This window comes from Rattus norvegicus, chromosome 6 (genome assembly GCF_036323735.1).
Source record: "Rattus norvegicus strain BN/NHsdMcwi chromosome 6, GRCr8, whole genome shotgun sequence".
NCBI classification, from domain to species: domain Eukaryota; kingdom Metazoa; phylum Chordata; class Mammalia; order Rodentia; family Muridae; genus Rattus; species Rattus norvegicus.
This window is the reverse complement of record NC_086024.1, coordinates 38,954,435-39,098,613: the sequence shown is the minus strand read 5'-3', so window position 1 is coordinate 39,098,613 and position 144,179 is coordinate 38,954,435. Positions and strand designations below refer to the sequence as shown.

Below are 144,179 nucleotides of genomic sequence, written 5' to 3'. Positions count from 1 at the left end.
GATTCTCTCTTCCATCTCTTGTATTCTGTTGGTGAAGCTTGTATCTAAGCTCCTTGTCTCTTCTTTTGGTTTTCTATATCCAGGGTTGTTTCCATGTGTTCTTTCTTGATTGCTTCTATTTCCATTTTTAATTCCTTCAACTGTTTGATTGTGTTTTCCTGGAATTCTTTCAGGGATTTTTGTGTCTACTCTCTATGGGCTTCTACTTGTTTATTTATGTTTTCCTGGAATTCTTTCAGGGATTTTTGTGTCTCCTCTCTATGGGCTCTACTTGTTTATTTATGTTTTCCTGGAATTCTTTCAGGGATTTTTGCGATTCTTTCAGGCATTTTTGCGATTCCTCTCTGTAGGCTTCTACTTGTTCTCTAAGGGAGTTCTTCACATCTTTCTTGAAGTCCTCCAGCATCATGATCAAAAATGATTTTGAAACTAGATCTTGCTTTTCTGGTGTCTTTGGATATTCCATGTTTGTTTTGATGGGAGAATTGGGCTCCGATGGTGCCATGTAGTCTTGGTTTCTGTTGCTTGGGTTCCTGCGGTTGCCTCTCGCCATCATATTATCTCTAGTGTTACTTTGTTCTGCTATTTCTGACAGTGGCTAGACTGTCCTATAAGCCTGTGTGTCAGGAGTGCTGTAGACCTGTTTTCCTCTCTTTCAGTCAGTTATGGAGACAGAGTGTTCTGCTTTCCGGCGTGTAGTTTTTCCTCTCTACAGGTCTTCAGCTGTTCCTGTGGGTCTGTGTCTTGAGTTCACCAGGCAGCTTTCTTGCAGCAGAAAAGTTGGTCTTACCTGTGGTCCCGAGGCTCAAGTTCACTCATGGAGTGCTGCCCACGGGCTCTCTGCAGCGGCAGCAACCAGGAAGACCTGTGCCGCTGTTTCCGGGAGCTTCAGTGCACCAGGGTTCCAGATGGTCTTTGGCTTTTTCCTCTGGCGTCCGAGATGTGTGTGCAGAGAGCAGTCTCTTCTGGTTTCCCAGGCTTGTCTGCCTCTCTGAAGGTTCAGCTCTCCCTCCCACGGGATTTGGGTGCAGAGAACTGTTTATCCCGTCTGTTTCCCTCAGGTTCCGGCGGTTCTCAGGCAGGGGTCCTGCCGCTCCTGGGCCCTCCCCCACGGGAGCCCAGAGGCCTTATACAGTTTCCTCTTGGGCCAGGGATGTGGGCAGGGGTGAGCAGTGTTGGTGGTCTCTTCCGCTCTGCAGCCTCAGGAGTGCCCACCTGACCAGGCGGTTGGGTCTCTCTCTCACAGGGTCTGGGGGCAGAGAGCTGCTGCGGGCCGGGATCCGTGGGTGTGGGACTTCCGGTAAACACAGAACGTGCCCGGTCCTAGAGGAATTCTGCTTCCGTGTGTCCCAAGCTCACCAGGCAGCTTTCTTGCAGCAGAAAAGTTGGTCTTACCTGTGGTTCCGGGGCTCAAGTTCGCTCGTGGGGTGCTGCACACGGGCTCTCTGCAGCGGCAGCAACCAGGAAGACCTGTGCCGCCGTTTCCGGGAGCTTCAGTGCACCAGGGTTCCAGATGGTCTTTGGCTTTTTCCTCTGGCGTCCGAGATGTGTGTGCAGAGAGCAGTCTCTTCTGGTTTCCCAGGCTTGTCTGCCTCTCTGAAGGTTCAGCTCTCCCTCCCACGGGATTTGGGTGCAGAGAACTGTTTATCGGGTCTGTTTCCCTCAGGTTCCGGCGGTGCTCTTTTTTTTTTTTTTATTATTATTAACTTGAGTATTTCTTATTTACATTTAGAATGTTATTCCCTTTCCCGGTTTCCGGGCAAACATCCCCCTAATCCCTCCGTCTCCCCTTCTTTATGGATGTTCCCCTCCCCACCCTCCCTCCATGGCCGCCCTCCCCCCAACAATCACGTTCACTGGGGGTTCAGTCTTAGCAGGACCAAGGGCTTCCCCTTCCACTGGTGCTCTTACTAGGATATTCATTGCTACCTATGAGGTCAGAGTCCAGGGTCAGTCCATGTATAGTCTTTAGGTAGTGGCTTAGTCCCTGGAAGCTCTAGTTGCTTGGCATTGTTGTTCATAAGGGGTCTCGAGCCCCTTCAAGCTCTTCCAGTTCTTTCTCTGATTCCTTCAACGGGGGTCCTATTTTCAGTTCAGTGGTTTGCTGCTGGCATTCGCCTCTGTATTTGCTGTATTCTGGCTGTGTCTCTCAGGAGAGATCTACATCCGGCTCCTGTCGGCCTGCACTTCTTTGCTTCATCCATCTTGTCTAATTGGGTGGTTGTATATGTATGGGCCACATGTGGGGCAGGCTCTGAATGGGTGTTCCTTTTGTCTCTGTTTTAATCTTTGCTTCTCTATTCCCTGCCAATGGTATTCTTGTTCCCCCTTTTAAAGAAGGAGTGAAGCATTCACATTTTGATCATCTGTCTTGAGTTTCATTTGTTCTAGGCATCTAGGGTAATTCAAGCATTTGGGCTAATAGCCACTTATCAATGAGTGCATACCATGTGTGTTTTTCTGTGATTGGGTTACCTCACTCAGGATGATATTTTCCAGTTCCAACCATTTGCCTATGAATTTCATAAAGGCATTGTTTTTGATAGCTGAGTAATATTCCATTGTGTAGATGTACCACATTTTCTGTATCCATTCCTCTGTTGAAGGGCATCTGGGTTCTTTCCAGCTTCTGGCTATTATAAATAAGGCTGCTATGAACATAGTGGAACATGTGTCTTTTTTATATGTTGGGGCACCTTGTGGGTATATGCCCAAGAGAGGTATAGCTGGATCCTCAGGTAGTTCAATGTCCAATTTTCTGAGGAACCTCCAGACTGATTTCCAGAATGGTTTTATCAGTCTGCAATCCCACCAACAATGGAGGAGTGTTCCTCTTTCTCCACATCCTCACCAGCATTTGTTGTCACCTGAGTTTTCGATCTTAGCCATTCTCACTGGTGTGAGGTGAAATCTCAGGGTTGTTTTGATTTGCATTTCCCTTATGACTAAGATGTTGAACATTTCTTTAGGTGTTTCTCAGCCATTCGGCATTCCTCAGCTGTGAATTCTTTGTTTAGGTCTGAACCCCATTTTTTAATAGGGTTATTTGACTCCCTGCGGTCTAACTTCTTGAGTTCTTTGTATATTTTGGATATAAGGCCTCTATCTGTTGTAGGATTGGTAAAGATCTTTTCCCAATCTGTTGGTTTGGGCAAATTTCTATATGGAAAATCCTTGCCACACCTATAACTTGTAGGGCACTGCCTATGTTTTCTTCTGGAAGGTGCAGTGTTTCAGGTTTCAGATTGAGGTCTTTGATCCCATTGCTGTTGTTTTTGATGCATCATGATAGATACAGGTAAAATTTATTTTATTTTATTTTATTACTTCTTTTTACAGTGGATATACAGTTTCCTCAGAAGCATTTGTGGAAAATGCTGCCTTTTCTTTAGTGTATATTTTTGACATCTTTTTCAATTATCAGATATTTCTAGTTCCACAAGTTTGAAGGTTTGGATTTTGTTATAGTGGCCCGCATGTAGGTTTTGGCGCCAGGACTATACTGTTTTAATTTCCCTAGGACCATCATATGCTTGAAATCTAGAATGGTGTTCTTTTACTCAAGGTTGTCTACCTGGAGGCTTTTTGGTTTTAAATGAATTTTAAGACATTTCTTTTCTGTTTCCCAGAAAAAATGCTGTGACTATTTTGACTGTGCTTTCATGAAATCCATAAATTGCTTTTAGCGGAATTAACCTTACCTCACTCATGTCTGTGCACTACATATGTGCCCAGTGCTCAGAGAAGCCAGAGAAGGTGTCAGGTCTCCTAAGAGTAGAGTTAGACAGCTGTCAGCTGCCATGTGGGTACTGACTGGGGATTGAACGCAGGCCCTCTGGAAGAGAATCAAGTGTTCTTAGCTTCTGAGCTATCTCTCCAGCCCCGAAGTGGTCTTTTCAAACCGATTGAGGTATAATACTTCTGGGAGACTTACCATTACCTGCAGAAATTTGATATGATGAAAAGTAGCCTCAGTAGCCTCGTTCTTTTTTTTTTTTTTTTTTTTTTTTTTTTTTTTTTTTTTTTTTTTTTCTGAGCCTAGGACCAAATCCAGGGCCTTGCGCTTGCTAGGCAAGTGCTCTACCACTGAGCTAAATCGCCAACCCCCAGTAGCCTCGTTCTTAAATCCCTTTCTGATTTACTCTGCGTTGAGAACGTATAAGATCTACCTTTTCTTAAGACTCTTGGGCACTTCAGATTCTTTCTTCTTCCTGTGACCTTTAAAATTATCTACAACACATATTTTCAGCATCACTGAGAATTAACCAGCTCTTGAATAGTTTTGTGAAAAACACACTTGTTGGTTTTTCCTGCCTTTTACCTGTTTGTTTTTGGTCCAGCGCATCATTTTCTCGGAAAAGTTGAAAGAAAGGAAAAACATGCCAATCTTGACGTCATAAATTCTTTTCATGTTCCCGTGTTCCTCTTTCATCGCCATGTTTGGTTAGGATAGTTAGCACACCTGTGGCTGGCTAGTGACAGCGCCCAATAATGATAAAGGATGTGGCGTTTTGCAGAGGAAGGGAGGACAAAGAGAGGCAACTACACACCGGGCATTCTCAGTGTAATTGGGCTTTATTTTGCTGAAGCATGGGAAGGAACTGGGCTGTAAAGGGGTGAAAGGGCATCTGGGAGCATGGAACATCCCCTCGTGCAGATAGTAAATGCCATTCTCTTTTCTTTTACATTGGCTCTCGGGACTGAACCCAGGTCCTTGTACTATAATGACTGGCTGAGCTATTATACATTATTCTCAAATTGATCCTAAATATTTTATCCTTGCAATGAATAGTAATGATAGGGGATCTTTTCTTCTGTTTTTGTTTTCCTTCATTTGCATACCCCCTCTTGCCTCCATTCCTATTACACTTGCAGTCTCTGACTAACCTCCTCATACCGTATTATTATCTATTCCCTAACTTTGTGTATTTTGCTTGCTGCCTTTGTTAAATACTGGTAATTGCTTTGTTGAATTTTTCTCTCTTTACATCTATGAATATTGATTAGTCTCTCTATTTGCCAGAAACAGAATTGAGGCCAGATGGTTCAAGCAAAAATATTCAGTAAAGGGTATTTGGAAGCTCGCAATCCCTCCTGGAACATTTGGGAACTCAGCTTGGATAGTGTACAGCTAGGGGCAGAACAACAAGAAAGCACAAGTGCCATAGATTGTGCTTTCATAAAAATCCATGGCTACCTCAACTGGAATGCTGGGGTGCTTTCGTGAGGAGCCACAGTGGAAAGCAGCATGGATAGCATACATCCCTGTCTCTGCCAAGAGGTTGGTTTTTCCACATGGGAATTCCATTGTCCGTGGTTTGGTATCTTAAAGAGCAGGTGATGGTTCTGCCTCCTGAATTCTTGTCGTGGACAAACCCCTAGGTATATGACTATAAATAATACTCTGCCATTTAGAAAAGATAGAAATGAGTTGGATCTGATTTTTAATTGGAACGCAAAACTTGATCGTAAAGATTCTCATTTTTCTTTGTGGACATAGCTTTTCTGATGAAAGCTCTTTGTCCCCCATGTGCTTCCTCTGCTTCTTTAATTGTTGTTTTTTATTGGCTATTCTGGTTATTTATCTTCAGTGGTGGATAATTTCCTGGTAATTTCCTTGGGTAAAGGGATAGCAAGATACATATGATTAGCAATAGTTTCTTGCACCAGTGTTGTCTATGTAACTTCATTTAGCTTGTATTTCTTTTAATGTAGCAGAGGCTGACATCTGTAGGACTTCAGAATGTAAAATTTTCTTTTCTTTTGCCACGTGTATGATTTCCTTTTTCAGTCCTGCCTTTGAGTTTCTTGATCTGTAAGCACGTGAGCAGTGATAGTGTCCCTCTAGACCTGACTGAGCAGCTCAGCGTCTCTTCCACCCAGAAAAGTGCACTTTGCTGGTTCTCTGAGATCTGAAATCCCGGGTTTCACCTTTCTACCGCTGGCACAGGCCTGCTCAGTATCCTGCTGTTTTTGGATGCTGATGCTAGGCTTGTGGTTAAACATGTCTGAGAGTTCCATTAAATATGTGGCTTATAGCTTTCTTTTCATTCTCCTTGTGGGTTTGTCTGATTTATAAGAAGTAGGGCCAGGGTGGGGGTTGATTTCACACAAACATTCTTAAAACCTTTACCCTTCTAGAAACTATGCTGCTCCTGGTCTGCACCTGTTCTTGCTGTGCCTCTTTGAGGATTTTATAACTTTTGTCTGCTGAAATGGTTTAGACCTTCCTCCCATCCTGAGACATTCTCTTGTCCGTTATGTGCACATGAAGTCCTGGAGGGAGATACTATGAGTCAACTTTGCTCCTACATTTGCAGGTTCTCCAGTACCAGTCTTTAGTCCACATGCCATCTGTTTTGTCACTGTGGTGGTTTGAATGAGAAATAGCATCCAGAGGTTCACATAATTGAATATTTGGTCGCTGTATAATAGTGTTGTTTGGAGGAATTTATGGAAATTGAGTAGTGTAAGCCTTGTTGGAAGAAGATGTCACCAGGTGCAGGTTTTGAGAATTCATAACTCCTACATTCTTTTCTCTCTCTCTGCTTTCTGTGTGTGCTTGAAGATGGGATATCTCAACTTCACATCCGGCTGCCATGCTTCCTTTACCATTATGGACTCTCCCTTCAAAACTGTAATCTAGTATTGTTTTAGCAAACAAATATTTGAAAGAATATGGTAGAAGTAGTATAAGTGTAAGAGGAGGAGGGAAAAAAGAAGAGGAAGAAGGAGAAAAAGAAGAAGGAGGAGGAGAAGCAGCAGCAGCAGGACATGTGACACAGTTTCTGCCCCTGGAGGATCACCAGGCCATCGATCCCTGCATGTGCTAATGACTACTGTTGGCCTGAAACTGATCTGCTGTCTTTTTTATTTTATATCTCTTTCTAGGGAATATTCTTCCCACATTACTCAGAGCTAGTTACTCCATAATAAATGAAACACATGTGGTTCTCAGGAATGAGGAATGAAGGTGGTTAAGAGGATGTGGAGGTGAGGAATGGACCTTCTGTTTGGCTTATAAGGCTGTGGGAAAGTATCTAGACAACATAACTGCACAGGCCATAAAAGCCTACATGGTCCTTTGTAGAAATAATACACTTCCATGAAATTCTTGGGCAAATGGGTGGAACTAGAAAATATCATTCTGAGTGAGGTAACCCAATCACAAAAGAACACACATGGTATGCACTCACTGATAAGTATACATTAGCCCAAAAGCTTGGAATGTGCAAGATACACTCCACAGACCACATGAAGCTCAAGAAAAGGAATGACCAAAGAGCAGATGCTTCATTCTGTCTTAGAAGGGAGAACAAAATATTCACAGGAGGAAATACAGAGACAAATTGTGGAGCAGAGACTGAGGGAAAGTCATCCAGAAATGGCCCCACCCAGGGATCCATCCCATATACCGTCACCAAACCCAGACAATATTGTAGATGCCAAGAAGTGCTTGCTGACAGGAGCCTGATATAGCTGTCCCTTAAGAGGCTCTGACAGAGTCTAAGAAATACAGAGTCAGATGCTCTCAACATACCATAGGACTGAAAACAGGGTGCCCAATGGAGGAGTTAGAAAAAGGACTGAAGGAGCTGAAGGAGTTTTCAACCCCATAGGAAGAACAACACTATCAACTAACCAGAGTCCTCGAAGACTAAACCACCAACCAAAGAGTACACATGGAAGGACCCATGGCTCCAGCCACAAATGTAGCAGAGGATCCTTATTGGGCATCAATGAGAGGAGAGGCCCTTGACGTTGTGAAGGCTCAATGCCCCTGTGTAGTAGAATGGCAGGGCAGGGAGACAGGAGGGAGTGGATGGGTGGGTGGGGGAACACTCTCATAGAGGCAGGGGAGTGGGGAAGGGATAGGGGGATTGCAGAGGGGAAATTGGGAAAGGGGATAACATTTGAAATGTAAGTAGAAAAAATATCCAATAAAAAATAAAGGGATGAGTTGAGGTGAAAACACAGGTATATTTAAAATGCTGTATAAATTACCACTGGGCTATGTGTAAATGGTTTATAGAAAATATAAATAATTTCATGTTTGGTTCTACCTCTAATATGTTCCTATAAGTTTATGTAAATACTCATATATATATGTGTGTGTATATACATATATATATATATATATTCATTCATTTATTCATTTCTGGTGTCAAATGCTTTGGTTCAAAGAATTTTGGATACCAGAAACCCAACCTGAAATGATAGTTGTACCTGTGCACCTCACGAGAATAAATCTTATGAAGGAATAAACTCCCAGACTTGGGCCTTTAATTTGGAATTCTGAGGAGATACATTTATCCTTTGGTCCAATGACTAATGTATTAATTAGCTATGGTGAACTTGGAGACACTAAACATAGAGAGTTAAAGTAGTTTCAAGACGAAAAGGCATGGCTAGGAAAAGGAATCTATAAGACTGAGAACGGAACCCCCGTTGAAGGAATCAGAGAAAGGACTGGAAGAGCTTGAAGGGGCTCGAGACCCCATATGAACAACAGTGCCACAACCAGAGTTTCCAGGGACTAAGCTACTACCCAAAGACTATACATGGACTGACCCTGGGCTCCAACCTCATAGGTAGCAATGAATAGCCTAGTAAGAGCACCAGTGGAAGGGGAAGCCCTTGGTCCTGCCAAGACTGAACCCCAAGTGAACTTGATTGTTGGGGGGACGGTGGTAATGGGGGGAGGATGGGGAGGGGAAGCTCATATAGAAGGGGAGGGGGAGGGGATGTTGGCCCGGAAACCGGGAAGGGGAATAACAATCGAAATATAAATAAGAAATACTCAAGTTAATAAAGATTAAAAAAAAGAATAAAAATAATGCCTCTAAATAAGCCTAATAAAGCTCATAATATTGCTTAAAAAAGATATAAGCAAATTATAGATGTGTTTATCCTATAGGAGAAAGAATTGTATATGACTTAAAACCAAATAGTTTTAGAAGGAGAGTATATGAGGCTATAGAACTGCTAGGATGAGGAAAGATTAGAGAATTAGAAGATGAGGTATAAATATATAAAAAGTTAGTACTTCATTCTCCTAGCTACTTGAAGGATTAGATAATAATGCCTAGCCAGATATTAGAGAGAACTAGCTGCTTTACTTGCATAAATTTTAAAATTTTGTAAAAAAATTATTTTAACCCTAGTAGTCTGTCACCTTCTTGTTCTTGCATGGAAACAATTACTAAAGACTGCTGTCTGCTCTACCAGGAAAGCGCAAGAGCTGTGTCCAGCTATCCATGAAAAACAGGCTGTTTAACCAGAAGGACATGTGCTTTTGCTTTGTGTTTAGTTTCTGTTTTAAGGAAGCAGGAGTTGGAACTAAGAATCTGGAATTCATAAAGTTTATTTAAGTTTAAGGATTCCCCAAAAAAATATTGATAGTGATCAAAACTTTGATCATGTGGCTTTAGTAAATAAAAGACTGGGTTCAGGCTCTCTGGTTCGGAGAAGCAAAAGGACAAGAAGGGTAAGGAAGGAAGGAGAGGAAGGAAAGGAAGGAGGAATGATGAGAATCCTTGGGCAAAGGGAGAGCACTTGAACTGCAAGTTTGAAGTCACTACTGATTCTGAGTCATTGTTGAATTAGTGCCTCTCCCTTTCCCTCCTTTCTTAGGACTCTCCTCACACTGAAGCTGGACCTTGATACAAGAAGAAGAAAAAGAAAAAGACAGTGACTCAAAGATATTACAGATGAGTAAGAGGGAAAAAAGCAGAGAAGATGAGAAAGTAAAGGAAAGCTGGAAAGTAAAACACTGTGAGGACAGTGAAAAGGAAAACTTGACACTACTGTCATGATCCCATAAACTGGACTGGGATTTGCAGTATGAGACATGACGAGTCTGAGCCAGAAACTGTCTTTATGCCACCATCTTACCTACCACATGTGTCACCTCTCCCTAGAAAGAGTGACCTCCATGTAGAGCTACCGTGGCAGCACAGCTGAACCCCTGCAGCCTTGTCTGGTTGGATAAAATGTCTCTAGAGAGGTCAGAAAGAGAACAACTTCTATTCCAAGGAGGGAGAGCCTAAAAGTGACACACAGAAGAGGCTGCAAGAGAGGACATGGTAGGTGTTTGCGAAGGGCACAGGGGTGCTCTGAAGTGGAAAGGAAGAGGTCGAGGTCGTAAGAACAAATGCCAGCTTGTTGAATACAGTAACAAGGGATCTCTCTAAAGTACTTTATATGCATGTTTCCCCCAAGTCTTCAACTATAGAGGATGGTAGGTTTCATCGGTTATCATTTTTCCAAACACAGGAATATGAGATGTTTCCCCAGAGTGCCCAAGGTCACACACCTAGGCAATAGGAGAAGAGACCTGTAACACCAAGAGTCCCAGCATACACTTATTTGGTGCCCCTGTCCTTGAGCATTTGATTAGATCAAAGGCTCAAAGCAGAGGAGGAAATAGAGCGCTTGGAAGACACTGAGCCTATTATTAAGAAATCAGGCTGAGAATCTGGAACTTCAAGTTGGGTTTTAAGCTAGTGTTCTACTCCACTAGCCTGCCTCCAGCAATGAAAACAACACTTAAAAATCAATCAATGACCCAAAGCCAATAATGATTATATGAGCAAAATGATTGATATTATTTACTCCAGCTAGATTAAAATGTTCCCGAGGAAAAAAATCCATAAAGACAACATGAACTATTATGTAAAGCTATGTGGAGCCTTCCAGATAATAAAATGGGTACCATAAATTATTTCTGCCTTTGTAGAGTGGGTGAATCTTTGTTATCAATTTAACAAATCTAGAAAACAGTGGAATTACGGGGGCCATCACACCAGTTAAAACTCACCTGCCCCAGATTCTAATGTCCTCATAACCTTCCTAAGTGAATTCCTTCCAGAGGCCTCTAAGTTAAGCCTGGATGGCAGAATTGCAGAGGAATGTATAGGAGGGGAAGCTACTCTGTCTGATACTGACAGAACTCCTAACATGAGCATCAGACGGCAGGAATCAGACCCTGGGCACCAGGATTGTAACCATCAAATTCCCGAGTGACATGCCAGTTATTAATCATTATATAAGTTCTGGTAACCTTCCTCCTTATTCATGCTTCATTCACCATGCCACTGACACCGCAGACATCCAAGTGTTAGTTCCCACTGAGGTCTAGTTCGATATGCTGCATGGGTCAAAGAATGAGCATTTTGTATTTCCAGTTCCAGGGTAGATGTGCCTGCATTTGTTGATGCACTATATAGCTAGAGTAAACACAAAGTCATCTTTTCTGAATCTAGTTCCCCCATCAACAAGAAGACGGGAACAGTACCACCCCTCTCCAATTAAGACTTCAGTGAGGTTTTTGTCACCTTGACACAAACTAGAGCCATCTGGAAAGAGGGAACCTCAACTGAGGGATTGTCCCCATAAGACTGGATTATAAGCAAGTGTGTAGGGTTCTTGATTGGTGTGGCGGCGCCCCTGATCTGGTAGTCATGAGTTATTAGAGAAAGCAGGCTCAGCAAAGCATGAAAGCAAACCCGTGAGTAGTGTTCCTCTGTGACCTCTGTTCGAGTTCCTGGCTCTAGATTCCTGCTTGAGTTTCTTCTCGGCTTTCCCTCAATGATGGGCTATAAGCTCCAAGATGTCATAAACGCTTTCCTCCTCGTGTTGATTTTGTTGATGGTATTTAATCACAGTGACAAAAAGAAACTAATCCAAGCACCTTTCATTTTTGTACCAGAACACGGAAGAAATGTAATCAACATTAATTATTATTTTAAGATATGCATGCTGTAGTCTATAATCAATAATGCTTTAGTGAACAAGAAAATATAAAAGAATATATCAGGGTTTTGTGCAGACTTCAGGAATTGCTTTTAGAAACTTAGGTTCTTTTTGGTGTTTTGTCCAAGTCATGTGTTATATTTTACATCTGCTGTGGCCCCTGTTTACTCATATATTGGGAACTTTTTTTGAGCTGGTTGTGCCATTGGAAGGTGCAAGAAACTTTAGGAGATGATGGGCTTAGTTAGAAAACACAGATTATGTGTTGTCCTTAAAAGTCCTGTTGGTACCATTTTCTTCTTCTGTCTTCCTGATGTTTATGAACTCTCACCAGATAACTGTTGCCATGATGCACTGCCTTTCTATAAATATAAAAGTAACTGGACCACACGACTACAGACTGATGCCTCTCAAACTGTGAGCCAAAAGTCATCTTTCTCTATTTTGCTTTTTTATCCTGGACACTGGATCATAGCAACACAAAACTGGTCAGCACAGTATCCGAGAGGAAGAAATACCAGCATCACAATACTTTTATTATAAGTCATCAGTAAAGCAAGAGGAGCTTAGGGTACCCGCCTGTAACTTAAGAACATTTCCAAAATCATTAAGCTTTGTTGTTAAAAGTCACAATGAAATGATATGAACTCTGAAGCATAAGAAGATATAAATCTCTCACACAAAAATTTAAGGGGACGACTTCATTTTTTAATAGTGTTTCGTGACCACAAAATGGAGATGTCTCACTTTGGAAGGCATAGCTAGGTATCTTTCCACAGAGAAGGGTTAGAATAGTTGTTCCTATAATGAAATGAAGGGAGCTGTGTGTGCATGTATGTGTGTGTGTGTGTGTGTGTGTGTGCGCATATATGTGTGTGTGCACACTTGTACGTATGTGCACCTGTGTGTATGTGTGTGTGTCTGTGTGTCTGTGTGTGTGCATATATGTGTGTGTGCACACTTGCACGTATGTGCACCTGTGTGTGTATGTGTGTGTGTCTGTGTGTGTGTGTCTCTGTGTGTGTGTTTGAAGTGAGAACATATTAGATGACTGACAACCTGCCCCAAACTCTACATCCTCTTCCTTATTTCTTAAAGGACTAACCATGGTTGCCAGGCAGTAGACAAAGGGCCACTCTAATTTCTATTTCCCAAGGTCCAAAGCTGACTTCTATGACCGAGGAAATCATGGAAGAGGTTAGGTGATGCTTGCACCCCAGATGGAAAGGCTCAAGGACAGGTGAAATCTGTGATTTTTATGTTACTGAAGGTTTTTAATTAGCCAATCTTACCAAAGGTGTATGAGAAGCCAGGCTTCTTGCCCCGACATTCAATGAACTGTCAAATTCTAAGTTTGCAGTGATCACCATTAATTGATATAGAATGAAAATCATCGGATGGTTCGCCATTTGAAGTGTTTGCCTCATTCCTCTTCCTATACTTTGAACTTCTCTTTCATAAAGAGAAATTTCCAAGCGGAGAAACGGTATGGTAAGCATGAGTGCCTCTCTTTCAGCCAATGTAGCTGTAAAGGAGAAGCCCGTGACAATGTGGTAGATTTGGTCTCTCTCTGCTTGAAGACCTCTGAAGATGGAGGCATTAGAAAACTACGTCAATAAGAGAGAAATGTTCTGGTCTGAGAGATACTAAGCTGGAAGCAGTAACCCCAGGTTGAGGTCGACTCCATGAGCCTTTTTATTTTGATCCAGGAACTCCTCCAAATCTGAGAGAGAGGTGGGAGCGGGGGGAGGGAGAAGGAAAGGGAGAGGGAGAGAGACTCAAGAACTGGTTACAAAATGCAGACACAATTTATCATGTACTTGCTATTCCACTTTCTGTAGCGGTCTCTATAATCCAATTGCCAATCAATAGACCCATTTTAGAAAGAGGAACAGAGAGAACGCAGGGAAATAGTGTAAGACTTGAAGCCAAACTACCTGGGTCTGGATCCTACCTCTCTGTTTCTTACTGGCTGTTTGATTTCTGAAATTTTCGTTAAGCTCTGACTTGCTCAGCTGTCTCCTCTGTCTATTTAGAAACCCCCACTTGGTGCTCTAACTTTTCCATTAAGACAAGGATCATCCAGAACATGTCAGGTATAATTGTTGCCCAGTATCTGCAGCTAACCCATTGTACATGGGGAACTTCTCATTCTCTTCGTGCAGAAGCTAGTCCACTAGCCTTAACCTACAACTTGACTTATAGCTCCTATTGTTAAAGCAAGCATGCATCTTCCAAGCCATTTTAGTTAGTGGCTTAGTAGGCAAAGCTCATATCTCTTTAGTATTTTTCTACTTTCCTCTCTTTTTGTGAGAAAAGCAGAAAGGCTGTAGAGGTGAGAGTGGACAGTGGACCTGTCTGACAAAGGCTTACTGTTGGATATTTGGAAAGACTGTGATGTGAATGTGTAGCCCATGCATCATTTGGACACTTTGACATGACCTTAGGAAAAGGTGCTACCAGAGTACATGCCAGGTCCTCAGTCCTTTGAGTTTAGGCCTTCGGGCTGGAGAGATGGCTCAGCCATTAAAGGCTAGGCTCACAACCAAAAACATAAGAGTTTAGGCCCTCATAGTTAATCTGGCTTAGGGAGCCTGGCTCATCCTGGAATACTTACAGAAGAATACTTTTTAAATAAGGTTTTTAAAAGCCATTATTTACACATATGGAATGCTGAAAAAACTAATAATAAAAGAGACACCTGTTCTACATATAGTCTACTGCATACTGAACTTGTAGTAGGAAAGGGATGTAATCATAGTAAACTAACAGCTGTAATTATAAAATCCCAACTATCTTTTTATATTCTTTATGTGCAATTGACATGTATATGCATATATGTACTGTGGTGGTTGAATGAAAAATATCCTTCGTAGGCTCGTGTATTTGAACAGCTACTTCCTGGTTCCTGGTGCTTTGGGGTGAGGTTTAAGGAACCTTTAGGGGATAAGATATTGCTGGGGGTAGGCTTTACATTTCATACCCTGATCCCAATTCCTGTTTTCACTCATTGCACGATGTATGTGGATGAATGTGAACTCTCTTCCTGACCACCAGCCAGGCCTCGCACCCCCACCTTCATGCCTTCCCTGCCAAGATCAAGTATCTGCATCCACCCTGGAACTGTAAGCTACACTAACCCCTATGCTCTTTTAATGTGCTTTTGATCGTGTTATTTTAGCACAGCAAGAGAAGACAACCAATGCATGCACTTACATGCTCGCTTGAAATCAGAAACTCTTCTAGTCCTTTCTGTATACCTTTCCTCTCTTGATTCTTTTTTCTTTTCTTTTTTTTTTCCGGAGCTGGGGACTGAACCCAGGGTCTTGCGCTTGCTAAGCACTCTACCGCTGAGCTAAATCTTGATTCTTATGTCATCCCTATAAAGTCATTGCTATCCTCTTCTCAGATGAATAACCTAAGTAGCATGGCTGACGGAATATGCTCTCCCTTTAAAGAAATGATAGTCTATTGCTAAGAGGTACATCACACAAACACTGAGTAATCCCATATAGTGCTGTAAAGTCACAGAGCAGAGAGGACTGATATCTAGTACCTAGAGAGTGGCCCAGGGCCAAAGGGTCATGAGAATTGATGTCCACACAGAAAACAATAAGAATATTGTGGAAAAAAAGGGATGAAATCTTGCTACATGGCAATACAAACATTTGTACAATATGGCAAAAGATCATCTCAGAAGAGGAAGCAGGGTTAATAGTTTGAGAGATACTACAGAGTGGGCACAAGAAGGCTTCTAAACATGTTGAGGTATTTGGATTTGATACGAATAGAACAGGAAGCCATTGAAGGTGCTTAGGCAGGAGAAAACAAAAGAAAGTTTATGATTCACAAAGACTATTCTGCTTTAGTGCATAGGATGATGGGAGGGTTATGGAGGATGGGGAAGCTGGGGACGAGGAGCACAGGTTTAAGAGCCCCCAGTAAGAATGGCTGTGGAAATGAGCCGTGGTGTAGAAATACGGAAGTAGAAGTATGTATATTTGAAACGTTATAGAAGCAGGATTATTAGGTAAGAAAAAATGAACTCAAAACATTGAAATGGAGTACAATCAAGTGTTCAACTGTCTGCCTCTGTGTTGGGAGTTTATCTTATGTAATGGTTAATCTTCATTGTCAACTTAATGAGTTAAGAAAGTCCTCTGGCATTGAAAGGGCACACTTTGGGATGTGCCTGGGAAGGCATTTCCTGAAAGATTAACTTGGTAGAGGGAACCTATCTGGATACGCATGGCACCAGCTCTTGTGTTGGGCTCCAGGACTAAATAGAAAGGAAAGTAGCATCATCTGGCTGAGGACCAGCAACCCCTTGTCTCTGCTTCCTGGTCACAGATACAACATGAGGTGTTTCACAGTCTTGTTGCCATGCCTCCTCTAAGACAATGGATTGCATCCACTCAAATAAACAGCTCATCCTATGTGTTGTTTTTGTCAAGTATTTTCTCAAAGCAATGGGAAACATAGTTGATATACTACCTAGACAGTGTGGAGATGCGCACAGCCCCACCATTCACCCCAAATCTCCCAACTTAGGATCAGTTCTTAGCTGAGTCAACTTTCGTTATGCTTTTAAAGCCTAACAGTCCTTCCTAGCAAAATGTCAGTGCATTCTGTAACTTGCTTCATTTTACTTGAGAAGCAGCCGTTTCCTTAAGGTTAACTCTTGGTGATTTTATTATATTTTGTATTGGTTTCATACTGTAAGTCCCAGAAGGAACCAAGTTTCCCCCATCTTCAACTTACTGTTTCCCACAACAAAAATATATGTCTCCTGCGCATACACTCAAAGTTGCCTTGGTTTCATGGACAACAATGAGGATGTTACAAGGTTGCCCATGCTGTACAACTAATGTTTTACATGTTCTTCAGCAAGGCGCCCCTGCCCCAGGCCTTTATTATTTAGCCTTGTAAGAGAGAAGAGAAGTAAGGAATTTGGATAGAGTTAGGGAAAATCTGGAAAGGTAAATAATTCCACAAGAGGTGTGAACGCCTAATGAGAGGACTATGCTTTCAATTCCTAAGGGTTTTTTTTTTTACATTCTAGTAAGGATTCTCTATTGTTTTATGTTCTAACTATAAATAAACCACTTGACATATGACTTGATTAAATGCAACTATTTAAAATCACATTATGTGTGTGGCACATATGTATAGTATATATGTCCACATACATGCACCTAAATTCACCCCCACACACGCTTATCTAAAGAAACTCTTTGAGATGAAGGCCATATTTGACTCCATTCTAATTCTTTGTTGTTGCCTAATACTTGGCAGGCAGTCTAGAGCCAACACTTTTAAATGAACTATGTGAGAGATTCCATTGTTAACATTAATCATAGAGGAATGGAATCTATATTCCAATGAAAGATTATCTATATTCTAAAGGAAACCAGTTAACAAGCACATGAAAAACAAGTGTCATGGTGTAGACCAGTGGTTTTGTTGCCACTGGGACCAGATGCTCTTTACATAGTGTGCCTTCTCAGTTTTTCCTTCATGTGACACCCAGCCTGGGCAGGGCCTAAGCCAGTGCTCCATGAACCTACCAATTGATCCATCTAAACAGAAGCACATAGGCTCCCACTCTACCACCTCGCAGACAATTTCACAGACTCCGTGTCAGACTTTTTATTTTTCCATCTTCCTATTTTGATAGGGAAAGGTTACCGGCCTTCAGTTGTCATTTATCCCATGACAAGACTCTGCCAGACTCCTTCCTGTCAGTCACCTCCCACAGCCAGGGACATTTATCTGTCTGGATTTTTGAAAGGTTACAGAGACCAATTATAGGAAATGTGTGATTGCTTCAGTCCTCATGAGCGCTGTGCTGACTGGATTTGAGAGCACAGCAGAATCTAAGCCACCAATATCCCAAGCGATCTTAACGTGTTCAAGTAGATGGAAACTGAAGTTTTATAGGCCTGTATTCAAGTTAACATAGACATTTAAAGGCCAAGAAGGATGTACTTAGTCATGAGTATAGGGATTAGTGGTTCCTGCCTTAACCTTGACCATTATAGGTTTTCAAAAATAATGTACTTACTTATGAGTGTCCCCAACTTGGTTTATAATATGAGAGGCTTATTCTGGATTTTTTAAATCAGGTTTGACACCCTGATGCAGATTTTTCAGGACCTACAAGTATGATCAGGAAAAAAGAAGCCCCTCCTTGGTCTTTGGAGGTGGGCAGACACAAGACATGGGTATGGGAAAATATTGGATGTGTGGATAGACAGACAGCAAGGGCTGGATCCTCAGACAAGTTCCAAGAGAGCCACTCTCAGCACACACAACTCTACACCGGAGAGGTGGCATGAAAGACCGTTTCTTCTGCAACCAAACTCCTGCAAAGAACTGATCAAACAAAATTCACTTGTGACAGTTTGTCACCTAATGAATGTGAAGGCAGACACTGCCTTCTAGCAAGTTGCCATCAGACATTGGACAGGTATTCTATGCATAGTTCTGGGGAGAGCTGGTAACTTATATTCCCCAAAGAAAGCCTGGGGCCATAGAAAGAGAAGTGAAGATTCCAAGGAACAGGAACAGAATTTTATTATGTATGTATATATGTATGTGTATGTATAAATGTATGTATTATGTATGAATGTGTGTGTATATATGTATTTATGTATGTATATGTGTATGTATTTACTTATTTCTTTGATGGAAGATCTCATATACCATAGGCTAGAAATTTCTTTTGTAGCTAAGGTTGATGATTATTCAACTGATCTATCTCCCTAGCTGTGTCTCCTGGGTGTTAGGATTTAAAGACAGGAACAGACCTAGATACATGTTGTGGAATGGATGTTTAGATCTTCTGAAAATTAATAGGATAAAACCCCTCACGTTCAATTGATGAACCTATCCCTTCCATGGATGGCACAGTCGGGTAACAAGTCTGCTGACTTTGAGGGCAGTACCACTCTGCGGTCATTTGGTATGATTGGCGGCTATTTCTATGCTGCTGTATTGCCTCCTTGGTTCACCTGCTGATTTATTTTTCCCCCGGGTTTCCTTTCAGATTGTTTCTAAACAAACATCAGTGGCATTTCATTCCATTGCCACCAACCTTTTCCAGTTTGGGTTTATTAATTTTGTCCTTTTAAAAATAATAGTAAGGTATCAGAAGAAAGGGGGTAAATCTATGTGCCTATCTTTCACATCAAGAGAACTCTCTAATTCTTCTTTTACTTTTCTTTTTTCGAATGAGTGAATAATTCCCAAGGGACTTATGAGATGAATGCAAGAACTCATAGTCTGCTGTGTATGAAGGTGAGGCTTCATTATTTGACCACATCATTGGCTACCAGCATGGCTGTAATCTAATTAAGTAGGTTATTAGTGCTATGTCTATAGCACTGTCCCATTCACTGAAGGCAGTAAGGAACTTGGCTTCACCACTGTACCTCCCATTCTTGAGAGACACCCAGCACAGACTACTTATATAGGTATCATACATACCTTAACATATCAGTTAAGGGTTTGAGATCTATTTATTCCATTTCAGAAGCAGATTATCAGGTAGCTACTGACTTTTTCCTCAGTCTCCTGAATGGCCGACTGTCTTCATTAATTCTCAGCATGCTTTAACTTTGAAAAATCCCTTAAAAGGCAGTACATTTCCCCAGTCTTCATTTTCTCACAATGAGCCTGAATTCCTTAATGCCGAGCCCTGTACCTGTACACTTATTCTTGGTCCTAGAGTTACAAAGCTGTAGCTTTTATAGACAAAATGTCTAATATTTTATAAATATCTGCATGGGATCCCTTAGTGATATATATATATATATAGTCACTGTAGCAATATATATAAATATTTATGTTTATATGTATATATACATGCAATATATGTGTATATATTTAATACTACAATGAACAAGTTTGAAGAATGCACTTGCTAAGTTGGATGAGAGAAAAATTACAGAGAGGATGGCTAGGTTTATAGCTTAGGTTATTGTGATGCTTTCAAATGTTTATGCTCATCTTTAGACTCATAAGGTTGATGATTTGTCCACAGCCTTTTGGTCTCGATACTAATTTTATAAAAGGTTTTTAAAGGGAAATATTTGTAATTGACCACATTAAACCAGAGAGCTACAATTTCATTTTATACTCCATCCTTAATAGAAATGTTTCCTGTGCTAGTGGAAAGGCAGCGTATCCTTGGGAACATGCTTGTAACTGAACTGTACCCGGGGCTTCGCTGTGGGCTCCTAAATATTTCAATACACAGTAGTGTACTTTCTCGCAATGAACAGCACAAACATTTGCATTTTAATGTGCACTATGGATCTCAATTAAAGATCTCTCGAGTCTGTTTAAAGACCATTTCCTTCCTACATTACAGCCTCTTTGGAAATACCAGTGTTACAGTCCTGGTAACCTTGAAAGGGCTACGAGTGTATAATCACAGTGACTTAATTACAGGAAATGCCAAGTTACTCACAGCATCCAAGCATGTAACTGAGGAGGGACCAGAGACCTCTGACATCGGAGTCTGCTGCACTAACAATAGGAGGGGAACACAGACATTGCCTTTAATTTTTCTTTTATTTTGGAAAGATTTGCATTTTGCATGACAAAGTAATCGGACATTACCAAGAGGCTCTACGTTGGCATGAAGTAGCAAATCTTAACTTTAGAAACTAGGAAAGATCCCGTGTCGTACACCAATCTCAAAATGGTACCTGTCACACTTTTTTTTTAGAACATATTGAGAATCATCTGAAGGCAAGTTCAAAGTTGGAATACATGTGGAAAGCAGGATTTCTCAAGGCTTTGCCAATATCCCCATGCAGAGGAAGGTTGTAGACTGGGCAGCAACAAACTCTAGAAGGCCTTTCCACTTCCACAGGCTAACAAAGGTTAAAGGTCATGACCTCTGGTCATTAATGTCTTGCACTCACCATCCAAACTCGAGAGGTAGTACGGAGTTAACAATAACAAGTAGTCAGTCTAGTTCAGAGCAAATTGTCTGTCTGCTATTTTAACAAAAACAAGGCAGAATTCATTACTATTTATCTTATTACCAGCATTATGAGTTGTTTCAAACCTACGGGATGAAGCCCAGAAACCTACGAACTCCTCATTGATGAAAGAACAAAGTGTATGCTAAAAAAACAAGAAAGATGTTTGTGCATCTGCAGAGAAAAACAAAACAACACAGAAATCCACCAATGACAGACTTCTCTTGTTGGCTATCTTCCAAGCACAAGTTATGTTCCTGCTGATAAATCAATCATTGTGAACAATTAAAAGACTGATGAATATATAAATATCCACCCAGTATCAAAAGCAGGAAGTTCTGGTGACTTCTGGGAAAAGCTGTGAATGTTTTTCAGATCCTGCTTTAAGAAAAATGAGATGCTGACTGATATATGCCCGATTTGCACAGAAATTTACCAGCCTGTGCACCATGCACGATTCTAAGGGTGTGTGCATATATGCATTTACAACTGCTTAGGTTTATGAATTATGAACGTTCTTTTAATTGATATGAGTATGTTGTTTGGTTGTTATTTTGATGAGATGCTTTGATTGAAGAAGAAAATAATAGGTATACAGTCATCCACTAATTAAGACCAGTTTGAGTTTACACAAAGGTAGGTAACAAGAAAAGGTTTGCAAGTGCAATTACTTTCAGATACAAGGAAACGTAGCATACAAGAGGGTTAAACCTTCTGGATCATAGTGGAAGGAACAGACCATACATGGTGTTCTCATCAAAGTGTGTGCTCTCCTCCCATGAAGGACAAACAGTGGGGTTAGAAAACATGCTTGAGAAGAGGTCAGTCTGTAGTGAATAGTTCCAGAAACCTAGAGAGGGGCCTCATGAGTCCCTTGATTTATAGTAACAACCAATGTTTAAGTAACTTGAAGCTCCAATTGGTCAAAGAGGAAAGGCTGCATCAGAATGTGGGCTTTGCCGCCCTCTGCTGTTGGATGGAGGTAATGCCTCTTTTAGGAAGTTGAAAGTGGATGCAGCTATGTACTTCTTACCACGGCCTGAGGACAAATTTCTGCCAGTTTCCCAGGAATTTAAATATTCTTTAACGTGAAGTTCTGTTGATTACAAGAGTGTATTCCTACCTTGAGCCGTAACTAGTGTTACGGCAGCGTACTCCTGTGTAGAGAGTAAGGACTCAGGGCTGCTTAGCTTTTACTGTTTTGTCCTTACGTTTTCATTTGGTTGAAAACTATCAGTATGCCATATATTTCAGCAGAGCGGGGTGTTGAAATCTCCTACTATTATTGTGTGAGGTGCAATGTGTGTTTTGAGCTTTAGTAAGGTTTCTTTTATGTATGTAGGTGCCCTTGTATTTGGGGCATAGATATTTAGGATTGAGAGTTCATCTTGGTGGATTTTTTCCTTTGATGAATATGAAGTGTCCTTCCTTATCTTTTTTTGATGACTTTTAATTGAAAATCAATTTTATTCGATATTAGAATGGCTACTCCAGCTTGCTTCTTCCAACCATTTGCTTGGAAAGTTGTTTTCCAGCCTTTCACTCTGAGGTAGTCTTTGTCTCTGAGGTGTGTTTCCTGTAGGCAGCAGAATGCAGGGTCCTCATTGCGTATCCAGTTTGTTAATCTATGTCTTTTTATTGTGGAGTTGAGGCCATTGATGTTGACAGATATTAAGGAATAGTGATTATTGCTTCCTGTTATATTCATATTTGGATGTGATATTATGTTTGTGTGCTTTTCTTCTCTTTGTTTTGTTGCCAAGACGATTAGTTTCTTGCTTTTTCTAGGGTGTAGCTTGCTTCCTTATGTTGGGCTTTACCATTTATTATCCTTTGTAGTGCTGGATTTGTAGAATGATATTGTGTAAATTTGGTTTTGTCATGGAATATCTTGGTTTCTCCATCTATAAGAATGGATGAGTTTTACAGGATACAGTAACCTGAGCTGGCATTTGTGTTCTCTTAGGGTCTGTATGATATCTGTCCAGGATCTTCTGGCTTTCATAGTCTCTGGCGAGAAGTCTGGTGTGATTCTGATAGGTTTGCCTTTGTATGTTACTTGACCTTTTTCCCTTACTGCTTTTAATATTCTTTCTTTATTTTGTGCATTTGGTGTTTCGACTATTATGTGAGCCTGGATTCTCTCAGAACCTTGCACTCGAAATGCAGCCCCGTTCAAGGAAACATCTGACTCAAATTGTCAATCAATAATGCCAAGGCTGTTTATCATCTAATTTATTACCATGCATGGAATAAAGAAAGGGGAATGTACATCCATAATTATTCTGGTGATATCAGGCTGTGGAAGGCACCTCCAGGATAACCATTTCCCACTATTTCATAGACGGTGCTCGTTTTCATCAAGGAGTATGTACATGTTTATTTTTTCCATAAGGCTGGTCATATTGCATAATTCTACTTAATGAACTGTCACTGTAAGTTTTCCAACAAGGCTAATCTTTTTTTCCTGAGAAAAAGGAAGGCGTTGAAATAAAACGGGATTTTTCCTCTCACTTCTCCATGTCACCTGAAATCTGATAAAATTCCTATATAATAAGTATATGCTCAGTTAAAAATCCATATGGTAGGATCAATAGATCCGAAGGAAAAAAGAAAACTCCAGGGAAAGAGAGAGGCTCTGTTTCTTGCCATGTGATGTCCCAGATATACAAAACATTCCTTCCAAGAAAAGGAACTTGAATCCTATAAAATATGCTATAAAGAACCCATCCTTTACAACCAACTATTAAATGTGCAAGATGACGAGGAAACCAGAAATTAAGTGAGCTAAGCGAATGCTTGTTTTAGATTTTGTTTCAGGGGAGTCTGTCAAAGCTGCTGCTATAGACTTTCAATTTAATGGTTGGGGTTGGTTCAGAAGAGAACAGGGAAAATCCAAAGACAGTTCAATCCAGTAAGACACTAGGAAGTACACACTGTGTTACTTTCCCTGTTGCTGTGAGAAAATACCTGGAAAAGGCAACTTAAGGAAGGAAGGAAAGGGGTGTTTTTTGGGCTAACCTTTGAGGATACATGCTGGTATGAGGTGAGCCTATGCAGCAAACAATGGCAGACAGAGTGTGAGGGAGCTGAGCACGGTGCAGTAGGAGCAAGCAGAGGAACACACATGGTCTGGTCAGGGGCCCCATCTGTAAGGATGATGCTGTCACCTTCAGAGTGGCTCCTCTCTCTTCAGTGTTTCTGGAGACACTCTCACAGACACAGGAGGAGTCCTGTTTCAATAATGACCCTAAGCCCAGTCAAGTTGAAAATGACCATCACACACACCACATGGAGACCGCAGTGGCTACATTTTTCCTGGCAAACAAAGTAATAAACCTACTTACAACATGGGAGGGCCTAGTGGGAAACTGATCATCACATACTGTCAACTATCATTGAAGAGAATTGGTGTTTCGCCTAATAACTTGTTTTCAGAAAACTTGCTCTCTGAAATACAGAATCTGTGATCCTCGGTTAATGGTGCTCCAGAGAGCACCAGCAAGTACACACAATCATCCCGGAGAAGCCAAATTCAACAAAAGCCTTGAATAATTCACACAGGTGACATCCTCAAAGAATGTAAACTTGTGATAAAAAGGAAAGAGTACAATGTATCAAAACAAAGGTCAAGTCCTACACAGTAAGAACTCAGAGCCCATAAGAAGACCAATCCCAAAGTAAGTAGCAAGAAACTGTAAGAAGGAAAGAGAGACCAAAGAAGTGGAGAGCAGAAGGTTAAAGGGGGGAATAATGAAAACAAAAGTCACTTTAAGTAGTATTAATGATTTCTGAGTTTCAGGCCAGCCATGTCTACAGAGTGAGTTCTAGTACTGGCAGGGCTACACAGAGAAAGCCTTATGCACACGTGCACGCACACACACGTGCGTGTGAGAGAAAGAGCAGGTCACATTGGTCAATATAAGTGTTTGTGTGTGTGTGTTTGTGTGTGTATGTTTGTGTGTATGTGTGTGTGTTTGTGTGTGTGTGTGTTTGTGTCTGTGTGTGTTTGTGTGTGTATGTTTGTGTGTATGTATGTGTTTGTGTCTGTGTGTGTTTGTGTGTGTATGTTTGTGTATGTGTTTGTGTGTATGTGTGTGTGTTTGTGTGTGTATGTGTGTGTATATTTGTGTGCATGTGTGTGTGTTTGTGTGTGTGTGTTTGTGTGTATGTGTGTATGTGTGTGTTTGTGTGTGTTTGTGTGTGTATGTGTGTGTTTGTGTCTGTGTGTGTTTGTGTGTGTGTGCTTGTGTGTATGTGTGTATGTGTGTGTGTTTTTGTGTGTGTATGTTTATGTGTGTGTTTGTGTATATGTGTATGTGTTTGTGTGTGTGTATGTGTGTGTTTGTGTGTGTGTTTGTGTGTGTATGTGTGTGTGTTTGTGTCTGTGTGTGTTTCTGTGTGTATGTGTGTGTTTGTGTGTGTGTGTGTATGTGTGTGTTTGTGTGTGTGTGTGTATGTGTGTGTTTGTGTGTGTGTGTGTGTAATTAAGTTTCTGCCAATCTAGACTCATGACTAAATTTCTCAATGGGCACAAGTTTTAAAACTCATATAAGAATAAAACACAGAATTTGCTTAGATATATTTGTTTTAAATTTTGACTTATCAATGTTCTATTGCAGACAAATATTTTTAGTTTCTGTTATTGTTATACATGGACTGATAAAATATTAAATACATATTCAGTGAATATTTTCTGCACATTTCTTAGTGAATTTTGTCAAGTTATCTGACATCCTATGGATGTCAAGAAGATTCCTATGACATGTTTTGACATATATTGTCAAATGTTTCTCCAGAAAAATTTACCAATTTATACTTCAACCCTTACCAGAAACAGCCATTTCTTATATTTTTCACTTTCCCAGATGATAATCAATTATATCTCATGGCTAATCACGTTTCTTGCCTTGGTAGTTGGGGGTGTGACATTTTTCCACTCTACTTATCATACATTTTAACTTTTAAAAAGGATTTATCATTTACCTGTGTGTGTGTGTGTGTGTGTGTGTGTGTGTGTGTGTGTGTGTGTGTGTGTAAGGCTCTCCTAGAGTGGAAGTTATAGGCAGGTGTAAGCCACCAGATATTAGTACTGGGACTGAATTCCAGTCCTATTGAATAGCAGCAAATGTTCTTAAGCACCAGCCCACCTCTCAAGCCCCATACATTTGCCTTAAAAAATTATTGACTGTTTTTGTGAATTTCATATCATGTAACCCAAACCCACCTATCTCCCGAGTTCTCTATATCCGCCCTCAACGCTTGAAACTACTCCTGAAAAAAAAAAAAAGAAAGAAAACAACAAAAACCAAACAAAATATCACTGTGGAAGCTGCAGTGTGTCTGTGTGTCCCACAGCACACCCTTTTGCCCACACATCTATACTTGCAAATGCTCACTGCAGTGAGTCAGGTCTGGTTCAAGGCCTCTGGATTCTGCTACACTGTCAGAACTAAATCCTCACCCGGACTCCTTCCAGATTTTCTGTTGTCATGGAGAACCTGAAGCTTTCATCGGCAGGACCTGCCCCTTCACATATCCCAGCAGTTCACTGATGGGCTAGGTGTTGGGGTGGGCTAATTCAAAGCCCTCGCTCTGAGCCTAGCTGGTAGCTAAATTGGTCACCCTATCAGCTCTCCTGCACCCACACCACTGGGGCCAGCTCTCCAAACATTCGCCTTTTAGACTTTTTAGAATTGCTTAGAATTTTCCCTACTTTCAATCGGATATTCACTGTGGTCTAAAAGCTCTTGGATTAGGACCAAATCCTTTGCTCTTTCCATTGCGAGTGTTTTCAGTCTGGGTTAACCTGCTGCTGCTTCATCAGCGTGCATCCATGAGCAGATACAAAACTGGTCAAGTGGGACTGGGACCCGAAAGTGAGCAGATCTCAGAAAGTCCTTGTTGGAGGTCAGGAATGCCAACAAAGAGCTCTGACTCCCATTCCTTGGTTGGCTCCTATTGGGCACCTTACTGACTGTGGAATGAGGAAAGTGGGTGGGCCAACTGCATTGTCTAGGCTGTACCCCTTCCCACTTAATTCAAGCTGCTGGCATATGTGTGTCCCTTAAAAAGACTCCAGACGAGCAAATCAGTGTGGCTTATCTTATTGTCTTATTATACAGGTGCATCTATCTATCTATCTATCTATCTATCTATCTATCTATCTATCTATCGAACCATCTCTATCTATCTCTATCTATCTATCTATCTATCCATCCATCTCTATCTATCTCTCTATCTCTCTATCTCTCTATCTATCTATCTATCTAACCATCTATGTCTGTCTATCTATCTATCTATATCTATCTATCTATATCTATCTATCTATCCATCCATCTCTATCTATCTCTATCTATCTATCTATCTATCTATCTATCTATCTATCTAACCATCTATGTCTATCTATCTATCTATCCATTCATATCTATCTATCTATCTATCTAACCATCTATGTCTATCTATCTATCTCTATCTATCTATCTATCTATCTATATCTATCTATCCATCCATCTCTATCTATCTATCTATATCTATCTATCTATCTATCTATCCATCCATCCATCTCTATCTATCTATCTATCTATCTATTCATCTATGTCTATCTATCTATATCTATCTATCTATATATATATCTATCTAACCATCTATCTATATCTATCTAACCATCTATCTATCTATCTATCTATCTATCTATCTATGTGTGTCTGTCTATCTGTTTGTATGTCTCTTTCTCTCTCTCTTTCTTCAAGCTCAAGAGCCCACCTACGAATCTATAATAACAAAATAAACTTCTCCATAAACATCACTATCTGTAGTAAATTTTAATTCTTTGAGATTGAGAGAAAACAATGCAAAGCCACCAGCAATTCCCCAATAGATCACAGGAATTGTGAGGGTTAAAGCTATGTTTTAAGTTTAAATTATTGTGCTTAAGAGATCTATAAAACAAAAAATGCCTCTAACCCATAAGCCCCACTTGCCCAAGGACAGATAAATTCTTAGAATGCTGGGGGCTAGTTGTCCACGTAAGATAACAAGTCATGTGTTTTCACTTCTGTAAACAAAGCCACAACTGCACAGATTGTGCTGGATCACACATAGGTGGGAGATATGTAGGCAGAAAGTATGTACCTTCCTTGCCCCTGATTGGATAAAGGTGATGAGCACGTAGCCTTGCGGGTTTAGCCTTTCTAAGTTCCTAACTAATGTAATTTGCAGCCATTCTCTAGTAATCCAGAGTCTGGACCTGGCCAGTATCCATTGTCCTGGGCAGTATTTAATAATGCTTGCTTCAGATTTGACTAAAAAATCGTGGTACTGGTCTTATTCTTGACTGGTGGGATTAGCAAGATCTGGAATCCAGAAGGCATCCACCCAACAACAGACAGGTATCTTCCATGTTTCATTAATTTCCCACACAATAGTCATCTTGCTGTATGGAACCAATGAGTGATAAATACATGTAACGCCTCCAGTTAACTTAAAAACCAGTGAAGAACTTGCCCATTCTGAAATATGTAAGCAACAAGCTCTGAGGAACTAGTGTATGATGTATACCTTTTCCTCCAAATCCACACCGATACCCTAACTCAGCACTTTGGAATGGGACAGACAGTATTGGTGACAGTGACAGGTCACTTAAGGAGGCCGGCAAAGGTCTTCCGATAGTATGACTTGGGTACTAAGCAATACTTTGCATACAGGAAGAGGCAAGAAAGGAAAAGACTATGGAGGGCACAGAAAGAATGGAGTCAGGGTGTGATCTCCACACAGTTAGGAGCTGGCAATACCTTGGTGTCAGATTTCTAGCTTCCACATCATAAATAAGTAATTTCCATTGTTGAAAACCCCCAAACTGTGGTGTTTTATTACGAAAACCCTAGGGAACCAATATAGATGTCCAGCAAATATCAAGCCCAGCTCCGTCCAGCCCTGTGACTTATGGGTAGATACATGCACAGTGGTAGAAGTCACTACTCTTTTGTTCGGTTCCATTATTACTTCAGCCACAGTTAGCTGATAGCTATTAACTTCTCCTCAGTTCACTTCCCTTTTCTATAAATGGACCTTTGCAAAGTGCCTTGTTGGACTTGGAGGAAGATAAAGAAGCCAGTGTGTCCCCTAAGCTTTGCTTTGTTTCTCTTTAGCATGTCTGCTGTACTGCAGCATGTTTCTCACTTTTTTAGTTTTTTTTTTATTGGTTATTTTTTTAATCTACATTTCAAGTGTTATCCCCCTTCCTGGTTTCCCCTCTGCAACTCCCCTATCCTCTCCCCCTTCCAACAACCCTCTCACTCCTGCCTCACTACCCTAACATTCCCCTAAGCTGGGGTTTTGAGCCTTCACAGAACCAAGGGCCTCCTCCCCTTCCATTGATGCCTGATAAGGCCATTCTCTGCCACATATGCAGCCACGGGTTCCCTCCATGCGTCTTCTTTGTTAGCCTAGTCACACCGTGTGTCTAATGTGTCCATTAGCTTTGTAGTGAAGTCAGTCTTCAGCACTGACCTTATAGCAGCAATCCAGTGTCCTCACTTGTATCAGCTCTTTGGTCATCTCATTGCTGGTCTTGAGTGTCAACCATTCAGTAGCCACTGGAGAATCACAAGTGTGCATTGTCATAGAAGGCAACAGCGTCTTCAGTTGTCTTTTGCCTCAGTGTTCTGTTATTCTAGAGATTCAGAGAAGAGAGGAGAGAAGAAAAATAGTTGCCTCAGGCAAGGTGGTGAGGAGGAGGAGGAGCTTCCCACATCCTCATCATGTTAGCTGACTGTTGAGGGGGTTGGGAAGTGAAGATGGTGGAGACAGGAGGATGGACCTTGGCATAAGGAACATGAAAGTTACTTGGGAAATGGCAACTGGGGGGTCTCTGAGGCTTGGGCTAACTGTTTAAGCTTTGATGACTTTTGTTGGACTTGACTGGTGGTGTAGGCTAGGTGTATTCTGTATAGAATCTTGAGATCAGGGGAAAACAACCCTCTCTTCCTTTCTTCCTTTCTTCCTCTCTTCTTCTCTTCCTCTCTTTCTCTCTTCCTCTCTTCTCTTCAGCCATTTGATTCCAGGTGAGGCTGGTTTTCAAAAGGAACATGATAAGATGAGCGACTGAAATTAAGCTAATTTCTTTTTGTAAAAAAAAAATGCTGGTAACCTTGGAATGTGTCTTTCTTAAAGGCTTGCAGTTTGCAAAGTTCTTTAAAGTTCTTTGCTTGTACTGTGCCCAGAATGTTTGTCTAGATTATGGGCCTCAGTTAGTATGGTTGTCAGATAGGAGGCCACCCTAGTGAGGTGGGCTCAGACACCACCAACCGGACATGTCTCTGTGTAGCATGATTAACTGGGACTTGGGTAGATGTTCTCTATGTAAATGAAGTGTGCAGCCTCTTTACGTCTGAGCTCTAAAAACACCTTATGGGTCTTCAGGGATTTCTTTTGGGGATCAAAGAAAAAAAATTTAAAGATGGCAGGAGAATGTATTTGTGTTTTCTTTAAGGCCATATTGAGTGAAGGCACCTATGCAGCCCCAGGCACTCACCCATCTCTTTCTCTTGTTGCTGTATTGGCTTTGCTGCTGCTTTGGTACATAGGAACATCACACTGTCGAAAAGGAGAGGGCAGATTGACAGAGCACTGAACCCAGGTTCTCTTCCCAGTGTTTCAGGTTCTGCTTTAGTTTTATGTTCATCTGAGTTTCCAGAAGCCCCTCCACACCCTGGGGAAGGGAAGGAGCTTTCACTCTCAAAAGATGTCTAATGTGGGGATATATGACCTTGCAGCAATGCCCAAGTCCACTGTGGCACCTTAGTGTTGAATAATAAGAAATCTCTTTTTGACCTTTACCAAACATCTTAGCTCCCTCTGGAACTAGATAACTTCAGCATCTTTGGCTTGAACCACACAGAACACAAAGGGAAACTCTTCTGCATCTGGGTACAGTGCACTCCAGAATGAGTGTGTCATAACATTCTGCAGAATGTGTCCACAGTTAGCAGCTGGTCTCCATAAATACCCCACTTCACTCTCTTGTCCTCTGTTTCAGGGCTGATCATGGAGTAGCTGTAGCTGTTCAGAAGGGGTCGGGGAGCATAAGGACTTGGGGTTCTACGCTGTGTGACACAATGAGAGAAGTGACAAACATATCTGCTGTTCTAGAGTAAGCAGAGTGCTGCTCTGTGTGCAAAGGCTCAGAATTTAAGTACCAAATTTCTGAAATTCAATAAAATATTATTATTAATCTGAAAGGAGCATACTGTTTTAAAATGTTGTCCTTGAGAGTCTTCTACATGCATACAATTATCTTGATCATATTTACTCCATACTTTCTGTCCTCCAGAACTCACCCCCTCCCCTCAGCCACCCATCCAACTTTATGTTTGTTCATGTTTTTAGCTGTACACTGAGTTGATTAGTACTATGTTAGTGTCTCTTCTTTGGGAAGGCTTGGTTGAGGGGCCTCAGTTGGAACAAGGTCAACCTACCAGGTGCCACACCTGTAAAGAGAATTGACTCACCCTCCCCTAACAGCCACCAAGTAACTGTTGGAGCTCCTGGTCCAGCAGCTGGAACTCCTGTGCCCCACCCTCATGCATGGTGGAATGTAGACTGGTTTAATTTTGTGCAGCCAATCCCAGCACTTACGAGTGGTGATTTCTGCAGTTATCCAAATAGAGTTATTCCAGCACTCTGGAGGCAGAGGCAGGTGGATCTCACAATCTGAGGCCAGCTTGGTCCACATGGTGAGTTTAAGGAGAGCCAAGGCAACACAGGGAGACCCTGTCTTGAAGACCATCAAGGTTTTTTTTTTGTTTGTTTGTTTGTTTTGCTTTATTCGTGTGTGGGCTTGTGTTGGATGCTGCAAGAAATAAGGGAGTCTGGATGATTTTATTCCTAAATAATATGCATTAAACAGCAGAAAGCAAGAAAGGTATTGTGAGTTTGGCTTTCATGCCTATAGACATCCAGGAAATAAAGATCACAGGTTTGGACCCCGAATGACGGGTCACAGACAATATGGACTATGAAGTATAAGGGACTGGAGGGCTTCAAGACACAAAGACAGCTCAGAAAGCTCAGGGAGACAGCTGAGGAAAAACTGGATGGCTGGGCCAGTGAGCCAATGAACAGAAAGTTTGTGTCTCAACTGCAACAGAGTTTGCAGTAAGGAGTCCTTAGTGGAATGTGCATGTAGTTATAGAAATCAGCCACTAGATGGTGGCATTTGCTAGTATAACTAATGCCCCGAAGCATCCTTAGGAGACTGGGACTTATTGGAATCCTATCGGAATTTATGGAAGGTCCGATGAAGTGAGAAGCGAAAAATCCCAATGAGTCAGCTCAGCCACAAGATAACCACAATAGCTGAGAGTAGCCAATATTTACATACTGTTTACTAGTGGATTTGCTCATGGATCTGCTGCAGGATCTCAGGGGTCTAACCGCCTCCCTGACTCACAGAGGCCACCACACCCAACTGTTGCTTCACAAATCTAAAGGAGACACACCTATGCCCTAATGCCCCTATGGGGACATAGAAAAAAAGAAACTTAGACTCCTACCTAGCCCTAGCTTAGTTATTGAATTTTCCACTCTGCCATTTTTGATAGCTGCATAAGGGGACTTCTGGAACAATGGCCCAACTCTTAGGCCTCTGGTCTATTAAGTTCAATCGTGTAACTATTGTAAAGATTAAGTCAGAGTGGGACTCAGTGCATACGGACACCCAGTGGGAGTACACCTGGTATTTTCTTCATGCTTTTGTGTGTTTCAATTAGTTATTCCTTGTTGTTTGAGACAGACATTTCCTTTAACTAGTTATCCCTTTGAGAATGGAATTAGACCCAGTCTGGTGCAGCAGCCTGCAGCAATGGGAAGGAGTAGATGCTCACACACTCCTCAAGTTCCCATGGGTGCAGGGTCCATGACTTGAACTGACTTGACCCGTCATGTCTCAAACTTCAAACATTCTGCCACTGACTTCACTGCTTCTATGACATTTGCTATGTGATCACGATCTTCTTTCTTAGCCTTTGAAGTTATCTGTGTTCTAAATAAAACTCGACTTTAAAGACAAAGTTTATATCTTATGTGCATTTGGAAAAGTAGCACCACGACAAAAGCCGGGTGAGTGCAAACATAAACACTGAACAACATTATAGTGTTAAGTGTTGTGACCCATAAACAATATATAGATGGTATATTAAAGCATCCCCAAAGATCTATAGGAAGCCTTAGAGTCCTAGATAATGTAAGCCATTACAAATATAGAAGGTCAGTGGTTTAATAATAATAAATCATAAATACACTTAGAGTTAAAATAAATATGAAAAGAAACCACAGCTTTACTATTCTTTAACAATTGATTCAGCTTTTTATGACTTTCTTACCAGTTCAGGTTATTCCTACAGAGTGGCTCTTCAGACAACTCCATCTCTGGTAAATGATACAAATACACTACCAGCTTCTGGGGTGTTTGTTTACTTTCTTCATTTCTTTCCAACCAGGCAGCAACATCTGTGGGAGCGTGGCACGGCTCCTGTGATCTCCAATTGATTCATGTCCCCACATGTGTTAAGAGGGAAGCCATGGGGTAGGATAGTGTCCCTCTGCTCTTTCTGACTGTGGTGGCTTATTTTGGTTTCAACTCAACTGGATCTGGAATCAGCCAAAAGACAAGCCAGTGAACAGTCCAGTGAGGGGTTTCAGAATACCTCAAGTGGGCAGCCAGCACCTTTCCATGACAGCTCAGCTAAAGGTTGGAGGAGAGAAGCTTTGCTTTTGCCTCCTGGCCTTCACACTCACTGGAAACTTCCTTCTGCTTGCTGTTTCATTGCTGCAATGCTTTTGCTGATATTAGGGTTTCACTTTTGCTTCCAGTATGGACTAAAGAGCAGGAGCTCTCTGGGGATGCTCCAGACTATCAGGACCAGATCGCGGTTGCTGAAGCACCCAGCTTCAGACTGAGAAGCTATGGCGATCTCAGATTCTCAGATGTGAGACAGCCATTGGGTTACCCAGACCACATAATGTAAGCCAATATAAAACAAAATGCCTTTTAATATACATTCATGCTATCTATTCTGGTTTTCTAGGCGACCCTGACAAACGCACAGATCAATGCATTTTCTCTGTTGGAGTCAGGTCTTTGCCTGAAGCCCTCGTGCCCGATGCTGGGCTTGATTCAGCCTAGGTCCTTGCTCACGCTCTTACCATTTACACCCACACTTCCCCTGCAGGCACCACCAGGCTCTTCTTCATTTCTATGTATTGTCTACTGGTTATTAACTATAAAAGTTAGCTTCTCTTATATTTTTGGTTGTGAGTCTAGCCTTTAACCACCGAGCCATGATATACAGAGGGTCAGGAATTTGAACAGGGTGTGTAGCAATGGGAGATGGTGAACTGGGGGTAGCTAACAGCAAGTCCCAGAGGCCAGGAAAGCAAGAGGTTCCCAGGACCCAAGGGGTGGTGGGGAACCCATAGAGACCATATCCAGAGGTTAGGCAAGGCCTCTCATTGAGGGATGGGGCCACATGCTTATCTCCAAATTTTTAACCCAGAATTGCTCCTGTCTAAAGTAAATATGGAGAAAAAGTGTGGAACAGAGACTAAAGAAAAAGGCAACCCGAGACTGCCCCACCTGGGGATCCATCCCATATATAGACACCAAGCCCTGATACTATTGTGAATGCCAAGAAGTGCTTACTGACAGGAACCTGATATAGCTGTTTCTCAAGAGGCTCTGCCAGAGCCTGATAAATATAGAGGTGGATACTCGAAGCCAACCATTGGACTGAGCAATTGTACCCAATGGAGGAGTTAGAGAAAGGACTGAAGGAGCTGAAGGGGTTTGCAACTCCATAGGAAGAACAACAATATCAACCAACCAGACCCACCAGAGCCCCCAGGGACTAAACCACCAACCAAAGAGTACACATAGAGGGAGCCATGGCTCCAGTTGTGTATGTAGCAGAAGATGTCATTGTTAGGCGTCAATGGGAAGAGAAGCCCTTGGCCCTGTGAAGGCTTGATGCCCCAGTGTAGGAGAATGCCAGGGTGGGGAAGCAGAAGTGGGTTGGTGGGGGAGCTCCCTCATAGAAGCAGGTGGAGGGGGAATGGGAAAGGGGGAAAGGGAAAAGGGCAAAAGGGATAACATTTGAAATGTATCCAAAAGGGATAACATTTGAAACAGAAAATATCCAATAAATAAAAGTTAGCTTCTTACCCTTTTCTTCAATGACAGCCAGGCTTCTCATGCAAACCCCCACTCACCATAGCTCATCTGTCCATAAACTAAAGAAGGAAAGAACTCGGCACTAACTTCTAGTGTTATGATCAGAAATAATACCTTCCTTTCCTTGACAGTTTGCTCTAAAATGTGTAGGTTCCTTTCTACAATTAAAGGGCAGCTCAAGAAACCGCAAGAGCACAAAGGAAAATGGATGTGCATAAAATATACTTGCCATGCATTTCCTGTCTTTGAGCAACTTAAATGGAATATGAGAGGTACTTTTAAGATTAATTGTATAGAATCCAGAAATAACTGGAGATTTTAGATATAGGCTAGAATATCAATCTGCTGTAATAGTAATGACACTCAGGACCTGCAAATTATGCTTAGTTCATGTTCCTATGAGAACTACAAGGAATAGATTTTAAAATCGATGTATCTGCTCAGTTTTGATATATTTTGAATATAGTATTGGACTCTAAAGCTATGTATTTTTTCATGGAATCCTGGAAGAATCACCTACAATCACCAGTAGGGCCATAGTCAGCTACCATCACTTCAGCCTCACATGCTAGCCTCTCTCCCAGAAATTGGTGGTCAAGTCTCCTTTCTTACCTATTTTGCACTCAGTGAACATTACTGTGTAACTGTGTGAGAGAAGTCAGAATCCCAGGGAGCCATGCTGTCTGGAGCAGATGGGCATGACTTTGCCCCCTGAAGATAGGAAATATCAAGACACAGGCTAATTTTATGACTAGAAATAAACTGGCCATCGAAGGGTAAAGGCCAGCTAGCGTGCTGCTGAGCATTAGGGAGGAGAGGAGAGGAGAGGAGAGGAGAGGAGAGGAGAGGACAGGACAGGACAGGACAGGACAGGACAGGACACCCATGAACAAAGACAACAAATGTGAGCATCCAAGTCTGATTATTCTGCTAAGAGGCCCAAGAAAATGCCATGAAGAAACTCTCAAACCAGTGGAAGGCAGACAGTCACTCATGTTGCTTTCAGTGTTTCCTCTCAGTTCTCTGTCTACAGAGACCTTCGGTTTCTTACATCCTGCATCCTCTGAGATGAAACACTTTTAAGTTGCTAGCATATCAGCCTGTGTGTGGGTGATCCTGACTGAGGGCAAAATTCCTTAATATCCACTCCTGAGCCAAGTAAATGGGAGAAACCTGAAGGGCAATAAGAGGGCTCTAGGGAGTGCATGGTGGGGCAAGGGGAAAAGGGATTGCTTTTATACAGAATCCCCAAGGAATATCAAAACATTGGAAAAATGATCAAAATTACTGCTCTGAGACCTCTACTGTCTCATAGTTTTTGTGGTAACAAGATGGGGTGCATAGAGTAACTGCTGTGTTTTCCCAGTCCTGAACTTTCAAACGTTTCTAATAGATCTGTGGGATATTCGAAGCAGATGATGTTATTCTCATCTTCTCATGAGAACTAATAAGCTGCCTCCCACCAGGATGCTGGCTTGATTTTATGTATTATGCCAAGGATAGTGGGGTCCAAAGATGAGTGTATTTTGAAAAGACTTTATCTATCTATCTATCTATCTATATCTATCTATCTATCTATCTATCCATCCATCTATCATCTATCATCTATCTGTCTACTTATTTATTTATTTATTTATTTATCTATATTTTATGTGTATGAACATTACCTGCATGTGTGCATGCACATCATCTGCATACACGGTACCACGGAGGCCAGAAACAGGCGGTGGATGCCTTAGAACTAGATTTCCTGGTAGGGCGAGCCTCCAAGTGGGTATTGCGAATTAAACTTGGGGACTTTGCAAGAGCAGCTCATGTTCTTAATCACTGAGTCTGATTAAGCTTATATTTATAAAATATCAAACTAAATATAGATTCTTGAATGTCCCACTCCCAGGTCGGTTACTTTCTGTAACATTAAAATAAATGATGGTGGGGTTGGGGATTTAGCTCAGTGGTAGAGCGCTTGCCTAGGAAGCGCAAGGTCCTGGGTTCGGTCCCCAGCTCCGAAAAAAAAAAAAAAAAAATAAATGATGGCCTCTTACTGGAGAGATAGAGGAGACTAGCGCTCATTAATTAGGTAGGTCTCACATTGAGAATGACTACCTTCATTTTGTGTTTACTCTTTATTTATATATTTATTTAGTGTGTGTATAGGTGAGTGTATAAATACTCTGCTACACATGTGTGGAGGTCAGAGCACATCTGTGAGTTCACTCTTTCTTTCAAACTTTCGGTTCTGAGGACCTGGCCTTGCTAATCAGGCTTGCTGACAAGCACCTTTACTCAGTGAGTCATCTTCCCAGCCTTGGCTTTGTGTACAGTGTATACACAAAGTGAATGCCCCTACAGGATGGATTCAATCACTTGGACATTAAGACTGGCATGTGGTACCTCCAAGAGTTTAACTTACTAGCTTGTTTGAGATGATTCAGAATGCTAGGTCTTTGTTGAAGGGTCAGATGGCATAGGGCCTTGGGAAGTGATCCTTCTGATCACAGGATATTGTGAACAGTTTTTGCTGGTATTTTGAAAGTGAATGATGGAGAAAACCAATCTAAGGCCTGTAAAATTATGAGCTTTTCTAAGGCCACCCTTGCTCAGAATAATGATACAGAGAACTTTATATGAATGAAGGGCTCTAGGCACTATAACTGGGCAGATACTCAGCTGTTCTAACCCAACAATACTAGGATGACCTACTTCCCAGACACCTGTGGCCCCTTACCTGACATCTTCATATCACCTGGTACTGCCTTCTTCATCCATGTTCCAATGGTGACTCTCTGGTCCCCACCTGAGATGCCTTTTCCTCTCCTGCCCAACTACAGGCTGTTCAGCTCTTTATTTAACCAGTCAGTAGATAGTGGAGAACAATGTTTTACAAAATACTGAATCAGGGAATACTTCATAAGGATGACAATACCAAATACTAAAGTCCGACTGCAACAAGATCTCTAGGGACAGAAATCTGCATTCGAATATACAGTGCACAGAAACATTCTCCAACAAAGACCTGAGGGAAAGATTCTGCTTCTGCCCTGTTGGCAGAATCACTCCACACTAGTCAGCCATGTGAAAAGGTGGGCTTATTTAATGGGGTTATGTGGGAGTGGTTCATTTTACAATTCATCTTAATTGCACCAAAGCGTGGTCTTTTGGCAAAACCTATACTCCATTTTCCCCTAAAATCAACTAGTAGTTAATGTTGAGCAGAAAATAGAAGCCACATACAATGCATTGCTCTAAATCAAAATTAACTTCTCATCTGAAGCCTCTAGGATCATAAATCAAGAATTAAATTCATGTCAAAAAAAAAAAAAGCTAAGCAAATGTGCAAACACTCTTGAGAGTCACACGTTTGAAACAGAAGCCTCTGAGGCAAACCTGCATAAACCACATCTCTAAATCAAAGAAGGAAACACTGATTTCTTTTGTCCTGTGGAGCAAGAGAGAAACCAAATCTCCAAACCCCTCTACGCAGATAATAGTTCTGCTTTTTATAGAGCTTGGAGTGTTTATGTAAGCAAGGCGAATGAAATAGTGTAATGACTGCACCAGAGAAGCACGCGGCAAGTAGCACCACTGTTGGGTCATTACCAAGACATTTGAGAAAACACTACTTGCATTCAGTCGTTCTCTGCCAAGAGAAAACAAGGAATGAAACTCAGGCTGTTCTCGACTATACAATATGGTCATCGAGTTGCCCAATGGTTGAAAAGAGAAACACCTTCTGCAGGATGGTAGGAAGCTGCTATTCCTAATGGCTTTGACAATGCACATCATGAGAACCATCGTAGCATTTTCTGTGCTCTGTGGAGCATATCTAGTTCTAAGGCTTTGTCTAAGCAGATTGAAGGAAGTTTTGGTACTCTGGAATGCAAATGCCACCTATATCATGGAATTCTCCCTTATGTTATAAAGATTTTAGGTTTACTGAACTGTGTTTTCAACAGACAGGAGGTCAGTCATCTGCCTTCCTGATTAAATGCTGAATGCCATACGCATAGAGGATTTTGTTTTGGTAAAAGGCACTGTGTATACCTACAGCATCTCTTGCTTATTTTCTGTAATTGAACTTTAAAGAAAAGACATTGGTATTTCCATGTAATAAATAATAGGGAAAAGGGTTCTTTCTTTGCATTTTTATTGGATATCTTATGTATTTACATTTCAAGTGTTATCCCCTTTCCCAGTTCTCCCCTCTCCCATTGTCCCTCCCCCTGCTTTTATGAGGATTCTCTTCCTCCCACCTACCCACTCCCATCCTGGCATTTCCCTACACTGGAGAAGGGAACCTTCACAGGACCAAGGGCTTGGGAGAAGGGTTCTTAAGGGATGCTTTCTACATTGCATGTGATGGGCATTTTTAAAGTTGTATATAATAATCTTTATGTGTCAATCAAGATGCAAACAGATATGCGTGCTATGGCACCTCAGTGGGTCTAGGGTTGCTGGGGTGATAATGCCAAGGAGAGAGTTGAATGTTTTTCTCTTGGGTATATCCTAGTTAGACTTAACTGTCAACTTGACACAGAGTACAGTCGTCAGAGAGCAAAGTCCGGATTGAGAAATTGCTTAAATCACATTGCCCGTGGGAGTGCCTGTGAGGAATCGTCTTTGTTACTTGATGCTGGAAGGCCCAGTCTATCTGGGCAGGTTGCACTGGTCTGTACATGGAAGTTATGGAGGGTTAAGCCTGTGAGTGAGGCAGCAAGTGGCATTCTTTCACAGTTTCTTCGTCCAGCTCCTAGTTGAGTTCCTGCCGTGACTTCCATCACGGATGGACTGTGGCTGGGAATCGTAAGCCAAAGAAATCCGTTCCTCTCTTAGATCACCTTTGGTTGAGAGTTTTTAATCAGAGCACAGAAAAGAAAACCAAAGCAGCTACATTGATGTTTACACAAATGCAAATGACACCTAAGGCTCATATGTACTAGGGCCACTTACAGCTTGGTGACGATTCCTATTGATCAGCAACTCATGTTGAGGCAAGGCATTCAGCAGACAACTTCCTGAACAGCCTGCCACCACACCTACTCTAAAGACTTCCAAAGTATCTATCTGGAGATACTTGTTTACTTCACCCGATCATTCAATAAGGATTTAATGAATAACATCCAGGATCATTCATTATCCTAGGAGTTAGAAATATATCAACTAACAAAACAGATGACTGTATACCAACCAAATCTATTTTCCCATTTGAACTGCTGTGGGCATGTCTGCCTTTGTGAGGGGCCTTAAGATTTTTACTGGTATTCTTGGGAACCCTAACCATACCCAAAAGCTATCAGGTTCTTAAATTGGTAAGATTTTATATTGGAGTAATGATTACCTGTAAGCATACATCTTGAACAGACAGAGGATCTTATGATCCAGAAAGAGAAATAAAATGCATTAATTTCTGTGGGACAGTGGACCTTGCTAGGAAACTTGGTAAAGTAGAGTGGTTCTGAGTTGCTGGAAACTTGGGTACACACCTGAGATTTTATGTGGCTCCCCTGCTCCCTGCCACACTTTCCACAAAAGGAAAATGACCTGTGGTCATCATGTAGGCCCAGAACAGAATTCTCCAAGCTAATCAGGTACCTAGAGGCCCTAAGGGTTTAGCCAATAAGATCTGCTTCCAGGATATTCCTCACCTGCAAAAGGTATTTAATCTCTGGTCCACCCTGAGGAGGTAGTATGCACCCATTTCCCCCAATGAACAATCAACAAACAGTTTGGAATCTTTCATCAAGAACTGCCATGGGGAGTGTGGAGAAGGCTTTCTCCTACAGAGCCGCTGCTCCCGTAGAAGGCCCTAGGCAAACAGTGCTATCTTCAGCGATGAGCTAAGCCAGAGCTCCCAGCTCAGCCCGGGGCCCCAGGCTAGACACCATCCTCGGCCCCTGGGTTCCCAATAGTCCTGATCTTGTCGTGGACCTTCATTCTCGACCTCTCTGTGTGGTCTCCAGCTGCGACCGGAGGCCTGGAAGTCAGGGAACCGCAACTTGGGTTTCCCACTCCTTAGACTGCATTCTCCCACCCCCTGAGCAGTGTCTTGGGTGCCTCCCTAAAGCCCCGCACCCAACAGCAATGTCTCAGGGAGACGCAGTTAAGACCACCCGAGTTTTGCCTCCCCAACTGGCATGCCCAGCGGCGACGCAGAAAGTGGACCCACAAATTTCATTTATATTAGAATAATAATTTTAAAAAATGATGACAAAATATTGTCAACGTCTGGAAAGCATTACGTTAATAAAAAAAAAAAAAAGAGGGTGTTTTGATTGGTTAATGTCTTCCAAGCAGCATCCTTTTGCCTGGAGACTGATTGGAAGCCCAAGTTATCAGCTTAACCTCACACCAACTGAGTCAGAAACTGCAGAAGGAGCTAGTCTCCAATGCTTCCACAAGGTCTCTGGGAGAAGTGATTCCCTAGAGCAGTGGTTCTCACCCTTCCTAAGGGACCTTGCCATGCTTTGAAACAGTTCCTCCAATTGGGATGACCCCCAACCATAAAATTGGTTTTGTTACTACTTTATAACTGTAATTTTGTTACTATTATGAATTGTGATATAAATATTTTCAGAGATAGAGTTCCCAAAGGGTCATGATCCACATACTGGTTAAGATCCACTGCTTTTGAGACTGAGAACTCCATCTGTGTAAAAATAAAAAAATGTCTACTTAAACTCTTATAGTATGGTATGGGTATAAACTCAGTTATTTATCTTTATAAACATTTAAATAACAGGTGAGAGAGACCTGCCTATCACCCGAGGTAGACTTACTTGCCCAGGTAAGGTAAAACCAGTTGGTAATTGGGGGTGTGGATACCTTTGAGTCAGAAAGCTGCTTTTAGTGGCTCCGAAGCACTTGGTTGTGGAGCCTGTAGTCAACCTTGACCCATAAGTCCAGGCATCTCTGTTTATGAGTTATACTGTTCAGCCTGTGAACTCAGCCTCCTCTTAGACTGATCAAGGCTAAAACAAGGAAACCTGGTCCCTTGCCCACTTGTTGATGGAATTAGAGCACATTAGAGAGGGCCCTTGGAAGAATTAATCAGCTAAGTCGGGTTTTACAGCTTCCACGTGCTGGGCACTGGGCCTACTGCTGTTGGATTAGGGAAGGATGGACACAGTCCCTCGGCTCTAGGAATCACAGAGTTCCTTCTGAGAACAATAGCTCTATGCTTTGGGCAGCTCCTTCGGAATGGCCATTCAAAGGGAAAGACATGTAACAGTGACCCGGCCCCATCAATGATAGTTTCCCAGCGAAAGCAACAGGATTGGTAAAAATAACGATAGATTTGGTGTGGAGGTAAGAAAATCAATGGCATGTTTGAGGGCATTCTGCCTGAACAGTTTCACCGTGGGAGGGAAGGTTGGAATCACTGGAGCAGATGTAAATAGACTTTGGAAAACGTGCCAGTGTGGAGAAGGAGCCGCTGCTGTCTTCCCAGCAGAGGGGTGGGGTATGATGAAGATGATGTTAAAGAGGCTGAGCTACAGAATTCTCCTTTATTTCCCCCCACACTGCACTGGGCTAAACTAGACACCCTAAAGCAGCCACGAGTCACTCGGGCTGTAAAATGGGTTCATTTGTCAGAAACGGAGGAAAGGTGACAACAGCTTGGAGAATGTAGAACAGCAGGCATCGCAGCCAGAATTTGGCCCCAGCATGAGAATGCACACGTGGACCGCCTGGGGATGAAAAATGCTTTCCTCAGACCATCCATCATCATCATCCTCCATGGAGACAGTTCCCCCTCTTCAGATACAGTGCTTTTAAGGGAAGAGGCTGGACTCTGGGGAGGACGGGATGCCTCCTAGCCTCAGCATGATTGATGGATTTGGGTCCTTGGCCCCCACCATGACTGTGTAGTATGGCTGGGAGGCCTGGAGGGCAGTGAGCCTGCACTTCTTAGCCAGCAGCAAAGAGGCAAGGACAGAGCTTCCAAGATACAGAGGAATGTACTGTCTCATTTCTGGGGAGTTCTGTGAGAGTGCAGTGAGCATCCTCACCTTCCTAATGTCAGAACCCCCCACACTCAGCATGCACTGGACGGCTCCTCACCGGTAAACAGTTGGCACCTCCAACTCACTCTTGTGTGCTTAAACTGAAACTTAAAAGAACCATAAATGCCCTTGAATACCATATTGTCAAATGGGGATCAGTGAGGAGTAAGGACTCATGTACTAGCCCTAGTAAATTAGTGGAAATTGTATATTGTACTTTGTCTTCTGTGACACATGGACTTCTAAAGGATATGGTCATCCTGGAGATCCAATAAGAACTCCTTCCTTTCAGATCTTTGTGTGTCACCTCCTTATTACTCAAGGGTTTCTTTCTGTAAGTGCCCAATTAAAGCATACAGCCCGTCCTTCAATTTTCCCAACTCTTGCCTCACAGTTTTGTTTCAACTCTCATAACAGTTTTGTTTCACTTCCTGGTTTACTTTGTTCAAGTTTTCTGCATTCCACTTATCAACACCTGGTAGACCAGTTGATGCTTTTATGTTCTGTCATCTATACCAGATCGTAAGAATTTGATCCTCACTAATGCAGACTCTTGGTCCATTCTGATCACTGTTCTATCTCTACTGCTTATAGCATGCTTGATATATAGCAAGTTTTCAACGCACATTTGAAATGTGAATGAAGAAATTAAATTCAGTCTTCAGAATGTAAGCCTTTCTCTGACAATCTTGATAAAGGATGATTAATTTAATCCATGCATTGACTGCATCATGACACTGATACCTAGAGCCAAGCGACTCTGGCCAAGACGATTTCAGCTGCAGGCTTAGGAGGCAGAACCAGGACCTGTGTCTAGCCAGAGCAAGCCCACACTCTATAGGACAGTAGTTTTGTTTCTATGTCTCTTCTACTCAGTCTAGATCCACTTGAGGACAGAAACCCATCTCTTGCTGAATCTCTAGCTTATAATACATGATCAGGCAAACCCTAGACTAACACTATGCAGTATAATATATTCCACAGTTGTGAAAGCATTCCTGTTGCTGCCATCTAAATGATAGCCACTGGCTATATACATATACACATACACATACATATATGCAATTAACACATTAAACACAACTAGAGCATGGAAGCAGATAAATTATTAGTTTTGTTTCACTGTAACTAATTTCAAATTTAAGTTTGAATGTAGCTAGTGGCTAGTGTTCTAAATGGGATGGCTCTAGACTTGACATCTATTTATATAGTAAATAACTACAATCTATTTATCCAAATATTTACAGAACATCAAAAATATTTCCATAGTTATGAAGGTAATTCAGTCATTGTAAGAGTAACTGAAAGACCTCAGAATAAGCAAACACTGGGAACTGTTGATTGATGGTAGAAATAATACCTTTTGCCTCTTCCAAACATATCCTGTAATTCTTGTCTTTCCCCCCTAAAATAATCAAAGCACATGTAATTCAATAATGTGACATAAGGAGGCATTGTTAAGGATCTCATGGATTAATGATGAGTGTAGAAACTATATACCACCACTCATCTAATCATGCCATTAAACACCACCCCCACACACACACACACACAGAGAGAGAGAGAGAGAGAGAGAGAGAGAGAGAGAGAGAGAGAGAGACTATCAGCCTTTTGTCAAACAAGTTATATTAAGTATCATTTCCCATCCATCCTTGTGTGTTTCTTATTTAGGTTAAATTACATAAAAGGAAGGATAGATACAAATGTCAGTTAGCATTTTTCTACCTGGCAACTGGATTTGACAACAGTTTCTCTTTGATGGAATTATCATAGAAAGTGATTTTGTGTAGAGTCCTTCATTGCTGGCCAATTGGAATTCTAACCTCAAATCTTCTGGATTTCCCTTGCCTGCTTGAATTAATGAGGAGATAAATTGGGGTATGAACTGTCGTGTAACGGATTTTAGAAAAATCCTAAGTACTACCACAGAAGGAAGGGCTAGACCCAAGATAAAGCTTTCATGAAAATTAGAGGGCACTTCTGTTCTTCTCGCTGGCCTGTCCTTAGCCCACCATCATACCTGATAATACAGAAGAAGCAACAGTGACAGCCTGGTAAGCATTCTCACACATGTAACACTGTGTGTTAACCTCAGGCTATCCTGCTTCATTCACTTCCATGGCCTTGCCTCAGGCCCACATCATTTCATGTTTAGATGCCTGGAGCTAGCTGCCAATCGCTCTCCTTGTTTTCAGTCTTCTCTCCTTCAAATTCACACTCAACTTTCACCACAGGGACCCTTCTGAAATATAGGTCTCACCACACACCTTCTGCTTAAAAAATTAAATGTGGAAAAAGAAAATTTGAGAAGTCAGACACCACCTAAGGACAATCAGGGCCTTTCTTTGCTTTTTCTTTAACTCCATCAAATTCACTAACTTCATGTTCTTCATATTTGTGACTTGCAGCCATTCTGGCACAAGCTTGGGATTTTAAGGTGGAAGGAATGGGTGTTGCAAGCTAGGTCTTTGACAGCTGATGCTCCTGGGTTGTGAATCAAGAACACATATGTTTTCTATCACTCCAATGGAATCCAGCATTTGTCCTCTCTCCAAACAAGCATGGAAACTATCTATTTGAGGTCCATTATTTCCTTCGGCTTCTAGACATCAGAACTGTTACTTCAAGGGCTTTTGAGGATTAATAGATATATATGCCCCATCACAGTTCATATCCAAGTCCAGGATACAGGGGACGATCTAGTCCCTGACTCACACTTACTGATAATAAAATAGAATTTTATGCATTATATATTGATTACTTTCAAATGTCTTGCCCCCCCCCCCCAATTAAGCCAAGGTAAATTCTGAGAAGAATGGAGCCAATTGGAAGGGCCTTTCTTCTAACAAGTAATTTTGGGCAAATGGCTACTCTGCTTTAGATTTTAGTCTCCTGATTGGTAAAATGGAGACACTGAGGCAGAATGACCTCGTTGTCATTGTGGACATCTTCAAGGACATCAGCACTTGCTTCTATGTCACCAGTGTAGGTCTAAATGGGTTCTGTGTGAAGAGTACACTGTTTCCAGAATGGTGAAGTAACTTTTCTGCAACAAAAGTTCTTTTCTAACCAAGAGTCAAGTTGACAGGTGGCCATACCTACAGATAACCATTATAGATCTCAGGTAGAAATCCATCAGGATTACTTAACATGGTCATTTCACAGCATATAAGAGATCTAGAGAGTAGAGTGAGATTGGCAGTGATTCTACAGGAGATGAAGAGGTCAGAGCAGGATCACATCAAGTAGGACACCCACACAAGCTGAAAAGGTACAGTCTAAATGGACTTGTGAGTCCCTAACAGGCTTTAGGTTCAGGATAGGCAGATCTTCAGTTTTTAACATTTCACTCTGGGAATTATATGGAGTGTGAGTTATGAGGAAGGGAGAGCAGAAGGGATGCCACATAGATTAATTACCATGGTTGTCCAGGAGTGAAAAATGTTAAAAGATGCTTATAAAGTACATACAGAGTTGAGTGAAAGAAAAGACTAAAGGTACAAAGTAAATGTGATGAATTCATTTTTTTTGCAGATGACAATCACTGTAATAGAGAGTTTGATGGTTAGTTTTGTCATTTGGATTGCATTAAAAAGCACCGAGAGTATCAATGGTAATGTACATCATGGGTTGTATCGATAAGGGTGCTTCCAGTGAGTTTTAACTGAAGGGGTAGGTATTCCCTGAATGTGGGTAGCACTATCCTATGGTCAATAAAAAAGGGCAAAGCAAAAAGCCAGCTAACCACTGTCATTCCCCTTTCTTTGTTTCCTTATTGATGCTATGGATCAGACAGCTCCTGTCACCATGCATTCTGACCACAATGGGCTTCATTCCTCTGACATGTGAGCCACAATAAATCCTTCCCCCATTAGGCAGCCCTTTGCCAAGTGTTTGGCCATATTGATGAGAAAACTAACTAAAACAGAAGATGTTTTCTTTTTAATTATCTGCAAGAACAAATGTTAGCAATTTTCAGATTTGTTGCTGGAAATATCTAGGGTTCTGTGAATGACAGACTAGATGAGAACCCTTAGAACTAAGATACAACCATAATTTGGAAAACATTACTCAAGAGATAGACTTGGTCCTTTCCCATTGAAGCATCCATTCTTTTAATCTTTGGTGGAGAAGGCAGATCCAACATATGTTTATAGCAAGAAGCAAAAAACAAAATAGGAGAAACACGGGCAAATTATGATTCATTAAAGAAAAGTTTTCTACACACAGCAAAACAAAACAAAACAAAACAAAACCACTTCCTTTGTTTTGGGTCATCCTGAAATAAATAAAGACAAAATGTATAGAGGAGCTATTAGATCTGAGAACACAGAGGGCATTGGTGTCTCTGAAACAGTAGCCTCCTTGGTTCAGCATGATGCAATGCCAACATAAGAGATAAGGGACAGAAAATGAGAAACAAGATTTTCACAACCCGAAACACATATGGGTGTTAGGTTGATGGGCTGTGGATGAAAGGTAGTTTGGAGAGTTGTATTTCGAGGTGGAGATATGAAAATGTGACTGTAAGTTGATGAGAACCAAGCCACAGATGGGAGAATGGGATGCATCAGGAGATGGAGAATTGTTAATGATGACCCTCAGGTGGGAATGGTAGTCAGGTGGGGGATACTACTGCTGGGAAAGAGGTAGCCGGGTAGAGATGAGATGAAGCAGATGATGCCTTCAGATGCAAAAAATATTCCTGTGCAGTTGGTTGGTGGAGAAGACAGCTATGAGGGTACATAGCTTGGGATGTGGCTGATGTATACTGCCTTAAAATAGGTCAATAAATAAGGGTTTGATCATTATCTATGGAGATGCCAGGAAGGATATAGTGATAGCAAAGGAGAAAACATTTGTTTCTGATAAACAAATACAGGGACCGAGAATCTCATTCTAAAAGATAGAAGAGCTGATGCACAGAGAACCCAAATCAATGGATAGGGCATTTGTGTAGAACTGGGAGGGTGGTGTATATAAATTTGTGGGAGTCAGACAGCATGGCCAGCACAATCGTCAGTCAAAAGAAAGAAGCCATAGAGATACTGGAATGAAAGCATCCTCTAAGTCTCTTACATTTCCTTCATGTTATATTTCTTCTCTCACACAGCACTCCAACACCAGATCCTCACAGAAAAGCCACACTCCAGGAAGAACTACTTGGATTTTTTTTCACTACATTAAATCTCATCTAGTGTAGTCTATTTCTCTATGTTACTTCCCCACCTGGAGGATGCTTTTATTCCAATATCTATATGGCCAATTTCTATTAAGATTCAGTTTTGGGACTCCATTTTCCTAGGAAGTCTGTCTTTGATAATCCATCTCACATTCTCTGCTTCCATCACTGTGGTCTCGTGAGACATGTTCCTACATTTGCCTAATTTTCATATACTGTATTATCTTCTCTATCACTGCACTGATAAATGATTACTGCTGTATTCTTATTAACAACTTAATATGGTCCCCAACGACTTACTATGATGCCCAATAAACAGTAGTTCAACAAATGCTTGGGTAATTAAAAAATAAAGGAAAAAGTAAGCAAAGAAATCCAGCTTTTGAATTGGTTTTTCCCCATTCTCTCTCTCTCTCTCTCTCTCTCTCTCTCTCTCTCTCTCTCTCTCTGTCTTTTTTCTTCTTTCTCCTCCTCTTCCTCCCTTCCTCTTCCTCCTTCTCTTCCTCCCTTCCTCCTCCTCCTCTTTTTCTTTGGTTGTTGTTGCTTAACTAAACATACCCAGAGAACTCTTATTCTGGTTAAAACCCAGAAGGTGTGCAGTGCTCCAATATGGAGCACTACACGGAAGTAAGCAGGCTTCTAAAAGCAAGTAGTGCCCTGTTTTAAACTAATCATTCTCCCTTCATTTGCTTTGAGATCCTTCATATTCAAAGGGTTTTCTCTTTTGCATGCTGAGTTCCTGTCCTTTCCAGCTACTGTTGCAGAAGTTCTGATGTAGATTCCAGAAGGTCAAGGGTGTTCAAAGTGTCAGCCATGCTTCCCTACCCCCACTCTTCAGTCCCTTGAGAATATTCTATTTTACAAAGCATTTTTTTTTCAAAAAAAAGAAAGAAAGAAAGCCTACACTTCTGGAGCAATTCATCTGCAATTTGCTATACTTCATAGGGCTCAAAGCCCCCGCGTGTCTAAACTACTAGGAACGATTTCTGGACACGTCAATAAAAGTTCCCTAATGAACAACAGCTGGGAAGAACATGTCTTTAAATAAATTGATTCCAAATTTCTCCCCATGTTTCTGCGATTTTTCTTTTTAAATGGGCACCGCTGACTTTAAACTTGGCTATCCGAGAGAGCGGAAGGAAAAAAATGATACATTGTTCAAAAAATATTTCCTTCTCTTGCATTTCCTCATTTTTTTTTAAATCTGAAGAGGTTAATGTTCCTCACACCAATTTGCCTCACTTCTGTTTGTAATAGCTTCATCGAGTAGAAGGAGATGAGTTAAATATCACCCCATTTTCCACCTGGGAAAACTTTTCCTGAAATAAGGAAAGTTACAGACTCACTCAGATTGGGAGCCAGGATTAGAATTCAGACCCCATAATCTCAAGGATTATATTCAGGGCAAAAATCGACCTTTCTTGTTAAATTAAACCCAGACTACATCTCTCACAAGTAGAACCTACTCAAGACACGAATGTTTCTGTTATACCCTTCTTAGACACCATTAATTTCATGCCTAACTTCTATTAATTACATTTGTTTCAACATTTGTGTTCAATTATGAAATCAAATTATATTTGATTTTTCCCTCCAAGGAGTAAAAGGCCACCAAATTGCTTAATACTCCACATAGACTTTTATATCAGAATTACTAGACCCCTGAAATCTTAATTAAGCCTTCAAACACATTTACACTTTACAAGGAATGAACTTGAACTAGTCATCAGAAAATAAAAAGTAGCACTTGGAAGAGGCTCGGGATGGATGCTGTTTCCATGCTGGGATTTAACAGCATTGCAGATGGTCATCCCTCCCCCCTTACCTCCCCCGCTTCTTCCCTTTTAGAGGGGGGCTAAAAAATTTGGCTATGTAGCCACACAGTTTCCCCTCTCTGATCTACTTCTCTGGACATCTGCGTTTCCTGTGGACTCTGTTCAATCGGCAATATTGAAGCAGTAAATATTTCACCTTCCCGTTCCTCTCTTTCATTGTAACTGACTGAAAGGAGAGATCACCGCAGGCTCCTATCTCCAAACACTCTCCTCTTGACTCCTGGTACCCATTTCTCTTGCCCTTTGAAGAAGCAGTGTGTGTCACTATTCTGTTGGAGCAGAGGCAAATTCAGGATGGTGGGCGGTAGGTTGGAGAGAGGGAAGGGTTGAATTAGGACCCAGAAATTGTTGAACAGAACAAAATGAAAAGCTGTTCCCAATTTGAAAAGTGAGTTGACGTCTGTTACTCTGGTATGCAGTAAAACATGTTTTCCATCTAGGACATAATAAAAGCTACAAGCATTTTACACTGTGCATTAGGAGCTGCGTCTTTAATGGAACATCTTTTCATATAGAGCACGTTCGGAGTTCGCTGTTTGATGATACCTTTGAACATTTTATCACTGCAGTAGATGGAATATCTCACAGTCAAGGCAAATCCCAGATGAATTGGCAAAACACCTCCATGGAAATGACTCGGAGGAGTTTATTGACATTTCATTTCTCATCTGTTTCTGTACACACTGTGTGGGGGTCTGGAATGCATGCACGGCTTTTTAAAGGCAAAAGGCAAAGAGGCCTTTGCTTTCATGATATACAGAAGGCACAAAGAAAACCGAGGGTCAAAGAGGAAGAGAATGTTGAGGGGAGAGTAGAATAGCGGGAAGAAAAATGGTGACCAGTGTGGATCAAGGCAAACATCGTTGTATTGAGCCCTGGGTAGAAGGAAAAGGCAGCTTGGAAAACCATATCATCACAGAACTGCACAGCTCCTGAGGGAGCCATTTACATTGCTTGCTATATAGACAGCGCCCCCTAGAGGCACACAAGTGTAATGCCCCCGACTGTGCCGATGTAAATTTTTAGCATCTGTTGAGTGACCTAAGAAAAATGCATGTCTAAGAACTCTCCCTCTCCTCTGTTATTTCTTTTAAAAATTCTTCTCTAAGATAATTATTTCCTTCTTTAACACTTAAATATTGTCTTCCCACCCACATCCCTCAACATACTCACGCCTCTTCTGTCCTATATTTTCCATGTGTGGTTTCAGTTCCAAGGTACTGCTGGCTTCAAATCCTTATCTCCAGAGAGCATCAGATCCTATCTTCGTTATAGATATCTTGGTCTATGTGTGCATGCCCTGTGCCTTGTATTCAGAATCTCCCACACTGAACTAGTAGTAACCAAACCCAGTGAATTTTGATCCATCCGTTTAGGAGACTACAGACTAAGCCTAAAAGTTGAAGGTCTGTTTTTTTGTTGTTTTTGTTTTTGTATTCTTCTCTCATATATTACACCCTAACTGCAGTTTCCCTTCCCTGCTCTCCTTCAGTCTCTCCTCCCACCTCCCCTCTCCCACACATCCACTGCACCTCCACCTCACCTCAGAAAAGAGCAGGCCTCCCAGTGATATCGACCAATCATGGCACAGCTACAGTGAATAAGACTAGACACATGCAACCTGTCAAAGCTGGATGAGGTAACTGAGTAGGGGGGAAGGAGTCTCAGAACTAGCCAAAAGAGTCACGGATAGTTCTGACTCCCACCGTTAGGATCCCTAGCAAAATACTGAGCCGCTCAGCTCTAACATATATGCAGAAGACCGTGTCAAAGCCCTACGGTCTCTCTGATCTCTGATTGGAACTTAAGTGTTTTTGCTATCGTCCTGATTCATTCTTGTAGTTGCCTAGACTGTTCTGCCTGCCTAAACTTTTCCATTCTGCTTACAAGTTCCATCTAGCAGATTCTATGCTTAATTCCTGGTACATAGAAAGTATTCAATTGTCATTGACTTTACCAGGACTAGATCATAATCATAGCATAGAGTGTTTGTAGTTTTGATGACTTTATAGCCAAGGGTTTATCTATAACTATACAATATATTGGTTCAGTGCTTTCTTTTCTTCTTTGAGCTTTTGAGTAAATATGTTTCTCCTTGGTTCCTTGCCTAATAGATCACTGTAGCAGTTTATATATATTATAGATATATTTATATATATGCATATAGATGTATAATATTTCTTCATATTAAACCATTTAAAGCATTCAGAATAAAATTAATCACAATAATTACTATTACAAGCAATAATTTTATTTAGAAAACTAAATTTTTGACTTGATAGGACCAAGTATTTAGTACTAAGGTCTTTTGATGGGTTTCTAAGCAAACTCCATCAAGGAGGAAGGGCATCAAGAAACGTGGAATGTCACAATCAGTGCTAGAAACAGATGTGCTTGGAGTTGATCATGAGCATAGAGGAAGTTTTACTGCTTGCTGGCAGCATTAGGAAAACGGAGCAGTGGTGACATGTTGTGTGTTGAGAAAATTATCATGACAATGACCAGGTCAATATGCTTGGGAAGCTCTTTTGGTTCTTCCTGACTAAGATCTAGAAAAAGCTTGTGTCCAAGTCAGTCCAAGGAAGGCTGCGTGTTCACTTTCCTTTCACATCCTTCTGGAGAACTCCTAAGCAGTGTGGATACAGGAAAGGACTGCTGTGGGAAAGGACAATCCTTTCAATGTCTAGCCTGGAAGGTTTGTTCTCTTTTCAGGGTCACAGACCTGACAGATGCTGAGCAACTGAAACTGAACAATTTGCATAGGTTTCCCTCCAGGATTATCTCTGTATGAAGAAAAAATCCATAGCAAATATTTTTCAACATAAATGGGCAAAATGGAAGTGTCCATGGAAGTTGACCAGAGTAAGATTTTGAACTGCAACTAACTATATTTTAGAAAGGAAATTACTGATCTAGGAAGATAATTTGCTTTATGTAAAACATGTGAAAATAATTATTTAGGAATAGATTTAGTATCCCATCAGGGACTGCACACCAGAAAGCAGATATAATGGCCTCTAACACAATGCTTGTTTATTCTTCTCTGTAACCACTTTTAATTCCAGGAGCAAAGGTAGAGAAAGAAGAAAAATTAAAGGCTGAACTCTAAGGTCAAGAAGTATAAGTTGATTATTGTCCCCCTATCTTAAAACTATAGAATATATTTATTTGTTTGTATTTCCATTTAAGAGTAAAATTTGGAGATTTTTTTTCTTCACTGAAAGGAGCACTGGAAAATGAGTTTATCGTCATGCTGCAGAAAAGAAAAAATAGTTTTAAAAAATTTTTATTCCTAAATGGAAATACAAACACAGGAATATATTCTATTGCAATCCAAAATTTTGAGTTAAAATTTCCCTGGAGAAATACATAGAAGAAAGCTTCATTCTGTGTGTCTTGAGAACACAGTAGACAAAACAAGCTTTAAATTCAGTTTTGGGTTCTTTTGTAATGCTGGCATCTAAGTAGAAAGACAAGGAAACATAAAACACAAAGACCAAACCAAAATAAGAACACGAGCATAGCACACCATAAGAATTCTCATTATAGTGAGATTTTCTCTCCTTCTTTCTTCTTTCTTTCTCTTCAGTATGCAAAACAAGTAGGCAAGATACTGTCTCGGTCCCGCCAGTTAGGAACCAGTGGATAGTTGGTTTCAACGGTCTCTAATTTACATCACAATTATAACAATGAAAAAGGTCATATTTGTTGGTAACAAAGGTTAAGAAATGATTGTCACAAGTATGTTATCCCACAGTCAGCTCTCACTGACTCATGAGAACTAATTGTGCAAATCTCCTCGCAACTGTATTCAATAACGTCACATTAGTAACTTGAAGTTGGCCAAGATAGGAATATTTACACTATGGAAATTGGCAAATGTTACAAGTCAGAGCCTGTTTTTCAGAGTGCTGCTTGTTAAACATTTTCCAATATGTCATTGATTATGGCTCTAACAAATCAGCCCCGGACCTCAGTAGTTTCATAAAATAGTTTTATTTACTCACTCAAATGATTTTCAGTGTGGGGATTTGGCAGGTAGCCTTTCACACAGTGATTCGGGACCCAGTGTCTTTCCACTTGTAGATCTCCCAAATCCAGGGTCCTGGAATCCTCTGTTGTATTGTCAACACACAGCTGACAGCTGGAGACAGAATGGAAAATCAGGCGAGAGTTTTCACAGAACAGTTCTGGATGTGCTAATGAACTTCTGTCCGGATTGTGCTTTCAATCTTGGGCTCTGCTTCACTGAAAGGAGCGCTGGAAAATGAGTTTATAGTCATGCTGCAAGAAAAAATAGTTTTAAAAACAATTATCTGGCTTCGATTAATCAGCATTGAAACCTGTTCATTCATACTACAGAACTCACATAGTATGAACCTTAATAAACAATAAACAGCTTATTAACCTTTGTCCATGTGATAACACATCAGAAAAAGGTTCTACTCTGAGTGCTTTGAGTACTTTTACGATAACTACCATTATTTTTATTTTATATCTGGGTAAATGCTGCCTAAGTAGATTGAGGAGGCCCTGTGAGTACACTTGCTAACGGCAGAGATAGTAGTCACCGCTGTGTATTGATCTGACTCTCAAGATTCAGTGGTAACTAGTAACAGTTTGGGGTTAGCCATTCAATGAACTGATCATACTATCATTAAAACATGGCTTCTCAATCCCACTGAAATCAGGGACTAGACAAGGCTGCCCACTCTCTCCCTACTTATTCAATATAGTTCTTGAAGTTCTAGCCAGAGCAATCAGACAACAAAAGGAGGTCAAGGGGATACAGATCAGAAAAGAAGAAGTCAAAATATCACTATTTGCAGATGATATGATAGTTTATTTAAGTGATCCTAAAAGTTCCACCAGAGAACTACTAAAGCTGATAAACAACTTCAGCAAAGTGGCTGGGTATAAAATTAACTCAAATAAATCAGTAGCCTTCCTCTACATAAAAGAGAAACAAGCCGAGAAAGAAATTAGGGAAACGACACCCTTCATAATAGAGCCAAATAATATAAAGTACCTCGGTGTGACTTTAACCAAGCAAGTAAAAGATCTGTACAATAAGAACTTCAAGACACTGAAGAAAGAAATTGAAGAAGACCTCAGAAGATGGAAAGATCTCCCATGCTCATGGATTGGCAGGATTAATATAGTAAAAATGGCCATTTTACCAAAAGCGATCTACAGATTCAATGCAATCTCCATCAAAATACCAATCCAATTCTTCAAAGAGTTAGACAGAACAATTTGCAAATTCATCTGGAATAACAAAAAACCCAGGATAGCTAAAACTATCCTCAACAATAAAAGGACTTCAGGGGGAATCACTATCCCTGAACTCAAGCAGTATTACAGAGCAATAGTGATAAAAACTGCATGGTATTGGTACAGAGACAGACAGATAGACCAATGGAATAGAATTGAAGACCCAGAAATGAACCCACACACCTATGGTCACTTGATTTTTGACAAAGGAGCCGAAACCATCCAATGGAAAAAAGATAGCATTTTCAGCAAATGGTGCTGGTTCAACTGGAGGTCAACATGTAGAAAAATGAAGATCGATCCATGCTTATCACCCTGTACAAAGCTTAGGTCCAAGTGGATCAAGGACCTCCACATCAAACCAGACACACTCAAACTAATAGAAGAAAAACTAGGGAAGCATCTGGAACACATGGGCACTGGAAAAAATTTCCTGAACAAAACACCAATGGCTTATGCTCTAAGATCAAGAATCGACAAATGGGATCTCATAAAACTGCAAAGCTTCTGTAAGGCAAAGGACACTGTGGTTAGGACAAAACGGCAACCAACAGATTGGGAAAAGATCTTTACCAATCCTACAACAGATAGAGGCCTTATATCCAAAATATACAAAGAACTCAAGAAGTTAGACCGCAGGGAGACAAATAACCCTATTAAAAAATAAGGTTCAGAGCTAAACAAAGAATTCACAGCTGAGGAATGCCGAATGGCTGAGAAACACCTAAAGAAATGTTCAACATCTTTAGTCATAAGGGAAATGCAAATCAAAACAACCCTGAGATTTCACCTCACACCAGTGAGAATGGCTAAGATCAAAAACTCAGGTGACAGCAGATGCTGGCGAGGATGTGGAGAAAGAGGAACACTCCTCCATTGTTGGTGGGATTGCAGACTGGTAAAACCATTCTGGAAATCAGTCTGGAGGTTCCTCAGAAAATTGGACATTGAACTGCCTGAGGATCCAGCTATACCTCTCTTGGGCATATACCCAAAAGATGCCCCAACATATAAAAAAGACACGTGCTCCACTATGTTCATCGCAGCCTTATTTATAATAGCCAGAAGCTGGAAAGAACCCAGATGCCCTTCAACAGAGGAATGGATACAGAAAATGTGGTACATCTACACAATGGAATATTACTCAGCTATAAAAAACAACGGCTTTATGAAATTCGTAGCAAATGGTTGGAACTGGAAAATATCATCCTGAGTGAGCTAACCCAATCACAAAAAGACATACATGGTATGCACTCACTGATAAGTGGCTATTAGCCCAAATGCTTGAATTACCCTAGATGCCTAGAACAAATGAAACTCAAGACGGATGATCAAAATGTGAATGCTTCACTCCTTCTCTAAAAGGGGAACAAGAATACCCTTGGCAGGGAAGAGAGAGGCAAAGATTAAAACAGAGACTGAAGGAACACCCATTCAGAGCCTGCCCCACATGTGGCCCATACATATACAGCCACCCAATTAGACAAGATGGATGAAGCAAAGAAGTGCAGACTGACAGGAGCCGGATGTAGATCGCTCCTGAGAGACACAGCCAGAATACAGCAAATACAGAGGCGAATGCCAGCAGCAAACCACTGAACTGAAAATAGGACCCCCGTTGAAGGAATCAGAGAAAGAACTGGAAGAGCTTGAAGGGGCTCGAGACCCCATATGTACAACAATGCCAAGCAACCAGAGCTTCCAGGGACTAAGCCACTACCTAAAGACTATACATGGACTGACCCTGGACTCTGACCTCATAGGTAGCAATGAATATCCTAGTAAGAGCACCAGTGGAAGGGGAAGCCCTGGGTCCTGCTGAGACTGAACCCCCAGTGAACTAGACTGTTGGGGGGAGGGCGGCAATGGGGGGAGGGTTGGGAGGGGAATACCCATAAGGAAGGGGAGGGGGAGGGGGATGTTTGCCCGGAAACCAAAGAATTATTATTAAGTATTATATAAATTAAAAAAAAAAAAAACATGGCTTCTATGAAAGGTAGATAGAGGAAGTGTGTATATTAGCCCCTAGCCAATGGTATTATACAAAAGAGGAAGAGAAGTGATAAGACACACACAGACAAAGATTAGTCTGGCCATTCAAACACTGGAAAGTCATGAAATGCCATGCCTTTCTTTGGTCTAGGTTCTGCTGTCACAATGCCTACCACTAAGTCAACATTGTCATTTTGGCTATTACCACTTACACTCTGTGATAAGATCAATGGCTCAAACACGGAGAGCATGTATTAGGGAGACTCAGGATCCAAAAGGAGCAAACTGAATTGACATAACTTTTTATAATGTCTATCTCAGAATAGTTTATCTTACAGGGGTAAGACAGCTTTCTCAAAAGTGTTGGCTCACTGAGTGCTTCCATACCTCCTGTGCTTAAGACCTTGGAATTAATAATTATATATTGACTAACAGTGGTCTGCCCAGCGATATCGTATGATGTGAACAGATTGTATTTATATATTTATAAATATGTTTGTATATTTCTTGTGCATGGTCCTCTGTGTGTGTGTGTGTGTGTGTGTGTGTGTGTGAAGTGTGTGTGTGTGTATATTCATGTATGTGTATGTACATGGAAGCCAGATGACAATACCAGATGTCTTCTTTGATTGCTTTTTTTCTTAGCTATTAAGACAAGCACTCTCACTGATACCAGAGTTCATTTTTACCTCCGCAACAATGGGAGTACAGATATGTCAGGCATTTCATACATGTGTTGAAGATTGAACTCAAGTTTTCATGATTGAGCAGCAAGCATTTTATAGTCAGACCCATCTTCCCAGCTCCCACCTACAAATTAATATTATTCCAGTTTTTGTTATCATCACCACCATAAACATTATCATTGAAATTGCTTACTGAAATCACATAGCCTAATGTGCAAAACCTGATTCTAAGGACTTAGCAACATATATTGCCTTAATCAATCTTTGAAACATGTTATGAACTCAATATTACTTTTTCTCTACTGTACAGAAGAGAAAACAGAGGCCTGTGAAGAGTATGCAACTTTCTAAAAGTTACAGTCTATTAATGGAAAAAATAATTCATATAAAATGTTAAACATGTGATTAAAAACTGAATAACCTTGATAATGGGAATGCACTACCAAGAGTCTTTAAGGATTAAAGAACATTAGAAATGACAAATGCCTATGACAGGGTTTTCCTTGTTCAAAGTAAAATGTGCTGTCTGTCTTGAGATTCTATACCTAATTATACAGTTTCTCGTGATTATTATATAAGCTTAAGGTCAATAATGAAAATAAAGAAGCGTTGCTCATATATTTTATGGTGTATAACAAAATAGGCCAAATAGCAGGATCCATCGATCCTACGTGTCTAGAACAGTCTCAGAACCAAACTCAAGGCCAGTAGCAGAGACTTTAGACCAAGAGTAAAGCCAGGACACAATTTCACCCGAGACAACACTAGACATTTCTCTGAGCTCCCTGGTCCAAACCTGACATCCCATCTTCCTGAGAAGGGCTGGCTTACATTCCATTTCTTAGGATAATTGGATTGTTCTTGGCTCAATCTGTGCTTCAGCACAAACTGAGTTTGATCCATTTCCTTGATAGAAGGAAGGTCCATAGGAAGCTAGTTTTATAGACAAGGAAATTTTCTAAGCAAAACCGTAGAAGCCCAAGGATATTAAGTCATCTTGTACCAGCTCTCTAATTCCAGCTGGCCCTGCTTCTGGCCACTGAGTAAATCTGGCTTTGTATTTCTATAAAATGTTGTAATTAAATTACTATTAGCTGAGCTTGAAGCTGGAAAATTTTATCATACGGAGTGAGTAAATCACTATAAAATACTCTAAATACCTCCCGGTTTCTATTTCTTGGCACTGAAAGAATGCATATAGGTTTCTTGGCTTCTGCCAGAATGAATATGCCAATGTACTCTAATTAAATCATCGGAAAACATAGGAAAATTCCTTCTCTTGGAAATAGTATTATTGAGTCGGATTTTCATCATCAAAGTCTGTGGGGCTTTTTGTTGAGGAAAAAAAAATACTTTAAAATTTGTTTTGTTCTCTCTTTAAACATTTAAGTGCCTTATCCCATGTATGTCTGAGAGGTCAGTGCTAAGAGAACATGAGAAATATGATTGCATAGATACAAATGTTACAGGGATAAGGACTTAGTCTCTGTTTGTAAGCATGTTTATTGACATAAAATGTTGAGTCACGGCTGGAAGAAGTTGTACAGTGAATCAGTTAGGGCAGTTGTCATCTTATTGTAAATGTTCATGGGAAGTTAAAATATAGGTACATAATTTACATTTTGGGAAGAATAGAATACTGTGTTTATGCTATGGTATGTTTTACTTTCTCCTAAAATATTTTACATTTGAAGAGGTCTAAGTTCCATCCTGCAATAACATCTAGACAGTCCTCGATGTCCATCGTCTTTTATCAATGGAAGTTTGTATACTTTTGAAATTAAAAAAAAATCACCTGTATCTCATTTCCACTAATAATAGGTCAAGGAAATACAACATTAAGTTGCAGTGTGAAAATACTTAGGGCAAATGACAGGCATTGTGGATTTCAGAAGGCCACTGGAGTAGCAGGATCTAAGATGCTAAGTTATTAAGAAAATGCTATATCCCAAGATTTGTGCATATGGAGAAATAAATGGATGTAAACTATTTTTAGAAAGATTAGCTCTCTTTCTCTCCCTCCCTGTGTGTATGTTAAATGCATGCATGTATATATGTGTTTATATGCTTGTATACACATATAGCTGTTTTCCTAAAAGAATAAACTCTACCCTAACTTAGTCCATATTTGATTTAGGGGGATAGAGATTCATTATACATGACATTAAGTTACATAAAGACAATCTCACTTACATCGTGTACTTTGACATGACTCACCTCATATCCTCCTCTTTTCCCTCTTTCCCTTTTCTACTTCCACTGGTACTTTTTTTTTCCTTCCTGCTTTCATATAATCCATATAAATAGTTTTGTACATCTACACACAACCCTAAGACCACAAATGGAAGAAAACCTATTTTATGAGTATTTTTATTTTGCTTCATAAGGCTATCTACAGTCCCATTCATTTTCCTGCAAATGTAATAATTCATTCCTTCTTCCTCATGAGTGAATAAAACTCTCTTGCACTCACACGCCATGCTTTATTTACACATTCACTCTGTTAAGCATCTGGTTGATACCTCAACTTGACACTGTGCACTTAACGTGGCTATGCGAGTGTCTTTGCCATAGTTTGATCTCGAGTCCTTTAAGTATATACCCAGAAGTAGAATAGCTGAATCATATGATAATTCTCTTTAATTTTTAAAGAAACCTTCACAGTGGCTTCTATAGTGGCTGAACTAATTTATATTTCTACCAACAGTGATTAAAGTTCCACAACCTGTTGGATTTTTTTCAGCTCGTTTAAGACACAATACCAGTGTTCTTTTGTCAGCATCCATATGTCAACATATCCATGGCTTCTCAAATATTTGCTATCCAGTGAATCCTTTACACAAATCATCTCGCTATATATAATTTCTACTTTGCTAGATTTGGTTTTCATGGCTCAGAAAAGGGTACGAAACAGCCTGCAAGGGATAAGGCTTCCAAGTGGTAGAAGTGGAATTTGACAGAGAATTGTCTGTGAACATGCACATATCCAATAATCTCACATTGCTTTAATTCCATGACTAACATGGGTCATTCTGGAACATACTGAGTAATACAGTATTACAGGGCGAATTTGCTTACTTTTGAAAAAAAAAAACACAAAAAACTCTGAAGAATTTAAATTTCAAAGCCACCAGAGGGTTTTTATACAGCACTCTTTGTTTTCTTAGCTCCCTATTTTCTCAGTTCATCGTTTAAAAAAAATCTAATGCATGTTTTCATTTCAAGTCTGAAAAGTATTCCTGTTTCAAGCTGTATTGACTTTTCTAATGTAGCTTTGAGCTCTTCTTGAAGTAGTCACTACTTGGAAGCCTGAAGAAACATTAATGCAGTTTCCAAGTGAGGCCAAGTCTATGAGGGAGTTGCTTTGGCACTGGGAGTCTCTAGCTCAACACATTTTAGCAAAGTAAACTCAAGAAGTCAACCCAATTAGCTAGGAAAGACGGAACGGCCGCTGAGGTAAACTGTAAGTTCAGTTGCACGTCTGTGTGTTACCCATGAAGAAATGCAGAGAAATGTGAGTCCAAAGGACTTATCATCAGCTTGCACCAGGGTCACTATGAAAACAGATATGATTGCATAAATATGATTCACCACTTATAAAATACAACATTCCATGTACACAAGCTATTGATGGATGTGGAGTGTAAGAAATTTTCTCTTTGGCTATTACAGTGCTTTCTATAAATGATAAGGGAGAACCCCCTTACATGCAGAAAGTTCAAAGGAGTAACTTATCACTGGGGGAGAGGAGCCAAGAGGTTCCAGTGTCTCACACTCATGTCTCCAGGCAAGTAGCTTTGCCAGGCGCTCTCATTGTCTGGGATGAGGCACTGGTCTGTGAGTTTCCTCAGAAAAAAGAGATACAGAGTTGCCTCCTAATGTCCTCTGAGATTGGCACTGTGTAAATGTCATTTTATCTCTGAATGTTGAGATTAGTGTTTCAGGCACAATTGATGAGGAGATAAAGTGTCCAGAGTTTAGGGTGTGTCTGTGGACCCTGATCCAACTGACTCGTGTTTCTCCCTTTCAAAATAAGCACTTAGCAGTATTACTGGTATAATGAAAGATGGGGAAAAAATCTTGCCATTTTTCAAAATACTTGTTTTACAGTCCAGTTCTGGGATTAAGGACAGTCTAATACTACCCTAACATCAATATCCATGGTAGCCTTAGCAAAAAATCAGCCCTTGTCTCCACCCCAAACTCTGGCCTTTGGGAGCAGTTTCTCAATGGCTTCTCCGGCCCTTCCCTCCTTTCAAACTTCCCACACCCCTTTCTATAACTTCCTCTCCTTTTAGGATACATTTGCATTTGATTTAAGCTAGGTTACAATCACCTTTCGCCTTTTCTATCTTGCTTCTTCACTGAAATATAAGATTCCCAAAGAAACAAATCATCTCTTCATCATTTAAATGATGTAGCCCGATCCTAGTACTGGAATTGGCATAGAGACAGTATTTATAGAAGACTGAAAACCAGAACTACTTAATTGATAGGTATTTACTGGTCAACATAAGGATATTATGATACTAGCTTGATTCAAGACTTAGTTCATTAAGAATGCTAGAGTTTTGTAGAATAGAATATTCTCAAAGTGATACAGTCTCTGGTTCCACTCAATGTTACCTGTGCGTGCATGGGTTTAGTAACATGTACATGTAGGACCTTGTGCATGTAGTTAGCACTAAATGGGCTCAATAAGGTTTTTGTTTTGTTTTGTTTTCAATCACATGAAGTTGGGAGGGAAATGTGGTATGGGGAATAGGTAAGAAATTGGATGAGTAGGAAATAGGGGATATATTTGATGAAAACATTATATATGTGTATGAAATTATCAAACAATATACAAATCAAACAAAAAGATTGAATGTAGGGAGCCGTATTGGATTTGGGCCTGGCCGCTTTGTGACTGTATGGCCATAAAGTCTTGAGATTGCTGGACAAAAGCCTCTCCCATGAATTTATGGCACAGGAAGAAAATAATAACGGAATGCTTTCAGCCCGAACAAATACCACGTATCTCCTGAGCAAACACCCGCTGTCTCCACTGCAGGACCCCTGCTGAGCCCGGCGATGCATGTGGAACCGACACACCTGGGCCACACCTGGGCCACACCTGGGCGGTGGTCAATTCACTCCTGCCTTTTGCTTTCTCAGCCTTTCTCCTTGAGATTTAGGCTGGTCTTCTCGGATTTCTCCCTAATTAATTCAGGTCTCTTTAGTCAGTCTTTGGTTATGGAAATCATGAGCCAGGTAGTCAAGAGCCAGGGTTTCCCACTGTGCTTCCCAGATACTTTCTACCTGGGGAACTTGGGTATATAAGTGGTGAATAAAGTTAGAGGAGTCTCTCTCTTCCTCTCCTGACTTGACACGAATAACCTGTGTGTGTGTGTTTCTTTAATCCCGTAGGCTTTCGCCAAATTCTCCATAACATGTTGGTGCGGGCATGAGGCACCGACAATTGAACTCAGGTGTGATTTACCTTTTCATATGTTATTTTTCTATTACAACATATGATATGTTACTACAATGACAAAAATGCGATGATTTTTCTTAAAGTGTGTGTGTGTGTGTGTGTGTGTGTGTGTGTGTGTGTCTGTATGCATGCGGAGGAATCATGTGCATGTCACGGCAAAAATCTGAAGGTCAGTTTCAAATGCATTTGGCCACATCTGCCTTTTTCCCATGGATTCTAGGGCTCAAACCAGGTCTTTGGACTTCCATCAGTTGAGCCTCCTGTCCTCCAGTGATATCTAAAATATATATATTAGATACACACACACTTTAAGAAAAATCATTGCATATATGTGATGTTGTGTGTGTGTGTGCGTGTTAGAGTCTTGAAGTGTGATGCGTGTCTATATCTGTTAAATCTTTGCAGACATAATAATGATGTTAAATGATGCACTGATGAGAAGAAGGCTACCTAGTAATAGATAATGTTGCCTTCATTGCCTTCTCTTTTTAGAAACCACTAGGATCATAAGGGCAAGTTACTGACTTTAGTTGGGCCGAGTGTATAAACACCATTACTTAAAACTTTTTAAAATGTTCTTCTATGCTATGCTTTTCTCACTATAAGAAATTACTGTGGAAAGCATTAATTGATAGCTTGAACTAAAAAAGAACAAAAGAAACTTTGCACTGACATCAGTAAGTACATAAAAATGACTGATAAAATGGAGATGCCTTCTATACTTTAGGGTACATGTTTTAAAATAAAATAATGGTATTATTTGGCATGTAAAACACCTTGAATTTTTGTAAGTTGATATTAAATATTTAACACAACATTTAAATTTAATACTAGCATCTTAGGAAAAGTGATGGCTTCACATTGCTCCATTAATTACAAATACTACTGGTACTTTTCCTATCTTCACAGTGTAGACTTTTTGGTGAGAACTTGTCTGTATTATGTATTTTTCAGCACATATCTAAGTGGATGCAAATACTTCCATGGATTTATGACTATTTTCATTAATTAGTTAGGAAAGCTTTTAGTGTTTTTGCTTTATGTTAACAGATCAAGCTTCAGGAAAATGAAAGGAGGTGCATACTGCCACCAGAATAGAGAACATTTTATCTTCCTGCACTTTGACCAACTTTAAATTGCATTCATATGTGGGTTTTTAAAATGCTTTAATTTAAAGGCTGTACTACTATTAAGATGTACAGTATTTTCTTCTCTCTCTCTCTCTCTCTGTCATGCACACACACACACACACACACACACAATTAAAAAAATCCTTACACAACCATCAGAACACACAAGTTTCATATTCTGCATGCTTGTTTTTCTACATTTTCATCAGTGTAAGATCACTTCTGATTATTACTCAGTTGTCACTGTGGGAGTTTTTGCTTAATGGAAGGTCCTTAAGTTAAACTCACCACTAACAGGGGTTGGGGATTTGGCTGAGTGGTAGAGCGCTTGCCTAGGAAGTGCAAGGTCCTGGGTTCGGTCCCCAGCCCCGGAAAAAAAAGAAAAAAAAAAAAAAAAAACTCACCACTAACCTGGACTGTCCATGGTGTTGACGATTTCCTGAGAACAATCTGTTCCTTGCTTACCACTTGAGAGTTTTATTTATTTAGAAATTTATTGAAGGGTGGTGGATGAAGACGGCATACATAAGGCCTGGAGAATGTTCTCTTGCCAGCCAATGTCTCCACGTTTTTTTTAAAAATAAGTTTTAGTTAACTTATAGTGAAAAGTTGCATGAAATCACATCACGTACCTTTCCTAGTTAAAATGCATATTTTTAATTTTAGAATATAGATATTTCAACAAATATGCCTAGGATTTTCTGCTTCTTTCCAACTTTTTAATTGGTAGCTTCAAGGTCATTTTTTCTTAAATTATTATAATTATTATTATCATTATCATTATCATTATTATTATTTGCCATCATTATCATTATTATTGCTGGTGTTCCGTTTGCTTGTTAATTTACTTTGGCCATGCTTTATCACTTTCTATATTCTGTATTTTCTTGGATCTCATTTTCAAGTATTTTATCTTTGTAGTATTTCATGGGTTTTACTTCTTTGCGTTATGCAAAGATGACTCACACTGTACAGTTCATTTCATTGCCTGGATATGATAAGGTGGTTGTATCCAACACCAAGGGGGCAGGGTTCACACTTGTGAGCACAGGAAGATAAGTGAACCTCATGTAACACTGGGACAGTTTGTCTAAAAGTTTGAACCAGTGGAGAAGAGCAAATAAACTGCTGGCCTTTGGCAAAAGAGTGTTGGAGAGCCTTTCTTGTATCTTGGTGTATCCAGGTTCTCCTAGCACAGAAAGGAAAGCTTATCTTGTGAGGAAGTCAAAATTTCTTCAGCATCTTAGAAGTCATGAACAACCAAGAATACGCATCTTCAAGGATTAAGCTCTCCTGAGGACCAATCACTTCCAGATCCATGACTCATATATTACATGCTCCTCCCCAGACCCAGAGAAAAGAGAAAATTATTTCAGGCCTCTAAATGAGTCTCTAGGCTCTCAGTTACTACTGTAAGATTGTCTTGACTAGAAACAAAAGGGTAACAGTAGGATTGCAGGAACAGTGGGGTCAATGTATCCTCCCATAATCTCTGAGAGGTACAATTTGTCCAAAATGGCTTTTACAGGCTATTTTACCAGACCTATGATGGATGAAAACTTACTAAGCAGAAAAAATAAAAGGAGAACTAGGCCTCTGAAAAATAGCATTTAAACATACTAAAAATGAAAGTAATATACATTTCAAAACAATGATGTATCACTTCTGCTTATTAATCTAATACATTTTCAAAAGTTATGACATACTGGAAGTTATTTTAAAATGTTGAGCAGATTTATGTGGTAATACAGAAAGCTGTCCAGAGTTTTACAGGAACCAACTAAAACAGAAAGCAGTTTGTATCATGTAGGCATACTGATGAATGTTTGCAAAAGGGACTTCCATCTATTAATATATATGGAATATATTTTCAGAAATATTCTTTTGAGAATGTTTTTAAACTGTTAAACTGTTGACAGGAATTGCTTGTGAAAAGAAAAAAATAACACTGTGGTAATAGACATTGAATTTTCCCCCCATTTTCATGTATATATTTTGTAGTATATGACAAATATCCATGACATAAAATTCATTGAAGTTTAGGGGGGAAAAGGCATGAAAGCAAATTTACTTGTCATTAGAAATACAGTGTTTCTAGGGAAGAAACTCTTGTCTTTGAGTAAGGCTGTGTCATGTCTTTATGGCATGAATATCATTCCTTGTTAATGAATTTTGAGTCATCCTTTCAAATGGACATCAGGAATAGACTATGTGCCTTTGAAGAAGGGTGTGTTAGGGCTTGCCTTCATACTGTTCTTAGAACCTTGTATCCTCCTTTAAAGGATGGACTACATGAAGAGTAGTCCAAATCACCATGACTATCCTTAGGCAACTCACCAGCTTTGGGCATACATGAACAGGCTTAACCAAGATCAGCCAAGCTTGATCCAGAGAATTGCTTCTTAGGACAACACAAAACATTGGCTTGCAGAGTAGTAATACACATAAATGGTTGTTGTTTTCTGCTACAAATGTCAGTAAAATATCAATAACCCTCCAGCTATATGAGCTTGCAATGCCCTTATCTAGTTCAACTGAAATTTAGTTTTTAGTAGCTTGCCTTTATCTAGTTTTCAGAGAAACAGTATCTCTTTCTCTATATTTTACCACCTGTAGTGGCTATTCCTGGTTGTCAACTTGACTATATCTGGAAATAAACTACAATCCAGAATTGGAAGGCTCACCTATGATCCTGATCTTGAGGCTGAGAGATACAAGTTTTTGACCTGGATCTTGGTATGGAGATCTTGAGGCAAAGTGGCTATGAATCCCAGAGCTTAAGGTAAGGAGATCTCTGAGTTCAAGTTCACCTAGGAAAAAGCAAATCCCAGACCCAGGCGTGGTGGTCCACACCTTTAATCTGGGACACACCTTCTGCTGTAGATTTACATAAGGACAGTGGAAGAAAGAAGAAGCTTTCTTTTTAGCCTGCCTACCTTGTGGGACTGAGCCACCACTAGATCCTTGGACTTCCATACACAGTTGCTGCTAATCATTTTTGGAGAGTTGGACTACAGACTATAAGTCACCAAACAATTCTCTTATTATATAGAGACTACCCATAAGTTCTGTGACTCTAGAGAACCCTGACTAAGACAAGTTGATACCAGGGACTGGGGTATTGCTGTGAAAGGCCTGACCAAGCATTTGGAAAAATGTGGATTTTAGGACTTTGGATTTGTAAAGCAGTGGGATGCTTTAAATGGGGCTTCATTTAAAATGGGCTATCTTCATAGGAATGTGGAAGTCTTTGTTACTGAGAGTGATTTGAATTGTGCAGGCAAGGCCCCAGAGGTTTCAGAAGAGAAGAATTTCAGTATGCACTGTAAAGACTGCTTTTGTGGTATTTTGGTGCAGAATGTGGCTGCTTTTTGCCCTTAACTGAAGAGTCTGCCTGAGGCTAAGGTGAAAAGATTCAGATTAATTGCATGGACAAAAGAAGTCTCAGAAACGCCCATCATAGATTTTGTTCTCTGGTTAAGTCTCATGAAGACATTTTAATGAAAAAAGGGAAGCTGAAAAAGAAAATATACAAAATATATGGTTTGAGTATTAAAGGAACACCTGGAAGTGAAATGGAGCTGAATCCTATATTCAAGAATATTAAATTGAATTAAGGAAGTAATGACCTTTGGGCAAAATCCCACCCAGCTAAGTTAGCTCCAGGCAACTTAGTACAAACCTTTAATCCCAGGAGACAGGCATACAGATCTCTAAATTCAAGGTCAGTCTACAGAGCGAGACCCAGACAGCCAAGCTTTGGCAGTGAATGAGTGAGAAAAGAGGAAGCTAGTGATAATGTATAGAACAAGGGGGCCATGTTCTAGCTCCTGCAAGCAGAAGAACTCAGCAGCTTCAGCCATGTGTCTCTGGCTTTATATTCAAGATGAGAAGTTGACTACTGAGACAATTGATGCTGGTTAGCTGGGGCTAAGAAAGAGATCAGCATCACTGAGGTGAAATTTTCTGGGAAGTGTTTTTTGAGAGCTGTGTTGCAGAGATGCCAAGGACGTACCTCATGCTGTGGCTGGACTTGGTAATGTCTAAGAGTCACCTAGGTGGTACTGGTTTTTAGAGCAGCTGAGGCTGGGCACTGTGAGAGGCCATGGAAGGGCATTGGTAAAGGTGCACCCTCAGTTGCAATTGATAGCCCAGGACTGAAGGGGTCAGGCAAAAGAGTTGAGGCTTGGGACCATGAAGAGAGCCTAGGAAAGGCTTTTGGTGAAGCCTAGATACAATGGAAGACCCCAGTGGAGACTCTAGTACCATAGGATGATCACCAAGAACAACAGCAACAGAGTAGTGTGGATCCCAGACACTGAAACAAGCTGTAACATTGAAGCTACCTTGGAGACCCAAAGATGTTAAAGATGCTAGGGCCACAGGCTATCTGTTGAGGAAAGCTGCTAACAGGGAGTGGAACCAGCTCAAGAAAAAGAAATTTGTTGTAGTCAACAAAGATGAAAAGGAGTTGAAGATCCGAAGACCACTTTGGCATCAGACATGGAGATGGCAGAGTCTGAAGTTTGCCCAGCTGGTTGCTTGTCTTACTTCGGGGATTACAGTTAAGTGATTAGATGGATTTTGGAAGAGACTTTAAACTTTGAACTTTTAACATTGTTGATACTTCTATAGACTATGGGGACTTTGGAAGTTGACTTTTTTATTATGCTAAGATTAGGTATGGCCTTCATAGACACGTGTTTGAACAAGCCTATGGAGGCCAGGGAGTGAAATGTGATGGTTTGCATATGCTTGGCCCAGGGAGTGGCACAATTAAAAAGTGTGGCCTTGTTGGACAAAGTATGTCACTGTGGGGGTGGGCTTGGAGACCCTCCTCCTAGCTGCCTGAGGATCCGCAGTGGGTTCCTGGCTTCCTTCCTGTGAAGATATAGAACTTAGCTTCTGCACCAGGCCTACCTGGATGCTGCGATGCTGCCTTGCTCCTGCCTTAATGATAATGGACTGAACCTCTGAACCTGTAAACCAGCCCCAATTAAATGTTGTCCTGTATAAAACTTACATTGGTCATGGTGTCTGTTCACTGCAATAAGACCCTAACGAAGATACCACCTATTTATCTTTTCAAGTAGGACAACCACAGTAGGTTTGAAAAAAAAAAAAACCCTATTGATTCCTAATAATTTTAGAACTCACTAAGGTAGAGTGAAAGGGCATGTATGAATCAACACTAACCCTTCAAAATCTCCAAATCACCAAGTCTTTTACTTTGGTCAGAAAATAAGACTTTTATGTGTGATTTCCAAATATTAAGGATTTCCATTTATGCTTCATTATAAAATTTCATATGAATTTATAAATGTAAAAGGAATCTTTACACATGCAATAAAAATTCATAATTTCATCATTTTTTGTCACTGTTGATCACTGTATTATTATTAATTACAATAGGGAAACATTTGTATTGGGCCACTTTGGGGTGTGTGTGTGTGTGTGTGTGTGTGTGTGTCTATTGCTAGTACTTGAGCCTAGGGCTTTGCACATGCTAAGATAGCTCTCTACCACTAAGCTCTTTCTCCAGCCTTTCGCTGACTCTTAATACAGACTGAAATCATAACAACCCTCATCCCTAAATGCAGAATAAATTGAACTTAGAAATGATTCTATTAAGGTAACATCCTCATTCTAATCCTCATCTTTATCCCTACCCTAAGCAGTGGGCAGATCAGCCTAAGTAAGCAATTCTATTAAGGTGCCATTTCAATAAGAACAATTATCACAAAGCAGCTATGACGAATAGCACCACAAATCTGTGGTTAAAAGTAATATGTGGGGTTTTTTTTGTTGTTGATGTGTGCTAGTTTAATCTGGTTGCCATAGTTTCTGTTCCATAACATCACAAAATCATCCTGTCTTGTGGGACAACTACGATGATCACCTTGGTCCCACAGACAAAGGCTAATCTCCTAAATATGTCTGAAAAGTCATGTCTGACACTGCTTTATTCAGAACATACCACAATCTTCTCTAGTCTAGAGCTGAGAGGTGTGATTGTACAATGTGCCCAGGAAGATGAAACTGGTCTGAAAACCATCTATCCACTCTCTGCCAAAGCCATCAAACCTCCTTTTATTGTATCACAAACCCAAACACATTGAAATTGTGTTAAACATAAGGAAAAGTTGAAGCCAATAAGGACTGAATCTGCAGGTAGCAAATAAGTGTCTCTCTTAGAACTCAAGTGACCTGGTGATGTGGACACAGCCCAAGTTAACCGAGTGCTATTGTCTTCGGGCTGGAGCTCAGATGCATACAAGCACATCAGTGCCCTTCCCTAGACCTCAGATTGGTTTCTTTAATATGGGAAATAAGGAATTCATCAATTTCCCATTTTAAAGGGAGGTCGGAAAATTGCTCTAGGAATCTTCAGGGATGAGGCTGGTGGCTGAGCAAGGACTGAGACAGGACCTCAGCTGGGCTCCTTGACCTTCCGGAACAGTCCTCATTCCACATCCACCAACACCCTGGGTGAAAATTCAATATTCTAGCTTATTGAGAACAGATTTTTCCCTCTCTGTACTTACTTCAACTCAATTTCAAAGCTTTAAAAGAAGAGCCAGAGACGTATAAGTATATCATGTGTGTGTGTGTGTGTGTGTGTGTGTGTGTGTGTGTGTGTTTTCATTTCATTCTTTGACACTAAGCTGTTGTAGGTTATCTTTTTACTGACTTCATTTAATTAACATGTATTTTTTTAGTATATTTTGGAAAATGAGAATACAGAAATAAGTAACAAGAAGTGTATGTTTGAAGAATTGAGATGCTAATTCATTTTTTTTGTTTACTTAATTTGTTCTACTTCAGGAAATATCTATTCATTTAAAATATTCATGGAGTCCATATATAGATAAGTGCTACTTTTACAGAACTGGCCAAGGGAGACACTTAAAAAATAGACACTTCTGTTATATTTTAGTTTATTTGTGGTACAACTTTTACCAAGTCCCAGTGGCAACTTGGGCTTCTCTTCACGCACTCCATTCTTTGAAGGAGGATAAAAGGTTCTAAGAATGGTATGAAGACAAGCCCTAGCACACAAATGTCTTTCTCATCCAATAGCTACATGTTTTCCCTTCCTGTACTACTGGTAAAAGGAAAGCACATAGTTCATGCCTGATGTCAGTTTGAAAGGATAACAACTTTTAGCAACTTGTGGTAAATGTTGCTACGGATAAAATGAGAGTAAAATGATGTTAACAGCTAATTGAAGTTGATTACTGTCCCTTGACTTAGAGTGTTGACCAGGAAAAGCTCCTCATGTGTGGGGATCAAGCAGTGAGAAGACAAATGGGTTGAATAAATGAAAATAAGGAAGGAGGCCACGGGGGCTGGACATTCATGAACAAGGTGATCTACCAAAATGGCTGCTTCAAAGAGAGCTCTTTTCCTCATCAGTGCATCCAGTGATGTAGGAAATGAAAGAAGGTATCAGTGACAGAGACAAGGGGACAGATTCATATTCAGGATATGTTTTGAGGTAAAGTAAGCATTATCAGTTGATAGCATAGGGGTACATATGAGCAGGAAGAATGAAATCAAGAAGGGCACCACTTGTTGAATTTTTTCTAGCTACATAATCTTGAACAAGAAACACTCTCCATGAATGTGTTTTCTCATGTGCAACATAGAGCTAATACTAATACTCCTTTCATAAATTAATGACAAATAAATGATGTCTTACAAAATATTCTGCACACTGATTGTCAGTGGACTTACTGCATGATAGTTCAGTCTACATAGAAAATATATTTATGAGCTATTTAGACAGTATCTAAGTTTCAACTGAAAGTTCCTGACAAAGGGTAGCCTGCACATAGTAGAAGTGAGGAGAATGTGTGTGAATTGGGTGACAAAGCTTCTCTTGCTGAGGAGAACATTGAAATAGAAGATAGTACGATCTGTTTTGTGATAAAATAAAAGACCTGGAGCTTTATTCAGTGGGTGCAGACAAAATCAGGGAGAGTCATTTGTCATTAATTAAAGAATTTTAATGCTGTTACCTTGAACAGAACTATGTGCAAAAACACTTCCTAAGTTATGGTCATCTTTGAGTAAAATGGATATTGTGCTAGTATATAACATAGAGCCATGCCATCACCAAAGTGATGACTTTGCATAAATTATGGAAAATTAAGTAGAAAACATTTGAATCTCCATAAAGTAAAAATAAAACAGTTATAAAATAATGTTTTCAATGGGAAGCATATTTTCTAAGCCTTTATTTATTTTTTGCATGTATGCCCAAAGTTTTGACATGGCAGAAGACATTGTTATCTACAAAGTTCACACTATAGAGTTATGCAGTTGAGCTACAAAATCCAAACCAAGCAAAGCAACAGAAAACATGCATGCACACTTGCACACATGCACACTACACATACACACATGCACACACGCATGTATGAACACACACATAAATCTCATCAAGTTTTAAGTAAATAAGCTTATGATTTTTTTGTTGGATCTCCTTCCTAACTCTTCTCAGTCTCTTGTTGCACAAACTCACAGGTTGAACACAAGTGGACAGCAACTCATTTTAAGTCTTGAAATCTCTTAAACAGAGGAAGTAAATAATCATGCTAATGCCCAGTGAATGTCACATTAGCGTGCCTCACATGTTTCATATATAATTTTAACTGTAGATAATTATGCAGCCTAAAATTATCAATGAAAATGCATTCTACTTAATTGTAAAGGCCAAAGGACACATAACAATGAAGTGATTGAATGGGGACCCAGAACTGTGAACGAATGAATGAACCACCACTTACTGCAAACTGTCCACTGCGGTGTTTGTCCCTTTGAAAAACAATTTAATTTCATCTTTCTAACACCTCTCAAACTTGGGAATTCTTCATGTTAGTCTATTGCCTTCAACTGCTAATGCAGGTAAGTCTCCTGATCCTCACTTGCCCTTGGCCTGCTCTGACTGTAAGGCTTCTAGATTCTAAGTCCAGGAGAAGGCTCCCAACCCCCACCCCTATTCAATTCCCCTTGGTTGCAAGCCAAGTTTGAGCTGGAGCTTCTGGGCATCAGGGTGAAGAAGAAATCTGTAATGTGAGCAGGCTGGAGGTCACGCCTTGTTTTCATTTGATGACAAGCTTGCTGCTCCCCTGGAACCCACTCCAGGGAGTGTTCTCTCCCTCACCTAATCATTGCCCCCCCACTTCCCTAGCCTAGATCCCCATGGAGATCTGAGTGCTCCTGGCTGAAGCTGGGAAAGCATTTTTCACACCTTAAATAAAATGTGCAGATTGAGGGTGGAAGGATTATTTTCCATTACAATATGAAGCATTCTGGCTCCTTTCCCAGAGACTTTAGGAAGGCTCTCTGTTCTGTGAACAGAGTACTAGAAACAAGGTACACCACAGATCTGCTGGGGAAGGAAGCCAATGTCAAGGGTAGGCAGGAAGCATTGGTCTTGTTACCTCCCTTGGTTAAAGCTACACATACCCACAGAGTCTCTCTCTACCTTTGTCTTCATGTACTCTCACAACGACAGAAGCATCAGCTAAAGTTTAGCTTGCAGATCCAGGTGATCTCAACGATGTCTAAATAATGCTATGAAAAGTTGGTGAACTGTTTCTTTCCTTGGTCCATCTCTCTAATCACTCTCTACATACCAGTTAAACTTTCCTTTCAAATAATTATTATAGAATACAATGAAGTCCTAGGGTTCTGATGCTATAAATTTTTTTGATAAGATGTTTGGGTGGTAGACATGATTTCACAGTTTAGGGCTCCGGCATCCTTCTATTTCCAAGACTTGGAATTTGTCAACAGACCATCTTTCTTCTGTCCAAATGCTCCTGTAGCAGACTTTAAACCTGGCATGGACTATGGTCTCTTACTATATCAATATACTCATTGCTAGAATTCCAACCTTAGATAAATCTGCAAAATTTCTTAAATCACACACAAAAAAGGAGAAGAAAGTCATGGGTGTTGATGAGCTCAGTTTCTGTGCTATACTACTAAAATTAAAACTGTCACTTTGAGTTGTCATTGGTCACTGCATATCACTAAGAATGAAGGGTAAGGGAGAAGTTTGCAAAAATAAGAAAACAATCCTTGGGGTTAGTGGTTTTGATGAGGATTTCTTGTTACCTCAGCTCTGTCCATGACTATGAGTATTACAAAAGGTTATAAAATGTATTATGCACACTGTACTTCTGGAATGTTTCTCAACTTGAGAATAGATGAAACAGGTGATGGATTTTTAAATATTTTCTGCATCCATCGTAGTACCTGAGTTACAATAAATGTGCATAAACTTGCTGAAATGAACAATAACTTACCACAAAGTTAGCGTGTAAGAGAAGCATCCATTGATTATCTCATGTTTCCATTGGTCAAGTCAAAGTGTGGCTTATCTTGGTTCTCGGTTACTAGCATTTCACCAGACTTAATCAGTCGACAGAATGATTGTATTCCCATCGGAAGGGCTAACAGGGGAAACATCTACTCCAAAGTTTTATCAAGTTCTTCATGGAGTTATCTGATAAGCTTATAAAACTATAATCCTGCCTTCTTATTTACTTTCAGTTAAGGATCATTTTCAGATCATAAAGGCCTTCTGGACTTACTGTCTTCCCCTCAGGCCCTCTCTAACAAGTTACTTCTAGAAAGCTATTAAGGGATGACAATCATAGAGTCAATATTCTATTCTATTATCTTTAGCATATTATATTGATTGATAAGAGCCATATGATGGGGATTAGTTGCTTATTCTGCAAATGAACACATGAATTCCAAAGACATTTTGGGGATCATTGGCAGCTGGAAACTCATTACTGAACAACACTGAGTAGACCTCATAGAATACTATCAGCCCAAGACACCATGAGACCATGTTCTCAGCACAAAGGAGATTTATCCCCCCTCTCCCCTATCTCCAGGAATAAAGGGCAGAAAATAAGAGACAAAGACAAGAGATAAAAGATGAGGAAGAAGGGGAAGTGAACAAAAGAGAGGAGGAAGGGGTTTTAGTCCCAGAGTGGGACAAATGACTGCCTCTGGATAGAGAAGAGACATGGACAGACTTGTCCCATAGGCAAATAGTGGTTTATAAAGTTAAAAGGGGAAACCTTTGTTAGGATGAGGCCTTTAATTTAATTTTAATTGGGCATGTTCACTAGGTGAGCTAAAAAGTGCTTTTCATTGTTGGACTTCAATACTTTGATAGCTGGACCTTGGAAGTCAGCCTCAGGGGAAGGAAGTGGCCAAATAAGGAAATAGATATTATTGACTAGCTCTAGGGATATAATCTAGCAGGTTTTAACAAGGAAGAGGGAACAGAGGAAGGTAAAGTTTCTCATGGGACTTTCAGTGGTGGGAGGGGGATACCAACTGACCCAGAAAACCTTCAATCCCAAATTTTTCCTGCCTACAAGATGTGCAGAGATAAAGATTGAGCAGGGACTGAGGGAACGACCACGTCAAAACTGGCCCAGTTGAGACTTACCTCATGGGAGAGAACTAACTCTTGACACCATGATTGACATTCTGCTATGCTTGTAGACAGGAGTCTAGAAAAACTGCCTTCTCAATGGCTTAATGCAGAAGCTTATGGAAATAGATACAGAGACCCACAGTCAAATATTAGGTGGAGCTCAGGGAGTTTTGTGGAAGAGTGGGGGAAGGATTGAGGGCTCCTGAGGAGTCAAGGACACCACAAGAAGACCTACAGAGACAACTAACCTGGGCCCATGGGGGCTCACAGAGACTGAACCATCAACCAAAGAGCATACATGGGCTGGACATCAGCCCCCTATACAGTAGGAGATGTACAGCTTACTCTTTGTATGGATTCCCTAACAATTAGAGCAGGATCTGACTCTGTTGCCTGTCTTTGGATCCCTTTTCCCTAGCTGAGGTGCCTTGTCTGGGCTTAGTGAGAAAGGATGTACTTAATCTAGGTATGCCTTCTCTGAGGAAAAGGAGAGAGGGGAATGGGGTGGGGTGGAGGTGCAGAGCACATGAGGCTGGGAAGAGGAGGAGAGGAGAGAAGTGGGCTGCGGTCAGAGTGTAAAGTGAATTAATTAATTACATTTTTTTTTAAAGAAGAACTTGGAAAAATAAACTGAAGGCAGATTGGAAGCTTCCCTTGTCACCTAATCATATGTTTGAGGGCAAGGAGATGTTGCTCTTTTGTCAGCCAATTGGAGACAGTTTAGAAGTTGGATATGAAAAGATAAGCCATTAAACTTTTGTATGAAATACACAGAGCTTACATCATCTGCATCATTTAATATGACACTATCTAGTTGTTTGGAATCCTCAAGAAAGGGCCTCTGTTGCCTGATTTTTTAATCTGTTTTAGAGATGATGTTAATAAAATACAAATTTGGGTTAAATGGAAACTCTAGCTCTATTGAAAATTAAAGAGAAGCATTTCTAAAATATTTTATCTGGAAATAGACTCTTGGGGCTCCCTTGTTTGTATGGGAATCAGTCATTACAAGAGTCGAGAGAGGGAGAGATCAAATTAGGATCAAATCACCACTTCAACTAAGAATCCCCACAGCTGAGGATCAGTGCCCTTATGTACCTAACTCTGGCTTGTGAGTTTTTTCCTCATCCTTTTCTTGGATGTTTACAGCTAACACTCAGAAATTCCTATTCGCCCCCACCCTATACTTCTCCTTATTGTCTATGTTTGGTATACTAGGGACAAGCAAAATAAATCAAAACAACTATCAACAAGTCTGACCATTTCTCTTTTTCCCTTCAAAAGGAGGTGCCTGAAATGTTAGAAAAATTTAGTCAACTGCTTGGATGGATGCTCCAGGGGCTTCTTGCCTCTGAGGAGGTTATTTCAAATATTTCTAGGGCATTCTGGGGTGTTCTAACTCCAATCAGATTGCTTTAAGTTGACTAAGCTGTAGATGGCCAATGGATTTAGAAGCCAAGATTAAGTTACTTCTGCTGGTATATTTTTGTTATATTGAATGCGAAATGCTCTTATACCATCTGGGAATTAGGGTGGATGATCATTGGTGCAGCAGAGCTCTAATCATGCCAGGGCTTAGTTGAGGACTCTGTTAACTATTTATGGCAAAGACAATAGCCTCTCTTGCTCTATTACAGACTCTGCTGTTTTGGACAAGAAGCTTCATCCTGGGGGTTTAATTGAGGTTTGTCTAAAGATTACATGTCAGTTCTCAAGGACAGATATATCAAATTATCCAAATTTATTCCAGCAACAAAACTTTACTCTCGCATAGTGTTTGTAGACTAAAAGTCCAAACTCATGGTGTGTTGTCAGACTCAGGCTTCTTCCAAAGGCTCCCTTCTTCCAAAGGGTAAGGAAGTAGGAACCCTTCCTTACCCTTTCTGTGTTTGGTGACATCACATATTCCTTAGTTCATGACAACTAGAGTCTAATACACATTGTAGTCTTCACACAAACTTCCCTCTCTGTGTTTTTTGCTGATGAGATTCAGGGAACACTTAAAATCCTTAATTTAAATGAGTTCTCTTTGCATTTTCAAGTTCAAGTACAAATATATTTTGAGCGTCATTCTGTATGATTTTGTAACCAAGAAGTAGAAATTCAAAAATCCCAAAGAGAAGATGAAGTGTGGATTTGTTTACTGAACAAATCTTTGCACAGTCCTCACTCTGATTTCCATCTCCAAGTTAGACCATAGCAACCCAAGCAAAATAAGCTATTTCAGCCTCTTTCTCTAAGGAATTCAGAATCTATTGGGTTAGAAAGACATGGTGATTAATCAGAATCTTTGGTTCGGGGTGGTGAGTGCTAACAAGGCACGCAGCATTAATTTTGAGAATGAGGTGACAGGTGTAGTTTAAGTAACTCAGTGCAGTGTTACAGAATGTGCCAATTTACCAATTCACAGGCCAATAATTATTTCTAAAACCATTATAGTTTAAGGAAAACAAGAGAGATCGAGTCAAACAAACTGAGTCACTATTATCACCATTATCTTACAACAAAAATACCTCTGAAATTGCAAAATAATTACTCATGACTGAAGTTGGTGAGATATATGAGCTCATAATATTTTCAATCTGTCCCCTGAAATCATCCAGAACAACTTATCAAATTCTATCCATTCTTAAAGATCAGGACTAGGTTTGCCTCTTAGAAAGGATCTTCAAACCACCTGTATCCCTAGGGATATTCCACTCTAGATTCATGTAACCCTCAGCCAAAAAAATACAACCATTTCTAATTCATTCCTTGGGATGTCTTAGGTCCCTGTATAAGGGTCACTTTTCAGTTCCTCAGCAAGTTCTACAGGCTCTACAGTCAATTGCATCTGTGTTCTCTTTTCTTATCATTCTATCCATGTCCTTATCTCAGGATTTCTTGATTGAACAGTTGTGATGCCAATCTCAAGAGCCCCTCCCTCCCCACATCAGTTTTCTACAGAATAATGTTGTATGACAAAACATTTCCTTGTGAGACCCAACACACCCAGATGGGGAGCTCACAGGAGAGCTCACCAAAGTATAGATACCTCCTAAATCTAACTTTGTGAACCACTGGGTTTTATTTACCTCCAGAGTATGGGGCGGGGGAGCTAATTATAGGAGAAATAATGACTCAAGGACAACTCCATCGTGATAACCCACCCCAGCACTCACAAAAGCTAAGAACCCAGAGCACACTGAACAATCAGCACACAGTAGGTAGCTCAGCAGGTTGAATGATGTTCTAAGTGATTTCATTGGTATAAACCTCTTCCCAGCAGTCATTATTGATGATTTTTGCTTCTTTCAGATTGCTGGTCTGGTCTCACAGTCTTCTTAGTAGCAAGGCATGGCTAAGAGAGATTGCTTTCTTTGCTTACTCTTACAGGGAGGGGCCTATTGAATCTTGTTAATTTCAGGGACTTCCTGATGCTATTTTAAGTTGTTTACCTTCCTGATTAAAGAGTTCTCTTGCAGAATGGATAGTTTCTTCTGGAGGAAACTTATACAGCAAAAAGACTTCTTGAAAACATCAACTATGTTGTTTCTTTGCTTTAAAAAATAAACATGCAATTGTCAATGTACTCAAAATAAAATCAAAACTTGGTTCCCTCACTTAATATTTTTCACACCACTTCCATTCTACATTCTTTTCTGAAATCTCTTTTATTCTCTCTCTCCTTTTTGCAGGGTTTTAACTGAAACCACAAGGCCGTGCTTTCTGCAATTTGATGGGATATATGTTTGAGCCCCAGGGCTTACATCTCTACCTGTAATATTCTCCCCATTTACCTATGTTTTAAGTAAATTCTTTGACAATTTCATCCAAGTAAATAATGAATAATGAATTCTAATTATGCCAACTTTCATCTGCTCTTATCTTCTTGCTAACCCAAGGGTCATTATCTTCAGTTGTGTAGTTGCTGGTGAACCCACTATGCTCAAATAGATGGCTCTACGGCCATGCTCACGAGAGCAGAGTCAGTAAACTCAACAGTTCTAATTGATCTTTGATAAATATGTCCTTAAAATTTCAGCTTTAAGTGTTTCCTTAGTGAGAGGTTCTTTGATCAACTCCATTTTCACTCATGGTAGGCCATATTACCCTCTTCTATTTTCTCTACTACATTCAAAAGATAAGATAATTGTTTTTTGTTGTTTATGGTCTATGGCTTTCCTCTGGGTCAGTGGTTCTGAACCTTCCCAATGCTGTGACCCTTCAATACAGTTTCTCATGTTGTGGTGACCACCCCATGCATGAGATTATTTTCATTGCTACTTCATAACTATAATTTTGCTACTGTTCTGAATCATGATGAATCATAATCTTATGGAACATAAATAATCATAACATTTTTGGAGAGAGAGGTTTGCTAAAGAAGTTTTGACACAGGTTGAAAACCACTGTTCTAGGAAATAAATTTTGTCAGAATTGGAACGTTGCATTATCACTATTAGTAAGAAGCTGACAGTAGGTGTTTAACAAATGACTGGTTCAATAACTGAGTAACTACAGGCCTATCACTCAGTCTTTATTATCTATCAATCATATCTCTCAAAGGCACAGGCTCTATGAGAGATGAGATTATTCCTTTTCACATTCAGCATACTTTTCAATGAATATATGCCGTCAATAAATATATATTTAGCCTTTTCTTGGATAGCAAACTCTTGGATCTCTGCTGAATACTATCTTATGTTTTAGAGATTTGCTTCTTGGTCCCCGTTGCTAGGCTGTTTATTTGATGAGAATTAGGAAGATTTTTATAGTTGGCTTCCATTTCCCTTAAGCATCTATTGGAGCATCTAAGAAACCTACTATGAACATGTCTCTCTGGTTTCTTGGCTCCATACCTCCTTTTATGTCTGCTATGTACTACAGAGAATACTATCCCACAGTAACTTCCAAGATCTTATCTACAGAAAAAGAATCAAACAAACATAAAATGCAATAGCATGTGGAACTGCCCCATGGAGGAGCACATCCTCCCAAAGACACCCACATGGACCTCCTGAGTGTTGACCTTCCAGACACACTTGCCAACTTTCTTTAATGGCTATCATCCTACATTTATGGTTCCTGGGGTTCTGTTCCTTATAACCACAGGAAGTCATCAGCATATCTCTTTTATTGTCAGTGCATCCTGAAACCAACAAGATTTGTGAACCAAAAGTATCAGGCGTTTCTATCTGTGTATCCCAGGTCAGACAGACTCTGGGATCCCGATGAAGTAATCATATCTGTGTATCCTCTGTTTTCAAGTTGACCCTCATTAATCATGGCTTTGGTTGTCGTAGACATTCCAGAGCTGATCTATCTTCTCCTCCACCCTAGAGCCACAATCTACATAGACCCCCAAATAAGTTATTTATTCCTGAAATGACTCGGTCTGGCATCATCCAACCTTTTCTAACCTCTTGTGTATGAAAGGGAAAAATGAATGACTTGGGAAACTTCAAAGTGTTGTTTTACTTTCCATATAGTCATTAGCTTTAAATGTTCCCAAACTAATAGTCCAAGACATTGTAAAGAGGTAATAAGTTCAAAGGAATATGAAACATAAAGCAGAACCCCAGAGTCATTTGAAAGTATTTTCTCTAAATGTGTGCAAGCTTTCAAGGCTGCTAGGCAAAGGAACCTGGACCGGCATTTTTGGCGAGTGCTGAAAAGAATTTTCTCCAAGTGGAGTGTGTAAGCGAGTTGCCAGGCCAACCTTTCTGAGAGCAGAGGCATGTCCTTGGAGGATCTGCCTTTCCAGGGAATGCAGCACGGGGCTGGCTCATGGTTCTCCCTTCAGTTAAGGCCCAATTTGTCTCTTTTTTAAAATCTCTTTCTTAATTGGATCTGGGTCTTCCAGAACACTTCAGGAGGGTTGGACTCTTGGTGTAAAACCCAGAACACAGTACAGAGGAAACTACAAGTAGATTAAAATGTATAAAGTGAAGATCTCAGTTCCTGCTATAAAATTTTTAGTTACTGAGTCCAATATGTGGGGACAAATTCAGAGTCAGACATAGTGACACATCACTACTGAAAGTTTCATTTCTTTTGTTCTTTGAGGAAAGGCATCTATCTCATCTTTTGAGAATGATAGCAAAGCATCCAGTTTTCTGTGAGAAAACTTCCCTAGAAAGCAGCCTGAGGACAAGAGATCTCTCTGCTTCTGCTCGGGCCTTCAACTGCCCAATTTTCTCTGACACAGAGCACCCTTAGATTCTAGTCTTCCATACCGAGCGGGGCTGAGTACCTAAGAGCAGCACAGGTAACTTTAACCTGAACAAAGCGCAGTGGAATTCAGGTCTGCTTGGACTGTTGTCTCCTGTGTATGCACAGCACAATGCAGTCTTGTTTTTATGTAATCATAATCTCAAAAAGCCATTGTTTTGTTAGATTTTCTTTCACTTACCATTGCGCCATAGGCACTTACCACCTTGCCATGTAGCTTCCTCAAGAGATTTAGTGAATTCAGTTTCCTTTTAATGCATAACCTAGGCATTCTTAACTAGGTACCTCTCCCTGAATGTTTACATTAGTCCCAGAAATTTTACTACTAGTACCTCATCAAAAATATATTTGAACCTAATATTATTATTATTGGAAGTTGTGTCACTTGGATGGATGTCTTGTATTGAGATTGTCAGATTGAATCATGCAACTATTTTTATAGTTCATATATGAGACACCATTAATATTTGGAATAGATATTGATGACCGTACATGTTTTAAAAGGAAAAAATGGAATCAAACATAATATGCTATTTTCATCAAATAATGTCAAATAAACAGTAGACATGTAAAACACATGTCTACCACATTATCAACTCTAATGATTATTTATATTTAGCAATCTCTTATGGCTATTCATATAACATATTTCATCTTTTCTCTATAAAAATTAATGGTAAACTGACAATCATTTTAACATATATTACAGAAAAGTAGTGCTACACATTGGAGATAAGCTTGTAAACAGAATTTCTAGATTAAACTATAATAACATTTCTAGGATTCACAGTGAATACAAAGATTTCTTTCTAGAACTGATGTCATGTAGAAGGGTACAGTTGCCAGTTTCCTAGGCAACAAGACATTATTTCATCATTTCAATAATAATCGCTTGATGCTTAATAGTCATAACATTGCCGGATGTTTGTATAACATTTTAATTTGTATTTTTGTTGTTTGTGAATTTCTCGATCCACTTGCATATACTTATTATTTTTGTTATGTATATATGATATTGTGAATGGTATTTGTGTTTGTGTGTGTAGGTGTGTGTGTGTGTGTGTGTGAGTGTGTGTGTGTGTGTGTGTGTGTGTGTGTGTGCGTGTGTATTTCAAAGGTATACACATGCCTTTGTATATGTGGAAATCAGAGAGAAACCTTAGATGCTGGTTTTCATCTCCTACCTCATTCGAGACAAGATCTCTGTGTTACTTGCTACTGTGAACCCCAGGATAGTCGGACAGTGTGATTCTTAGATTCTCCTGACTGTGCCTCTTATCTCTCTCAAGGATCAGTGAAGCTACAGAAGTACACAACTGTGCCCAGGTTTGCTTAGATGATGGGGATTCAAACACAGGTGCTCACACTTGTACTGCAAGTGCTTTACCCACTGAACCATTCCTCCATGTTTTCTTCTACATGTTTTTACATGTACATTTTGAGTTTAGATCTATATCCTATTACCTGTATCCTTTTTGCTTTCTTTTTTATTTAAACCTCTAAACCCCACCATGAAGCATGTTCAGGTTGTCATGGGCACATATGAGCAGTATTTTGTAAGAATCAAGGCTTCCGATTCTCATTCATCCCCGCAGTCTGGTCCTGAGCCATCGAACCAATCTGCAGATCCCCTCTTGGTTGCTTCCTTGGGTTAATAGTAAGGATGCATAAATGTTTGAACTCACTCAGAGAGGCACTGATCACCTATGCTCAGGTTATGAGGAGTTGGCTCCTGAACATAAGCTTGTGCTAGATTGTTAAAAGCGCAGATGTCAGAGGGTTGACTTTCCCATGGGCAATTCAGAGCGGCTGGGAAGATATGAGGAAAACAGACAAGAAGAAAAGTGTCCAGAAGGTGGTGCCATTGTAACACATGTGCTGCCTGAGAGTGCCTCCCAGAAATTTAAGTTACATGGACCAGATGGTCCAAGTGTGAAAGGACACCTAGTCAGGAAGACTCCAACAGACTAGACTAGGGAAAATCTTCTTTAAAAATGAAGGAAGTTCTAGGTCTCTTCTAAGATATTATAGAAGTGCCCATGCACATACAGATTTGCATACGTATGCTTGTATTTTTGTGTGTGATTATGTTGACCGTTTCCACTCAGAGTCTGTGGATATCCCTAATGCATTTAGATGGCAAGTTTCCTTTCTCCTTCATTGGATCCTTTTTCAGTTCAGTTCTCAGTGATAGAGATTTATATCTCTTTAATAGAACCTGTAACAAGACATGAGGTTTCTGTACTCTGCTCTTGTGCTTTTGTACATACAAGGCTATTTTTCTGATATCAAAAAAATGCTTCTAGATAGTTATTACTGGCCTATTTAATAAAACCTTTTCCATCTTCGCAGCTGAAAAGAGCACAAATGGAAGGACACAGTAAATTCTGTTTTGTTTCCTCACTATCACTACCAGTGGCAAAATGACAAATTCAATTTGACTAGCTATTTCCTACCACTCAGAACTTCATGAGGATTCCATGATGATTCAGTATTTCCAAGTGTCTTAAGATATAAGAGGAGAGTCAGTAATTTCTTCATTATTCTAAGAAGCATTTACAATGTCTACCATCTATTATCATTTGATCTCATTGTTTTCAGCTTCTCATCCACATGAAAACAAAGACTCTGGCCCATGCTTTCCCAGTGTCTCCAGTGCTGTCAGTGAAGCACTCCTGACAACGGTGAGGCACAAGGCACATGTTTGTAGTTGGGATCTGGCTGCAATGAGTCGGATGCACCGATGGTCAAGATGTTCTGGTTCAGAAGTTAGAAAATAAATAATGCCTGAGAGGAAGGATTCCTCAGCTCTGGGCAGCTGATACGGCAATAAAATAAATAGTCAGTAAAGCACACTTCCTGTTCTGAGAGTTCACTTTTCACATTGGCAAAGAGCATCTCTTAAATGCCGTCTCATGCTTCCATAAATAAACCTGGCACCTTTTAAAACACTTTTCCATCTGCTTCAGGATGAGGAGTGCATTATTGAATACACCTTGGGGAGCCTCAGAAATGGGAAAAGACTACCTGTGAGGAGCATACCATTGCCTTGGCCTTGGCCCAGAAAACCCATCACCAGACAGCTGGAGTTTCATGTATTGTAAATGAACCCCATGGAGATCTCCATCTCCTGCTCTTCATTTGAGGTCTGCGTGGATCTTTGCATCAGGCAGAGCCAGAAAGTGTCTCAGGTGGTATTAGAGCTGGGTACCTCTGTAGGCTTCTTTACTCTCATAGCTCGACAGCTCACATCCAGCTCCTAGGGACTGCATTTCAATATATCAATTCAGCTTCCTAAAAGGAAGACTTTTAAAAAGCCATTATTCACCTGTGCTGGAGCCCAGAGGAAGAGGTCTGGTGTTTCCCAGGCTCATGGAAATCAACTCTACTCCTCTGGTCAATGGTAGGAAGCAGGGATTCAGTGTCATGGTAAAGCAATTAAGTCCTACTTGTTTCATAAATATCTTGATCAAAGACAGGTAAGGAAACAACTGTGTTCTAAGATATTTGTAAGAGAAAGCAAAATAAAAAAAAAAAACTCAAAAACTCAACTGGCACAGAGCTTGGAACCACCCGAGCTGTCCATCTTGCTGACTAGCCTCCCATCCATCACTCAGTCAACACCTGAGATCATCAACTATCTAGAGATATTTAAGGAACATGACTGTCTTGGCTCACAGTTTTAGAATGTTCAGATTATGATCAATTAGTCTCATATTTTGGAGAAGGCAGTGTACCCTGAGAGTGGCTGAGATAAACCACTCATCTCATACCTTGGAAGCTAGAGGCAGAAAGAACCAAGGGACAGAAGTCCTCTAATTCACTTCAGAGGTGCACCTAATGACAGAAACCTCCCACTAGACTTTACTTCCGTCTTCTCACCACCCCCTAACATACCACATTAGAGCACTTTAAACATAAATCACAGCGAACTATCTCTATTACTGTGCTTTCCCAGGCAATCTTCATGAAACATTTGGGAGCAGGACCTGCCTGGCTCAAGGGACAAGAAAAGGAGTTATCACTCAATCTTTACATTGAATATTAAACATTAGATACACTTTTATATTTTATTTGTTTATTTTTATTTATGTGTCTGTGTATCTACCTGTATGAAGAGGTTAGAGAGACTTGTGGTTTGAACTCAGGTCCTCAGGCTTGGCAGCAAGTACCTTTTCCAACCAAGCCAACTCAGGTACAACTCCTAGATTACTGTCTACTTTCTTCAACCTGAAAAAAATGCTTTATATATATATAAATATTATAATATTTATAATATTAACACATGCTAATTATGTAAAATAGTCTATTCCATCTTGATACTTTCATATGTATATAGTGCTCTTTCACTAGTTACCTTGTCCTCCTTGATACCTCCCATAGGTTCCTCTTCCCAATTACTTTTCTTCACATTTTGTCTGATTTTTTTCCTTTTTTCCTCATCAATTAATTTATCTATTCACTTTTCAACCTGATCACAGACCTGTCCCCACTCTCCTCCCAGTTCTACTCTCAAACCCCTAACCCCCATCCTCTTTTACTCAGAGAAGAGGAGGCCTTAGCATGAGTACTAACCCACCTTCCCATGGGTACCAACCCACCTTCCCATGGGTACCAACCCACCTTCCCATGGGTACCAACCCATCCTCTTACATCAAGTCTCAGCTGGACTAATTGTCTCCTCTCCCATTGAAGCAAGACAAGAAAGCCCAGCTATGAGAAAGAGATCCAAAGGCATGCAACAGAATCAGAGATAGCTCCTGCTTGAATTGTTAGGAGGCCTTCACGAAGAACAAGCTACAGACCTGCTACTTCTGTGTAGGGGGCCTAGGTGCAGCCCATGCATGCTCCTTTGTTGGTAGTTCAGTCTCAGCAAACCTCCCTGGGCACAAATTAGTTTCCCCTGTAGGCCTTCCTGTGGTGTCCTTGATCCTTCCAGCTCCCCCTCAATCCTTCCAACAGCTCTTCCACAAGACACCCTGAGCTCCACCTCGTTTTTGGCTATGGGTCTTTGCATCTGTTTCCATCAGTCACTGGATGAAGCTTCTCAGAAGACAGTTATGGTAAGTTCCTGTCTGCAAGCATGGCAGAATATCTTTAATAGTGTCCGGGGTTGGCTCTCTCTGATGTGGTGGGTCTTGTCTAATTTTTTTCTTTAAAAATCTAAGTTCTCCATGTGAGAGGAAATATGTAAGACATTTCCTTCTGAACATAGGTATTTTATGTAATATGATCTTTAATTTCACTCAGTGATTTTCCCTCAAATTAGATAGTTTCCTTCTTTTTCATGGCTAAATAATAACACACATTGTGTGTTTAAACCACACTTAAATAATAACACACATTGTGTGTTTAAACCATCTCCTAGATGACAGACCTGAGGTATTCTTAGCTGTGGTCAGGGAAGCTTTTTCTGTCGGAAGTAGTGGAGAGATGACTTACTGGTCATAGCACTGAGAATAAGGGACTAAGGGCTCATCCTAAACGAAACCCCTTCCCCAGCAGACTCAGGGAACATTAGAAGGAGAGGAGGAAAAAAAGAGTGTTGGATCTGGAAGACAGGGAGAAATGATGATGTTTTTGGGATGTGACGTGACTATTGAACTTCTTAACTCTCTGCAGTCAAAATCTTGGCAGCGAGTGATAGATTAGATGATCTCAAGGCTCCACTTCATATGAGGAACTATTGGCAGTTGATAGTTACCAGCAAAAAAAAATACAATCATTCTTTATTGATATTATTGCCCTAACAGCTTTCCCATGCTCTACAGAATGGCCCTACCCATACACATAAGGGTGGGACTAACTGGACTTAGTAAGCTATCCGAAGGGGACAAAGGAGCTATGAATGGGAATAATGGGAGGGCACGGAGGGAGTTGAAACAGGAAAACGATGATTTATTGTATGCATGTATGAGAGTATCAAAAATAAAGAAGAGAGTTAAGAGTCTTAAGGTAGGATTAATTTGCATCTTCCTGATGGCTAAAGATGTTGAACATTTTCCACACATTTAGCAGCTGCTTGTGTTGTTGTTGTTGTTGTTGTTGTTGTTTTTGTTCTTTTGTTGTTGTTGTTGTCATTGATGTTGTTGTTCAGTGTATGTGTGGGTGTGTTATTTTTAAACTGGATAATTCATTTGCCTATCTGTAAGTTGGATTATTTGTTCTTTAGTTAATTGTATTCTTTATATATTCTGAATATCAATTCCTTGCAAGTCAATAGCCTGGAAAGACTTTTTTCCTGTTCTGTTGATTATCTGTTTACTCTGGTAATTGTTCCGTGCTGTGCAGATGTTTCAAAATGCTATGCCACCTCACAATTGGTTTCAGTTACTATTCTCTGAGATATGAGAGTCCTTTGCAGAGTATTGCTGCAGGTTTAAATTCTGCTTCAAAGCTTATCTACTCTTCTTCTATATTATTTACATTGAACGTTGTGATAAAATACTTGCCCAAAGAACTTAAAGAGAGGCTTATGTTAGTGTACAACTTGAGATGATTTGGTAGGTGTATGGAGTGGCTGATTGCACTGTGTCAACTTCCTTTAATTCCCTTTGATTCAATTCAGGGACCCAGCCTATAGGATAATACTGTCACATTCATGGTAGCTCTGTCTTCCTCTCTCACTTATATGTCTCTAGGGACACCCTTGAAGTTATGCCCAGATGTTCAACTTTTAGGTAATTCCAGGACCAGTCAAGTTGACAATGAAAAGGGAAGGGAAAGAAAGATTATTATTTGCCTCTAGGATTCTGAGCCCATACAGTAGATCACTGTGGGATTAAATAGTCAATGTGATGCCATTCAGTATTAGTCTTTGATTTTAGAAAGCACAGTATCATGGTTTCTGTGGAGGAATTTTCACTCTTACAAAACTTATGAAACAGGTTCGGGTTTTTTATAGGCTTTAAATTTCCCTTTATTCCCTTTAATTTGTTTACAGACTAGTCCACAGGGATCCCAGTATGTCTATCTTGCAGCCCCACCTTGTCCTTGGTTTGATTTTTACTTTAGATACTGTCTAGGCATAAGAAATCCCCTTGGTTTACTGTTATCTACTTTAGACGATATTCCCTGATTAACTTAGTTATTTCAATCTTCAAGTCATCTTGACAGGTCACCATCTCTTGGTGTTGTTGCAGTCTCCTGATTTATAGTCAGGCTTCATTAAATGCATTTTCTCTTCCCCTACTCAATGGATAATCCCAACTCTCCTGCAATGCATATTTTGAGAAACCAAATCATCTCTACTTACTTATGCTGCTCCAAGACCTCAGTGATAAAGTCTGGCACCATGCCAGTTACATACTGCATGTTTGGTCCACTATTTTAACATTCCTTATAGGTTCATGCTGCCAGATGTGAGATATTAGATGGATAGAAAGTGTGAGTCTCCCTTAAACTACTCTTTTACTCTTAGGATTAGAATCTGTGCAAGTTTAGGGGTCAGAGACATACCTTGAACTCTTGGATATAAAGCACACATTAGGGCAGCAGCACATGTCCCTTTTTAGATCATATCCTGTCCACTAGCCTGTAAGATTCAGGCATCATCAGCCCCTTTGATCCAAGAACTGCATCAAATCATTTTGACCCTTTGAGGAAGATATGCAACCTGGGTCGAGTAGAGCCAGATGACATTTTTATTACCGCAGCATAAAGCAATATCAAATGATTTCATGAATTGTAGCCAGAACATCTGTTATTAGATGTTAGAAATCTGATGTATTCAATTCTAGAAAACTGGCACTCAGCCCTCTCTAAAGTAATGTTTCACTGTTGGGGCAAGAAGTTCTGGAGTGTTCCATTCTTTCCACATGTCACATGCTGCTCTTCTCTCTTATGATGTCCATCAAGGACAAAGACTTTGCGGGACAGAGGGATGATATACCTGTGCTCTTTTACCCTACATTTCAGTTCAGAAAGCCCAGGTCCACATAGAAAGACAATCTGTCTGTAATGGGCAGGGAAAAGAATATAGATTTAAAGATTTGTAGATAGACCTACAAGGACTATCAGACCAAACCTGAAAACTGAAAATCAGTTGTGTTTATGTATCTAACACTTCCATACCCTCACATGTCATGCACTGCTATAACCATTCTGTAATATAAGGGAAATTCTCAAGTCCTTCATTTATCATAGACAGGAGTCCATTTCTTTGAGATAGATGGACCAATGTTCCTAATAACATCATTTCATTTTTTTTCAGGAATGAAAGTAGTATTTTAACCCATAGTATTTTATTAGGGGGATCTCAGGACTCAGTCTTTTTGGGTGTGTGTGTGTTGACTGACAGCAAAGCAAGCAAGCAAAAAAAAATACCATAAAGGACAAAGTCTTTTGGAAAATGAAGACTCTCACAGAAGGATGCCATCCCATAGTTTATTCCTCGATTGGCTTTCCTTCATTACTCACTTATTCACTAGTAACTTTCTTTTTCAGAGGTTACCTATGTTCATCCTATGCATTCAGAGAAGGGAAATAAAAACATAAAGAGGAGACTATCCATCAACTCCAGAAGTTGACAGTCTGATAAGGAAAGTAAGGCCCTGGCATCAGCTACAAAGCAAAGCTTTGTCAGTTATGGGAGTAACAGATAGTGCTCAGTGGAACATAAAGCGGGAAAGACATGAAATGTCTACTGGAAGTTTCCAGAAAGAGATTAATGAAGGACATGAGATTCAAGCTGGGCCTCAGGAAAGACAGGGTGTTGGAAGAAGGGAAAGGCAGGGCTGATTGCAGTGGGAAGTGGTAACTGGAAACAAGCCATCCTTTCAGGACAGCAAGAGGTGGAGTTGAATGTTTGGCAGATCATAGTTGTCCCTGAAGTCTGTAGAAAAAGCATGGACAGGAAAGGCTTCTATGGACCATAGGATTCTGAACCTGCATATAACTTTAATTTAGAGAGATGAATCTGAGATCATTACTCTAAATAGACTGGGAGACATCTGAAAAAATGTAGGCCAACAATGACCAAAGGCCACATTGGCCTGTGGAAGAAGGCACACAGTAGGAATTTTTAAACAGAGAAACAAATAGAGATACAGAAGTTGTATGTTGTCAGAAGCAGATGGCTTTGAGAATCTGGAATGAACTTCGTTTTGACTTGCACCTACCTATGGTTGGTTGCAATTTCTCCAGGTCTTCCTTTTCTTCTCCAGGACAAGTTCATCATATGCCATTGAAAGTTTGGTGGAAACAGAGGACTAGTAATCCTTCCTAGGTTTTGTGAGAGTCAGGTGAGCTAATGTATACAAGAACTGAACAAAGCTAAAGATCCATTGAGACGTTCCCTGTGGTTAAAGAAGCTACCTTTGACACAAATAGAAGGTTGTGGTCAGATGAACCTTGGGCCTTTGAGACATGATGAATCTGAAAGTGGAGAATCACATGGCTGCAAATTGAAAAGAAGAAAAGGAGTATTCTCATTCAGAGACAGATCAAAGATCAACTAGCTTAAAACAACAGAAGACTTAAGAAGATATTTCATGATGTAACTGTTCAGACTTTCTAACTATACGTTTTCAGGGAGGTAAAAAAAATATAAGAAAAAGTTGATAGATTGAACTTCTGGATTCTAACAATAATAACTAATATTGAAAGAAAATGTCAATCAAAAACATGTTGATCAATCATATGAATGACATAGAATTGACTTGCATGTAGATTAAGAACAAGTGGAATAAGCTGGAGAGATAGCTTGGTGGTTTAAGAGCACTGGCTGCTCTTCCAGAGGATCCAGGTTCAATTCCCAGCAACCACCTGACAGCTCACAACTGTCTTTAACTCCTGTTCCAGGGGCTCTGACACCCTCACATATATATATATATATATATATATATATATATATATATATATATATATATATATATACAGTCAAATCACCAATGTACATAAAATAAATTATTTTAAAAAATAACAAGTGGAATAAATAGCTAAACAACAAATAGGCAATGGATATAAAGGAGACATTCATAAACAGGAAATATGAGTGATCAATGTACCAAAATCCTCCCATTAAATCCTGACTAATGAAATTCAAATAAAATAAGGCTATTTTCCACTGCATATATAGATAATTTAGTCAAAATTACTGAAAAAATATTTTTATGAAAGGGTAAGAAATGGTTTACTCAAATTTACTATAAGAGGAGGGGGAAATAAAAATGTAACATGATTTCTGACATTACATTTTGTGTTAGGTTTTTTTTCTTTCTTTTTTTCGGAGCTGGAGACTGAACCCAGGACCTTGTGCTTGCTAGGCAAGCGCTCTACCACTAAGCTAAATCCCCAACCCCTTGTGTTAGGTTTTTATCTATAGAAGTGATAGACACTCCGAGCTATCATATTTTCCTTGAGGGATTTACCCACAGGCATAAATATATAAAAGTGAAAATAGACACAAATAAACGTTTATTTATTGGTTAAATTATAAAAATGAAACAATAAAATAATCAAATGTAAATATTGTGGTTTACCTTATTTCTACCTATTAAAATCAGGAACATAGACCTTTTTAGAAATGTAAAGTTTTCAGTAACATATCTTTGAGATATGTTAGTAAGTAGTCCCCCATTTAAGTATGCATACATAAAAAACACATATTCTGCTACACTAAGATAATACCTAGAACTACAGTAATCAAAATATTACCTGCTTTCCTCTGGATTAGATTGTTGGCATTCCACGTTGTTTCTATTTAAAAATAAAGACTTTGCTTTTGCCAAAGCAACCAAATTTTCGAATGAATATTCTATAACATAAATGTAAAGTGAGAAGAAGCTCAGGAGGTAAAGGAGAGGGGGAAGTAGAGAGTGAGTCCTGTTAAAATGTACCCATGGGATGCTGATTTATGAAGCAGATGGGGTGGTGACATAGGTCAGTGCCACCGAAAGAAGTGTCTCCTATTGATAGTTTCCCAGAGAAAGGGCAATCTGCAGCAGGCAGGACCACATTTGGAGCACCAGGCTCGGCAAGTCAAAGGATGGAAGCATGCCTAAAGCTCTTATTGTGTTTTCGTGGGAAAGCAAGGCAGGGCGAAAGAAGAGCTCGGGATGGACTAGTACAAATAATGTAACAAGATCTGAGACATGGGTATGTTTTCTTGTATGGGCTAACTTTGGGCAGAGGCAGTGTCTCTTTTTGTGGCAGATAGAAATAATGAGGCTTGTGCGCTTCTCGCTGGTTGCTTTGGGAAGAAAAGTGTGTCTCCAGTTAACATCATTGTTTAAAGCAATCATCTAACCTGAGATGGGTGGATCTTTCTCTCTGACCATCTTAGCTCCACGAAAAATAAAAATAAACCATGAAAAAGTTTTTAAGGTGACAAATGGTCTCATGGTTGATATAATGCCCTTGCCATCCAAGCATGAAGTTTGGAACTTAGTTTATCTGAATGCACATTCCAAGTTGGTTCCCCTCAACAGAGACAGAAGACTCACAAAGCACATTGGTTAGCTTGTTTAGCGATATCTGTAAGCTCTAGGTTCCACTTGAAATCTGTCTCAGTGAACAAGATGAAGAGCAACCTATGAAGGTTCCTCTTGTCAACCTTGGGCCTTCGCCTTCGTACACACGCATGCATGCTGCACACAGATGCACTCATACAATATAAACATGCATATACATGCTAGAGCTAATGGCTTCGCCTTAAAATGGCTTCAATCTTAAAAGGGTAGCTTAACTTGTTCCGGGAAAATAATTTCAAAAGAGTTTGGCAAAGAAAAAAATGGGTGGAAAGAATGTACACAGTTTCGGAGAGCAATTTCTCGAGGTGAGCCCCGGGCTCACAGAGGCTGGGCGAAGGCACAGACAGAGATAAATACATTCATCTTGGGGCTATACTTGGATGTTTATTAATAATGACACAGACTCATACATTTGTCAACTACTCTTGAATTTCAAATTTTTGAACAGATGTATGTCTGCACCAGAAGGTGGTGTCTGGTAAATTCTCCAGAGACCTTGCTGTGAGACACACTAGTCATTGTTTCATTCGAAGTCTTTCCCATCATTCTGTGTTGCCCTTGACTCTTGTCAGAAGCTTCTGTCCTCTCTTCTTACCCACACTACTGCATACAGGCCCCTCCCCTACACATTACATTAAAAGCCAGTGAATGGTACTACTTCCTAAGTCCTGCCATGATACAAGACAGAAGTAAAAAAAAAAAAAAGTTGTGTTCTAGCGCTCTCCCATGTCTGACATCCTGAACATTGTCACAAGAAGGTCTCTTCTATCAGTTTATATTCTCCTTTGATATTATTTTTTGAAATTTGATCTTACAACATATCCTCCAGGACAGCGTTGAATCCATGAGGCTGTACGTCCTGAGCTCTGGGCTTGCAAGCATGCACCACTATGCTGGCTCATATTTTTTCCCTTTAATGAAATTAACAACAATCTTCATAGCCAGGTCCTATATTAGACTCAGATGAGTGACTTTTTTCATGAATTAATTATTCCATTCTTTATTTCAATACAGTTCAATCATGTGCAACACATTCTGCAGGATGTCCTAATTGACATTTTCTATTTATTTGTGTTTGGTTACTAACTAGTGTCTTCAAGTGCTTGAGAGAGGCCAGATGAAGGAAAGAAGCATAAAACACCTCCCACATGTCAACTGATTCCACATGACAAAGCCTGGCTGTGTGAAGCAATAAACGTGTCCTGTTGACATCGGGCTGAGCAATGCCAACAGGGACGTTGTTAGAGGAATAACAAGCCAACGTGGCGATTTCTCTGGACCTGACTTTGACTTGTAACTGCACATTCTTTGTTCCTGATATGGAGACTATTGACAGAGTATTCCAAGGAGATAGCCCATGGTATTGGCCGTACCCTGTTTTGGAATTATTATTTTTGGTATTTTTTTCTCGTTTGGGAGTCAAAAAGATTGTGAGTTTAAAAATACATCATATATTTGATCTTGTTTGTGCAAGACTCACTCCTCTTTTCATGAAGTTTCCAAGTTAGGGCTGAGAGAAAGGAAGATGTCCACAGGGACTATGAAGAAAGAACCCCCTTTCCCCCTCTGGGTACATTGTCTCCTTTGGAGATAAGAGATCCAGGAAAAGAAGTACTAGCACTTCAGGGAATGACTATAGCAGCCTGCTGCCTTTTACCAAGAAATGAAGTCAAAAGGAAAATAATTACCCATCAGTGGGAGGGGATTACAGCCCAAGCCAACTTTCCCTGCAGCATTCTCCAGTGCATTCTGTGAAAACAATACAGACAGAAAAATCAAACCGGACACCCAACACCACCATAGATTAATCATAAAAGATTTTTTTAATCACACACATAATTCCCTGTTTATTTCTTTGGATGAACATTTTCTTTAAGCAATTTCTTTCATTTGCATATCCCTGCACCACATATAGTACAATAATATTTAACTTGTCAACTGTAGATTTAACCCCCTTTAGAGCTGTGAAGTGATACCAAATTGTTGGCGGAGAATCCAAGCACAATAGGCCTCAAACCAAATTCCTTATGTTCACCCAAAGCCAGTCTCTCCCTCATCCTGAAATCTTTTGAAAGATCACCACATCAACAGTCTTTCCAACTCAGAACTGTTCATATTCTTACAGTGATTATCTTAAATATTGCATTGTTATAGGTTTCTTTGGTTAAATAAAATGTAATTCTCAGAAGTCTGGAAAGATCAACTCACTGATGTCACAGGATATGAAAGACTTTTGTTATTATCTTGTTTGATCTCCTGGATATTCAATGCCTTTGATCACTCCCTCCTTAGAATGTCTTCCTTGATTCCTGTAGTTTCCTTTCCTTTATCCATTTCCTTCAGAATCTAGTAACTTTCACTCTTTATCTTTATTGACTTTGGTGGTATTATTCATTAGTGATTACATAAAGAAATGCCCTCATTGGTCTATAGTGATGTACCCAAGAAATCTAGCAGTCACCTTTTCAGTTTGAGTGTTTACCTGCAAATATATCTGTGTGTCATATGTGGGAGGTGCCCATGGAAGCTGGAAGAGGGCACAAGATTACCCCAGCACCGCTGTTACAGATATTTGTGAGCCACCATGTGGTTCTGGGAATGAAAACCAGGTATGCTGTTAGAGTAGCCAGTTGTCTTAACTGGTGATTCATTTCTCCATTCTCTAGGATCCGTTTTACAAGGTCTCTAAGGGTTTTTGAATCAAATGACTGGTATGAAATCATTTTACATAACATTTGTGAAATAATTAAGTTGAAGATACTATAAATAATATGAATATTAAAATATCTCTGTAGCCTATATTGCTCCTGGCAGGACTGTCTTCTTAAACTTACTTTGTATTATTCCATGGCATTTGCCCCCACCCCTTTCCTTGCATATCCCTGTAGCCATGGGACTTCTAACCTGGGAGTGGGAAGACATTACCCATTGTAATCCCTTGTCCATACTTGCTCTCTTTCTTTCTTTACTGGTTTAAATGGAGTAAATAACCGTAGAAAGTGGCAAGGGCTCTGTTCTTTTGGTTTATAAAAATACTGTAGGAATAAGGGGCAGTCTAGCAGACCCGTTTCTTCCACATAATGCTGTTAACATGGCCAAGAAGCACTTGTATTATTTCAATTTATTTTAATTTGGGGTTGTTATAGCAACTGACACTGTATTAAATCAGGCAAGTGAAAGCTAACAGCAAATCGGCCACTCTGTTGGAGTATCTTAAGAACACATGAACATTCATTGAAAGGCCCTGTCTCCTGGATCTGCAGTCTCTATGAAGTTGCTTAGCTTGTAAGGACTTAAATTTTCTTGTGGTAAATACTTGGGTATCTCGGTGAATCCCACGGATGGATACTTTAGAAACAAAAGTATTTTGAAGTACTTAAAATAAACTGCATATTACAAAAGAAGGAATTTGTCCATAATTGTTACCATAATCTTCACATATATCAATATAAAGCCTGGATAGTGTTGCTTGTCCTGGATGAGAATATTGAAGGACGGATGGTCTTTGTCAAGGCAGCACATATGTCGTGACAGTCATTTAGTCAATGTTATTTTTTTCTTGCTTTTTTGTCTCATGTCTGAAAGTGTGAAAATTCCAGTCCAAAAAGAAACATTAAGATACAGAATGACAGCTTCCATACATAGTATTTTAAAGGTCAGAATACACTTTTTACAAGAATTACCAGAGTTTCCTAGAACTTTTTAGTTTGATTACAGCATAGTGAGATTTTACCTGTTACGATCAATGAGCTCATATTTGGCTAGATCAACATTTTTGATACAGTCTATATCAGAATCCATTCAATAACTTATAATGGAAATGACTCATTCCTTTCCAAATATTGGTCAACGAGTACACATAAAGAGAGACTATGTTACAGATGTCTGGGTGAGTAGATGTGGGTGACTGAATGATACCTGCCTTGGACAACATGAAAGCTGGCTGGCAGCTTTTTACAGAGAGACTGTGATCATATGTAATGTACTGTTAGAATTAATAAGTGCGTTAGTTTAAAGAAGTCCAGAGATCTGTCTTCTTCGTTTATTTTAAGGTGTGCTGTACGGTGTTATTAACTAGGTTCCATGTTGTGCAGGGGATTTCTAGCACATGTTTCTCTTGCATAGCTGAAACTTTATAATCACACATTCGCCATGCATTTTCCTTCTTTGCCTAGCTCTGGCTTAAGCTTTAACTTTAGTATGACTAGAAATGATTGACAGTATTAATAAACCATACAACCCACATCAGACATTCACAAAATTAGAACTTAGTCTAATGCATTAATGGAATCCTGGCTCAATAAATGATACAAAGCAAATATTCAGGCAATTCTCTTTAAAGGAAACTAAAATTTGTTAGCTCGTGCATAATATTAAGATATCTGGGAAAGACATGTATCTAAAACAACTAGCACAATTTCTTTTTAACTGAAATAGAGTTAACTGAATGTAATATAGCTTTTCAATCATCTATTGCTCTGTGAAAATTAATTAAATAATCCATGCCTCACTAACATTGTCTAAAAGGTAGTGATGATAACGGTCACCTGTAAAATTATGCCAGATTCAGTGATGCAGTACATTGAAAACAGTAACATTTGTCACATAGTGGGCATTCTATAAATTATTGCTGAACTAGTAATAATCACAGTATTTGTTTCATAGTGTAAATTTCATCAATTTACAGAATACCCAGAATACAATCCACAGATCTCAAGGTTAATAAGCTGAAGGGCCCAAGTGAGGATGCCTCAATCCCACTGGGAGGGAGAAGAAAACAATCATGGGGGACAGAGGGAGGGAAGGACCTGAGTGGGAGAGGAGAGGGGGACAGGAAAGGGGGAAGATGCTAAGGTACTGGAAGGGGGGAACAGGAGTGAAGCACTGAGAACCAGCAGAAATAATGGAAACAGGCAACCTCAGGAGGTTGGATGTGGGGGACCCTTTAGAATGTACCAGAGACATGGGAGGTGAGAAACACTCTGCACTCCAAGGACCTTAGATGAAATGCCCAACAGCGGGGAAAGGGTACTTGTAGAGTCCACTTCCAGCAGAAAGACAGGGCATCAAGTGGAGGGATAGGTTTGCCATCCCACAGTCAAAAACTCTGACCCAGAATTGTTCCTGTCTAAAAGAACTGCAGGAACAAAAATGGAGAAGAGACTGAGGGAAAGGAGGTCAAGTGACAGGTCCAAATTGGGATCCAGTTTAAGGAGAGGCTCCAAGGTCTGACACAATTACTGATGCTATGGTGTGCTTATAGACAGGAGCCGAGCACCCTCTGAGAGGCCCAATAAGCCGCTGAAAGAGTCAGATGCAGAAACTAGCACCCAGCCAATGGATGGAAGCCAGGAACCCCTATAGTTGAATTGGGGAAAAGCTGGAAGAAGCTGAGGAGAAGGATGATCCATGGAAGACCAGCAGTCTTAACTGACCTGGACCCCCGAGATCTCTCAGACACTGAGCCACCAGCCAGGCAGCATATACCAGTTAATATGAGCACCCAACACATACACAGCCCAGGACTTCTGGGTCTGGGTTCAGTCAGAGAAGATGCACCTAACCACTGAGACTGCCTGCTCTGGTCTCAGTGAAGGGAAATATGCCTAACCCTAAAGACACTTGAGGCCAAGGGACTGAAGAGGCCTGGGGGGGTCGGAGGGTGGAGGTGGGGATGTCCTTTTGGAGATGGGAGAGGAAGAATGGGATGAAGAACTGTTGGAGGGCAGACCTGGAGGGGAATAATGACTGGACTGTAAAAAAAAAAAAAAAGGTTCAAGATAATTTAAAAATAAAAAAAAATCTCACTTATGAGAGCTGAGGAGATAGTTCAGTGTTCGAAGTGTTTGTCTTGCAAGCATGAGGAACAGAATTCAGAAATCAATAATCCACATAAGATCTGGGTGGGTATGGTGGGCCACCTACAATCCTAGCACAAAGACAGCATAGACTTCTCAGAGCAAACTGGCTAGCTAGATCAGCTGAAATAGTGAATTCTGGGTTGAGCAAGGAACTCTGCTTCAATATGTAAGGTGGGAGAGCAATTAAGTAAGGCACGTTCAATCTTAGTTTGCTATACCCACCCCTCTCCACACACACACACACACACACACACACACACACACATACACACACACACACACACACACACACACGCTGTAAATATATGAGCCCACATACATAAGAACATGCATACAACTGCATGGATAAAAGAGATTGCTTATAAAACTGCTGTGCTTGTTTAAAGGTTTGTTTTGTCATCTGTCTTTATTACCAACGACGTAGCTATCACCACCTTGAGTTACGGTTGAAGGTTCCTTGAAAATTGAAACTTCTAATTGATTCTGATTTTGGCACTATCATAATATAAGATCACACTGTAGTATATGTGAAACAGTATGAAATAAATGACTTTGTGTATCCTAAGTATGTGAATCTAGTTTTTTGATAATCATGTATGGATAGAAGTAGATGAATGTATAAATATATCATATACATGTATTGTTTGTAGTGTACGAGTCACACTTTGTCATAAATACCTTAACCATCCCCACCCACACATATAAAGAAGCTTGCTCAAAGCATCTCAAGGCCATGGTATCAGAAGGATGAATTAATTGTCTTCAGGGATCCGTGGCTACTTCATTGATTTACGACTTCTTTGCACGAACAATTCCAGATTTGGGGATATGTCTTCCAGAGAGGCAGGACTGGCCTGTACCACAACACGTTTCTTCTCATACTTTAGATTCCAACTAATGAAAAAGGGCTGCTATTCCTTTTGTCAGCATGCTGACATGCCTGACTTTATGGTAGCCTCCTGCTGGTAGGCAGAGGCAAGGCTATGGCTCAGCCATGTGAATAGATATGACCTCAGCTAGGTAGTCCTTCCTGTCTCAGTAAAAGAGCAAATACCAGGCTGCTTAACTCTGCAGGTGGCTGTGTCATTCCTGGTTGTTAATATAAAATTTATAAACATAGCATTATGGCGGGGAAAGTTGGATGGGAGATCTTGTATTAGGAAGAATGTGCCTGTAGGGCTTTTCAAAAGAAGAGTATTAAGTTGTTTGTCGCTGTTTTATGGTTCTGGATAGGATGTTTCTATCTAGACAACATTTAAAGATTTATGGTGACATTGGGTTAAAGAATGATGTATTTTTTTTAAATGCTCACGTCACCTCCCTGCTGAGGAAAACTTCTCACAGTCGCTACTGCTTTGGCTGGAAAATCTTTCCTTTAGCTTCCCAGAGCAGGTACAAGACTTGAGAATTTTGGGCTTTCCTAGGAGGAAGCTTTCACTTTTCAATATTCAATAGACAACATGGTTCATGAAACAGCAGATTTTATTCAACATTCTGCTGTGGAGAACAGTACAATATAAGGATCAACGGCTTTAGTTTCAGATACATCACTGAGTAAACTGAACATTTGAGGTTTTTTTGTGTGTGTGGCAGGGTCAGGTGAGGGTGAAGGGGAACACTTTTTGTCTGTGTACAAATGCATGAGTATGTTTGAGTATGTAGGTGTTGGTAAAAGCTAGAGAGCAAGTTCAGATGTCATTACTCATGTGGCACCAGTCAATCTTTCTTGAGGCATACTTGGAACTTATCATAAAGGCTATGTTTGCTGGCTAGCAATCTCTGAGGGGTCTACCTGTCTCTTCTTCCTCAGCGTTGGGATTACAAGTGTATGCCACCGAACCTATTATTTTTTAAAACCCAGGTTATAAAGAGGACCTGAGTCCTCTTGCTTGCTCAACAGGTTCGTTTTCGACTGTGCTTTTCCCTTGGTGTTGCTTCTTCAGCAAATTCCTGGACCTTTTCAGGGATCACCAGGGGAAACATGTAAAGATGCCATTCACATCACCTTTAAAAAGAACTGAAGTTAGCTGGCATTCAAGCATGGAACTCCCCCTGTGTCTTAGATTTATTGCTGTGAAGAGACACCATAACCACAGAAAGTCTTATAAAGGACAACATTTCATCTGGGGTGTCGTACAGTTTCAAAGGTTTAGTCCTTTGCAGTCATGGTGAGAAACATGGTAGCATGCAGGCACTGTGTGTCACAGTGGATATGGCCTGAGCATATAAGACCTCAAAGCATGTCTTCACAATGACACACTTCCTCCAACAAGGTCATACCTTTTCCAACAAGGCCATACCTCCTAATAATGCCACTCCCTATAGCCAAGCACTTAAACACATTAGTATATGGGGGCCAGGCATTCCTATTGGAACTATCACATCCCAGAATTCATTACAGCCTTCGGATTAAGGTCAAATCCTTTCTGGGATGCTCTCAAGACAGAGCACAACTAAGACTCTCCTTGGTGATATTACTACAGATTCATTGGAACCTGTTGCTTATCTTATATATCCTGTCTTTCTCTTTCCTCTTCTAACTCCCTTTTCAGAGACACGGCTCATTTGCTCCACTTCTTACTACTTCTCTTTATTTTACCCCACATCTTTTATACGTTAAACTCCGTTGATTCTGAAACTTAAGAAATAATCCTTCAGTTATATCTCTCTTTTTAACTCTTTGAAACATCCTGTTTTAATTGTATTTCTGTAACCTATATGTGAAATAATTTTGAGCAATAGAATCAATTTGCAAGAGTTTTATAAGTGTCTTAAACAGATGGATTCTTTGACACAGGGTAGAACTTAGAATGGCATGAATATACTCATAAATGAAAGAAAAAAATGAAACAATGGGAGAGTACTCAGATATAGTATAAAAATCTTTACGTTTTCATAATGAAATATATGAAATAATGGAAATTATTTCTGTAAATATATTATGTCCCTTAAGAGGACTCTGCTTAGATTGTTTAGGTCCCACATCTATTTCAGCATCACATGTATCATGTGCCTAACTCCATAGTAATAGAATGAGATAGTGGGATATCCATGTGATGCTCCAATACAGTCCTGTTTGGAGTTAAAGATCAATGACAGAACTCATGTGAAACTATCTTACAATAAGATGAGAAAATATCAATAGTAAGCAAGAAAGAAAACACTCATTGCTGATACTGTTCATACATTATACAAAAGTTCTTATTTCATTTTCTAACTATCAGGTATGGCATGGGCTATCAATCAACACTTTTGAATAAATTTGTATAAATTTAGGAGAGAGAAAGGTCTATGTATGACTAAATGTATAGTCTGAAAAAATATACTATAGGTACTTAGTAAATATTCTGTTGACATGACTTGAATTTTACCAGTTTACAATCCCACCAGCAATGAAGGAGTGATCCTCTTTTTCCACATCCTCACCAACATGTGCTGTCACCTGAGGTTTGATCTTAGCCATTCTGAATCCCAGGGTCGTTTTTATTTGCATTTTCCTGATCACTAAGGACTTTGAACCTTAACCTTAGAACCTCAAGTGCTTCTCAACCATTTGAGATTCCTCTGCTATGAATTCTCTGTTTAGTTCTATACCCCATTTTTTGATTGGGTTGCTTGGTTTCCTGGTGGTGAGCTTCTTGCGTTCTTTATATACATATGTTTTTTAAATATTAAATATATATTAAATATTAACTCTCTATCAGATGTGGGGTTAGTAAACACTTTTTTCCAATCTGTAGGTTGCCAATTTGTCCTATTGCCTATGTCCTTTGCCTTAGAGAAGCTTTCCAGTTGACCAAATTTCTTAATGCTGCAACACTCTAATATAGATCCTCATGCTGTGGTGACCCCCAATCATAAAATTATTTTCGTTGCTACTTCATAACATTTTTTGCTGCCAGTATGGATCAAAATGTAAATACCTGTGCTTTCTGATGGTCTTAAGTGAACCCAATTTAAAAGTCATTCAACCCCCACAAAGGATTGGCAATCCAAAGGTTGAAACTGCCAACATAGGGCTGTGGTTGTTTGAAGAGGTTTTACTCCCACAGACTCATGTGTTTTAATGCATGGCCCACAGGGTGTAGCACTATTAGGAAGTGTGACCTTCTTGGAGTAGGTATGGCCTTGTTGATGTGGTCTTTGAGGCCTCCTATGCTCAAGCTACACCCAGTGTGGCACAGTTTCCTTCTGCTGCCTGTGGATTAAGATGTAGAATGCTCAGCTTATTTTCCAGTCCCATGTCTGCCTGCATGCTGCCATGCTTCCTACCATGACAGTAATAGACTAAACCTTTGAAACTGTAAGGCAGCTAAATTATGTATTTTCCTTTAGAGGAGTTGCCATGATCATGTTGTCTCTTCACAGCAATAAAACCATAACTAAGACATTGTATAAATGACTGCCTATCATTCACATATTTTTCAGCCTCTTTTCTACTATATATTGAAATAGCCACGGTAACCAAACTCTAAGTATACATAAAACTTAGAGCTGAACATTTAAGAACTCTATTGATATGTTTTAAGCCAACAGAAGACAGAATTGAGATATTTGATGGTTAAATTACTCAAATCAAATCAACAGTGCCAGTTAGGAAGTAGAGCTGATGTGAAGACATCATGTGGTAGTGAACCCAAAGGCAGTGAGCTGTTAGAGCAGAGTAATGACCTATAAATCTGCTGACACCAAAGGTAAATGACCTTTGGTGTCAGCAGGAGAGAGGAGAGGTCCCTCAGGGTGGGGAGATGATGTGTATACTGGAGAAAAGGATAGGCAATTGCCCATGAGATGACCATACTTTGTATTCCCAGATTCTGTGTCAGAAACTCATAAGCTCAGTTACCTCAAGAAAATGCTTTCACATTGGTTATCAGTGAAGAAACACTTGACAATCTGTTTAGAAAAGTGATTCTGTTTTGCTGCAGAGTCAAGAAGACTAACAAGTCAGATTAGCCCTCAGAGAACACTGAGTCTCTCAAGTCCTTTGATTTTTCAAGGGCCAAAGGCTTGGTGGTGGCTTTTGTCTCTGTTGCTTTGGCTTTCCCTGAAGTTCCCACCAGGCTAAGATCCCAGGCTCTCCTCTTCTTGCTCATACATAGGCTTTCCATTCCTATTTCATCTCAATGAACAGGTTCCCCACTCCACCATAAGACTTCCTTGCACCATACTGACTTTCATCTTAGCTCTTCTGACTTGAAATTCTAAGTCAACCAAGAGAGTCATCCCTTGCTATCTCCCTGTGTCTTCTTAACCTATTGACTAACTTAAAATATTCTCTGAGTAATAACATTTATAGAACAGAAAATGACATGGTCCTAGGCTCCTGATCTATCCTCCAAAGTAGCTTGAATTCTAGTGAAGATAAGCAGAAGTATGTATAATTAGTCAAGACAGAAAATGCAGAGGGAGGACCAGATTGCTCTCTCTAGATAGCTAAAGGAAACTGTTGTGAACGATGTGACATTGACTTGAGATAATGAATGATAGGTGAGGTTTTAATACCCAGGAGAATGGGGGACGAATTCACATGTGCAAAAGCTGCATTTATATAAAATTACAGCAAGAGCCTTGGAGTCAGCAGGCTGTTGGTACAGAAACATGCCCTATACTAGCAGCTTACTCAGAGAGAGCTACCTTGTTTTAGGATCAATGGTCTCTGCTGGTTACATGTACATCTAATTGCAACTTTTCTCCCCATTTGCTACACAGAGCAGGAAGCTGACGTCCTCCTGCATTAGCTAGAGCAGAGACAGAGCTCTGGCAGGTGTTCTGTGAGTCTGATCTGTGAGGGTCTATTGAGAACCTGCAGAAGAAAGCAGGAATGATTTCATCGGACAAGCATGTGGCTGCACGAAGCAATCTGTTTTTGTAGGATGATGTCCCAGACTAAGAAGGGATGGGCCACTATGTGGTACAAACCCACGGGGAACAGGCTTACAGCTGCCCCATGTCTCTAGTAATCCACTGACGTAGATGGAGCGAACTCTACTCTTCAGCTTACTCATAAGCTGTGGCCACGAAACCTAACCTCGGTGGGTAGAGGCACCACAATTTCATTGGGACTACTGCCAGCTACGTGGTAACTGGGTCAGGCAAGTCCTGCCTTTGCTGAAACATTTAAAATGAATAGAGCCGATTACGTTTTCCCCCGTTCTCTTTCAATAGACTCATGAGTTCACTTTCAGAATTTCTAAGCTGCGTACATTTTGAGAATGGTTCTGGAGAAATTCATGGTTTTGAGTAAATAATTGGGAAAGTCTTTGCCTGTAGTTCTTTATTTTGGTTGCAAATGGATCCATTGGTCAGAAAAATAAATCTTTATAGCTTTATGCCATGTTTTCCCAACAGTTGATATTCGTGCTAAAAACATCCTTAGTAATAAATTCATGCTAAATGGTTGTACAAACAATGGACCAGTGGAGCTGTTTCAGGCTCCTTTATTTTAAAAGCCTTCCCTTCATTGCAGATGCCCCATACACCCATTCTGAGATCAGGTTCAGTTCCTGTTCTGAGGTCCTGTGATCTGCACTCTCCAACCCCCACCATGTTCCTTGTGTTGCTAGGGAGAAGAGATACTGTATTCTTTGTTGTCTACTCTGACCAGACTGGTATTTGCTTTGTTGCCGCCAAAGAATTATGTTTCTGTCAGCCCGGTTTTCTTGGCTTTGGCAAATCCTGGTTATATTTCTCAATTACAAAGTCATGACTCATCTTGTAGCATCTCCTGATTTAAAATTAGCCCAACAGATTGGATTTGTTAAACTGAAAACAGCAGGGAAGGATGAGAGATCCTTCATAATGACAATCCCTGTTATTGGTGGAGCCTCAAGAAACTTGTAAGAAAATGCAGAGAGATTGTAGAAGAAGAATTTTAACTCATCAAGAAGTTTGACTGTTTAGTCTCAGCAGGATAAGTAATTACATTTTGTAAAATCCCAAGGCCTGATTATCATGTTTATTGAAACAGTTTTGAACTAAGTCATGATAGCAAATTAGTCATTAATATGACACTTGAATAAAAAGGTGCAATTTAATTTTCATATGGCATGTTTGACACAAATGAGAGGGTCCCCAGTCATGCTCAGAAACCAGACGTATCCAATCTCTGTTCTCTGGTCTTTGTGGCCAGAAAGAAAAGAAGAGGGACTAGATCATTTTACCTCAGCTTTTCATTGTTCTAAAAAATATTTAAAAGGCAACACTTGTTGTTTCTTTTCATATTGCTAATCAAGTGGCTCTCCCATTTCAAGAAGACAGATGCAATTCCCCATACACTTGGATGGGAAAAGCAATCAAATTTTGGCGAAACCAGGAGCGCTGACAAAATTCTCCCTTCTGGTCATCAAATGATTGCTTCACTTTTTTCCCCCACTCAAAAGAGACTTATCCTCTGGCTCAATGCCTTACTCTTTCATCTCAAGAAGGGTACCATCTGAAATACCACACATTCATGTCCCTTTCTTCACCAGGTTTGAAGATTGTTTCTTTCAGTCCAAGAATTCCTGTACAGTGTAGCAATCGGATAGGGCAATAGCTGTTATCAATGCTGTTTTGCTGGAGCAAAAGTGAGGATACTCATCAGTCGCTGAGATGACAAGACTGTTAGCCACCTGGGATGTTTTTAGTAAAGAAGATTTTTTCTTCCTTAGGTCCTGACTCTACTTTCTTAAGGGAGGTCCTCAGTGTTTATTTTGTCTGGCCTCTGCATCTGTTGTCTGAGTGAGGCTTCATTTTTATCTTTGTAGGTCATTTCAGATATAGCATAACGTTTGGGGGTCCCATTGCTTTCTTAGACACTGCCCCACTATTTCTGTATTTAAACTATTTGGTTCTTTCCTAACACTAGCACTATGCTAAGTGTTGCAACAATTAACATCTTCATGCCTCACCCCGAGTCTTAGAACCATTATTTTATTAAATCCATAGTATTTTTCTCACATCTCTCTGAGTGATTGTTTTATCATTGCCTCCTTCCTTGCCTCCAACATTGGTATCCTTAGGAACATCTCTCAAAAACTTTCTCACATGTGAACAAATGGTACTTGTGTATCTTTTTGGGGCTGATACGAACTTTTGGTACCAAATTTTATACCATCCATATTATGTAAGTTATGATGCCATGACAAAACATATATAAAATACCATGTTAACCAAGACCTCATTGACTCAGTTTCTCCAGGATCAGGTGGGATTAATGCATTAGGCACTTGGTATATTTCATAAATAGGTTAATTTTAACGTAGAGTAAAGGTACTAAGTAACTCATTCTAAAACATGTAACCAAAATTGAACATAGATTTTTTTTCCTGAACTCAAATCTCATGTCTTTTATGTTTTTGTTCATTGTTCTAAGGTGTGGTTTTCTATAGGGAGCATTGTACTTTAAAGAAGTGCTTACAGAGTGCCCACATGGATACAAGTCTCCTAGATTTCTTTTTAAAATGTAATTTAATGTTTTTTACTTAGTTACATTACATTCCACTCACTGCTGATCACCCTTTCCAAAATCCTTCCCCCATTTTTCCTCCCCTTCTCCTTTGAACAAACGCTCTCCCCCTACTGGGTACCTGCCCTACCCTGGCTCTTCAAGTCTCTGCAGGTCTAGGTGCTTTCTCTCCCACTGAAGCTCAGCATAAGAGAATTTATCCCACAAACAGGCAACAGTTTTGGGGATAACCCCCCTTCTAGTTGTTTGGGACCCACAAGAAGACCAAACTGGACATCTGCTATAAATGTGCTAGGTTCAACCCATGTTTATTCTTTGGTTTCACTTGGATATCTTACTAAAACCCAGAGTCTGCTTCCTGGGAATGGATTTGAGGTTCTAAGTTTATTAGATCAGATGATGCTGCAGCTGCTGCTGCTGCTGCTAGGGGTGGTTGTGGTAGTGGTGGTGATGATGACTGTGTTGTTGTTGGTAGTGGTGCTGCTGCTGTTGCTGTTGCTGCTACTCCTGCTATTGCTATGGTGATTTTCCTAGAGCAGCTTTATAGTGATCAAGGACAACAATGAAAGATCTTGCAGATGTGAAACTATTCAAAGCAGCATCTTTCTGATTACCTAGAAAAATGCTTTTAAATCATATTAAGCAAAAAAATATTTTGAAAAGGTAATGAATGATAGGCATATTCCTGATTACTGTCATTAAGAGATTAGATACATATTAGTTGTGAATGTTATTTTGACTTTATGTTGATAATGAAGAGCGTTAACAAGCCTGATTCTTTGGACTCTTTAGGCATGGTTTTACCCATATAGTTTGGAATGAAAAGGTCAAAGGGTCCTAGGCAAAAATGGATTGAACTTTTGGTAATGTTTAGGCCAAAACATGTATGGTTATAAAATATCTCTTTATTTTAAATTTGATTGGATTTAGAGACTATGAGAAAGAATGTCTTTATTGAAAAGACCCTTTTTAGAGTTTATTCTCCCCAGACTTAAGGATAGAATTAATTCCATACCAAGAGGGAAAGGCTATCTTGGCTTCAGATCCAGAGCCTGAGATGTCCAGCTATGTAATTTTCAAGGATTTTCAAAGAGGAATTGCCTAATGCACTCATAAATTTACATCAATAAGAAGAACACTTTCATGTAAGTGCCATTCTTAACATGGGAGCAGCAGAGGGCTGTAAATCAGAACAAATAGAAACTTGCATTGGATTCCACAGATCAACTGAGTCCAAGAGCCACTCAATGATAGCTTTAAAAAACATTTATTTTTGTTGATTAAATTTGTTCTTTGACAACTGCATACATGTAAATAGAGCACTACATTTACTATTCTCCCATTCTCTCCTATCTTCCTCCAACTGTGGTAATTTCTCTCTACTCTGTCTTACTGTTCCCTCTCTCTTTTCTTCATTCCTGTCCCTTTCTTTTGATTTATGACCCACCAATTTGAACTATGACTGTATATGTGTCAACAAACTTGGAAATACCCTTTGAAGCCTCATGTTCTCATTATTGGATACACGATTGAAGATGCTTTTTGTCCTTTCCCTATAATGTATTAATATCCAGTACGTCAGTATGGGAGGGTAAGGCCCTGTGAGCCCATTCCTGATCCAGAATTGGATATCAACAGGCTCAGATACTGTACAGATTCCTCAGTTGTTACCAGCCCATATTTGCAATGAGTGTGTCACGTCCTGAAGATAGTATTTCATAGTCCTTGTCTTCCGACTCTTACATTCTTTCCACTTCCTCCTCTACAGTGTTCCCTGAGCCTCGGTGGGGCAGTATAAATGTACTGTTTAGCGCTCAGCACTCAATCTTCATTTACTCTAAGCACCTTGAGCAGTCAATTAAACTCTGCATTCACTGTTGTTTACTGCTAAGATAAGTATATCTGATTAAAGGTGAGGGTTGTACTTGTCTATTGGTAAGTTTTTAGAATAAAGTTTAGTGACACATCTATTAAATAAAAAATAGTTCTTAGTTCTCCCTTAGATCCTATGGTCTTCCCACCATGTTTTTGTTTGTTTGTTGTTTTGTTTGTTTGTTTAGATAGGGTTTATAGTAAGTACAAAGCACGTATTCTCTCTTTGAGAGTATGCCAGAATTCTGGTCATGTCACCATTGTGCCAGTTGGCACGTCTTGCTTGGAAGGTCGATATTACAGTTCATAGAGTTGATAGGTAGATCAGTAATGCCTTATCTTTTCCCATAGCCTGAGTAGCCAGCAGGGAGGAAGCTTCCAGATCAGTCCTGGCTTGATTATGTATTGCATCCCAGGGGTGTGATATCTTTGGCCACAGGATTTGTCATCTAGTTTCAGTAAGCAACAAATAAAAATGCCTATAGCCTTTGTTATTTCAGTAAAGCAGGAAGCTACAAAATTAACATGCAAAATTCTATAGCCTCCCTATACATCAATGACAAACTAAAAAGGAGATCAGAGAAACATTCTGATTAACCTAATACCTTGAAATAAATGCAAAGAAGTTAAAGACCTAGACTTTAAAACACAGAAGAAAGAAATAGAAGAAAAACTCTAAAATATAGAAATACCCCTCCCATGCTCATTAATACACAAGATTAATATTATGAAAATGGCCAACATACCAAAATGTAGCTACAAATTCAATGCAATCTCATTCACATTTGAACTCCATTCTTCCCAGAAATAGAAAAAAAAATCCAAAAGTTCATTGAAAAAAAAAACACAAAAGATTCCACATAGGCAAAACAAACCTAAACACAGAAACAGTCACACAGATTAATAAAATAGAATGGACAGCCAGATATCAACCCATACAAATAAAGCTACTTGATTTCTGACAAAGAGTTATAAAAAATACACACAATAAAATCAAACCTTTCCAACACACTGCAAGATAGAAGAATGGGTAAGCTTGTTAAATATGCTTCTAGTCACTTAGGAAATAATATCTTTAAGGTACAAGAGTTTAGAAAGCAGATGTGTAGCTAAAAGAAAGAGGCACGGTTATTTGTAAAAACATGCCATTCACCATCTATCAATGTGAGTTCAAAACATGGTCTGAGCAGCCTATTTACCTTCCAGACCCTAAAGCTGGATATTTCCCAGACATTCTAGAGAAGGTTACTTAGAGCTATGACTGTGCAGGAGAACTTAACTGGTCTGAGATCATAACATGGGCATTGATGTTGGCTTTGTAAAGTCAGCAATCTGCCTTCCATGGATTTTCTCACATCTTTTCACAGACCACCATGTCTCCTGCAATAATTCAATAAAATCCCAGATCCACGGCTGGAAACTATGGTGTTGAATCAGGTCACATTGCACAAAGCTTTCCTGTTATTGCAAGGAGCCAGTCCCTTGGGAACTTATGGCTGGGAGTTTGTATTCAAGGCTGCCTTATCAGAACAATGGTATTGTTGTGATTTTCAAAATATTTGTTAACATATTTTCTGATTCTTGCTGTGTTCAGGCAAGCTTTGTAGCCCCACTACTTAGAAACTGCCACTTAATTTAGAAAGAAATCGAAATCAAGATGTGTGTGTGTGTGACGTGTGTGTGTGTGTGTGTGTGTGTGTGTGTGTGTGTAAGATATTTATTCCTCAGACTAAACCTCCTCCCTCAGATATTTGTACACTTGTAGTCAAATTGAGGTGTGGAGAATGCCAGAATTGACTGGTATCTAACAGTCCCCTGATCAATCCAATTCTTTTGTTTTGTTTAGTCACAAGGAAGGTGTTAGCTGAAAGTTATAGATTACAAGTGTTATCCAAGAATTCTAAAGAGCCATTGTTCAGGACTTCTGTGTCATTTAAGGAAGGGTAGTAAACTCAAGGAAATAAGATCTCATGGAAAGCTGAGCAACTGACTCTACTTAGAAATTATCTTGTTTACTCTGTTTGGGGGATTGTACAGTGATACATGGTAAACAAAGTTATAGCTGTACATGGGAGGCTTCTCATTTCAATCCTTCATCTGTTCTCTGTTCATTCACTTAGCCCTCAAAAACATAGAAAATGAATACCAGAGCAATGCCTCTGGAAATAAAGAGGAAGGTAAAACTCTTTATTGGGGGCTGTTGAGATGGCTCAGTGGTTAAGAGCAAAGCATACTGTTCTTACAGATGACAGAAGTTCAGTTCCAAGCACCCATGTCAGACAACCCACAATTGGATAGATAGATAGATAGATAGATAGATAGATAGATAGATAGATAGATAGATGATAGATAGATAGATAAATAGATAGCAAAAAAAACAATTTTTTTCAAAAATTCACTTTTTGAAGTGTTTTCTATGTAATGCTAGGTCAACCCCTATTCAAACTTAAAAGTAATGGAAAAGCTCATACAACTGCATTATATAGAGCCATGAGTATAAAACAACAAAATGAAAAGAGATTGAAACTCAAGGGAAGAGAAGCAGATTTCAGCAGCTCTATTGAACTCTCTGACCCAACCAAATGTTTCAAGGCACTCTCAGGGGTCCTGAGTTACCCAACCTATCAGATTTCTGTCATTTGCTTACAGAAGGTGGAGAGCTTATGTAAACTATTTTCTTCCCAAATGCACAGTTGATTTTCAGAACCTAAATGAGGATTTGCAAAAGATTCAGGAGTAACAGCAGAAGAATGTAAAGAACACCTAAGAAGGCAGCCTACCCTACATGTCATAATCCCACTCATTTTTCCTACAATCAGTTGTTTCTCATTAGCCAAGACCCAGTCAGTACTCCTCAGGACAACTTTTCAAAAGCCATCTTACTTTCTTCCTGTTCCAGCTGCTGGCCTGGTCTTCCTTCAGCCTTCCTTATCCATGACCTAACCACCTGGGGTTACCTGTGAGTCTCCACATCCAGGGCAACTCTGTTCTCAGACCACTCCACATCCTGGGTAGCTTTTACTCTGCATCTACTCTGAAGTGCTTTCACCTTTGATACACATTCTAAGGCTCTGTGGCGCTTCCCCGTCACATTATGTACCATAAGCATAAAGAAAACAGCGGGTACACATTCCAGGGTCATCCTAATGACTCTGTACTTGAGATTCTCCTAGCCAGGGCAAGGAAAGCAGTATGTCATGATACTTTGGAAACTAGAAAAGGAGTTCCTAAAGATCCCTCTAGTGACTCAGTCTCTGCTCCTTCTAAGTCCCAGAAGCATACCCATGACTTACTAGTGGAACTGTGCCCGTGCCTTTAGAAAACAGCACTTTCTTTTCTAAGACAAAAACCAATGAGTCATCACAAACAATAACATCATTTGGACCAGAAATGATGCAAACATTTAGCTAGCTATGAAGGCCAATATTAGGAACCATTTGGTGTACACTTGCTTATCTTTATTATGAATTTACTCATTTATTTAGATTTTATTTTAGGCATGGGCTGCATACTAATTTTATATTATCAAGTGTATTTATCTTTATAAAGAACGAATCATTTTTCATGTGTGTGTGTATGTTCTTATGTGTGCAAATTCCTGTGTACACAAAGGTTAGAGTAAACTTCAGCTGTCATTCTTGAGTCACTCACCCCTGTTCTCCCATTGGTGTTTTGGGGATAGTCTAGGCTGGTAGGCCAGTCAGTCGCAAGGATTCACCTGTGTCCAAAGCCACAGAGCTTGGATTATACATGTGGGTACCAGAACAGTTTTCTTCTATGGACTCTGAACATGGTACTGGGTTCTTAGTGAATAGAGGGCAAGTTCTTGGTCAACTGAGCCATTTCAAACATCCTCAAAATTTTGACTGCACTAATTTTCTGTAGCTTTCGTGTTTTCTATTTTATTCATGTTCACTCTTTTCTATTTTCTTCCTTCCATGACTTTTGGATGTAGCTTGTTCTTTTCCCAGTTCCCTAAAGTATGAAAATAGATAGTTGACTGAGATCTTTGTCGGATTTAATGTAAACCTTTTCTGTCGAGGTCTGATACTTATTTGTTATTCTTGAAGACTCTCATTGTTTAACAATGAAACTTAGATTTAAAAGCTCTTTCTCAGTAGAGACAGCCTTCATCGCTTGGTAATGTGGTCCTGATGTTTTTCTTTAGATTCCTTCATGCTTTTGGATGGAATGTTAGCATAGTCTGCAACATCTTGGTTTTTGTTGGTTCTTCACTTCTTCAGAGCAATACATTAGCATTTGTGTTGCAGGAAATGCTAGGTGACAAATGGCTAAATCTGGAGGGTACTTCTTACTTCCTTTATTTAAGGGCTTTCTGCAAACAATTGATGGATGTCATCCTTCTTAGAGAGATTAAAAAGTCTGCAGAATTTTCTAGCTCTTTGCAGTCTCAACTATGGAAGAACAATGATACCTTCAGTCCAAGAATATACCTGCCCTCCCAGAACCCAAGTTCATAACTCTCAGATTGATATTCTCAATTCACTTCCTCTCTTCAGTTTTCCTTGGTCTATAAGAGGATTACCACATACTTAACAGCAGGCCTATTTTGCCATGGATCAAGATGCCTTGAATTCTGGGAAAACCTTGTTTGTTTTTCCCACCACTGACTCACACCTTAGAACCCTATCTGTCTTCACCCAGAGAATCAGCCGCTAGTTCAGTGGCTATACATTTCTCATAGAAAAGTTTAAAGTTTGTGTTCATGAAGTCGGCTTCAATGAGTTTCTGATACTCAGTACCTGGGGGAAAATATTCAGTTTCATTTTGATATAGCTCACCATTCAGGAGGTAGCAGAAAAAAAACTTAGTGTCTGCCTTTACAACTGTATATTTGTTTTCACTACTGCTTTGAATAAATAATTACCACAATATAAATCATATAAATTTCTACCATTTTTCTTTGTGGAGTCACATTTGTCACAAATGAACTTGCAGCTATATCCAACTCCATTCTTGACTTTCTTGTCTATCTTCACAATGGAAATGTAATCATTTTATCTACTATGCTGTGAAAATTCCTGCTGTTGAGGCCAAGATATACCTTGGCGGTTGATGGTATATGCAGCATGTGCAAGGCAGGCCTGTTTAATCTCTGGCACCATAGATTAATGCAAATAATCTGAGTCTAATGCATATGCATAACTTGCTCCAAACTTTCAGTTCATTCTGGTCTGACTGCAGAGTAGCAAAGAATGGTCAGGCCTCTCGACTTGGATTCAAATTTATCCTTATCATTCCCAAAAACTTCACTTTGTGTGCCTCAAAGGATAAGTGGCTAGAACAGTGCTTGTCCTTTGCCTGTCACTATCGCTTGCTTCCCAAGTTGCAAGATGCCAGGGGAGGTTTTGGATTTTCTTCTGCTGATTCTGAAAACTGGGCAAGAGAAGGATATTTTGTTCTCTGAGACTTCTTGAAGGAGAGTAGTAAACACAGATGGCATCTTCCATCATTACATAGTACAGAACCTACCCACTCAAAGATAATTCCTTTACTTCCTTTTGTTCTAGTCTGCACGTCTATCCCAAAGTACTTTCTCTTCACAAGCATTTTATGTTCCAACTGCTATGAATGGTTTTGCCTTATTATTTTTATCTGAACATTGGTGTCTAGGAAGAGAATCTGGGTATTTATTGATGGTATACACTTCCCTATCTCTCACCTTTCATTTTCCAGTGTCACCTAACAATCTTTCTGGCATCTGTGGAGTATTGCTCTCTCCTCAGTACTGTGGACTAAGTATTAAAACAACCAAAGACAACAGACACCTCTTACAGTATAAAGATCCATGCTTTGTTCTCCTTTTGTCTGGAAAAATCGCTGATGCTTTTTTCATGTGGGCAATTGCTGCTGGCCCATTGTGTGGTCCGATGTGACATTCCTTTTGTTCCACCCAACCCCTTACACGTGCCAGTGAAGTGGCCAGAGTATATACCCATTTGGCAATGGCAGTTTGCTCAAGAATAAACACATCACTCAAGTGAATAACTTGGAGTTGGCCATTGTAGTTGATTTTAATCTGCCTGGAATAGAAATTTACCCTTAATCAGAAGTCATACACAAAAAAATTATGCAAGCATGGAGTTTATAGTAGCCTCATCCTTGGCAACATGAAGGAAACACATTGCTGGACAAAATAAATTAAATAAGAAAGCATATAAATATAAAGTGACAAAAATAAATTAGAAGACATTGAAACCCAAGGCTTGGGAAAAGAAACAGATTTCAGCAGCTCTACTGAACTCTCTGGCCCAATCAAGTCCTTTAACCCATTCTCAAGGGGTCCCTGTTACCTGGTCAATTAGATGTTTGTCACTTTCTAACAGAAGGTTCAGAGTTAGTACACACCTCTTTTCTTCCCGAGCGCATAGCTAATATTCAAAACTGAAATGAAGCTTTACAAAAGGTTCAGGAGTTACAGTAGAGAATTTAAAGGACAACCTCTAATAAGGCTGCCATATTGTAATATGGGACATGTCATAATATCATTCTGTTTAGATTACAATCAGATGCATTTCTTTAGCCAAGGCCCATTCATTTCTCTGGACAACTCTTTCTAGAAGTCAGGTCTCAGCTGTACCCTAGTCTTCTTACAATACTGCACCTGTGACCTAAATGCCCTTGGTCACCCAAGGGTCTCCACATTCACAGTTAACTTCAGTATCTTATGCTCCTAGTGTAACTCATCTTGGCTATCTTTTACTTTATGTCCACCTTGAAGTTATATTTAATTCCAGCCATGATTACAAATATGACGTCCCTCCCTCTAAATCTTCGGCCAACATCTCTGTGTGTATTTCTGTTGGATTTAGCTTATTTATATTTGATGGTTCTGACTGTTCTTCTGGATGGCTCTCCGAGAGTTTCTATGTCTACTCTACTTATAAGCAAATTCTCCCAGAGCTGGGATGATGTGGGCTACTGTTGGGTCCAGTTGCACAGCTTAAATCTGTCATTTCACTGTCAGTGCAAGAATTGCTCATTTTAGTGAAATTGGCCACAGCTTTCAAAGAAAGTAACTGGGCCAAATCTCCTGGCTCCTTCCACTGGACATTCAGTTGAAATACAGAATCACACATGCTAAGGTTCAGGTGGCAAAAAGATAATACAATATATCATTCTAAAGCTGATTGCTTCACAAGTGGCCTTTCTTTAAATGAATAGTGTTTTCTCATAAAGGATGTATGGGAGCTGGGGGTCCTTCTCCTACATTTTATGCTGTCCTATAAAATACACTATGTAAGTGTAGGAGACAAAGGAAGACTTTGCGGTGGTTTTGTGCAACTTAGTAGAAGACCCCTGATACCTTGTATATATGTCCATGTAATCACATGCCTGTCTACACAGCCAGGATCTCCCCATTTGCAGACTGACCAGCTGCTATTTGTACATGGAGGCTTGCATGTGATATTCAAATGTAGATGCTCAGACTAGGTTGAAGTGTGATGTTTTCAAAACACTCTCTTGATAACTACTGGGAAAGATGAGTCATTTAAAGAAAAATCCTGAGTAGAATAGAAATCTGCAAAGCTTCCCTTTGAGCCTTATTTCCTTGGGGCTTATGCCAAATCCCTACCCATGATTCTTTTCTTTCTTTCTTTTTTTAAAAGTAATTTGAATTCCGTCACTTTTGCTCTTATATTTATATTATTTACTTCAATGCCTTCTTCACATGTAAAATTCTAATATGCAGTTTTAATGTACAGACCCTACCCAAAAGAATTACCTGTGATAACCTTTCTGTGAAATTTCTTCAGGTGATTTATTGTGTGTTTATTATATAACGATTTGGTGAGTAGGGTTTGTGAGGATATATTCACTTGCTACTAAGGCATTGCTGAGCACACAGTAGTTGATCAGAATCTCTGACAGGACAAGCCATCTAGGAGAAAGAAGAGGCAGCCTTCTCTTTATCTCATCTTGCTGTGCAATTGGCTGGCCTTTCTCCAGGGGCTCCACCTTTCTTCTCTAGACACCCTCTTGCAGAAGAGGTTATTAAATCCCTAAACCCAAGACCATAAATAACTTTTCAGAGTAAAAATAAATCTGTGTTTCATGTGAAGCTTGTTATTTCTGAGAAGGGGCCCAGTATTTCTGGAAATCACATAGTAAGAAATAAGGGAAGTGTCTTCAGTAGAATCACATGAGAGTTTCACATCGGGGTCTTGTCAGTCCTCACTCAAAAGATAATTCAGCAGCCAATCAAATTCAACAACCTTGGTGGCTACAGCCATCAGCACAGAAAATTCATTTTCCTCTTCCCTCTTGGGGTCTGGACTTCCACAGCCTAGATGTCATTTTTCTTGAAAATTTCATTTTCAACTCAGTGAAGGAATAATAAAAACAATCTCTGAATAAAATTGAGATGAATGGACTTTTCTCCCCCATTGCCTGTTTTTAGTTTCCTTGGAACATCCCTTGTTCTCCCTGGTGACCCAAGCACAGTATTATGTAAAGGCAGCTACTTACCAAAAGGGGCTGGAAAGGTGGCTCAGTGGTTAATAGCACTTACTGTTCTTGCAGAGAACCTAGGAACCAAACCCAGTACACACACAGTAGATTAAAATTGTCTATAATTCTTGTTCTAGGGAGTCCAATGGTGACCTCTGCAGTCACCAAATACAAATTGTACAGATATATATGAAAGTAGAAATGCATATATCTACAATTTAAAGAAAAAATCTTATTAAAGTGGTTGGTAGAGTGACTTAGATTTAGCATCTTAAATCTCAGGGGAGGGTGATAGATATGATGAATACATTGAAGAAAATTCTAAATGAATTCATAAAGACATTGAAAAAGATGTTCAGGGTTTTCACAACTGAGGATCATAGATAGATTTCTTGTTTCCAAGTTCTAAGAAAATTGATATCCAAAGTCAAAAGCATCCTGTTTTGGAGGAGTGTAAGAATGCTCTGAATGGAAAAATGGATACTACTCAGTCAGCTCTGGAAAGTGTTTGGTAGACTCTAAGTCTGCATATTGAAGTGATGTTTATACAGTTTGTCTACGAAAAATTGCCATGAAATGATATTAACTCCATGGGAGAATAATTAAAGGCTGCTAATTTATTTTCAAGTATTGAAGAACATTTGTCCTTGAGTTGATGAATACTGAACAGTTGTTCCATGTCTGGGGCTGAAGACATACTGGTCAAGGATGCTTTCAGTATCCCAACTTCCTTTCAATAGTTCTATACATATACTACCTGACTCACCAATAACCATAATGTCTATAGCATTAATCCAGTCAATGAAGAAAATACTATACCAGTCACTGGAATTTCTATTGAATCATGATTGATCATACTGCCCAGATCATCTTTACTCTGTGCAATATTCTCATTCTATTTGGGTTTGGATCCTTGAGGGGAACTTAGAAAATCCCTAGGATTTTCTGGATTTTCAGGGCATGTAGTAGTGGGGGGCTCCCTTACCTAGGCTGAGGGTAGTGTTGACTAAGTTATGACCCATCCTTTCAAAGGGATCTCCTAGTGCATGGAATAACCTTCTAACTCTACCTGGCATATAATATAATGTATGTGAGTGCTCAAGTCTTATAGATGCACAATAAAGACATCTGCATGCTATATTAGAAAGAACAAAAAGTGGTTAGTGGGCTGTGGAATGATGGTTTTCTAGGCAAATTTCCTCCACAGCACCCTTGTGAAAAAGCTTAACACTGTGACATACCATTGTAAAACCTGAGCTGGGGAGATGGAGATAGGAGGATTTCTGGGTGATGACACACACCTATGTATTTTCTCAGCACCTAAGGTGGTGGAGGTACAGATAGAAGTGTTGGGAGTTCAAGACTCTATCTTGTTGCATCCATGTTTGAGGGCAGCATAGGATATATGAGATTCTTTCTCAAAAATAAAAAGGGAAATAAAAACAAATATGCATTTATATTCCAACTAAGTCTAGCATCTTCTAGCTGGAAGATGATTAAGAAATAACTCCTCTAGGCCGCACAATATTTATCTGTCAATAGAGGGTCATGATATTCTTGATAGTTTCAAGTTTTATATGGTAAGTTTAAAAGACATGTCACAGATATTTCAGTTCATCGTTCTTAGAGAAAAATCCAATTGCAGAACATGTGAAAAATTTGCTGTTTACAGGAGTGGAGCAAAAAAGACAAGACCCTATTTTTTTTGCAGCCATGGTCAGACCACTCTACCAGGATGAGTGCACTCTGGAAATCAGTCTGGAGGTTCCTCAGAAAATTGGACATTCCACTACCTGAGGACCCAGCTATACCTCTCTTGGTCATATACCCAAAAGATGCTCCAACATACAACAAAGACACATGCTCCACTATGTTCATAGCAGTCTTATTTATAGTAGCCAGAAGCTGGAAGGAACCCAGATGCCCTTCAACAGAGGAATGGATTCAAAAAATGTGGTACATCTGCACAATGGAGTTCTACTCAGCTATCAAAAACAATGACTTCATGAAATTCATAGGCAAATGGATGGAACTAGAAAATTTCATCCTGAGCGAGGTAACTCAATCACAGAAAAACACGTTTGGTATGCACTGATTGATAGGTGGCGATTAGCCAAAATGCTCAAATTACCCAAGATGCAATCCACAGACCACAGGAAGCTCAAAAAGAAGGATGACCAAAATGCTGATGCTCCTACTCCTTCTTAAAGGGGAAAATATCCATAGGAGGGGATATGGAAGCAAAGTTTAGAGCAGTGAATCAAGGAATGGCCATTCACAGCCTGGCCTACATGTGGCCCATATATATACAGCCACCAAAACTAGATAAGATTGATGAAGCTAAAACATGCATACAGAAAGGGACCGGATATAGATCTCTCCTGAGAGACACATCCAGAGCATTTCTTTTTTTTTTCTTTTTTCTTTTTCTTTTTTCTTTTTTTCGGAGCTGGGGACCGAACCCAGGGCCTTGCGCTTGCTAGGCAAGCGCTCTACCACTGAGCTAAATCCCCAACCCCCAGAGCATTTCCAATACAGAGGTCAATGCTAGCAGCAAACCACCGAACTGAGAACAGGATTCCCTTGGGGGGGGATTAGAGGAAATATTGAAAGAGTTGAAGGAGCTTGCAACCCCAAAAGAACAACAATGCCAACCAACCAGAGCTTCCAGGGACTAGACCAATACCGAAAGATTATACATGGACTGACCCAGGGCTCTAACTGCATATGTAGCATAGAATAGCATTGTTGGGGCAACAGTGGAAGGGGAAGCCCTTGGTCCTGCCAAGGTTGGACCCCCAGTGCAGGAGAATATGAGGGGGGCAGTAAGAGGGATGTATAGGGGGACTACCCATATGGGGGAGGGGGAAGGAATAGGGGCTTATGGACAGGAAACCGGGAAGGGGAATAACATTTGAAATATAAGTAAAGAAATATATCTAATAAAAAAATTTAAAGAAAAAATCCAAAAAGAAAACAACAATCAAATGTGCTTCTGTTTCCTTGGTGTCATCAAAGACAGGGCACAGAACGAGTTCCAGGCTCCAGTAAGGAGTGACGGGGGGAAGGTCAGCATTTGAACTGGGTTCCAGGCTTAAAATCCATACCTGGAGAGGACTATGCTAATCATGAAGGTAGCAGCACGCCTGGCTTCTCTTAAGCTGTTCATACAGATGCAGAGGGCACATAAAACCTTGGGCATAAAAGAGGTCTCTGTTGATCACCTTTCTGCCTCTGGAGTGTGTGTCAGCCCTGCTCTGCTCTCCAAATGCCACCGAGCAGAGACATCAGAAAGAAGCCACCTTCTCATCACATGTTGAGGCTCTAGCTAGAACCTGAGCACAGAGTACTAGGGACTACAGAGAAATGTTTCATATGTATATGTGTATTTGTGTATTTGTGTGTGTGTGTGTGTGTGTGTGTGTGTGTGTGTGTGTGTGTGTGTGTGTGTGTGTAAGGGCCACTACTCTCAAAAGCACACAACAGTTTATAAGTCCACACAGAGAAACAGATTGAAGTCAGGCTCTGGTCTCCAACTGTGTCCACCAAAGAAAGAAGAAATTTAAGCTATTAGTTGGGGAGCTTCCTCAAATGCAGGCTCAAACTGGGTTCCTGTGGTTGAGTTACTCCTCCCACCTTTTTAAAAATGTAGTTGTTTTTTTTAAAGCACCACATTACCTAGAACTGCAGGTATTTTGGAAGAGAAAACTCCTTTAGAAGAAAAGAAGGCCTTTCTTGCATTTAATATTTATAAATATACCCTAGGCAGGTATCACTACCAGCTCTGTTTTCACAAGAAACAGGTTGGATGCTGAAGTGGTTTATCTCACATCACACGGTTCAGCAGAGGCCTGCCTGGCTCTCAGTCATCTGCTTGGCTACTAACATGCACATCCAGTACTTTGTGAAACTACAGGTTGCTTTTTCCAAGTGGAAGAAAGAATGAGAATCCACAGATAGAACTTCACATTGCACCAGTCCTTGACAGTAACTTTCATGTCATAAAATCTACTCTTATCTCCTGGCATTGGTATGACTAATTCAGCTCATGTGTCTCTCTCTGTATGCTCGTGTGCATGTGACTGTACCGTAGATGGCGGAAAGTCCAGTCCAATATCTCTTGTTCAGTACAATACTACACATTCAAGGTAAAACATCGAAGGAACACTGAATCTGGAAGAAAAGTGATATAGACAGGTATGAAAAGAGACACATCTGAGCTAGGCAGATGGCTCAGTGGGTAATAGCATTTGCAAGCTTAGTGACTTGAATTCGATCCCAAGATGCTGTAGTGGAAAGAACAACCTCCACATATGCCATGGCGCACGCACAGACACACAGACACACACACACAGACACACACACACACACACACACACACACACACACACAGTACAATAATAATAAATTGCAAAATTAAGTTTAAAAAGAACAAGGGTACTTTTTAGTTCCAAGAGCTCATCAAATTTGCTTAAGTCATAACATGTAGGCATCTTGACTGGGACAGTAAATAACCATCCTGTACTATGAAGACAAAGAGTGCCAGGAGTAATTTGGGAGATTGAGTCTTATGTCTACTGGGTTGTGGCATCATGAGGAAATACCTGGATTTCTCTAACCTCTCTTCCACCTACCACCCACCTTCTATCTTGCTTCAATAGAACTCTGCCTAGTGTTGGACAAAATTCTAATGTAAGAACCATAATTACTCTAAATTGAAATCACTTGTTGGCCTAACCATCTGCCTCATTAGTCCATGATCTTCTAGATGGATGAGACCTCAAAACTGGGCCCTCCTCATGATAGGCAAGGTGCCATCTATGCAAGAGTGTTTGCTGAATTATATTAAACACATGAAGTAATGTGACTAACTCATTTAATGAATGTCTTGTTATATGTGGGGTATTAAAGCACTAATGGGGTTTTCACCATAGAATTTTGTGGGTACAGGCAGCTGCAAAAAGAAAAGTACTTTGGGAGTTCACTAGACCCACCTAACACCTGGGCAAGGGCTTTAATCTAAGCCATATTCCTCTTCTCCAGGTACACTAGATACACAGTAAGAAACATTTCAGACAGTGAATTACTTCACAGTGTGAAGCTCAAGGGGACTGGTCAAGATCTCCAGGATGACCAGTGAAGGAACATTGCTAATCCTTCCATTTTCCCACCCCTTCTGGCCAGAAGTTGGTGCATCTTTAACTGTATTCTCTCCACTCTTACCTGGACTGTTGTCTCCATCAGCATCCCGCTTCATTCCTCCTTCTGGATGGCCTGGGTGAGAATCAGTCTGTGATTCCCCTCTCCAAGACTAAGGTCCAGGAGCCCTTAGTCAGCCTATGTGGGAGTTGTTTAGCTTCTCGTTCATCCCAAACCAGTCTAAATGAAACATGATGATGTGGTGGCTGTGTCTGAGGATGGATGTTTTCTTTCTTTCACACCTCCTCTCCCTTATCCGCCTGTCTCTTTGGCATTTTCCTCCAGCTTTCTTTCCACAGAACTCAGCATGTGTCCTTTTTCTGGGCTGCTCCCTGACAGTCCTGAGCTGTGTACCCTCTTCAGTGGAGTTCTTGATGAGCTACAGTCTCCTCCTTTCCTAATGCATTGGAGCAAGGGAGCAGTGGAATTCTTCCTACTGTTCTGATTCAAAACAGCCTGTTAATTATGAAGACCACGATGTAAAAGTCAATATAAGTTCTGAAATCTATGAAGGTGGCAGCATTTCTTAGGTACTGATGAGAAACATAAAGCGGTGCAAAGGTATCCTGGAGTCTGTTCATTACCGTGCCCACTGTAGACTATCTTTCATCCCTCTGCTCTCCCTCCAAGGCACTCATTCTTTAATGCCCCCCCTTCATGTGGGTTGGTAGCCTTTGGTGGTCAACCTGTGGGTTCTACAGTGGGTAAAGTGCCATTTTATCTTGACTGTGAGGCATACCATCTTGCACTGGTAACAGGACACAGAAAGCTGGTAAAATCACGCAGTATCTTTCCTTCTGCTATCACCCTGAAGTGATCCTGAAGTTAAAGTCATTCCAAGTATGGAGACCAATGGGGCAATAGAATGAGATATCTCACAATTTTCTAGCTACAGGAATCGGACCTTTCCACACTTGGTCCTACATCATTCTTCTTCTCTTTGGCACACCGTCACTTGAATTTTATTCAGCCAGAGGAGTCCTCTGGGTCTCTATGCTTTTTCCTGTCATGTCTCTAAGAACAAAACAGGTCTTGAAATTTTGTTGTGCCAGACTCTAGAACCCACAGGCTATCATGGATTCTCCTCTCATCAGATGATGGGGAGCAAGAAGAGAATGAATTCACATAGTGCCGAACTTACACTCAGGAAATCTCTCTCTCTCTCTCTTTCTCTCTCTTTCTCTCTCTTTCTCTCTCTCTCTCTCTCTCTCTCTCTCTCTCTCTCTCTCTCTCTCTCTCTCTCCCTCCCTCCCTCCCTCCCCCCTGCCTCCTAGTTTAGATACAGAACTTTAGATTGTCCAAGAACTCTGTCAATAAACATGCTTTCCAGTTATTGAGAGGAGACAACAAGTTTGGCCTTTATCAGGACCCTCCTCACCTCATCCAGGATTATTTTCAAGCATCTTTCAAATAAGAACAAATCTTTACCTACAACTTTCCTGCTATTACTTTTTATAAAGTATTTATGGAAATGCATCCAAGATCCTACTAAACCAGGCCCTCAAGTCATTTTTCCCCTGTAGATTCAGAGTCAAATACATGCCACTTAAGAGTAGAAAGATCAGATGGAGGGAGGGAGCATTGCTTTGGTGGGGAAGATCCTGGCTGGTAACCCCTAAAATTCTAGGAGTGTGCCTTTATACTGAATTTCTTGCCTTTTTTCATTTCCTTTTTCTTTCTGGCACTTTTCCATGTCCTCAAGGCATTTTCTTCAAATGCTTTGTGAAAAAAATTACTGTGCAAATTTTAACTGTTAGCTATCAAATCTTTACTAAGTTTGAAAACAAATGTTTTGAATCAAAGTTTTGAGAGAATAATGGTAGAGGCTCACCTTTTCCCTACTTGCCTTTCACAAAACCATCTTCAATTTCCTACAGAAAGCTGGGAAAGTAAACATCAGCATATTCATTTAATTTCCCTTTGGCTCAGTGGGCCTTGTTTCTAGAAATGTCTCTGATTCCCTCTGACAACAGTACTATCTCTATTTCCCTAATCCTGATATCATCCCTGAATATTCCTTTCGAGCCCTCTCCATTTAAATTATTGCATTTTTCAATGTCTCAGCCACTATTATAATTTCCATTCTGATAGTTCATGGGAGGAGGAGGAAAAAGAGAAGAAGAGAGGAAAGAGAATAAATTTGAGCCTTGAGCCTTGCCCTTGAAACACTTAGCTAAAGAATCATGTGGTCTGTTTATTCGCTTGGCATTCTTAATCACCACAACATACATCTGCTACATTAATTCAGAGGACTCATAAGAAAATCTCTGAATGACTATTTTGAGAACACCTAAACAGCTTCCATATTCTTCCTCAAGGCCCCCTCCTTTTCCATTTATCTTTTCAAAAAGAAGTTTCTCCCACTAGTGGGAGCGGTCAACTTCTTCTAGAACATCTCTAGAAGAGACATCAGTTCTAGGAGCAGTTTTTTCTCTCTAATGGCCATCTATTAGTGAAGGGGTAGGATATGATGGTCTCTGAGTTATCTGGTATAAACTTATGAAAATATGACTAAGATTGAGGTGTCTCAGCTAGGCCAGTATAAGAAAGGATGAAGGTGAGGCCAAGCTCTAAGAGACATGCCTTAAAGGGGAATGCTTTGGGCAGGAGACAGTTGAGAAGAGAGGAGAGTCAAAATTTTGAGCAAAGCATTAAAATATTTCTCAAGATATGACTTGTCCTTCCATTACACAATGTCCTTGAACATGTCCTTTGAAAGTTCAACAAACACAGTCCAGTTTGGTCATGTTCTGTGTTCTTTACACATTGCACAATTCTTGGGGGTTGACTGTACAACTCCTGGAAATTATCACATATTTTGATAGCAGTCCGGTGATTAGTAACCATTCCACTTCAATTGGAATTCTGTAGGCTCTGATGATGGGTTTCTTTGGAACAGCATAGAGAATTCAGTAGAAAATGGCAGTATACTGATGTTACAGTGTAAAGATTATTCTCTGTGCCAGTAGCAGCCTGCCTTGGTTAAAGGATGATTTAGGAGGCAGACCTACAAACAAAAACTTGGGGGATCCTATGTTTTGTTCAGCGTCACCTCCTATCACCCTGGAATTTTTAATGTTCACAGTGTGTACAACTTCAGAAAACTTTAAACCACAAGCATTTTTACCCTTCATTAATCACATTTAATTGCATTTAGTATGAGGTAACCAATGAACCGGGCTTTTAGTCCTTTCTGGTACATGGCAGTCAGTGAAGAATTTCATTAGAAGCAGTCACAAAAGCATGTGTTAGTCTTGAGGATGCAGACGTCTATTGTCACAATCTTAATGAAATTAAGTCATGTAAGATAGTAAAATGGCTTGTAAATTAGTTTTCTTTATAGAAAAGCACGCGAAGTTAGTAGTCTTTCTATATCTGACTTTCATAATCATAAAAAGGATTTCAGGCTCTAAGCTTAAGAAGAACAGAGAGTATATTTATCTCTATTACATTGTCTGCCTGTCACAAGACCTGACTAGTACCTGACTAGTGAGAGACATTTAACTTTAAAGTTACCCTTTTTACATAGAAGAACTGGCATTCACTGAGAAGCAGAAGAGCTGCCAATAGATTGGTGAGAAAGTGGGACATTGGTCAGGGTACGACTAACATGCAATATCCTGTAAGCCATGCAATTCACAAATTGGTACCTGAGCATTTTCCAGTGTCACTGAGAAGCAGCCAACCAAGTCCCTACTCAGAAAAATGTATGGTTTGGAGGAGAAAGACAAATAAATAATATAGAAGAAAATAGTGAGATAGTCTATCAAAAAGGAGTAGGGTGGCATCAGAAAGAAAGTGGATGCTGAGGGAGGCAGTAATTACCACCCAGGCTAGAGAAGATTTGAAAAGGTGAGCGTGAAGCACACTCGTGGGCTTCTCTGGCCATCACGTAGCTCTGTCTAGGTGTATTTGCTTAGTTAATATAGTTTAAATCCTGGCTAGAGGCAATTTTGTCTTAAGTTACACAACTACTAAACAGCTCGAATCTACTCGGCCCTGAGTATTGCATTCAAACCTTCTTTATCCCTGGGTCTTAGAGGAGAAAGAAAAGTGGAAGAAGTGCTTGTCCATATAGTCATGACAAATATATTTTAGATGTCATAGTTTGACTCTACAGGTGCTGTCCCTGACCTGCTTTTATGAGATGACAAAGATGAAACTCTTAACACTGGTGCCTAACATAAAATTGTATTGGGCAGTTTAGATTTCCCATCTTTCAGCTCAAACTAAATGACAGTTAAAAGTTTAAGCACTGATGGGGCTTCATGTGGAGTCAAACGGACCAGCTGCAGTGTTCAACTGCTACCAACACGAATCTATGCTACCTTCAGAAATTCACGTTTCCTTGCTAAATTTCACTGCTGTGTCTGAACTAAAATGTGACAATTGATGGTCACATATCAGGAAAAGTGTAAGATTATAATTTCAAGTCAGATATATTAGTATTTTTTAAATACAGTTATGTAATGCTGACTGTGTTAATTAGTTGATAAAAGTACAAAACGTAATATTCTTTTTCTTATCAAAGAGAAGACATTTGGGGGAATAGAAGCCAAAAAACTTGGAATGATGTTAGCATAGCTAGATTTATCTTGTACAGCCATGCACAGTAAATTTGGAATTAAATTATCATTCACACCCAAGGAATAATATTCCCTTCTTTATCCAAGTAACTGACTCTGAAGTAGTTATTGGCTCTAAGTAGCTGAATTACTTCCACACTTTTTTCCACAATTATAGGCCTAGTGTGGGTCTGTTATGAGTCTTGCCTTGGAAACAAACAACTTATCTGCACCGTGATATGAAATTTAGAGAAGAGGTTTGGATGGGATGTTATTGAGACCCTAGAGTTTGTTTTTTTTTCCAGTCTCATAATCAGAATTTCCTTCTCTGTGAGCTCCTCCCATTTTCTGTGTTCTTTGGTACATGCTTTATTACTGATAGAAATTATATTAGTCTGACTCTTTGTTGCCATAGCACTTTTGTTGAGAGTTTTATTTGATTGAGGATATTGCATATCCATATATTATGTTCAGATCAAATTCATACCATCCCCTCAAATCCCTCCACTATCACCCCCACTCCCCTTCCCCAGTTTTCCTTCCCAATTTCTTTTGCTGTTCTTTCAAATCCAGTGAGTCTAGCAAAGGCTACCAGTAAGTTCATGAGCATCGGCCCATATACTGAAGCATGCGCAGTCTACCAGGGACTACATAGCTGAATAAAAATAACCCCCCTCTCTCCACCAGCAGGTGTCAGTTGCTAATAGCTCCTCAGTTAAAGATGGAACTCTACGAGCATCTTTTCTATCTGACATTTCGAGTGACTTAATCTTGTGCATGTCATCATAGCCACTATGAATTCATATATGTCATGGCCTTGCCTCACTCATCAACTACTGCTTCACGTTAATTACCAACTATCTCTGAGTCTTATTCCATGATAATTCATGCACCTTGGGTTTGCTTATGCCCTAGTTAAAGCTCCATAATCTATAGTCTCGTATTCTCTGGATGCTGATTAGCTGTGGGTGTCTCTGCGATACCATATACTGCAAGAAGAAGCTTCTTTCACAAGGATTGAAAGATGCACCAACCTATGGGTGTAAATGCAAAACCTTACAGGGATGGTTACTAGTGTTTACCAGAATAATAGTAGTCTATTTTCCTGGGGCCTATGACTTACTTATCCATGGGTTCCTGCCTGAGTTAAGGGTGCCAAATGTGAGTACCAAATGTGAGGAACTGGTCTTAAATCTACTCAAAGAGTGGATGGTTTCACAGATGGGTAAGACCATTGATGACCTTTCTTCCTTGGGAACATCAATAGAACCTTTCAGCATGATGAAAGCTAACTGACAGGAATGAAGCTGTTAGCTTAGCATCAGCTTGATTCTTCCATGTCAAATGACTCAAATATGTATTATCTACCATGTTCTCCCAACCAATTTAGCCCTTCCTATTCCATTATGTCTCTTTATTCCTTTATACCAACTGTGTTCTATACCCTCCTCTTGAAATAACCTCCACGGTCCCTTACTAGCTTCTCGAGTTCTATGGGTACTTCAATTTAAACACACATATCTCAAAATTCAAAGTTAGCATATGAGATAGATCATGTGTCATTTGTATTTATGAGTCTGGCTGAGTTCATTAAGAATGATTATTTCTATGTCGATCCATTGGCTTGAGAATTTTATAACTGTTTTTCCTTATAGCTGAATACTATTCCATTGTGTATATGTACTGCATTTTAATTGTCCATTAATCAGTTGATAGGCCATTCCTTGTCTACATTGACCGGAATAGCAGTGAACATGGTTTAGCAAGTGTCTCTGTAATATAATGTAGAGTTGTTTGAGAGTACGCCCAGATATGGTGTAGCTCAACATACCATTATGGCAGAGCTATTTCGAGCTTTTAGAGAAGGCTCCCAACTGATTTCCATAGCGGCTTTACCAGTTTGCAGACTCACCGACAGTGACTATGTGTTCCCTATTCCTCACATCCACACCAACATTTTTTGTCATTTGTTTTTTTTAATCTTAGCTATTCTGATTGGGGTAAGATGAAATCAATATCATTTTTTATATGCATATTCCAGATGGCTACAGATATTGAAAGTATTAAAAGTATTTGATGGTCATTTGTAGTCTTCAGTGCTGGCAAACTGAGTAGCTATATGTAGGAGAATGGAACAAGATCCTCATCTGCACAAAACTCAACTCCACGTGGATTATGAGCCTTAACATAAGGCCTGGAACCTGAATCTGCTAGAGGGAAAGTTTGCGATATGCTTAAATTTCCAGGCACAGGAAAAGGCTTTCTGAACAGGAACTGGTAGCACAGGTGCTTTAATCAACAACTGACTAATAAAATCTCAGGAAAGTGATACATTTTTGAAGAGTAAAGGACTGAGGAGAAAAGGCAGCCTAGAGAATGGGAAAGGACTCACCAGTTAATACAACTGACAGTGGGTTAGCAGCTAGAAGATACAAAGAACTACATGAAAATTCAATAGCAAGAAAAGAAAGAATTATCAAGCATGGGGACATAAACAAGACAAAAGAAGAAATGCTAATGGCCCATAGCACCCATGAAATGTCAAAGCTTCCTTCCCATGCAGTTTCTTCATTAATCCTAATCACAAATACAGATACAGATTTCAGCTGACCGCAGCTAAACAAATGAATGCAGTTAATCCCAGGGAATGTCCCTAGAGAGGTCTAACTCCATACTCAAGATTATGCTACTCTTCGAGTGCAGCATTTTCGGCTTCACACACATTGATATTGAAAGTTTATTGGTGTTTGTTGCATTTTAAGTAGATATTAATGCATCCATGTATTTATATGTCTTAAATAGTTCTTACAGGGAATAAAAGGAATTATTTGGTCATCAAAATAGCCTCAATTTTCAACTCAAGTGACCAAGTCTGTTTCTGATCATTAGGTAGATAGGTGTCTCCTTTGGCAAGGAAACATCGATGTAAACAGTGAAGCATTTGCAGCATGGGGTGCTTACGAGGAAATGTGACTCTATATGCTAAGTGCATCCCACACCTACAGCAAACACTCCCACGGCCACCAGTGTTGGATTCAATTAAACAGTAAATTCATCATCTTTAGCAAGAGAAGAGAACAGCAAACAGTTGCTCTCTCATGACTAAACACCCCTCGGATTTGCTGGCCTTTGATTTATTGGAAGAAACCTGCTGGGAAGAACATACTGTGTAGCTGATTAATGTCAGCTTCTGTCATCAGTTTCCACTTAGATTCTTGGCCAGTCCTGACATCTCCTCCCTGAAGGATCCAGAAGAATTTGAAGACTGATCCAAGAGCTTTACTGGCATGGGATTTGCAGAATGCGGTGTTTGCAAAATAAGGAAGATGAATGGAAGTGGAATCCCATGTTCTCCCCTGGACTTGTTTCTTTAATTCTCTTCTCCAGAGGCCCAGCCCCATGCCAGGACCACACCAGCAAGGGGACTGGGGAAAGTGTGTTCCCAGGCTCTGGTACAGATGGCTTGCATTTCCTGTGCTGCTTAGATGCTGCCTCCTTGGGGCTTGTCAAACTGGTAAGGGGTCCGAAGAAGAATGCAGGGCACAATTATCATCAGAATCTTCTCTGTGATACTTGGAAAAAAAACACTGTGGGAGAGTGGGTACCATGACCACCAAGCTCCACCCCTTGCCTGGTGGAAGATAACAAAACTCAGTGCTCCTCTGGTTGGGCACATGATTTATACATTTCACTGGGTCCTAGAGAGTAACTCTTCCCTGTGGTAAATCACAACTCAATTTCATTAAATTTAAAGCAAGCAGCATTTTGTATGTTTTTGGCTGAGGAAAAAAAGATTATCATACAATACAAAATGAAATTTTTTCCCTTGCCCTTGAGGGAAAAGTGTCTATAAAGAAGTAATAATTTTAAATAGACCCTGCATTTCTTTTCTCAATTAATTTGTATGTATAGACAAAGGAAGAGGTTTTCAAGTAAGACATAAATGTTTGTTTTGGTTCTCCATGAATGTTCAATCAGTCACTATAAAACTTAATGGCATGAAATAGCACTGCTCATGGGGTTGTAACTCACTAATTCTCAATGTACAGAATTTGGAAAGGTGGGGCTGCCAAGATACCAGTGAAGACAGCAACTAGAAAAAAAATATATAGTCAGAGGAAAGCAGTTTGGGGTTTATTGTGAATCTCCTTCTTCTCTTTCTTTGTATTATTGCAGGGCTGTCAGTATGGTTCTCTCCACCTGGGCTAATATCAGCCCCCTCCAAGCACAGTGGCCTCTAGAAAATCAAACTGATTTTTTTTTTCTTTCTTTTTTTTTTTTCCAGAGCTGGGGACCGAACCCAGGGCCTTGCGCTTGCTAGGCAAGCGCTCTACCACTGAGCTAAATCCCCAACCCAAATCAAACTGATTTAATAGAGACAAAAAGTGTCAAAAGGACTATTCCAGTCAGCTTAATCCATATAATATTGTATATATATATATACATATATATATATATATATATATATATATATATATATATATATATACTGATTATCTAGAGATCCATAAAGTGCTTCAAAATCATTTCAAGCCCTGAGGTCATTTCTATTTATTTTTAAACTAAATATAACAGTCAATATTCAGTGTCAATTGAATTTATAATCATGAGGTAGACTCTCTGGCTGTCTATGAAGGCCATTTCTAGAAACGATAAAGAGATAGAGAGTAGAGTGACTCCAAATGTTTTGAACACTACCATGGATACAGGGTACATATCAAAGACAAGGGAATAAGGAGAGGAAAGTCAATTGAGGACCAATACTTTTTATTTTCCTGCATTTTAATACGCTGAATAGCAGTTTACTCTACATACTATTCAGATTTACAATTGTTCCAGAGACACAGAATCAAGTAGCCACAGACTTAACCTTCTGAAACCTGAGCAAAAATTAAAATAATATCCTCCCTCAAGTTGTTTTTGAGAGGTATTTGGTCGTAGTGACCATAAGAGTGGCGAGGGGTCAGGGGTAATGGGGGGCACTAACCAATAGGTAGGAGATTAGACCCTAGTGATTCCTAAATTTCATTTTACATGTATTCGTTGAGAATTCTTTGGAACGTTTCTCCCTAAATTAAACACTAGGCAACGATAACCAGTAAATGCGTATCTAGAATCTGAACCCAGGCCATCTGAATCAGAGGCAACCTTTTCGAGTGTTAAGCTAACTTGCCTTATCCAAAGAAAGCACAATCCAGTGGTTTTACACTCAGAGAACTTTCTGCCGATTTAATGATGATTCAAGATGCCTTGAGATCTTGCATAAGAAATGAGTTTTCCATATACATGTATGTGGCAGAGTGTCAACTGAAGTGTTGACGGTAGCGTTACCCATGGTAACAGAGATGTATTGGTTTCAGTGACTCATGTATCTGCTGTCATTATTGTATGCCAATCATTGAAGCCCCACCCCGTTTATGTTCAAACTCTGTCGGCAGTCACACTGCAATGATCTTCCCACACAGCAACATCATTATTTGCCTTTTCCACTATGACATTCAAGGCTCATCAGACTTCTCTCCAGCCTCCCTTGTAGACATCATTTGCATTGCTCCTGCAGTTCTTTGCCCAACTGCTTTCTGCACCTATTTCACTCTGCCTGACATATAATGGGGATGAGAGTAAATAGTTTTGAACCGGGATGTCCATATTTAACCAGAATGGCTCCTTTGCTACTGAAATTTAAGGGAGTTGAGTAGTGTAGACTCTATATATTTCGGATGGTTATAATAATAGCAATTGAACATAACTTATGGTGTTATTATAAGGAAGTGGGTAAGAAATTCTTTGACTCATGTAGGAGTCAAGTGTGGCAAAGTTGTCCAAGAGATGAAGGTTGATTCGCAGTTTTACCGTGTCATCTTTAAAACATTATCTCTAGGCTTTAGTTTTTTAACGTGCACAAAAAGCTTTTATTCTGGGTGCCTCGGTGAGCTTTCAGAGCACCTGGAACACCCTAGGATATTGTGCAGAGCTATCCAGGGTAATACAGCTTCCCAGGTAGAGGCCTAGATGGTTGCATGACATTCTTAAGTCATCTGTGACCTACAAAAATCAAATAGCTGGAGATGTATTCACTCGAGTTTGTTTTGTTCCTCTAGTTCTGAGAGTTGATATCTCCGGGAATGTTTGTCCAACATGTTCTTGTAAAAGGAAAAGAAGCACATTTTGCAAGACCAGACAGGAATCACCAGGATGGGGAAATTGTCTCCTGTCTCCCGGTCAGGGGTGGGGTTTGGGGTAGGGGTGGTCAGGTGCCAGATGTTAGCCACTGGCCGGGTTACTGAAAACTATCAGAGACTCAATGAGAAGGATAATCATAGAACTTGAAGTTTTTTCATTCTTAAAATGCAAAACTAAGCTGGTAAACCAAAAGAACAATCTTGCCGTATAGATTGGAGGTATTTTGGAAGAAAAGTAAACAAATCTTGATTTGAAATATCATTCTGTAACTTGCTGGATACAAACACCGTGCTAGAAGCTAAAGACTGTGAAACACAAGAATGCAAGGGGACCTGAATTATCCTAATGGGGGATGCAAGTGATCAACCTGACTTTAAAAGAGTTCGGGGAGGGGGTGGGACAACTTAAGCAGATCTGCCTGGGTGCTGTATTTGGGTGTCAAACATTCAACTGAGTTGGTTAGTGGAAGGCCCCAAGTGCCCTTTGCACATTCTATGGGCATCCACATAGGGTTACTGCTGTGCTGTTTGCATATGTGATCTTATCAAATTCTTACAATTTCCTTACACATTAAGTTTATGGATCCTATTTAAGGTTGAGGGCTCTGCGACTTTGAGTAAAGTACTGCTTTTGTACTAAAGGAGTCAATTAAGTATCTTTATTTCTCTCTATATATTCACGGTACCTCAGATTGGCCTCCTATGCCCACTCTGGTTTACCCATATTCCCTAGCAAAACTCCCAGTGCTTCTATTCTAGGGAAAGCTTCAGGACCACATGTGGATTTCGATCTGGTGAAAATGGGCACTCATACTGCTTTAGAAATAGACTACAGATGGCAGCAGCCACCTCATCTGGGTGTGGGCCTGCCTGGAAGTGTTAGCAATTGCTCCTTGGTTCACACTGGAAGCTGTACTTTAGGGAGGGTGATGAAAACTTACAACAGTGGAGCAGAAACATGGGACCCATTCATCTCACCTGCTTCCTGGCTCCCACAGTGAGTCTGAGGCATGTTCTTATGCCCTCTTCACAAGGAACCCAGCGGATAAAGAGCCTGCGGCAAGCTGAGGATGTTCTCCTCCAGTGCACCACTCTCTAAAGGTAAAGGAGTATGTTCTGTTCCCGTGTCTGCGTCAGCCATGAGGGAAGGAAAGGACAGATGTCAAGGGTCTCAGCATTTAATGAAAGTGGTCATACGGATAAATTGTTCCTAAACCCACGTACATTGTGAACAAGTTGACCTTTGTACCATCTTACTGCCTTTTAAAAATGACTCCCATTCTCATCCAGCACTTCAGCATGCCTCTCCTCTCAGACCTGCTTCTGACCACTCCAAGCAAAATGCACCTCTGCTCATCCCTTCTGTCCTTGTCCCCAGTTCTACCCTATTCTCCATTTCCTGAAATCGTCGCAATACTTCTCAGAAACACCTTAAGACCCAGAAGACACTAGAGGTGCCTCAGAGACAGTCTTCCTGAGATGAAGAGGGGGAGCTGGTCCAAGGTGATAAACCCATGCTGTGTCCCTTTGCTGCCTCTCAGACTGACTGAATATGACACCTGGGGAAGCCCATCCATATTGACAAACATCTTCTCAGTAAATATGAAGAATCTAGCTCTGAGCTTGGCACCAGAGGATTCCAAGTCAGGGGCAGAGCTGGAAAGAGGTGCTGACATCCACCCTGGGGCTCTTTCCTGTGTCTTTGAAGTCGCTGGCCATCCAAATGTGGCCCAACCATGGTGTTGATTATGGGGATGCATTCAGTTGCTGGGCCTAACCCAAGCTTTTGCTCATTGGCACGGTAGATCATTTGTTCCAAATTAATTAAACTTGTTAAACTGGGAATGGCCAATGAAAATGTTTTCAACATCCTTCGCCGTCAGGGAAATAAAAACTCAAACTATCATCAAATTTCATCCCACCCCAGTCAGCATGGTTATCATCAAGAAAATAATTATTGACAATAGTGCTGGTAGGGGTGTAGGGAAAGAGGAACCTTGATTCCATGCTGGTAAGGGTATAGATTAGTGTAGTTACTATAGCACTCGGTTTGGAGATAGGCCAAAAATTAAAATTAGAGCTGCCATATAACCTACTACCCAATTTTTGTGTGCAGACTTGGAAGATCCTGAGTGAACAGACTGCAGAGACACTTGCATATTTGTGTTTGCTGCAACACCGTTCACAACTGCAAGGAATGAAACCAGCTTCAGTGTCTATCGCTGGAGGAGCAGACAAAAAAAATATGACATGTATATGCAGTAGGATTTTACTCTCCTATAAAGAAGAATGAAATCCTGACATCTGCAGGAAAAATGAAGGAAATAGAGATTGTTATATAAACAAAATGAGCTAGACTCTGAAAGACAAATATCATGTTTTGTTTTGTACCATATGTGCAGTCTAAACTTAAATCTTTCCCTCCCTCTCTCCCCCTCTCTCCTTTCCTTCCTTTCTCCTTCCCACTCTCTGTTTTTCTGTCAGTCTGTCTTTCTCTGTCTCTCACTCTCTGTCTCTCTTTGTTTCTGCCACTCTCTGCCCTGCCCCCAGATGTACGACAGGAAGGTAGAAAGAGGAATAGTAGAAGATATGTTTATAAAGAATGCATCCGAAGTATTCCAAGTGATGCTTGGGCAGTATTCTAGCTTTTGAATAGGCTCTTACAGTGTATACCTAAAAGGGTTCCACAAGCCAGCCTCATACATTAAGACCTAGGCTTACTGCTCATGAGAAGTTAGATTTTCCCCATACCCTACATCCTACAGCTCCCATCCCAGATACAGACATGCTGTAAATCTTGAAACATCTTTCTAAACTGAGGGAGATCATGAGAAGTAATTAGTTCTTTGCCTTCAACTCTTAAATAACCAGTTTTCTCATTAAAACCAGAGAGTAGACAATTTTAAAGAGATTATTTTTCCCCAAAGGGGTAATGTTCAGTTAAATATTAAAATATCATTTCTTAGAGTCGGTGTGCCCAGAGAAGTTATTAACTTCCTGCAGTAAGCTATGACCGAGAGGTCACTAGTCAGAATGCCATTATCTTTTAAGGTTTTTATTGTATGGAGACTTATTGCCCAGAAACTCAAATGCATCATAAATGGTCATGCATTGTTAACTGTGGGTTGTACTGAAGTAATATGATTTTGCCCACTTAGATTTTATTGTGTTGCAGAAACACGTGGTGCTTGATCAGAGATCAAGCTGAGGTGCTTATGGTGAGATTCATATTGCATTTTTGGGTCTGGTATTATCCTGGTCATCTTGTCTGATATCTTTGCTTCACCATACCTAGAAGGTAATAGAGATGAGACTGTCAGTCACTTGGAACATCTACATCCTATCAGTATATCCCAAGAACTAACCTCTGGTTTCTCTCTCTCTCTCTCTCTCTCTCTCTCTCTCTCTCTCTCTCTCTTTCTCTCTCTCTCTCTCTCTCAGTTTATATTAAATGTAGGTATTTCAGACTACATTGTTCTTTGTTATGGAAGATTGCCCAGTTTACTGATGGCTGTTCATCAATGTCCCCAGCTTCTGTTCTCAGGATAACACTAACATACTTCTGTAGAGACAACTTGGACATCTGAAATCATTGCAACAGATCCCCAGTGGGGTGGAGAGATGAGTAAGATCACTTTTGCTTGAGAATAGTATAATAAAGAAAGCCTCAGCCTATTTAATCCAGTATTTTGGGGGTAGAAGATGGGTTTAGTGAGCTTGTCTGGGTTCTTGCTCTCATGTCCAGAGTTAATTTGAAGTGAATTTTTCATTCACTTTAGTCCCAAGCTAATTCTCAAATAAAACATAAGACAGCATTCTATACCTTACCCTTTGGCAATTTTCAACAAGAAAGGGGCGATTTTTAAATTCCATGGTCTACAGAAACAAGAAAATGTGTGAAAGTCTACTCTACAGGTAGACTTCTTGGCTGTAACAGGATAATGTTGAACAATCTGTCTACAGGAAGCTTAGGTAGAGAAATAGATACATGTATGCATTTCCATTGGACATAACTATACAAATAGCTATTTAAAAAGCATTTCCCTGTGTTCTCTTACCTCATTATTATTTGTCCATCCATTTCACACACAATCATGCCCCTTTCAATCTGAAAAAAAATAATAAAGTCCAAGGCCAGTGTCCTAGCACAGAGGAATCTAGGACTTCTGTCCTTACTGTAGCTGTAACCTTGATTTTTCTCTTATCTTCATGAGTAAGATGACTCCAAGCTGCAGGTGAAGACAGAACAGGTTTGAAAGGGCAGCTCTGTCATTCACAAGTGTGCGTTTGGAAAGAGGTGTGTCTTTCCATTCTAGTTTCTCAGTTTTCTTCTCTTTAACAGGTTCTGTGAATGTTTCTTTACCAGGCAGAACAAAAGTATGAATGATTGAGCTCCAGAAAGGTACCTTACACAAGCACAAACATATATGCTTGCAAGTGCACATACTCAAATTTTCTTTTCTTGAGTGGTAATTAAATTTGAAGAGGTAGTTAAAAGGCCTGTAGCCTGTGTCTGTGGGCCCAGTCCTCTTAATGTACCCAACCAATCCAGAGATGCCACTGTCCTTTCAACTATCCAATTTAAGAAGTTCTTTGTCTAGATATCTACTCCACAGCTTTGTCTTCAAAGTAAGAATGCTAAAGAAAATGTGTCCTCTTTATAATGACAACAAGTGCTTGTTTCAGTTGCACACCAGCTGTTTATTCTAAGCAAACTTTGTGGTCCCCAGGTTTCCCTACCTTTTAAACCTAATGAAAGATTTGTCTTTCTTGCTTACACTAAAGGGTATCCTGGAGCTGCCAGTGTTACTATACTAAGAAAGTGTTTAAGAAAATACGTATTTGTAGACACAATCAAGTTATTTTTCTGATCATTGAATGTAGAGGTTAAATAAATTTAGTAGTTAAGTGTGTCTTAAGGTATGTCAAATTTGAATTAAAAAATAATTTTCCTGACTATGTACCTCCCAAGAACATACAAAACCAAACAGTCTATGTCCCTCCCCCCAAAGACGGTCAATATAAACTCAATTATGAAATGTTATAGACTAAATATCATGTAGGAGAAAAGGGTTCTTATTTATGTTGCCATTGAGGTAGAATTGTTACAAAATCAAGAGTGAAGTGGTTGCCAAAATGATTGCCCAGCAAAACAGAGAAGGTTGTACTCAGGCTTGATGACCCATGTTCCATTCCAGATCCTACAAGATGATGGTTGTTCTCTTTCTTTACGTGTGAAATGTCACACACACACACACACACACACACACACACACACACACACACAGAGAGATGAAAAAAAAATAAAACTTAAAAGAAATTATTCCCTCCAGTGGTTTCCCTTTTCTCATTTTGATTCCTCAATACCCAGAAAAAGTTAGGAGGATTCCTGGGTTCTTCTGTGCCCATTACAGATGAGATTCTCCTCCAATCTACACTTTACAGAGACCCTATGGAGAACCTCATAATAGTAATCCCCTAATAATTCCCTAAGAGCAATAATCTTTCATATAAACCCTGGTCACCTGAAGAAGAAAATCTCAGGAGGAAGATGTAAATCAGATGTGAAATATCCAGCAGATGAGTGATATCTGTTGGGGTTTGTGGTTGCTGCACTCTGTAATATGTTCTGTGACCTATGTAATACTCAAGAGAGATCACATTTACAACTGTACTTCACAAATTTTTATGAAAATGAGTCTCCTATATTTCTACCATTTAACACATTTCATATCACTACTTCTTTTTTAAAAAATATATTATTATCTTGAAAGTCATCCTGAACCATTTAAGTGTGTTTCCCAGACCAAAAGTTTCCATGTAGCAGGAAGAGTAAACCAAAGAAAAGCAGGTTGTATCCTTTCTTATATGCACCACCTGCCTTAGCTGAGAAATCACATGCTAATTTAGAATGGTTAGGATTATTCCCTTATGGGCTGACCGGCCTGGGTACTAGAATTTTAACTAATTAGCACTCGCCCAAGTGACTGCAGATGTTAAGGAAACACAAGAGAAATATTTTAGCTTGAGACATCATAAAGAAAGTGAAGATATAAAAAAAGACTTATGTCTGCATTCTAAGTGAGACTGGATATGCCTGAGAAGCTTCAATGAACATAGTTATATATGCATTTATCACATTTCATTGACAAATATTTCAGGAATTCTAACAAGATCCTAGATTTTGAATGATGAAATCCCTTCCTTCCTTCTTTCCTTCCTTCTTTCCTTCCTTCCTTCCTTCCTTCCTTCCTTCCTTCCTCCTTACTTTGTCCCTTCCTCTGTACCATTTTTGTTCTAAGTTAACAAATCAATAGTACATATCCATATGCAATAACTTGTTTAAAACATGTATATGTTGTAGATTGGCTGAGTTGAGTGAATGTATAGCATTTATCTTACATACTTAACCACTTTGTGTTCCTATAACAAATATGTGGACCTGAGTGTTTTATAGGGCAAATGTGAATTTAGCTCACAGTTCTGGAGGTGTATGGAAACGGTTATCTGGTAGACCCTGCCCTTCGGCCTAAAGGCTATACAATAATAGGAACCTATACAGATAAGGTCAGAAGGTGAGGCAGAAATCAAAAGACAGGGAGAAGCCTTTTCTTACAATGTACTGGCTCAATACTATCATCTTTGACCAACCAGGACAGCGTGAATCTATCCATGAGAATGAAACCTTCATAACCTCCTTTCCTGACCTAGCCCAGACCTCCAGCCACTTCAGCACTACCATACTGGGAAACATCCCAGCCAAACAGCAAAGCAGCAAACCCACCCAAACAATAACACTCCCTTTGTTGCACTGTTGAGAACATTTGAAATCTATATGCTTAGCAATTTTCAAGAAGGCAGTATATCATTAACTACAGTCATAGAGTACAGTAGTATATCTGTTGAGGATTCCTGTGGGAGTCGCCCAGAGACTTGAAAGAACTACAAAGTTCCAGATTCCTCATAACTTCAGCTCTTTTATGTTACTTTAAACACTTCCCTTTTTCCTATTGGCAGAAAATCAACCACTTTCACTCCTGAAATGACCCATTTCTGTGCTAAGAACTCTCTTTGTTGACTGGTTTTTGTAGAGATCTGCTCCCTCTAAATAGCTCCCCACAAGGCCGTTGTTTCCTTTTGGTATTCTTTGTCTTCTTCTCCTATTCTCTATACGCCACTCCTTTGCGTCTTCCTTTCATGCCTCCTCCCGCACTCCTTACTCTTGTATCTTAAATTTGGCAAGCCTATTTTTATAAAGAGGTATACATTTAAGGAAAGTCATCAGACAGCTCCATACCATTGGTGTGCATGTTGTTTTACTTGTAGAAAATATCAAAGCTACTCCAAGACTCAGAAACTATAACCTTATACTATAATTGATTTAGAGTCTTTTTTTAAAATCTTGTTTTAAGTAAAAAGAATTACTGAGGACCAAGAATATTTGAGAACTTATAATCTATACCTTTCTAAAAGTCAAAATGTTATCTCACCCCCCTCTCAATATAAGAGAGGCTTTAGAATGCTATTGTCTGCCTCTCAATTTCCTTAGCTCCTTCTCTATTTTCATTGCATTGTAATTAAACCATGCTCCAATGTCAGTAGTCCAGAATACTACTGGTGATTTCTAGTTGACGGGATTTTGACAGATGGCCAGATTTTGCCATCGTCTTTCTCAACACTGCTTTGTGTATTGCTTTATTCTGTCCCTTAGGAACTGCCTCTCATTTTGTCTTAAACAAATTATTTAGTATTTTCTAAAACTTAATCTTTTGCTAGTAAATTTGTTCAATAGCTCATGGGCTTTTTCACTTGACCATTGATGCCTTCTGTTTTTCAGGTGAAGGAGGGGAGATTGTTATGAGGTCTGGGCAAATTCTTTGCAGTCCTTTCATGAACTCCCATGTTCAAACACTGTCCATTGAAGACCAGCGATAACTGCCCATCTTGGTAATTATTTATCTGAGTATTTATTGTTTTAAGGAAGAATGGACTTTGTCAGAATTAGATTTTGTTTGGTTGCCATTGTTAACACTCAGGCAGCATGTTCAGAAGGAACCCTATTAAACGTAGAGACATATGCTGGGATTCCCAGACCCCTGCCCCTTTATCTCCATTCCTCTGAGGCTGTACCAGGACATTCTGCTCTTCTCCAGGCTGCTGTGCTTGCAGCCTTGCTGCTGTTACTGTTTGCTCCTAGACAACTCCCTGTCCCCAGGGAGGCTGATGATTCGCTTAGTCTACTTCCTCTGCTGTCCTTGGAAAGCCTCTTCCTCTGCTAGCAGTTTCAGGGATCAATTGTTCTTTGGCAGTGACTGAGACCCGATGACAATGGGAAGAGTTTTCATTTATTCTTCCTGCAGCTGCTGACCCCAGAGAGCAAGGCAGACTGCTCACCTCCTCACAGGACAGGAAGCAGCCTGTGTGAGTGCACCCTGGAAGCTAAGGGAATCACTCTCCAGTCACCTGAGCCAAAGTCCACAGAAGCCAGCAATGCGATGGGCGGGTTGGCAGAAGAACAGGAGGTGTCTGTCTCCTCATATGTATAGAAACTGAGTTGCACCATTCTGTCCTTTTGAATACGAGTATAGAAAACTTCACCCCTTTAATCACAAACCCACCGTCCACTACTACATTTCTAGGGAAGAACTGATGGCATTCAAAGGAAAGCATGACTCTTCCTTAGAGAGACTACAAAGCTAAAAGGACAAGAACGTGGGCTTCGAGTTGATTTTATTGGCAATAATTTTGTTTTCCTATTTCCACAGTTTTTAAGACAAAACTGAAGAATTTTGCAAAAAAAAAAATTCTCTTTTTTCTAGGTATTTTGCTGTCTCATTTTTTTTAAAGGAAAACTTCAGTACCAGCTGACATGAATTATAGTCAAATTTAGTTGACATGTGCTGTGACAGACAAAGAATTAAGCTGGAATGTTCCTTCTGAGGAAGGGAAGGGAGTTAAGGCATCTCCCCCTTGGTTTCCCTGTACCTTTTCCATGTCTCCCCCTACTACTCTCATCCTATTAAGAATATTCTGGATGAAGAGAACAGCAGACTATGTGACTTTGGGTGCTTACCAGTACGCAGTGAGGTACTAGGAATGGACCCCAGCAGCTCTCTAGAGGCCTTCGTCCCCTTGGGCAAAATGTGCTTAAAAACTAAACACTACAGTGCAAAGGACAGGAAATCCTAAACATAAATATCACTTCTCAGTTACAGTACATTTTGCTTACTCCACTTCTCTTTCATAAACACATGCAGATTCACTTAAAGCCATCTTACGTTCCACAAGTAAAGAATTTGTGAGGCAAGGAGAGCCGGAGAATTCAGAATCCGGCTACCTCTCTCATGGCTTCGTGTTGATGAGTCACTCTTCACCAAAACCTGGGGGTGAGAAACTCAGTGATTGATGATGGTTTTCAAAACTGGCCAGGGGCCTTACCCAGATGCTAATAACATTTTCCACTTACGTCTTGGTTTTAGACTGAAAATAGGAGAGAAAGCTGAAAAATATGTGAGTTCATGCAGATTTTTTTTTGTTGTTGTTGAAGTGCACTCCTTTTTTATGGATTCTTTGTGGAAATCGTTAGCTGATTACAGTTATGTGCTTGACTGTTTTCCAATTGCCAAATTAAAATGTTTCTTTTGAACTTGGACTCTACCTCTTTGGTATTTCACAAGTGGCTTGCAAAGCAGCACTAAAAGTTTATTGGGTGCCGTAAGTCCTGTTTTAGAACAGGTATCTGTAAAGTGCCCGACTCCTTCTGTGAAATCTACAGCCACCGGTACCCTTAGAAATATCCTGGATCTGTCCCGTGGGGGAGGGCCCAGGAGCGGCAGGACCCCTGCCACAGACACCGCCGGACCCTGA

General features: G+C 40.0%; 1 long non-coding RNA gene across 2 annotated transcripts; it reads right to left on the bottom strand.

Moving 5' to 3' along the window:
- Nucleotides 1-53,982: 53,982 nt before the first annotated feature.
- Nucleotides 53,983-123,879, bottom strand: LOC120103512 (uncharacterized). Of its 2 annotated transcripts, XR_005505798.2 has the most exons (4): nucleotides 123,590-123,879; nucleotides 95,401-95,461; nucleotides 91,361-91,638; nucleotides 53,983-54,281 (listed from the first exon to the last, which is right to left on the bottom strand). It is a non-coding gene; the product is annotated as an uncharacterized LOC120103512 (long non-coding RNA). The 2 variants fall into 2 exon arrangements; XR_005505797.2 differs by lacking the exon at nucleotides 91,361-91,638.
- Nucleotides 123,880-144,179: the final 20,300 nt, after the last annotated feature.